The following is a 127618-nucleotide window of genomic DNA, read 5'->3' on the forward strand; positions in this document are numbered from 1 at the left end:
ACCCAGGGCTACTCATCTCTCAGCCTTCAAATGCTGCTGAAGCCCAGGTATATAAAGAGGCATTACAGTTACTCCTCTTTGCTTCATAGTCCCTCTGTTGGAATTGGCAGAAAGCATTCAAATTTCAAACATTTTAAATGAGTGAAAAAAAATATTTTGTGAAAAATTTCCCCATTTTTTGACCAGCTCTAATCACTGCTATCTTCCCAGACAAAAGAAGAAAGAACCCCTTCCACTGTCCCCTCACATTCAAGACTCCACTTCCCCACACTTCAGACAAGCAATTTTTCCCCTGTCAGTGCGATGAAGCCTTGAACACTGACATGTGAGGTCCAACAGCTGGCACCCAGGGATGGTCAAACTATTGCTAGATGGGGGCCTCCAAACACCTGGATCTCAAGGAAGTGGGACATTTGTTCACTAGACAGCCCACTAAAACCAACAGACCCCTAGAATCAGGTATGACAAACCATCTTTGGCTTTCTATGGTAGTATATAATATCATCCACTGATCAGATCACAGGGGGAATCAATACACACTTGTAAGCATGAAATGGTCCTAACTTTGCAAACGTGCATTTATGTCTCCCCGCATAAACAAAAGAATGTGGGTTTCTTTAATTGGTGAGGACCATAATTTCAACATACCATGATTCATAACTGCTGAGGTAAAATGGACATCACATAAACATGCTTCCCCTCATCCTCCAGAATTTTCCAATGCCTTTCTTTAATGCATATGTGGCATAGTGCTTATACTCCTCTGGAGTAAATCCAACTAAGGCTGTCCTGGCAGTATTTATCCCATAGTCGCTGGCCATTTTTTTAATTTGAGCCTCTATAGATTGAGAGGATACATAAGAAAAAGTCTTCCCAAGAACACAGTACGAAACGTACCCAGAGTCATTGTATTGTCTTGATCTTCAAAGCTCTCCACATTACAAGCGATTTCAATTTTCCCACTGTGAGGAAAAGCCATAGTCTGTACACCCTTTAAACCCCATGTACTGCTGCCTCGGATAGCACGTGCTGTATCTTTTCCTGTCGCCACGTCTTGAGTGTCTACAGTCACATTGCAACTCATCACATAGGGGCTGGCTCCAGCACTTATAACCAGCAGCAAAACAGATTAGCCAATCAGAACAATCCTCCCTACGAATTCCTGTGACTTTGCCTCTGCATCTGTTTTCATATTTATAATGATCTGAGGGCAGATTCTGAACTTGAATGTGCCCCAATGATTCCAACCGTGAGATTCAGTGAGAACTCTGCAGGCACATCTGAGGCCAGACCTTGCACCCTTAGCAATCATTTTAAACTCATTTTATCTTTGTAATTCTATGCTCCTTGATTTTAATTCTATGCTTAAGCTTTTCCTTTTATTCTTCAGCTCAATAACACTTCTTTTGTTTTGCTCCCTTACCCTAATGCCTGCAAAAGTAGAAACCCCTTTGCATGTACAGAGAAACAGGCTTACTGAAACTAGACTAGGTACATTTATACTTCCCCACCACTCCCACATTCTGAAGGAATATTTCAGCTCCTCTAACTCCTGGGAATTCTGCATGAATGAATTAGATTAGAGTTGATTTAATCAATATTAAATTTCCCGCCTTCTTTCAAAATGCAATGGACCAAACATTTATCCCAAACTCTTGCAGAAAGCTAATTAGTTCAGATAAGAAATGGAATATATATTTATATTTTGCTTGGTTAGAGGTAGGTTGATGCTTTTTAGCTACTGCTCTTACAGAGAAAATGTCAACCGTGGATCAGCTCTTGACCAAATCTCTCAACTCTGAAAAGGCAATAAACGGGCGGCCCTCACCTCCCCCTAGTCAGCAACCACATCAAGCCCTTTTAGCACCCCTATTGTTTCAGGGTCCCAGTGTTATCCCCCACAGTTGTTCTGGATGCCATACTTAACTACTGACTGGAGAAGCAGGCAACCTATTCTTAAGGGTATGTCTACACTACGAAATTAGGTCAAATTTATAGAAGTCGATTTTTTAGAAAGCAATTTTATACAGTCGATTGTGTGTGTCCCCACACTAAAGCACTACGCAGTAAGTCGGCAGAGTGCGTCCACAGTACCGAGGCTATCATCGACTTTCGGAGCGTTGCACTGTGGGTAGCTATCCCACAGTTCCCACAGCCTCCGCCACCCATTGGAATTCTGGGTTAAGCTCCCAATGCCTGATGGGGCCAAAACATTGTCGCGGGTGGTTTTGGGTACATGTCGTCAGTTGCCCCTCCCTCCGTGAAAGCAACAGCAGACAATCGTTTCACATCTGTTTTCCGTGCGGGCGCCATACTGCTTTCAGCAGATGGTGCAGTAGGACTGCTAACTGTCGTCGTCATCCACCACTTCCGCTGCCACTCTGCTCTCCTGATGCTATGAATCCACCTGGCAGGTCCTTTATATGACCGTTGTCATCCACTGCTTCTGCTGGCACCTGCTCTTCTGGTGGTCTTGCAGGGCCGCTTCTGCTGCAACTCTGCTCGGCTGCTCTTGTCTCGCCATACCACGGCAAGCATGCAGCCCACTCAGCTGTTGTGTCCTGGCAGCAGACGGTGCAGTAGGTCTGCAAAACTGATCATCCAACCACCGCTTCCCCTGCAACTCTGGTCTCCTGCAGACGCCATACCACGGCAAGCATGGAGCCGGCTCAGATCACCAAGGCAGTTATGAGCATTGTAAACACCTTACACATTATCATGCAGAACCAGAACCTGCAAAAGCAGGCAAGGAGGCGATGGCAGCGTGGTGACGAGAGTGATGAGGACATGGACACAGACTTTTCTTAAAGCATGGGCCCCGGCAATTTGGCCATCCTGGTGGCAATGGGGAGGCTCATGCCATGGAATGCCGATTCTGGGCCCGTGAAACAAGCACAGACTGGTGGGACCACATAGTGTTGCAGGTCTGGGATGATTCCCAGTGGCTGCAAAACTTTCGCATGCGTAAGGTTAGTGACTCTGGGAAATGTGCAGGTCATAGTGGATGGCTTTGCTGCAATGGGATTCCCTAACTGTGGTGGGGTGATAGACGGAAAGCATATCCCTATCTTGGGACCAGACCACCAAGGTAGCCAGCATATAAACCGAAAGTGGTACTTTTCAATGATGCTGCAAGCACTGGCGGATCACAAGGGACGTTTCGCCAACATCAACGTGGGATGGTTGGGAAAGGTACATGACACTCGCATCTTCAGGAACTCTGGTCTGTATGAACAGCTGCAGCAAGGGACTTACTTTCCAGACCAGAAAATAACCGTTGGGGATGTTGAAATGCCTATAATTATCCTTGGGGACCCAGCCTACCCCTTAATGCCATGGCTGATGAAGCCATACACAGGCACCCTGGACAGTAGTCAGGAGCTGTTCAACTATAGGCTGAGCAAGTGCAGAATGGTGGTAGAATGTGCATTTGGATGTTTAAAAGCACGCTGGTGCAGTTTACTGACTCAGTTAGACCTCAGCGAAACCAATATTCCCATTGTTATTACTGCTTGCTGTGTGCTCCACAATATCTGAGAGAGTAAGGGGGAGATGTTTATGGCAGGGTAGGAAGTTGAAGCAAATTCCCTGGCCACTGATTACGTGCAGCCAGACACCAGGGCGGTTAGAAGAGCACAGCAGGGTGCGCTGCACATCAGAGAAGCTTTGAAAATCAGTTTCATGGTGTCACGTTATTGACTTGAACTGGGACCATATAGAACATGGTTGCAACCAAGGTCCTGTAGTGGCACCAAATCTTGTATAAAGGGGGTCAAATAAAGTGTCTCAGACAAGGTTATGGTTTGCTGGTTATGATTATGCTGTCTATATGTGTGTATCATTTTTGTAGTTAAAGTTTGAATATTGGCTCTATACTGTCTGTATTTCAAACTTATGCTATAGTTCTGGGTGAAACCAAGACAAGTTGGTCTCAGCTCTGCCTAGCCTGCTTGATGGCCCATTAAGGGCCATCAGCTATACAACTGGCCCATTGAGAGAAGGCAGACACATCTTGTGACTCAGCAAGGTATGCAGGGACATGCCTATGGACAGAACTCTGAGGTTTTTCCAAGCCATGTGAGGGACAGCTTGTCTTTAAAGCAAAGAAAGAAAGGCCACATGGCAAGAGAATATAAAAAGCTGCTGCAGCTCCTCCATCTTGTGTTCAATCCTGCTTCATACCTCTGGAGGAACTTGGCTACACTGAAGCTTTGAACCAAGGACTGAAAGACCCATCCCAGCTTGTGGATGTTCAACAGAGACTTGATTTGAACCTGCAGTTTATTCTATCACTGCTGCAAGCTTGAACCAAGAACTTTGCCGTTACTGTATGTAATTGATTCCATTTAACCAATTCTAAATCGCATCTATATCTTCTTCCTTTTATGAATAAACCTTTAGATTCTAAAGGATTGGCAACAGTGTGATTTGTGGGTAAGACCTAACATGTATATTGACCTGGGTCTGGGGCTTGGTCATTTGGGATCGTGAGAACCTTTTTTCCTTTTACTGGGGTATTGGTTTTCATAACCATCTGTCCCCATAACGAGTGGTACTGGTGGTGACACTAGGAAACTGGAGTGTCTAAGAGAATTGCTTGTGTGATTTGGGGTTAGCCAGTGGGGTAAAACCAGTGTTCTCTGGCTGGCTGGTTTGGTTTGCCTTAGAGGTGGAAAAACCCCAGCCTTGGGCTGTAACTGCCCTGCTTTAAGCACTTTGTCCTGAATTGGCACTCTCAGTTGGGTCCCGCCAGAACCAGCATCATTACACATGGGTGACCAGGCTACGGTGTGACAGTTTGGTTTGTTTTTCCTTGATGAAAACCCATCCCCTTGGTTCACTCTACTTCCCTGTAAGCCAACCACACTCCCCTCCCCCACTCAATCACCACTTGCAGAGGCAATAAAATCATTGTTTCAAATTCATGCATTCTTTATTAATTCATCACACAAATAGGGGGATAACTGCCAAGGTAGCCTGGGAGGGGTTGGGGAGGAGGGAAGGACAAGGCCACACTGCACTTCAAAAAACTTATTGAATGCCAGCCTTCTGTTGCTTGGGCAGTCCTCTGGGGTGGAGAGGTTGGATGCCTGGAGCCCCTCCCCTGCCCCACATTCTTGGGCATCTGGGCGAGGAGGCTATGGAACTTGGGGAGGAGGGCGGTTGGTTACACAGGGACTACAGTGGCGGTCTGTGCCTTTCCTGCACCTCAACCATATGCTGGAGCATATCAGTTTGATCCTCCAGTAGCCTCAGCATTGTATCCTGCCTCCTCTCATCATGCTGCTGCCACCTCTCCTCGGGTTCATTTTGTGCTTTCCTGGATTCTGCCATTGTCTGCCTACAAGCATTCTGCTGGGTTCTTTCAGTTTGGGTGGACTGTATGAGCTCAGAACATTTCATCACGAGTGCGTTTTTTTCACCTTCTTATCTGTGCTAGCCTCTGGGACAGAGATGCTAGTGGCAGCACTGAAACATTTGCAGCTGCGGGAGGAAAAAAAGGGAGTGTAAAATTGAAAGAGACACATTGGCCATTTAAAAGAAGGGCTGATGTTTTCGGGTTAACATGCAGCACAAACCCAACTAAATCCCCACACCCAATTCTCTGGGATGATTGCTTCACCCCTCCCCCCACCACATGGCTAACTGCGGGGAGGATTTCTTTTCAGCCACAGGTAAACAGCCCAACAGGAACGGCCACCTCTGAATGTTCCCTTAATAAAATTCCCCTGTTTCAACCAGGTGACCATGAATGATGTCACTCTGAGGATAACACAGAGATTAAGAATGGATGTTGCGTGAATGCTAGCAAACACCAAGACCACATACTGCCATGCTCTTATGCAATGATTCCAGACTAGGTGCTACTGGCCGGCTGTGGTACAGTGTCCTACCATGGAGGACGCAGTAAGGCTGCCCTCCCCAGAAACCTTTTGCAAAGGCTTTGGGAGTACCTCCAGGACAGCTTCATTGCTATGTCCCTGGAGGATTTCTGCTCCATCCCAGACACATTAACAGATTTTTCCAGTAGCTATACTGGCTGCGAATGCATCCCAAGTCTTCAGGGCAAATCAATCATTCAACACGCTTGTTTTTAAACTGTGTATTATATTTAAAAAAGGTACACTTACCAGAGGTGCCTTCTCTGCCTTAAAGGTCTGGGAGCCTGGGTTGGGAGGGTACTGTCTCAAGGGTGATAAACAGTTCCTGGCTGTCGGTGAGAACGGTTTCATCGCTTGCCTGGTGTGCCCTATCATCTTCTGTGTCCCCAAACTCCTTATCCCTCTTGCATGAGAGTCCCTTGCAGGAGTCCACGTACAGGGGTGGGGGAGTGGTAGGGGCACCCCCCAGAATGGTATGCAGCTCATCATAGAGGCAGCATGTCTGGGGCTCTGACCCCGACTGGGCGTTTGACTTTGGTTTTTTGGTAGCCTTGCCTCAGCTCCTTAAGTTTCATGCAGCACTGCTGCAGGTCCCTGTGACAGCTTTTGTCCGTCATGCCCTTGGAGATTTTTCAAATATTTTGGCATTTCGTCTTCTGGAAAGGAGTTTGATAGCATGGATTCGTTTACCCATACAGCGATCAGATCCAGGACCTCCCGTTTGGTCCATGCTGGAGCTCTTTTGCTATTCTGGGACTGCATGGTCACCTCTGCTGATGAGCTTGCCATGCTGGCCAAACAGGAAATGAAATTCAAAAGTTTGCGGTGCTTTTCCTGTGTACCTGGCTAGTGCATCTGAGTTGAAAGTGCTGGCCAGAGCAGTCACAATGGTACACTCTGGGATAGCTCCCTGAGGCCAATACTGTCGAATTGCGTCCACACTAACCCAAACAACCTGGCGATGTCAATTTCAGCACTAATCCCCTCTTTGGTGAGGAGTACAGAAATCAATTTTAAGAGCCCATTAAGTTGACAGAAATGGCTTTGTTGTGTGGACGGGTGCAGGGTTAAAAGTCGATCTAACACTGCTAAATTTGACCTAAACTCATAGTGTAGACCAGGGCACAATCAGATATCTGCTAAGGGATATGGAAACTAACCCATATACACACACATCTTTCCTTGCCCGAAGCAATAGGAGAGCATCTTCTTCCTGATGTTCCCTGGACCAGCAGGGACTAAGAATCTTCAGGTTGTCTCCAAACTTGTATCACACCTGATAACGAGAGCAAAGCACCATCCATGGGAAAAATAAGATGACTATCAGGTGAACCTAACATTTTAATTTTCCCTATCATCCCACCATACGCACACTTGTACTTCAGTGTATATTACAGCACAGGACTAGAATGCAAGATCCTACTTGTGCCTATTCTCAGATCAGATCAAGAGTCACTGTGTGTGACTTTGGATAAGGGCAATTTGTGTGTCACGCAGCGTGTGATTTTAGATACTGTGTAGGACCTGGGAACCCCTGATGACCATGCCTCCCATTTAAGCTCCTTGTGCCTCAAGCAACCTTGCTAAAATTGAGCGTAAAAAAACAAAACAAAAATGTAAGACTTCACTACAAACAAGATCATTCAGATGCATTTTGCTGGTTAAGTAGATTACAAAATAATGAAGCACCAATTTGACAAATTAAAAATAGCATACTAATTTAAAGCAAAAATTGTTAAGCCATTTTTAGGGTATTTACATGATGAATAAGTTTGCATTCATCCGCTGACACCTCTGTTCCATTCCCTTCTTTTCAACTTTTGCAGCAGGCTAGAATTTTATTTTGTTCCACTTCACATTTACTGCAATTTTCAAATATCATGCAACAAACATCCTTGGCATTTACTTTACATGTCCGAATGACCAGGCACTATATGCCTGAATGGCACATGTGTAGATCCTGACCATGTTTAGTTGATATTTATAGTGCTTGTTCTGGTGCTTGGATTACCCAGAAGTTTTCCCCCAACTGTTCCCTGAGCAACCCTGAGGCATTTAGCCAATGCCAGTTCCCTGAGGCATTTAGCCCACAGTAGGCCTAATTTTGCTCTACGGCATTGCAGCTGTGCCACTACAGTGTGGATGCTTCCTATATTGACAGAAGGGGTTTTTCCATCGATGTAGGTAACCCACCTCTCTGAAAGGCGGTAGCTAGGTCACTGGAAGAATTCTTCTGGTGACCTAGCTTTGTCCAGGGTGGAGATTACATTGACCTAACTACATTGTACAGGATGCAAAATTTTTCATCACCCTAAGTGACGTAGCTAGATCGATACAATTTTTAGGCGTAGATCAGCCTCAGTTGCACTAAAGGGTATCTGGCGTAACTCCTCTAAAGGTAATGGAATTCACTTTCATAGAATATCAGGGTTGGAAGAGAGCTCAGGAGGTCATCTAGTTCAACCCCCTGCTCAAAGCAGGATCAATCCCCAATTTTTGCCCCAGATCCCTAAATGGCCCCCTCAAGGATTGAACTCACAACCCTGGGTTTAGCAGGCCAATGCTCAAACCACTGATGGCATTCGGGATCTTTCTTGTTTACCTCAATCTCTAGGAGTGAATTTTTGTTTGCAAGAAGCAAAAAATCTCAAATATTTATCTTAATATTTATTTACGCAAAGGTTCAGTCCACTTTATATATGTATCTGTCATTCAAAAAGGAAACAAACATTGCCATGTGACTAAGGTGAGCTGTCACAGCCTGAAGAATCACATTAATGGTTGCTTTCAACAATTCATGAGCAATCCAAGGACTGCATTTCCCCCCCCACATAAATAATAAAGTTTGAATGATTTATTTGTACTACAGTCATGCTTAGAGATCCCAATGAGATGGGGGCCTCACTGTTCTAGGAGCAGTACACACATACAGGATAGTCCCTGACCCAAAGTGCTGTCAATCTAAACAGACTAATGGTGGGAGAAGAAAGAGGCACACAGAGAATTGAATTGTCCTGCCAAAGGTTACACCGAGGTCAGTGGTCAAGGCTATCAGAAGCCAGCTCTCCCAATGCCCAATCCAGTGCCCTATCCTAGATTCAAATGCAGCCCAAAACAATCTGCAAACAAACAAGGCCAAATTCTATTCATTACAAATCTCTCTCCCTGCTCTACTTATGTGTCAGGGAAATATGCAAAGCTTAATGTCTGACAATTTTGCTGTTTTTTTAAAAATTCTGAATCGTGTACTGTGCAGCTGGTGATACCACAAAGAACTCTACAGTTAACTGATAGCGATGTAAACTCTTTATGCCAGATTGTTTTCTCTGTGCTTAAACAAATGCACTTAATTAAGATCTGATGTGTATTTTCCCCCCCCATACACAAATGCAATATTTGTGTTTGGCCACTGGCAGAAATGACTGAACTATGATATTAATGTTTGGTTTAAAGATGCTTGTGGCAGGCTCATGTCTGGAGCAACAAAAATTAAAATGTATTCAGACAAAACAATGGTGAAAAGTCCATTAGAAAAAGAAAAACATGTATTCTTCTCTCAGAAAATTACTCACATATCATAACTTTTCTTAAACAGGATCCAAACACTGTCATTCTCAATAAAGTCAAAGGCGCTGAGAGTACACTTTTCCCCCCAGAAGTGTACAAAGAGCTTTATTTTATCTGGAGGAGAGTAGATAACTCAGTAATGGTTCTCCTTATTTTCCCAGGATGTTTTTCAAATTAAATAAATTGGTAGTAAGTGGGCAGGGACATCCAGCTGGTTTCATGCACAGGCCTTATGCATCAGGGAACTTTGGTTCAAGAAATCTGGATTAAACCCTAAGTAACGGACTGAATCCCCAATAGGTCACCATACACCTGGGATGCTGTGGAGAAGCCCACAGTGAAATAGCAACTTTGCATGCTCCAGAAAAGTATTTGGCACATTGTAAGGGACATTTTGGAGGGTTTGCTCACACTATATATGGCCATAGCCAGATCTACCAAAATTTGACTTGTCTGCAGTGCACACACACGCAGGTGATCACTGCGCCAGTGGTTTTTGAAGGGCATCCGCTTGACAAAAGACAGCTGAGCTAGAACATTAAAGCGTGTCAGTGACTGGATTCCAATAGGAGTTATTTCTTGCTAGAATCACAAGTGAATAATCCGTAGGCTGGGGAGAGATGAGACAGAGGAAGGGTCCATGGCACGTTTGCAAAGATATGCAGACCACACTCCCTGATCCCTGTGCTGGCTCCCATCATGGATGGCCTGTGGAGCAGCTGCTCAGCAGGGTTTTGGGGGAGCCAGGATTTGGGTGGATGGAAAATATCCACCCTGTCATCTTCCTGCTGCGTGTGGGTTTTTGGCAGTCATTTATGCGTAGCATCCTGCCAGCATTGGGACGTTAGTATGGAGATTAATCTTACTGCTTCACTGTCAGCCTGAACAAAAATAAAACTCCACAAAACAGCATTGAGCTCTTTCCTCTCTCCCTCTGGCTAAAAAGCAAACTAGTCGGTTTGTTCTGTGATCAACTCTCTAAAGAACAAAAATGAGCTGGAAACACACTAGGTACTGGCATGCAAATGAGCGGAACCAAAGACAGATTTGAAGCACAGCAGAGCAAAACTTTGGTGTGATGCCCCAAAGTAGATGAAATGGACGTAGTTCTGGTTTTCAAGCACAGCTTCAGGTGAACCTGGTCTGCTGTATGCTCCTGCATCTCACGTGATGTTGCTTGACTTGGACCCAACTGTTTGCCTGTCCCATAGGGGTAATGTGTATTGTAACAGGGGTCTGATTACAAAAGCCCACTAATGCGTTGCATGTTAATTAGTCCGTGTAGAACCCGTTGGTGTGTGCTAAATGTTCCCTACTATGCTTTAGCTAGTTAGTTCTGTTTCATATAGCATTTCAAACTATGATAAAGCGCAGTAGGGAACATTTAGCGTGAACCAGCAGGGTCTACTTGGACTAATTAATGTACCGTATGTCTGTGCTTTAGAACCTACATCCCCAGACAGTGCGTTAGCCCAGCATGTAGGCAGAGCTCAAATGAAACAGAGATTTTGGAATTTGTTCAGCTGCCAAATTCAAAAGTAAAAACTTGGAGGCAAAAGTAAAGCCAAACCTGCTAGTTCTGAGCTCTGGGAACAACCCTGGTGCCCCTTCTGTTCTGACTAGAGCTGGGGGAATTGTTGGGGATGGGGGAAAGGCAGATTTTGCGAATTTGGGGTGGTTTCACTGAATTGTTCATGACATTTTAAAATAAAGCCTTTTGAAATTTCCTTCAAATTTGTATTTAAAAAAAATTTAAAAAAATATAAAAATTCTCAAAACATGTTTGGTTTGACCCAACATGAATTTTCCCCCCAACTTTTCAATTTGCCAATTTAAAAAAAAAGTTTTAGTTTGACCAGAAACTAGGCTTTTTTAAAATTTTTCAGAGTTGCCAGCAAACCCAAACAGGTATTCTTCACCCTGCTCTAGTCCTGACCTGCATGCATGTGCTCAGAGCTCTACAATACATTCTGTAAGCAAGAATTGTGAAAGGCTTTCCTCAGGTAGAGTTTCTAGGTCATCACACAAGCATGAGTTTGATAAATCTGTATCAGGCTGATGAACTCCAAAAGGATAAGCACACATGTCCACTGCCCTAGATAATCACAGAAGTTATATATTGTGGCAATTCTAGGGATGGAATTTCAGAAGCAATATAGGATAGGTGGCATAGTCACGTGCACAGCAATGCCCGTGATGCCCTTCCATCTCAGTTCATTGCAGTGCTGGGTTCTGAGCTCTTGAAACAAGACAGAAACTGACCATGCTTATACATTTCTATATTTTTTCCCCACTGATTTCAGCCAGAGCAGGATCAAGCTCTACAGGAGTTTGGGAGTGCTCTCCCAACTTGCCACTTGAATTCTTTATCGAGATTCAGCTAAAAGCAGCAACAATGAAAGGCTTCTTTTGCAACAATTCTCCACAACTGGGAATTTAGTCCGAGTTCAGAATGAATAGGGTGATGAGTCTATCCATTTAATCAACATGGATCATGTGTAACTCATAGGGGTGAGGCCACCACCTGGAGGCTGGTCAGATGCAGCACTCCCTGATGCCCAATATAATCAGTGATTACCTATCACGGAGGTGGAGCAACTCTGTGATCCATTTTAAAAAGCACACACAATTTACTGGCTTCAGTGTTTAAATGACTGCATAAAGCATTAAAAGGGTTTGGTGGTTATTTTTTAATATGGTGCTTATTTATAGACCTGAAAGTCATTATTAATAGATCATCTGAGCTTTGGCAAGTCACTTCACCGACCTGTACATCAGTTTCCCCCATCTATAAAATGGGAATAATGATGCAGACCTCCTCTGTAAAGCACTTTGAGAGCTATTCATTAAAAGCTCTATATAAGAGCTAGGGATTGTTATAATAAACAAAACATTCACAAAAGGAGGGGCATTGCCAATTATTTCTAAAGTCATCACGTACCATCTACTTTTGTTTGTAAAAATCATCTTGGAAACTTGAAACTGAAACCTGCTTCTTTACTAGCTTTTGCCCTACATTGTGGGGATGTGGACTAATGTGTTATTGTACTTTTCACTGTAGGAGCTGGACAGATGTCACTGATTTTATATTTTAATCATTTAAATTGTGGAGAAAAAATATAGTGGGGTTTAATGGGGGCACACACACAACACACAAGTGACATTCACAGCAGCAATTCAAGTTAGAAAAAGAGCACTGTCAACACTCCCCACCCAACTCCCCATTGTTATTACTACCTATACAAGCCCCAACTTGGCCCCCAATCCTACAAACACTTATGCATATATTCAACTTTACACACGTGAACAGTCTCAATGGGATTACTCACCTTCATGCTTCAGGGTTTCGGCCAGACACCTACAGGGATCAGGAAGGGATTACCTCCCCCCATGAAGTCTGGATATGTTTGGGGGGTTTTTAAACTCCTTCCTCTGAAGGCCACACAGCTGGAAATGGGACACTGGACGGGGTGAGCCAGGGCTCTGAGGTGTTGTCACCAAGCATTCTCTCTCTCAGGTGCTTGGCGCGCTGGTTCTTGCTCACATGTTCAGGGTCTAACTCATCACCCTGTGTGGGGTTGGAAAGGAATTTTCCCCCAGGTCAGACTAGCAGTCACCTCAGGGGTTTTTTGCCTTCCTCTGAAGCCATTGGTGCAGGTCACTTGCCAAAATTATCCTGGTCTCTCTAACTTAATCATTTCCCTGCCACTGCAGAGGCGTTGGACACTGGTGCACCTTGCTCCCTCCCATTCTCTGCCTGTAGCACATAATAGTCTAATCTCCCATGGGCAATAAAACTTTGATCTCATTTCAGTTGTTAGGTTTAGTTGTGCGGGTGCTGGGTGGTGTTTGCAGACTGTGATATACAGGAGGTCAGACTAGATGAGCTGTTGTCCCTTCTGGCCTTAAACTCTATGACTCTATAAAAAGAAGAAAGCACAAGTGCTTACAGGATCAGAATCTTAGGGCCTGATTCAGCAAGGTACATAAGCATGTGCAGAACTTTTAAGTGTGTGAGGAGCCCTATTGACTTCAATGGGACTACTCACCTGCTTAAACTTAGGAACATACTTAAGTACCTTGCTGAATCATGGCATCAATGGGGAAATTCAGCAATTTCCCTGAATATACCAAGCACTGGTGCTTTACAAATAATCATAATACAAATATAAGTATTTTGTAGGCACAGACCTAGGGTGGGATTTTCAATGGGAATGGAGCACCTAACTCCTTTAGGTTCCTTTCTAAACCCCAACACAAATCACCAACATCCTATACATAGGCACAAAATTCAGTTTCCTAGGTGCCCTTTTTATGGAAGATTTCACATCCCAGAAGGAAGAATATTGTTGTTCTTATCCTCCTCACTTTTTAGCTGAGGACACATAACCCAGTAAATTAAATCTGATACATACAAGAGCTTGCATACAGATACATTTTAGTATGAAAAATACAGCCCTTATGTTTGACTTTTAAATCATTTCTGCCTTGTAATACTGACTGTTTGTATTGCTTCTAAGTAACAATATAGCTGACTACTCCGATGTGTCTCCTTAAAGGGTTAGTGGCAGAATGATCAATGGGCAAACTTCCATATAAAATTAAAAATTTATGATTTAGCCAAAGTTATCTGCATATTTCTAAATGACCATCAGGAAAAGTAGCAGGGAAGAGGAATTCAAATGCTTAGGGAAGTCGCTCTCAGATTTCTTCTCAGAGAGCTGCTGGCTGAGAAAGCAGTGATAAATACCAGTCATCTTCATCTCTCAGTTCCAAGTGAATTTACTAGTAAAGATGGAAAGTGATGCCGGTCTCCTAAACATACAAGAGATGGAGGGTTCTGCTCCATTTTAAGAGTGCCACAAAACTGTTCAACAGCTTTGAAATAAGCTTCTTCTCATGCTTACGACAATCTCTGTCACACTCTCCTCACAATCAGTTTTTTTTAAACCAATTCCCTCATTGGGGTTCTCATAAAATTAAACATGTAGGGAAAAATCTTCATAAATCGGCTGCGAATATTTTCTCAATAAATATTATAAGGCAAATCCTGAGGTACTTACTCAGGTACAGAGGTCAATGGAAGTTTCTCCTGAGTATGGACTGAGTAAAAAGCTTCAGGATTTGGCCCTTTTACAGGGCCTGATCCAAAGCCCATTGAAGCAAGTGAGAGTCATTCCACTGACTGCAATGGGCTTCAGACCTGTCCCACAGTGAGCATTTTTAACCACAGCAGTTTCTATATTTTAAGCCAAGTATTAAGCAGTGCAGCTCCTACCTGTTAGACCGTATCTTTGGGAAGGCACAGCTCCTCTATCAGGTTTAACTTCCATTGACTTGAAATTTCTCCCTTTAAAACCAACCGTTTTTAAGAAAAACTAGCTGTTTTCTTCTCTGAACCAGACTTCGTTTCTCAGGTTGATCAGCTTGCCCAAAAAGAAACATACTGCATCCTGGGACACGAAGGGTCAAAATCTCAGTGATGTCTGTAGAATTTTTTTTTAAAAAAGCACAACACCAATGCTTAACTTTACAGCAAAACTATTAGATTTGATTTAATTGAATGAGGCCAATGTAGTAAAAACCACCAACATGACAATGGAAGGATCAGAGTCCACATCCTATCCATACTAAATACCACTATGATGACCCACCATTCCAGTGCCACTCTGATCCCGTACTATATTTCCATAGTCTACAAGACCATAAGCAGCAATGGTAGCAAAAAGATTAGAATCTCTAACCTCAGAGACTTCCTACACCAGGATTAAAGGTCCCCAGTTCACAGTGCCCTGAAGGGGCCACGCACACTGTTTATTTTTTGTCCAAGTGGTCTGAAGGCATCTACTCAGGATTATTTGCTTTTATGGTGGTTCTGTTTTAACTTTGGATATTTAGATTATGCATTCAGTGACTGTTAAGGATAGCCTAAAGCAAAATGAAAGGCTTGTTTGTACAGTAGTTTAAATAATGCTTATATTGTTATCACAAAAGCTTTCCTATAGATGTATAACAGACAACACAATGGTTACATTTGGATTTTTCACTGGGATTTTAGAGTAATAAAAGAAGTGCATAAAGTCTGCAGTTTGGAATCTTACATTGATTGGTTTGTATATGCTCTACTTAAACAAATGTGTATCTTGTGTCTGCAAAGTCACTTGACATTCCCCTCAGCTTTGTTTCTTTCAGGTCAGAAACCCAGCTCTATCTGAAGTGTCCACTCTAGCCGTGACACACAAAGGAAGAGTTTGAGTCTCAGCTGAAACACCTTGATCCCCAGGCCTTCAGGGACTGAAACTGCTGCAGGAGAAGGACCACTGTCAAGTCATCAGCATAACGTCACATGACAAATCACATGTGATGAATGCAAATAATGTTGTTCAGTGTATTTCAGAAAGGAGCTCAGATATTAAAGTGATGAGGGACAGTACAAGAACCTGAATGGAAGAGAATATTTTCACCCTAAAGAATCCCAAAAGTGCTTTGCAAGCAAGCTACTCTGTCTAATGCAAAGAATGTCATGGGAAGCATTGCTGACCACAAGAGGCCATGGCTTTGACACCCAGCATGGAGTTGCATGGCTGTGAAAGCCAAATTTATCTAACCCCATTTTGGTTCAGGTCCCTGTTCAGGAAAGCACTTAAGCATATGCTTAATGCACATGCTAGAATTTAAAGTGGTGTAAACTGGTCATGTTAAAGCCTAGGGGAAGTTGAAACATTACCTTTAAACCCTACTCTAGATGAGGCCAGAGACAGAATTTAAGGAATAATATCATCCTTGCTCTTCATCAATCCCAACAGCTTCCACTTACTTGGAGGAATGTGGAAAAGTGGCTCAAAGCCTACATTCAAAAGAGGATAGATAGGAACTAGGTCCACTGCTCCAAGGCAAGGATGGATTCCTTCCTGGATAGCCATATCAGTTGGCTGTAAAGCCTCAGTGCAGGCAGCAATGACTGCCTAACAAATGCAAAATAGACAATTAGGGATCAGTCAAACCTGAATAAAGCACTGAGGGTTAGTCAGAAGGACACTTCTGTTCCGAGTCACAGGAAGGGATTCTATTTGAAAACACAACTAATTTGAAACCAAACAAGAGAGACAGGAAAGTTAAAATTACACAGCTTCTTGCTCCAGGACTAAAGTGGTGCAGATAATCTCTTTCTAATTCACTTTACACATTAATAGCACCATTTCCCCCCCGCTGATCTTAGAGATGTGTTGACGAAATTTCAAGGTCCTGTAACTCTTAGAAGTGTGCCTACCCCAAGAAAGCTGTGCATTAAACACAGAAATGGACTAAAGAACATTTGAAAGGAAATAAAAATCTCATCACAAGGCAATTAATTTTGTATCCTGCTGTCTGATTTCAGACCAAACTCGGTAACAGTTTATTTTACTGAAGTACTGAATGCTAAAAAAAATGTGTAATATTTGCTGGCTCTTGATATTCTCATTCTGTTTTCTACTCAATACACTGTTTTCACTTACATGTCAAATATCTGGATAGCACCTTTTTAAGGCGGAAAAGGGAGTCTTATTTTATTTCTCCATCATGTTTAAAAACAAAATTAAAAAACACATTAAGGGTACTGTGTGACAACAATGTACTTACTTATCACATCATTTATTAAAAAAACATAGCACTTAATGGAGGAAATTTATAGGTAAGAGGATAAATCTAATATTGGCCAGAATGTGTATATTATGTGGGCAAAGAAATGTATTCTCCTCAAAATAATCTTATCTATGCAAAATAAAAACCCAGAAGCATTTTCTTGTTAAGGAAACTGTTAAATGGGAATTATCAATTGATGTATTTGTACAACACATTTTTGGAAAAATGTATTTACAATTGCTATTTTCTTTTAGAATGATATTGTATGTGGTTTCATTAAAAAAGTGTATAATATAATTTATAGTAAACATGTGATCTAGCATTAGAAATTGATCAACATGAGACATTAATGAGAACATATATTATTCTATGTTTCTTTTTCAGAAGGGCACTATACTGTGTTTATATTCTAAGATTACTAATGGAAGAACGGTATTCATTGGGGTCAGAGTTAAGCTTGTTGTGATGTATGAGTAATTAAAATAAAAGTAACAAGCACAAAAACACATCCTTTTTTGAAACAAAAGGAAATTCTGCCTGGTGATGGTGTAAAGATTAGTGTAAAATATCACTGTGAACTTTACCAAATTGCTAAATAAATAACAGTCTGATCATGCTAACAAGGAAACGACTAGGGAATTCTGTTTTAAAAGAAATGGCATTATATAGCTTTAAGAAAGCATCAGTCTCAAGTAACTTTAGAAACATATACCACTTTTAGTTATACCATCACTATGCATTTCCCATTTTAAAAATGGTGTGTCTGAGGCTTGCTACTCACAGAATGTTCAGCTCGAACAATTCCAACTCCCAACTTATCCAGGAAGCCTCCAGGTAGTTACAAAGGGCAGGAAACCAGAGATGAGCCCTGCCTTTCCCCAGTCAGTCAAAGCTGTTATCTGAAAGTTAACAGAAAGCAAGAGGACTTTTGAAGTGTAAAAATATTTAAACATCATAACAGATCCTCTTACCTAACATATCAATGGTAGCTGCTATGATTATGACTGATCTGTGGTAATCATAATCAAAAAAATATATTGAGTACTGTGGCTTGAGAATGTTTCTGTCCTGTGGGAGGAAAACACAAGAGATTTCAGACTTTTCATACACATCTAATGGCAGATGTTTAAGACCCCGATTCACCAATCACTTATGTTTTTAGGACCCAGCTCCTCAAAACTTGTTACAGTGTGTATGGTAACACCCATTGTTTCATGTTCTCTGTGTATATAAAATCTCCCCACTATATTTTCCACCGTATGCATCCGATGAAGTGAGCTGTAGCTCATGAAAGCTTATGCTCTAATAAATTTGTTTGTCTGTAAGGTGCCACAAGTACTCCTTTTCTTTTTGCGAATACAGACTAACACGGCTGTTACTCTAAAAGGTATTTAGACATCCCATTGTCTTTGCATCTAGGTCTAAGTGCTTTGCTAAAGAGGGACAGACTTAAACATACTTTGATGAATAGGGGCCTAAATTATTATGTCTCTTTATTTAGAGTATTCATGATGTGTATCGAAACCTTCAGGAGTTCCAGTCTGCTACCAAAGAGCATGTAAATATATATCATATATACCAAAGAGGTTGTTCCTCACGCACATAGTCCATTGACTTCAAACAGGACTGCTTGTATGACTAAGGGTGCAGGAGTGAGCTTCCTGGGCCTAATTCTGCGAGTCCCTCAATGCTTCCTCCTGAACGCTTCCTGACTGACATCAAATGCTGGGGGGACACTAATGGGAATTGTGGGATCAGTGTCCCACAGAAAGCACTCTGCAGGATCAGGACCATACTCTATAGCTGTACTCCATTTGAATCCAATACTGCTTTAGCCCCCCATCTTACAAACAGCACTAACACAGTCAGAGTCCCACTGAGGCCACTAACATGCTGCGCTAGATAACTGTTTGCAGGATTAGGACCTTATTTTGTGTAGCATCTTCATACCAACTATGAAAGGCTACAGCAGAGAGGACCCTGGTATAAATTACAGAAAACCATGGTGCAAAGACATGATAGGAGGCCAAATTCTGACCTCATCTTTGTGGTTGCAGCTCTCAAAGCTAATGGTAGCTGCAGATGTGCATGAGAAGGCAGAATCTGGCCCTGTGGTGAATAAATTATAACATTCATACACAAGGCCAGAATCAGAGGGCTAGAGAAACAGATGCAAGTATTTTATGAGTCATATCCACATTACCACTGCCAGACAAACCATAGAATACCAAAGTGGTTATGGGCTAAGCATCAGCCTAGAATTCTAGCCTAAAGGGCCTGATCCAAAGCCCAATGAAATCAATGGGAGTCCTTTAGAACAGCTTTAATTGAATTTCCTGACTTATGTTGATTTACATCAGTCACCTTGAAGCTATTTCACACAAGTTTTTCTTGTTTAATTGAAAAAGTCTCTTTTCTTAACAATTAAACACTGTAAATGCCATATAATCTCACGCCTATTTTTCCTGCGGTGAAAGAAAGCCAGAAATGAGATCACAGACCCTGCTATTTTAGTAGTTTTTCAACATCGCTCCTGATGTGAAAAATAAATTCATGGTTTTTTCCAATCTGAAAAGCTTTTAGTCTCATTTTCATCCTATTCAACTGAGTAAATTGCTGAAAGAATAAAACATTCTTTCCTGAATGTCCATGGGGCGGGAGGGTGGGGAAGATGGCTGGCAAACGGAGCTGTCAGCATGAATTTCAGCAGAAGCAAATTGTTTGATATTTGTAATGGAGTATAATAGCTATAATTCCATTTGAACTGTTGCCACTAATAAGCTAATAAAACTATTAGTCAAGACCTAGCCATCCATCAGCCGCATATTTCTTTGTACACTCACTTAATCACAGAGCCAGGTAACTTTAAGTGTTGCTGTTTCTGAAAATGATGAGCCAGAACTGGCATTTTCTCTGCGTTAACAGCAAAAAACCTACAGCTGCGTATCAACTCCTAAGGAGTTTTCTTCAGCATTTAACAGGTGTTTTCACAGATACTCCAATCTTCTTCCAAAATGCAAGCTACTATTTAAATGCATAGAGATCAGAAAACAGTTTGAAAGAGAACAAAAAAAAAAAGGTTAAAAAGCAGGGCAATGGAGTGGCATGATTAATATGCCTACATGTAGACGGTAAATTCTTTGGGACAGGGAGCATTTTTTTTTTTTTTAAAGTCTTTGAAAAGTGCTATGCTGTGTTCTGGCTGCTATATAAACAAGTAATCATTAAGAATACATACATTGGTTACTTGGCTGTGGGGCTAATGCTGTCTATAACCAGACATCAAAACACTGGTTAAGTAATAACCAAACTGCTTTACTATAAATGGTTTGATTAACAGATGTAAATATATATCATATGTATTTTCTCAGCCCAAGAAAATGAAACAACATTTCTCTTATTCTAGATTGTTTGTTCATGTTCCCAACAAAAGCATCTGATTAGCAAAGATGCTAGGAGGCAATGCAATGCAGCTGACTCCAGAGAAAGTTCTTTGACTGTACTAAAGTTTACCCTCTCAATGGCACACATTCCTCCAACAAACTATGGGTACATTTCTTCCCAAAGGTGAAATTCACCTCTCTGCAGACAGCCAGCACAACATAGATGGCTCAGGCTCCAGCCCTGGCCTTGTGGCCATGAAAGTCAGTATGTACAGCTTCTCTAACAAGACACCTAGAGGAAGGACTCAGAATATCCACAGTTACTCGCTGAAATGCAACCTCAATTATGGCGAGTGGCTGAAGAGGCTTGACCTGGTCTTGGGCTTTCCCACCCTCTGGCACACCTCATAATACCAGACATAGGTAGAAGTGTCCTTGCCGAATTCCCTCCCAGTGGAATGACTTCCCCAAATGGTCTTTTGTCCTGTTCACCCCAGCGTGGCCACTAGGCTGATCGTGGGCTAAGCTCAAGAGCTTTTCCCTATACCTAGTTGGAACTACCAACTGTATTGGAGGATGCCAGTCCTCCTTGTGCCCCCCAGAAAGGGTCTCCTTGTGTAAGAGTCCTCCTTCTACAACAAACCTGGACCTATTAGAAGAGCTGAGAGGTGGTGGGTTGCTCCGGGCTGCCGTCCAAGCGCCCTTGAGGCTCTCATCCACTTCCTGCTCTGCCTGGAACTGCTCCCTTGATGTTGGAGACATTAGCTCCTCGTTGGGTTGTGGACTTGGGCTTGGTCCCACTGGAAGTGATGCAGGTGATGGGGGTGCCTCTGTTGACTGTGAACCACTCTCCGCTGGTAAAATAGGTGGTATTTCAGGCTCCGGTTGAGCCTCTTGCACTGGTTTAGCTGCTGCAGGTGCAGGCTCCGTTGCGCCCCTTGGATCTGGCTCCCCTGACTCTGGTGGGGTTGTAAGCATGGGCTCTGGAACTGGCTGCTCCGCCTGTTCCAATCCTTGGACTTCTTCTGGCCGAGTCCCAGGAACTGGATATACAACCACTGTCATTGACTCTGGTCTGGGGTCTGGTTCCACCACCTCTGGCAGGGTACCCAGGCCTGTGGTATCTGGGGACACAGACTGGGCCCTGGTAGGAGGCTAAGGAATGGCGTTAGGTGTGGAGGCCTGTGTGACGATGCTGCCCGTGGGAGCCAGCTGAGGTCACTCAATTAGGGTGACCTGCAAACAGAATGGGGCAGACCAGCCCAAAAGCTGGTGGATATTCCAATACTTAGATTTACCAAGCCAGCACAAAACAGCTTCTATATTACCTCACTGGTTACTCCGAAGTCCAAATAATGCAGTTCCCTTAAAGTACCCGGCCTCAGACCTCCATCCAGACACACGTCAGATGATGACGATGACTGAAAAATCTTATCATATAAAGGAAAAGGTTCTTCCAATCCCAAAGGATTAGCCACACACCCCGGTCCAATTATAACTTAGATCTTACCCAAAATACACGCTTAAGTCAATTCTTGTTAACTAAACTAAAATTTATTAAAAAAGGGAGAGAGTTGGTTGAAAGATCAATATCCATACAGACTTGAATTCAATTCCTTGAGGTTCAGATACACAGCAGAGACAAGTTTGTAGTTGCTAAATGCCTTTTTAGAAATAGTCCAGAGGTTATAGTCCAGTGTCCATATTCAGGGTGACTCCAGTCAGTGACTCAGGATCTCAATCCTTATGGCTCAGGGTTTCCCCTTCTTGAAACCCAAAGCAGATCTGAGATGAAGAAGGATCGTGTCCCAGGGGTTTTATACATTTCCAGCGGCCTTTTGGCCTGAGAAAATAGGCTTAACTTTCCTTCTCCTAAACATGGATAAATTACACAGTGCTAATTGCCATTGAGCAGTTTAGATATAGTTTACCACAAACTTTAAAGAGACATATAGACAATATCAATCTCATGAAGAAACTTGCACAAGTACAGAATCCCTAGCCTGATTCTTTCTTGCATATTTATACCTGCCTCTGGAAATTTCCACTACATGCATCTGACGAAGTGGGTATTCACCCACGAAAGCTTGTGCTTCAATACGTCTGTTAGTCTATAAGGTACCACAGGACTCTTAGTCTGGATCTGTAAAAGCGGCAAACCACTTCACCTAATACCACCCTCTGGTTCCTAAATGTTAATACTCCTTTGCTGATCTTTGAATCAAAGCTATAGTAATAGACAAGACTTGTTTGTCTACATCACAAGACCTGAACAAACATCTACCCTTCTTCCTCTAACAATGCAGGCTTGCATTTCAAAGCTCTATTCATTTACATATCTTCCTAACCAGTCTTTAAAGTTCGGCCATGGGTCAGGTCAGTCTGTGAGTTAATTAACTCTTTCTGGCCCTGTCACCTTTCAGTGAAATATTACATTACCTCATAATGTCACAGTCTCTTTAGCCTGGCTATGGGTGACCATCTCCACCCTTTTTGTTAGTCTCACATGGTTGGCCAAGTCTTCTCCCAGCAGCATGGGAATAGGATAATCATCATAGACAGCAAAAGTCCATATTCCTGATCAACCCTTGTACTGGACAGGCAACTTGGCTGAAGGCAAGTCAAAAAAGTTGGCCTTAAAGGGTTGTACCATCACTTGAGCCTCTGGCTGATGGTGGGGTGTCGTCCCAGGTTGCCCCTTCTGATATCCCCACCAGATGCTACCAGCTTTCTTCTTCTCCACCACCTCCACCCATTTGGCTCCGATCTCCCCTGCCTCGATTACAGTTTTGGGTTTCCCATCAAGGATGTACCTGTGATGGGTTGGATCACAGAAACCCCCCTTGGGAACTGCTAAGTGTTGTGCTAAGCCTACCTCTGAGCCCATTTCCCCTGGCAGCTTGGGACTTCAGTGCCCTGCCTGGTTCGAGCCAGACATGCTAGCCTGCTACAAACCCAGACCCAGGTCTAAACTACGTCCCATAACTTGCAGGTTTACCTGAAAACAGCATAAGAAGTGTTTCTGTCTCCAACACTCAGATGCCCAGCTCCCAATGGGGTCCAAACGCCAAATAAATCCATTTTACCCTGTATAAAGCTTATACAGGATAAACTCATAAATTGTTCGCCCTCTATAACACTGATAGAGAGGTATGCACAGCTGTTTCTCCCCCGCCCAGGTATTAATACATACTCTGGGTTAATAAGTAAAAAGTGATTTTATTAAATACAAAAAGTAGGATTTAAGTGATTCCAAGTAATAACAGACAGAACAAAGTGACTTACCAAGCAAAATAAAACACGCAAGTCTAAGACTAGTACAGTAAGAAAACTGAATACAGAAAACCTCACCCTCAGAAGTTTCAATAAGCTTCTATCACAGACTGGTCGCCTTCCTGGGCAGGGGGCGGTTGGATAGGTGTGAGAGTCCCGGGGGACTGGGCAGGGGGTGGAGAGGGAGCAGGGCAGTTAGGGGAGCTTGGATTGGGGGGCCCAGTTAGGGGTGGGGCTGTCCCCAGAGGGGGCGGTCAGGGGACAAGGAGCAGGGGAGGTTGGATAGGTCAGGGCTTCTGAGAGGGCAGAGGCCAGGCTGTTTGGGGAGGCACAGCCTTCCCTACACGGGGTAGTGTATTAAATTGCTCCCCGTAGGAACGTGCTATTTACACATGCCAGCCCTGGTGCTCTGTTAAGTACCACGTTCCTACAGGGAGCAATTTAATACACTACACCCAGTGGCTCTTGCAGCCGCACAGCCCAGCAGGAGATCAACACCCAGAGCGCAAGAAGCGCAGTGAGCTGAGGCTGCGGGGGAGGGACCAGGGGCTGGCTCCCCAGGTGGAACCTGTGGCAGAGCTGCAGCCCTGTCTGGCCAAAGGGGAGAATCACAGAATACCAAGGTTGGAAGGGACCTGAGGTGGTCATCCCCTGCTCAAAACAGGACCAATCCCCAATTTTTGGTCCAGATCCCTAAATGGCCCCTTCAAGGATTGAACTCACAACCCTGGCTTTAGTAGGCCAATGCTCAAACCACTGAGCTATCCCTCTCGCAAGAGACAAAAAGGACAGAGAGAGTTTTTTCCTCAATTTTAAAAAGTTCAAATCTGGTGCGCACTCACTTCCTCTGACCTACGCAATGCAGGGAGACTTTTGAAACCTTTACAGGTAAGCCAAGTAAGTAGAGAACAGCTACTAAGATGGCTGCCAGGGTGGCCATGAAAGGTGGTTGTAGATTTCGCTACATTCTGGTGGTTGTAGATTTCGTTACTTCCTATCCCAAGGAGATGGCCTTGTCCTCTGTTGAGGCAGACACTGTGGCAAATGCACTGCTGATTGTTTTCAGCAGAGTGGGGTTCCCCAAGGAGGTCCTTACAGACCAGGGCTCCAATTTCATGTCAACCCTGCTCCGGTGCTTGTGGGAGAAGTGTGGGGTCCGACACACCTGGGCCTCAGTATATCACCTTCAGTCCTATGGGCTGGTGAAGAGGTTCAATGGGACCCCAAAGATGATGCTGAAAATCTTTATGAACCAGCACCACAGAACTGGGACAAGTATTTACCCCTGCTGCTGTTCACGTACCAGGAAGTGCCCCAGGAATCAACTGTGTTCTCTCTTTTCGAGTTGCTGTATGGGAGGAGAGTGAGGGGACCTCTGGACTTGTTCAGGGACGAATGGGAAGGGAAAGCCTCCCCCCCGATGGAAAATCAGAGGTGGAGTATGTACTGACTTTCCGGGGAAAGCTCGCTGAGCTCATGGACTTGTCCGGGGAGAATTTAGCCAGGGCCCAAGGGAAGCAAAAGGTCTGGTACAACCACTCAGTGTGTGCCCGCTCCTATATTATTGGGGACCAGGTGACGGTTCTCATTCCCGTAAGAAAGAACGAGCTACAGGCTGCCTGAGACGGGCCCTTTAAGGTCATCAAGCAGCTGAATGAGGTAAACAATGTAGCGACACCCTTGCGGCCAGAGTCAGGCACCGGCACAATGAAAGTCCATGAAAATGTTATATTTCTTCTGGGATGATTAGATCCTCAATAGCTGAACACATCTTTATGACACTTATTCAACATAAGAATGGCCATACTGGGTCAGACCAAAGGTCCATCTAGCCCAGTACCCTGTCTTCCAACAGTGGCCAATGCCAGGTGCCTCAGAGGGAATGAGGAGAACAGACAATCATGTGATCCACCCTATCGCCCATTCTCAGCTTCAGGCAAACACAGACTAGGGACACCATCCCTCTTTCCAGCAGATTTTTCAATTTAAAGCAGATTCACCCAGTCCCTTAACTGTCATCGTAAAGACACACATACATATGCTGGACATGGACATTAGAGAAGCAATCTGCTACAAATAAGTGGAACAACTTTTACATTTCTACCTTTCTTGTATGACTCTCCAGGCCAAATGTTTAAGGAGGTCTGTTAAGGGCTTCCTCAACATTTGTAGGCAGATTTAGTTGCATAGCAAATTGGTCAGTTACATGTAGTTTCTGGATTTGCATAAGACTTTGTGCAAACGCCGAGGTTTGGCCCTAAAAGATCTGTTAGCTAGCACTCAGACAGGAAACTAGAACTTACTTCTAAAGCAGATAGGTAATTTATTGACTTTGAAATATTGGCTCCACCTCTTCGGGTATCTACTGCCTGTCCTTTGTCCTTCCCAGAAGGTCAGTAACAATAATATCCACTTTTATAAATAAAATATTTGCATGCCAAGAAGGGACACCATCAAGGTGAGTTGTCTTAACTGCCTACAACAAGTTATCATGGGTATGTTAAATTGAGGGGAAAACAATTGGTAAAGAAACAGATTTTTGTTTTGTACTTCCAGGTATGCACAACAGATGCAGGAAACACCCCCCCTGCCCACCCCAGATGAAGCCCTGGCTGCAGCAATACATGCTTTTACCTTCTACTCTACTTCCTCAATCAGCCCAATCTAGATGAAGCTTCAACTGGTCCAGCACTGTGGAAGAACTCCTGACAGCATCACCTTGGCAACAGCTTATTCGGCCACGTTCAATGCACTGCAGTGTCTCCCCAGTGCAGGATTTGCTTTGAGGTCCTAGCCCTAATCTATAAAGCGCCACTAATGTGAGCTAGATCAGGGGCTCTGTGCAACCCTTCAAGAATACACCAATCTGCACAAGGAATAGGACTGACAGAGCTTGGAGGGGGAAGACAACACTCACTGCTCAAGTCACACTTCCCCCTGGAGCTGAGAGCCCTTGCCCGTGGAGCATCCCTCTGCTGGAGATCAGGAAGAGCCCATATATTTGGGAAAATAAAATGCTGGAACATCCTTGAAGGCCTGCCCCCAAGAGAGGGCAATGGGGCAAACTGCAAAAATGTGTCCCATTCCATAAATGCACAATACAGCCCATAGAGCTCATTTACTATACAGCAATGAACAATTCTTTTTTTTAAATAATGGTTTTAACCACCTCTATAAAGTACTATGGTGATGGTTGTTTTACTCATGGCTAGGGTGGATACATACTCTGCAGCAGTTGGACATGGCACCAGTGCGTCTATTTTACTATTATTTATTTTATTATTACCTAGTGCGTCTATTTTGTGAATTAGACTGCGGGGGGATGTGATCCTTTATTTGGGTTTATTTTCTTGTTTGGGGAATCATGGCTTGCTGTGCCAGTGAGCAAATGAGTCAGGTGATCTCAGGTTCCTGTGCGCATGGAATAGGCACATGCATACGAACGAACGTATGTCTGCATGACTATGTTCTGCTTCACCCCACTCCCACTTCTTTTTGCTGTCCAGCATCTTGAGAGTGACAAACACACAAGCAATCCTGAACCATGCAGGTCATGGCCTCAAACAGGTAGTGAGCTGGTGAGAAAGGAGTATTTAAGAAAGCCTGTAATTACAGGAAAATTTAAGTTACGCAGTTTTTGGAGGGAGTAGCTATAGTGAGGCTAATGAAACGGAGTCATTTAGACATACATCCGTACCTGGTTGGATGATCTCTACACTATGCTGTTTAAGACCCTCTAGCAAGACTTTCCAGGGCTTGGCATTTATACCTGGGAAGAGGAAGAGTTCTGATCTGAGGTTGAAATAATCCTGGGAAATGTCGTTCAGCAAGGAACTACAATCATTTTAATTAGCTGAATTGCAGCATCAAGTCTGTTCTATTATCCTGAGCTACAGTGTCTCAGAACTACTCTATCATAAAAGATCCCACATTGCTTCTGCCTTTGAAGAACATAATTATGGCACTGACAAACATTTAGCATCAGATTTTCAAAAGGCTAGAATGGTGGGAGCTGGCAGGTATGGAGCACTTTGAAAGGTCTGGCCACTTCACTAAAGCACCCAAATGGGAACGGAGCTCTTGAAAACGTGGCAACAAGGGATCAATTCTGCTGCAGCACACACTTTTAGTATCTTATTAGTAAAGTTTCCCACTGAAATCAGGGGGGATGATTCATGGAATGAAAGTACTGCTCAGTGAAAGTAAAGGAGAGAGGAAGCCAGCCCGCCCTTAATGCACAGAATGTGCCTTTTCTAGTTTGGAGTTTATTTATTGTTCCAAGGCAGCACAATCTCTGTAGAATTAAAAAAAACAAAAACAAAAACCCCCCCACAACCAAATTTGGGGTAGGCCAGGAGCTAAGATTTGAACTGATTTAGCAGCACAGTTATTTATATGACTTACCTGCAATACTTATCCCATCCCAAGTAGGCAAAATTTCTTCCAAAGGACTTACAGAAGTAAAAATTTCAAAAGCAAGTGGAACCTGGAGTGATTCTCCCCCACCCCCTTAACCTTGTATCCAATATGGACAAAGTAAATCACTTCGTGTTAATCTGCTGCTGAAAGAATCCCTTCTGCAGATCAGGGTCTGGCAGCACATGTACTCATGCAATATAAAAGTGGCCAAGGACAGTCAGTCATTTACTGTTTGCCAAAGGTGCTATCATCAGCTGGATGTAGACTAGGGCTGAGATACAGTGCCTGCCACGAGGCGTAGGAAAAGAGCGAGTGGACAAGGAAAACTACAAAAATGACATCTGGACCCATGGAAAAGAAGCCCTTGAGGAATTCCACCATGATTTCAACAATTTCCATCCCACCATCAACCTCAGCCTGGACCAGTCCACACAAGAGATCCACTTCCTGGACACTACAGTGCTAATAAGCGACAGTCACATAAACACCACCCTATACTGGAAGCCTACTGACCGCTATTCCTACCTACATGCCTCCAGCTTTCACCCTGACCACACCACACGATCCATTGTCTACAGCCAAGCTCTACGATACAACTGCATTTGCTCCAACCCCTCAGACAGAGACAAACTACAAGATCTCTATCAAGCATTCTTACAACTACAATACCCACCTGCTGAAGTGAAGAAACAGATTGACAGAGCCAGAAGAGTACCCAGAAGTCACCTAATACAGGACAGGCCTAACAAAGAAAATAAACAGAATGCCACTAGCCATCACCTTCAGCCCCCAACTAAAACCTCTCCAACGCATCATCAGGGATCTACAACCTATCCTGAAGGACGACCCATCACTCTCACAGATCTTGGGAGACAGGCCAGTCCTTGCTTACAGACAGCCCCCCGAACCTGAAGCAAATACTCACCAGCAACCACACAACAGAACCACTAACCCAGGAACCTATCCTTGCAACAAAGCCCGTTGCCAACTGTGTCCACATATCTATTCAGGGGACACCATCATAGGGCCTAAGCACATCAGCCACACCAGAGGCTCGTTCACCTGCACATCTACCAATGTGATATATGCCATCATGTGCCAGCAATGCCCCTCTGCTGTGTACATTGGTCAAACTGGACAGTCTCTCCATAAAAGAATAAATGGACACAAATCAGACGTCAAGAATTATAACATTCAAAAACCAGTCGGAGAACCCTTCAATCTCTCTGGTCACTCGATTACAGACCTACAAGTGGCAATACTTCAACAAAAAAACTTCAAAAAACAGACTCCAACGAGGGACTGCTGAATTAGAATTAATTTGCAAACTGGATACAATTAACTTAGGTTTGAATAGAGACTGGGAGTGGATGGGTCATTACACAAAGTAAAACTATTTCCCCATGTTAATTCCCGCCCCCCCCCCCCCCCCCCGTTCCTCAGACATTCTTGTCAACTGCTGGAAATGGCCCACCTTGATTATCACTACAAAAGGTCGTCCGTCCCCCATCCCCCGCTCTCCTGCTGGTAATAGCTCACCTTAAGTGATCACTCTGATTACAGTGTGTATGGTAACACCCATTGTTTCATGTTCTCTTTGTATATAAATCTCCCCACTGTATTTTCCACTGAATGCATCCGATGAAGTGAGCTGTAGCTCACGAAAGCTTATGCTCAAATAAATTTGTTAGTCTCTAAGGTGCCACAAGTACTCCTTTTCTTTTTGCAAATACAGACTAACACGGCTGCTTCTCTGAAAAATGGAGTCGTTTCAGACACGCTGCAGTTAAAGTAATGTAAGAAAAAGCATTGTAACAGGGTTTACTCACCACTATGCACTTCCTCATGGCCAGGCATGGCATCACAGTGTCCTTGTGGGGTAGCAGCCCTTGTCAACAGTCACTCTGGGGCTGGGGTGGTTTCTTTCAGAGAACTCATCCCACCAGCCAGGGCCCAGTTGTTAGCCCATTCCTTCCAGGGTCAGCTATCCGCACTAGTGTTCAGAACTATCTTAACAGAAATAAAAAGCTTCCACCCTCTCTACAGCTCCTCTTCAGCGAGGTCACATTCAGCCTGCAGCCCCCTCACTGGGCTCAGCTACCCTTGTACACTGCTTCCTTGGGGCTGGTACGGGAATCCAGTCCCCACCTCAATTCTGGGTTACAGCCCAAGGCCCTGTACTGCACAGCTACATCAAATCCTCTACCCATATTGCAGTTTTCCATGCACCATTTCCTTCCTCACCTCTTTACTTCCCTTCTAGGTCTCCTCATCTGTTCCCTGAGTGCTCACTCAAGACCCTGCAGGCACCTTTTGATTCCCTGCATTCTCTTGCCTTCAGCCCTTCCTCAGCTGGGCCCACTCAGTAGTTAAACCTGGAATCACCTAATTTCTCTCAGGTGGGGTCCATTCTGTAATCAGGGCTGGCTTAGTCAGGGGCTCTCTATTATCATCTCAGAGCTCCTGATGATCTCTGAGTGTTGATCTCTCTCTCTCTCTCCATATATATATGAATTCTATTGTCAGGCTCTGTCTCTGACTCTCTTACACCAATCACCGGAACTGCTTCTACTCTGAGTTATCCGTTTTCTCCTAATGATACTGGGCCAGCCAATGGTGCCAGGCTGCATTCCATGAGCTGAGGATGTGGCCCATTGTTCTCATGTTGGGCCAGATTCTGCCACCCTTACGTTGACTAGTCCAATACCCCACAAGCAAGCCCCATTGAAATCAGTGTTAGTAGAGTGAGGTATTACTCAGTGTGAGTAGGGGTGGCAGAATCTTGCCTATTATGTCTAACTATTCTATCTACACGTAGCAATGTAAATTAAAGGCTGTTTTCTGAATACTACACTTTTAAAAGTAGATTTTTCTCCCTGCCTAATGCAGCTGCCATCTTGTCCTTAAGACGCAGCATGTTACAGTCACTGTATTTTCTCTGTCATGGAAAATGTCTATTTGTTCAGTCTTTGGGCCCAATTCTGAGAAGTGCTGAGCACCCACTAGTTCAGTGGGAGTTCAGGGTGCTCAGTACCCTGCAGGAAGCGGTTAGTGCCTGTGACGTTAGGAGTGTAATATAATATCTCATTGAAAGGTGACAGGGCCAGAAAGAGTTAATTAACTCACAGACTGACCTGACCCATGGCCGAAATTTAAAGACTGGTTAGGAAGATATGTAAATGAATAGAGCTTTGAAATGCAAGCCTGCATTGTTAGAGATAGAAAAGTAGATGTTTGCTCAGGTCTTGTGATGTAAGCAAACAAGTCTTGTCTATGGCTATAGCTTTGATTCAAAGATCAAAAAAGGAATATTAACATATACTTGAGTGAAATAGTATTATTGTCTATGTCTCTTTGAAGGCTGTGATAACCTGTATCTGAACTGTTTAATGGATAAATTACCCTGTGCTAATTGCCATGATGTTTGGAAGAAAGGAAGTTAAGCCTATTGTTTTCTCAGGCCAAAAGGCTGCAAGAAATGTATAAAAACCTTGGGACAGGATTCTTCTTCATCTCAGATCTGCTTTGGGTTTCAAGAAGGGGAAACTCTGAGCCATTAAGATTGAGATCCCCAGTCACTGACTGGAGTCACCCTGAATATGGACATTGGACTATAACCTATGGATTATTTCTAAAAGGATTTTTGGCAACTACAAGCTCAGCTCTGCTCTGTATCTGAACCTCAAGAATTGAACTCAAGTCTGTCTGTATATTGATCTTTTAACCAACACTCTACCTCTCTTTTCTTTTTTAATAAATTTTAGTTTAGTTAATAAGAATTGACTATAAGCGTGTATTTGGGGTAAGATCTAAGTTATTATTCGACCTGGGTCTGGGACTTGGTCCTTTGGGGTCAGGAGAACCTTTTCTTTTATATGATGAAATAAGATTTTCAGAATTTATCATCATACGTTTGACATGTGTGTCTGGATGGAGGCTTGTGGCCGGGCACTTTAAGGGAACTGCATTATTTGGGCTTCTGAGTAACCAGGGAGGTACCATAGACCACAGGCAGCATCATCACAGTGCCTCTTAGGGTTAAGCCCTTTCTTTGGTGTTTTTCCTTGACCTGAAATGAAAACAAATCTAGACTGAAGAGCATGTTTTACTCTGTGAGTATGAGCATGAAAAACATCGTTCCTGCGACTTGGAATCACCTTTGCCATAGCCTGTGGAGGTTCTTTACCTTGTATAAGATTTTGTGTTTAGGTAACAACTGTAGCACCTCTGTCTTGTCTATTTATGTCCTTCTGCTTGTACGTCAGTCTGTGTTGTGATCCTGTGTGTCATATCAGTGCACTTACATTTTCTCATACATTATACCAGGGGTCAGCAACCTATGGCACGCATGCCAAAGGCAGCACACAAGTTGATTTTCAGTGCCACTCACACTGCCCGGGTCCTGGCCACTGGCCTCGGGGCTCTGCTGCCAGCCTGGGGTCTTGGCCGCTGGCCCCCTGGCAGCCAGGGTCCCGGCCACTGTTCCCACCGGGGGTTCCAGCCCACTGCCGGTCCCGGCCACCAATCCAGGGGGCTCTGCTCCTGGCCTGGCATCCCCACCACTGGCCTGGGGCTCTGCTCCTGGCCTCGGCCTGGTGCTCTGCAGCTGCCCCCAGCTGTGGCCCACTGGCCCCAGCCTGGGGCAGTGAGGGGTGCAGACAGGGGCAAGAGGTGGCGCAGCTCAGCAGCCCCACCTTAAAAATTGCTCTAGTGCCACTGGGATATTTTTAAGTCCTGATTTGCTGCTTATATCAGGCCATGTGGAACAGCGCACTGCGTTTGACATTGTGCGTGCCATCTGTCGAGATTTTTTTTTTCCACTATGAGTTGAGGGGTACATTTTACAAAATGTCAGCTCCTAAGAAAGCAAAGTTAGATGTCCATTCATTTCAGCCTTCTTGGACAGACACAATTGGATTTATTCAAAAGAAGGACCGTGCTGTTAGCACTTTCTGTTGTGAAAGTGTTGTTTGTCGCACATCAAGTGTTTAATGACATTTTGAAACAAAGCACGAGAAAACCTTTCTTGGTGGAGGAAACAAGACTGAATTGATCAAAAAGCCAGTAGCAAGAGATGAGAAGCAAAGCAGTGTTTTAAAATGCTTAAGCGTAAGTAAAAATCAAGCTACAGAAGGAAGTTACAAGATTGCACACTGCATTGCAAAAAACGGAAAGCCGTTTACAGATGGGGAATATATAAAAGAAGTTTTTCTCAGCAGTTCGGAGGTTCTGTTCAATGATTTGCCAAATAAAGATAGGACCGTATCTGGAATAAAAGAACTGCCTGTCTCTGCCAGAACAGTTGAGAGATGCATAAGCGAAATGGCAGAAAACATTAACGAAAAGCAGACGACTGCATTAAAAGACACTGGGCTCTTCTCCTCCCCTCCCCCAGGGGTGTTACACAGTTCTACACCCTGCTCTCTGTCTGATATCAGCCAAGCCCGTGCTGCTGTACTGCAGCGACTAGGGAGAGAGGGAGCTTGCAATAGCTGGCTGAGAGTGGAGAGTCTCTGCCAGGCTCACCAGAACAGTTAGGGGATGTGGAGAGAGACCTGAAGGAAAGAGGGAGGGAGGAGCAAAAAATAAAATAAAGCGCAAACAAAAAATTTAAGATACAAGACAGAAAGGTGGAAAAAAGAAAATAAGGGACAGTAGAGGGCAGGGAATGCGTGGGAAAGAGAGAATGGACAGAGACGAAGGTGAAACTGTGCGTCCCTTCTCCCCAGTGGTGCTGCTAAGAGGTTTTTGTGACGGCGTAGGGAGTGGGGAGTATTGACCTGGGGATGTTGCGTGAGAGTTTTACTGGTACTGTCTGCATTGATGATGGGATATCAGGGTGTGACTTCACTTGAGGGACGATACCTGAGCATTTAACCTGAGCCAGGAGGGGGTTGGGGCCAGGTGACACCTTCTACCCCGGAAACTGGACAAAGGCTGGAGGAGGAGCCAGGGGGTGTGGCTGGAGGAGACTGCAGGAGGGGGTTTCAGTTTGGAGCTGGCTGAGGAAAAGGAGGGAGACCCGGGGCCGGAGTCCAAGCTCCCTGCTCCCCAATATGGACCTGACTGAGGTGGTCCTGTTGTCTGTACCTGCAAGCCCTGTTTTGGAATGTGTTACTGTCTTCTAATAAACCTTCTGCTTTACTGGCTGGTTGAGAGTCATGGTGAATAGCAGGAAGCGGGGGGTTCAGGGCCTTGTCTCCCCCACTCTTCCTGACAACTGGTGATCGCTGTGGGATCTACTGCACTCCATGGATGGCGCTTCCTGCAGTAAGTGACTAGGGAGCAGTAAAATGAAGGGGGATTGACGAGGACCAGGTGTGCTAAAGGCTCAGAGAGGAGCGGTTTCAGGGGGGGCGGAGAAGCTATGCTTAACTCCTGCGAGTGTGTGACCAGCGAGAAGGATTGTTGCAGGAACGGGATCCCCCTGGTGAGTGATTCCAGGGGCAGAGGAGTCTGTGGCGTGACCCTGGGAGAGAGGTGGTGACCTGGAGAAGGGCTGGCACACTAGGGGTCCTTCCTGGAAACCATGGGTAACTGAGAGCACACAGGCCTGCGAGTTCAAAGTCACTACAGTAGCTTGGGGCCGGCGGGAAGATGTATAACCATTGCCTTAAGAGGGGCCTGGTTGAGTTGTGCAAGCAGAGGGGGCTGCGCATTGGGAAGCTCACCAAAGAACAGCTGATTGCCCAGCTGGAGGAGGAAGATTGCTCGGATGAACTGATCCCTGTCTCTGAGGGAAGCAGCCCTGCAGATGAAGGGCGGGCACTGGGGTCTGTCCCAGCAGGTGTGTCTGTCCCAGCTGGGAGGGGTCAGACTGCTGCCAAGGGCATCCCGAGACCCCTTCTACCTGTGGCTATTGGAGGGGCTGAAAGGAGCCCAGCAAACACTGAGGGCACCCTGACCCCTGTGGCCAGCAGGGGATCCTCCCAGCAGAGCTCCCCATCGCTGGAGCTGAGGCAGCTGGAATGGGAGAGGGAGTTAAAACTGAAAGAGCTGGAGCTGAGGCAGCAGGAACTGCAGGAGGAGCGAGAAGAACAGGAAAAGCAGCAAGAGGATCACGAAAAGAAGCGTCAGCATGAACTGGAGGAGAAGGAGAAACAACGTCAGCATGAACTGGAGTTGGCAAGGCTGAGGAACCAAGAGGCCCCTACTGTGGTGAGTAAGGGGGGACCCAGGACTGTATGGAGCTTTGATAAATGCATCCTGTCTCAGGGTAAGAAAGGGGAGGACATAGATGAATTCCTGATTGCCTTTGAGAAGGCCTGTGAATTGCACAGGGTTGACCCTGCTGACAGGCTACGGTTTCTCACCCCCTTACTGGACCCCAAAGCCATGGGGCTTTACAGCCGAATGGAAGGGGTGGAGGCAGGGGACTATGAACTGCTCAAAAAGGCTCTGTTACATGAGTTTGGGAAGACTCCTGAGGCGTACCAGAAAAAGTTCTGGAGTCTGCGTAAAACCCCTGAGGTCACATATTTGGAACTGATCCGCCAAATGCAGGGATATGTCTACAAGTGGGCAGATGGGGCCCAGACTAAGGAGGACATGGTTAAACTGATTGTACTGGAGCAACTGTATGAAGATTGTCCATCCCACCTGAGGCTGTGGTTGGGGGGACAAAAAGCCAGAGGACCAGCAACGCACAGGGCAGCTGGCTGATGAGTTCGTGGACCGCCGGTCAGGGGGTGGACAGGAGGAGGTCCGAAGGAATAGGCCCACTGTGATGCAGAGAGTCACTCTGGGATTCCCCAAAGGGGGAATGTGGAGAACACCCTCCCAAGGGGAACAACCGGCATCGGGACCAACCGCCCGGATCAAGGGGACCAACGGAACGTGACTTGTTATTTCTGTGGCCAGAGAGGCCATATACAGACCCAGTGCCCCAAGCTCAAGGACAAACTGAGCAGACCGAACCCGCACAGGGTTAACTGGGTAGGGTCCCAGCCGGAGGAGGGGCAGGCTTCCCAGGCACGGGGGGCTAGCAGCTTACCAACTGCTTAGAAGGGAGGAGTTTCCCAAACCAGCTCCTCTGGGGGGCTGGATGCTCCGGACTCAAGGTTCTCAGTTTACAGGGTGGGCATGGGGCTGTCCCTGCAGAGCGAATGCCCTGTTCCCCTAGAGGTGGATGGGAGGAAGGTCAATGGGTACTGGGACACGGGCGCTGATGTGACGCTGGCCCAGCCTGAGGTGGTGGCCCCAGATCGGGTGGTACCCAATACCTACCTGACCCTGATGGGTGTGGGGGGGGCCCATTCATGGTGCCCGTGGCGAGGATACATCTGAAATGGGGGGCCAAGGAGGGCCCCGAGGATGTGGGGGTGCACCATCATTTGCCCACTTAGGTGTTGATGGGGGGGTGTCAAGGTTCCTTCCCCACTCTGAACTCTAGGGTACAGATGTGGGGACCTGCATGAAAACCCCCTAACCTTATTTTTACAAGCTTAGGTTAAAACTTCCCCAAGGTACAAACTATTTTACTTTTTTGCCCTTGGACTTTATTGCTGCCACCACCAAGCGTCTAACAAATATATAACAGGGAAAGAGCCTGCTTGGAAGCGTCTTTCCCCCCCAAATCCTCCCCAAACTCTACACCCCCTTTCCTGGGGAAGGCTTGATAAAAATCCTCACCAATTTGCATAGGTGAACACAGACCTAAACCCTTGGATCTTAAGAACAATGAAAAAGCAATCAGGTTCTAAAAAGAAGAATTTTAATTGAAGAAAAGTAAAAGAATCACCTCTGCAAAATCAGGATGGTAAATGCCTTACAGGGTAATCAGATTCAAAACATAGAGAATCCCTCTAGGCAAAACCTTAAGTTACAAAAAGACACAAAAACAGGAATATACATTCCATTCAGCACAGCTTATTTTATCAGCCATTTAAACAAAACAGAATCTAACGCATATCTAGCTAGATTACTTACTAAGTTCTAAGACTCCATTCTTTTTCTGTTCCCGGCAAAAGCATCACCCAGACAGATAAAGCCTTTGTTTCTCCCCGCTCCAGCTTTAAAAGTATCTTGTCTACTCATTGGTCAGTTTGGTCAGGTGCCAGCGAGGTTATCCTAGCTTCTTAACCCTTTACAGGTGAAAGGGTTTTTCCTCTGGCCAGGAGGGATTTTAAAGGTGTTTACCCTTCCCTTTATATTTATGACAGGGGGTGACCTAGAGGACTGGCCAAGCAACCCCCAGAACACCCTGGTCATGACCCATAGCCAGAGCTGGCAAGGGGCACTATGCCCTGACATCGGGGAGAGGTGGGGAGGGAGTGCCCAGGGGCAAGGCTCAGAGGGGATGCGGCTTCAGACCCAGCCTGCGAGAGGAAGCAGGTCCCTATCCCTTCCCCAGCTGCTGAGTTCCAGGCTGAGCTGCAGAAAGATCCTTTCTTGCAGAAGCTAAGGGACCTGGCTGGCTTCAGTGTGGCACAGACCATGGGGAGAGGTTGCCAAGAGCGGTTCCTGTGGGAGAAAGGATTCCTGTACTGAGAGTGGGCTCCCCCAGTGGAAGTGGAGTCGTGGGAGATCTGGAGGCAGCTGGTGGTCCCCCAGAAGTATCGACACAAACTCCTGCACCTGGCCCATGACATCTCTCTCTCAGGGCACCAGGGAATCTGGCGTACCCGGCAGAGGCTGCTACAGAACTTTTACTGGCCTGGAGTCTTTACTACTGTCCAACAGTATTGCCGATCCTGTGACCCTGCCAGAGGGTGGGGAAGGCCCGGGACAAGGGGAAAGCAGCTTTGAGATCTTTGCCCATTATAGAGGAACCTTTCCAGAAGGTGGCTGTGGACATAGTGGGGCCTCTTTGCAAGACAACCCGATCAGGGAAGAAATATATTCTCATGGTGATAGATTTCGCTACCCGCTATCCCAAGGCAGTGGCCTTGTCTTCCATTGAAGCAGACACCATGGCAGATGTGCTGCTGACCATTTTCAGCTGAGTGGGGTTCCCCAAGGAAGTCTTGACAGACCAAGGATCCAACTTCATGTGAGCCCTGCTCCGGTGCTTGTGGGAGAAATGTGGGGTCCGGCACACCTGGGCCTCAGCATATCACCCCCAGTCCAATGGGCTGGTTGAGAGGTTCAATGGAACTCTAAAGATGATGCTGAAAACCTTTATGAACCAGCACCCGCAGGACTGAGACAAGTATTTACCTCGCCTGCTGTTCGCGTACAGGGAGGTGCCCCAGGAGTCTACCGGGTTTTCGCCTTTTGAACTGTTACATGAAAGAAGGGTAAGGGGGCCCCTGGACCTGATGAGAGTCAAATGGGAGGGGAAGGCCACTCCCATTGGAGAATCGGTGGTGGAGTATGTCTTGACCTTCCGAGAAAGACTTGCTGAGCTCATGGGCCTGGCCAAGAAGAATCTGGCCAGAGCCCAGAGGAAACAGAAGGTCTGGTATGACCACATGATGCGGGCCCACACCTATGCCACCGGAGACCAGGTGATGGTTCTTATCCCCGTGAGAAAAAACAAACTGCAGGCCGCCTAGGAAGGCCCCTTCAAGGTTGTCAAGCAGCTAAATGAGGTAAATTATATGGTGGAACTGTCTAACCAGGCACACTGCCACAAGGTGTACCATGTTAATATGATGAAGCCATATTATGATAGGGGGAATGTGGTATTAGCTGTGTGTGGACATTGGGAGGAGCAGGGAGATGACCCTTTAGTAGATCTATTCCCTGAGACAGGAGCTGGCTCCTCCCTAGAAACAATTCCCCCTCTGATAGGTTAACTCCTGCTCAGCAAGCTGAGATCAGAAGGGTGCTGCATCTGTACCGACAGCTGTTTTCCAACCAGCTGGTACTCACTAATCTGACTGTCTACTAATCTACTGCAGACGGGATCGCACCTGCCTATAAGATGCTCCCCCTTTCGAGTCACAGGGAAAACTGCTCAAGACCTGGAAAGAGAGGTCAGTGACATGCTGGCTTTGGGCGTGATCCAGCCATCTTCCAGCACTTGGGCCTTGCCTGTGGTGCTGGTCCCCAAAAAGGATGGGTCGATCCGGTTCTGTGTGGACTATCGGAAGCTCAATGCCATCACTGTATCTGACGCCTACCCCATGCCCAGGCCTGACGAGCTCCTAGACAAGCTGTGGGGAGCTCGCTACCTTACCATCATGGATCTTACAAAGGGCTACTGGCAAGTGCCACTGGATGCAGATGCCCAGCTGAAATCGGCCTTTATCACCCATTTGGGGCTCTATGAGTTCCTGACCCTGCCTTTTGGCCTCAAGGGGGCGCTGGCCATCTTCCAGCGCCTGGTGGATCAGTTACTGAGGGGGATGGAGAGTTTTGCCGTGGCGTACATTGATGACATCTGTGTCTTTAGCCAAACCTGGGAGGACTATGTGTCCCAGGTTAAACAAGTGCTGGACCCACTCCAGGAGGCTGGGCTGACCATAAAAGCTGAGAAGTACAAAGTGGGGCTGGCTGAAGTATCTTATCTGGGCCATCGGGTGGGGAACGGCTGCCTAAAGCCAGAACTAGCCAAAGTGAGGCGATCAGAAACTGGCCTGCTCCCCAGACCAAAAAGCAGGTCCAGGCCTTTATTGGGATGGCGGGGTATTATCGAAGATTTGTGCCCCACTTTAGCTCCATAGCCGCCCCCATCACTGAGCTGTGCAAGAAGGGGAAGCCAGACAACGTGGTCTGGACCGAGCAGTGCCAGAGGGCTCTCTGTGCTCTGAAGGAAGCTCTCTGGTCAGTGGCCCAGTTCTGGTAAACCCAGACTTTGACAAGCCCTTTATGGTGTTCACTGACGCCTCAGACACAGGGTTAGGTGTGGTGTTAATGCAGGTTGATGAAAAGGGGGAAAGACACCCCTTCGTGTACTTGAGCAAGAAGTTCTTACCCCGGGAACAGAACTATGCGGCCATCAAGAAGGAATAGCTGACTATGGTGTGGGCCCTTAGGAAACTCCAGCCATATCTCTTTGGGCGACACTTCACCGTGTACCACGACCACTCCCCCCTGACCTGGCTACATCAGATGAAAGGAGCCAATGCCAAGCTCCTGAGGTGGAGCCTGCTTCTGCAAGATTATGATATGGACGTGACCCACGTGAAGGGGAGTGCGAACATGATAGCTGATGCATTGTCCTGGAGATGGGGGCCTGAACTTCCCCAGGTCACTGGTTAGAATGACCCCGCTCGGTTCAGTCTCAAAGGGGGGAGAGATGTGACAGCGTAGGGAGTATTGACCTGGGGATGTTGCATGGGAGTTTTACTGGTACTGTCTGCATTGGTGATGGGATATCAGGGTGTGACTTCACTTGAGGGATGATACCTGAGCATGTGACCTGAGCCAGGAGGGGGTTGGGGCCAGGTGACACCTTCTACCCCGGAAACTGGACAAAGGCTGGAGGAGGAGCCAGGGGGTGTGGCTGGAGGAGACTGCAGGAGGGGGTTTCAGTCCAAGCTCCCTGCCCCCCAATATGGAGGGGGTCCTGTTGTCTGTACCTGCAAGCCCTGTTTTGGTCTGTGTACCTGTCGCCTAATAAACCTTCTGTTTTACTGGCTGGCTGAGAGTCATGGTGAATCACAGGAAATGGGGGGTGTAGGGCCTTGTCTTCCCCACACTTCTGACAACTCCTGGCTCAGGTATCATCCCTCAAGTGATGTCACAGCCTGATATCCCATCGCCAATGCAGACAGTACCAGTAAAACTCCCACGCAACATCCCCAGGTCAATACTCCCCACTCCCTACACCGCCACAGTTTTCCCAAGCACCAGTCTTAGGGAGGAAGGATGGTGTTGAGGTAAAGCTCAGGAGATCTATTTGTGACTCTGCCATTGACTCAATGCATGACTGGGAGTAAATCACTTAACCTGTCTCTGAGTCTTAGTCTCTCCCACCCCCTAAAACAAGGATAATACTACCCACTACCCCACAGGAAGTATGTGGTTCACTCAAGTGTGTAAGCACTCTGAGATCCTTCCTTGGTAGGGGCTATAAAAACCACAGCATACTACTAATCCATCATGAGGCCATCAGCAAAAAGTATCTGAGTTAATGGATGTTGTATGACAACAGGCCACATAAGGTCATGGTTCTCAAGTTGGGGGGTGAAGGTCACAAACCAGTTTCATGTGTTCCCTTTTTCTCTTTTCAGAGTAGCAGCCGTGTTAGTCTGTATTCGCAAAAAGAAAAGGAGTACTTGTGGCAAGTCCTCCTTTTCTTTTTGTGAATACAGACTAACACGCTGCTATTCTGAAACCTGTCATTATGCAAGGCACTGAATTTAGCCATATGGAGTGGAAATCTATTTTGCCACAAGTACTCCTTCTTCTCTTGTAACTCTGGGTCAGAGTACGGAAATAGTTGAGAACCACCAGTACAGATTATTTGTTTGGTACCCCCTGCAGAAATATAACATGCTGGGAAAATATTAGGAAAAAAGAGCCAAGCAGCAAAAAAGAAAAAAGACGATAAAGTCAGAATATCACCAAAAAAATTTAAACTTTTGTAATGTATCTTCAGGATAACAGAGCATACAATTTAATAAACATCATATTGAAATGCTCCCATTCCAACTTATTCTGTTTGCTGCTCTTATCATTATCATCATAAAGAGCAACTTTAGCTATTTTCTCAACAGTATCTTTTTTTTCTGGCTTCTGAAATGTTTAGTAAACAGGCAGCCAGACGAAAGCCCACTTTGGTGGAAGACATTTTCACGCCCTGAAACAGAAACATAAGAAAATATTTTCTTCTCTCATTCTCATGCTTTCACTCTTGCTCATGTTTTCATTTCTGGTCTTCTTCTTTAACCCATATACTTTAAAAAAAAAAGACAATTATTTGGTAACTAAGCAACCAATGATGCATAAATTTTCACCTCAGCATCTTCTTTTCACAAAGAGGAATGAAATCTTGTGAGTTATTTGAGAAGCCATTACATATTTCAATAGGCATGCACACATCATCAGTTTAGCAGCAAACTCAGTGCAATCACTCAAGTTATTAAAACCTGGACTATGCCATAAAACTGAAATGATTTGCCTTTCAGTGCAGGTGGGAATGAGGAGTGTGCCAGGTTGTCTCAAGGACCGTTTACAAGCTTATTCACACTTCATTGGTATCAGATTTAAAATTTTTATTAAAGCCAATGTTAAAAAAAATTATATAACACAGAGGTTAAGAAATGAGTGTCTGCACATCTGGGTATAGTGTTTAGATTATCCACAAATACAAAGTTTGTTTCTAAACTCATAAGATACATACAGTGCATAATCAGCAATAACCCAAATTTAGGTGAATAAATTGAATTACACACTACTGAAATACTATCCAGGCTAGGTACAAAATGTTGGAGAAGGGATAGTGGGTTAAAGAAGTTACCATCCATGACTTCACCTTGAACCAATACATTTCAAACGTTTCATTACCTACCATAGAAGGATTAGTATTTAAATATCTGTTAGAATGAATAGACGTCAAAGCTTTTATTCTACTGGGTAGGTGGCCTTCTCTTTTAATTGTGAAGTACTGTATGTAGTTAGACAGCTGCCACCTTCCATAACACAGGAGACTGATTTCAGTGTCAGGTGTATTGATTTTATATCTAGATGGACAGATATAGATCTCTCTCTCCAATCCAAGTTCTGCCCTCAGATGTGGCCAACTTGAAAGCCATACTGTAAATGTTATGGCATGCTTTGAGCTCTTTCAATGGAAGGCTTTACACCTGCACAAGTGTCAGTCATTATTATTGTGTCCTTTCCTAAGCACTCTGGCCAACAGTGTTTGTGTTATGATGGACACACATCCAAAAACAAAATTCGTGTCCCATACTTTTAGTTAGTATTGGTTACTGTCACTGACAGATTTGTAGTGTTTTGTGAATCCTATTAGTATTTAATGACTAACCTGGAGAAGCACCAGGTCTGGGCAGGTAAGAATGCAGATTTTCATGTTATAGAAAACAATCAAAAGTTTATTAATCAATCCAAATTAAAGCTTTACTCCTGCAAGCTAATCCAATCTGATAGACCCATGCACCTTCATGAATTCAATAGGGTTCCATGCAGGTGCCAGGGTCTGCCCGCATGGATCAGCTTCCAGGATCTAGGCCTGAGCTTTTATATAAATATGAATACTAGCATACTAATAAAGCCCCCTAAACCTTTGTAACTAGGTAAAACAGCCGGCATTACTTTTATAAAGCAGACAACTTCTGCCATTCACTTGTTTTCATTGTGTTTGTATATTGTAAACTGTTTTACCTGGCATTTAGAGCAACCCCTAAGGCAGTGTTTCCCAAATCTGGGACGCTGCTTGTTCAGAGAAAGCCCCTGGTGGGCCGGGCTGGTTTGTTTACCTGCTACATCCGCAGGTTTGGCCAATCGCGGCTCCCACTGGCCGCGGTTCGCTGTGCCCGGCCAACGGGGGCTGCGGGAAGCGGCACAGGCAGAGGGACGTCCCTCGGCCCGCGCCGCTTCCCGCAGCCCCCGTTGGGCGGGCACAGCGAACTGCAATAGGCCGAACCTGTGGATGAGGTAGGTAAACAAACCTGCCAGGGGCTTTCCCTGAACAAGGGCATCCCAAGTTTGGGAAACGCTGTCCTCAGGGTATGTCTACACTGCAGGTGGAAGCGAGCCTCCCCGTCCAGGTAGGCAGACTAGAGCTAGTGGGGCTGGAACAAGAGAGCTAAAAATAGCAGTCTGTACACTGCGGGTGGGGCTGTTCAAGCCCACCCAACCCCCTAGGCCAGAGAGCCAAGTCACAACACCCATCCTGCTATTTTTAACACGCTAGCTGGAGCCCCACTTGCAGGAGTCTGCCTACCTGGGCTGGGAGACTCATTCCCCGCTGCAGCGTAGACATACCCTTTCAGTGCAACATTCAGGGCTTTATTTCTGACCATCCCACCTCTCATTCTAAGTCTGGATTTCCCCTGGACCGGAATTGCTCAAAAAGGTGCTAGAAAAAAAATCTACCTCCACAGCAGGAGCTGAAATAACCAACTGCACAGAGGAACTAGGAGTATTTTGTTTATGTAGCATGCTCATATTTTTCTCCACTGAAAATAAAACTGAGAGAATCAGTTATAGAACATTTGTTCACATACAAAACATACAATTTACATACAATAATAATTTTAGGCTTACACAGACTACCAGTTAACAATATTTTGCATATCTATAGTGCCTTCCATCCAAGGATCTCAAAAATTATACACAGTCTTAAGCATTTCCAGGACCAGAGCCTTAAACCTCACAAAGCCTGGTGAGGCAGGGGAGTATTATTGTCCTTATTTTGCAGATGGGGAACTGAAGCACAGCAGGGTTACACGATTTTGCCCAATAGCAAGTCAATGACACAGCAGAACATAGATCCAGCTTTGCAGCTGATGTCCATGTTGCCAATTTTTGCTAATTTTATCATGAGTCTTGCAATATGCGGTGCTTTTCTAAAGCCCCAGCTCCTGGAATCAAGTGATTATGTGAGAATCTCTGCCTCCAGTGAAATAATTTCTAGGCTAGCCCTCGTACACAGTTGCAGAGAAAGGCTTGAAAGAAACTGTGAGCCAAGCACATCCTAAAGGCTCAGAAACCAGGCGACAACTAAAAAGAAGTGAGAGAGAGAGAAAAAAAAAAGTGTGTGTGTGTGATTTTAAGCCAATCTCATAATTTTAGGAGCCTGACATGATTTTTGAATGCTTGGGGTTAGCAGTATGGTGCATGCCATAAAACTAAAACACAGACTATAAACAGAGAAAGGCTCTGGGCCATGCAGTTCAGATCTGGATCCAAAACCAAGTTGCCCCAAGCCAAGGTGGCATTTTGGAGCCGCCCTCCTCTTACAAAGGACAAGGGCTGCTGCGGCTGACTTCAGAGCCTAGGTTTGGTGGGGCGGAGCTTTGCCGTGGGGGCGTTGTCCAACTTCACAGGCCCAGTTCAGCGCTGCCCCGGGCCAGGGGAGACCCAGCTATCATGTTGGCACTCCCCTTCACATGGGCCACGTCCATATCATAAATCCAGTGTTGGAAGTTGGGACGGGACCGCCGCACTCCCCACTGCCGCCCAGGGCCATGCAGCTGGCCGCTCCCGGGAAGGCGGGTGCAGCAAGGGGAAGCTGGCCGGGGCCACTCAGCTGGGCTGTTCTACCGCGGCGCTGCCTCTTCCCGCCCGGGGCTCTGGCGCCCACCTCCAGGGGCAGCCGGGTCCTGCTCCCGATCGACTTCAGCCGGCCAAGGGGGTGGGGGCGGGGGGAAAAAGGTCTGAGCACAATCAGCAGCCTCTTGCCTCCCTCCTCTGGCAGCCTCCGCTTCGCTGAGCTGGCCGGGATCCAGGCAGCACGTGGTTTTCGGGCCTGGCGTTTGGAGCTTCACCCCACCACCAGCACCTCCTTGCTGCATCGGCCGGCTGGGAATTTACTGCTGAGATAGAGACCTAGCGGGAGGACCGTGCAATCAGTCCATATACATGCAGCAAAATAGTTGAGAGCAATATTGACCCACCCTAGGGTGGCTTTTTCCCAGATCACTCGGGGACTTGCGTGCAAACTGGGTTCCCTTCCAACAAATACTGTGCTGCTCCCATAGCAACATGATGTGCAGCTGGCCCTACTACCCACCACTTACCAAAAATGGAGGGGGAGTAGCTTATGTTTTCTTTCTGCATTTTGCATGATGTACACATATCTGCCAGCCAGAAATAGGAAAATATAGATGGGCTTTTGAACTTAAATAAGGTACATTCAGATAGGAGAGCTTTCTGGCAAGGCAAGAGTGGGAATATGCCAACACCAAGATTCTCAAAACAGGGGCATAAAGCTAGGCTCCTAAACTCATATTTAGGCACCTAAGGCCTCAAACCCAAAACTATATCCATGTAGGCCGCTCTTTACAGTGATACAAAACCCCATTTACTTCAGTGGTGGTCCATATGGGTGCAGGAGCGGAGCCTACCTATGCAGGGCTCTTTGCAGGAATAAGGCCCAGATACTGCAAACATGCATAGTACTCACAATAGTAACGTTAAGCCTGCATGTAAGTGTGTGTTGAATGAGGGCCTAAGTGGTCTGATTTCCAGCATAAGTGGCGTGAGCATCCAATAATTCCCACTGAAGTTGTTTTTTAAAATCAGGTCACTTATTTATGTGCCTAAATTTTAGGCACCTGGGGTTTTTTTTTTAAAAACTTGACATAAGCATTTTACTAAAGAGCAGGGGTAGTTGTCATGTATGAGCTATTCTACAGCCTTATCACTACCTGGCTTTTCTAACATAGGGTAGCCAGGAACCTATTACCCTGGTGACTGTGCAGTCAGACTAAATGCTAATGACTAGATGATGCTAGATCAGAGGAAAAGTGTGCCTATGCCAATTAGAACTGTAAGCTCTTCGGAGCAGGGATTGTCTTTTTGCAAGGTGTGTACAGCGCCTAGCACAATGGGCCCTCAGCATGTGATAAGCCTTAAGGGCTTCCAGCTCTATTGCAAAAACAAATAATAGTTAATTGCTGTGTCTACACTAAGGCTTTAAAAAAAAATTTCCTGCCATTGCTGTAGCTCCAGTGCAAGTCCACCAGAGTTAGCAGCAGCGGGATGGGAGCACTAGTGTAAATCAGCTTGCAAACTTTTTAATCGCCGTATCAAGTTAACATGGTAGTTAAAATATCAAGGGCCTTGTCTACGCCTTGTCTACACCACTGCTCCCACCTATTGTAACCCACAAGGGGGGAGGGAGAGTTAAAGGTCCTCCTCTGCGCTGATCCACAGAAGAAGAGTTGCTACAGAGCTTTAGCTAAAGCTATGGCAATTCATGCTTTTAGCTCTATAGGTTCCCCAGTTGTAGCCCCATATGGAGGGCCAAGAGGGTAGCTGTTATGCTGGTACCTGTAGGCCTGCATTGGAGCTTACAGCAGCAGAGTGAGATTTTAAGGAAAAGCTTGGTGTAGATGAGGTCAACGAGAAAGTGAGAAAGCTCTGTGGTGGGGAAGTATGTGTGCACTTGGGCACAAAGAATCAGTGCAATAAGAAACAATGGATCTGATCTTTGGATCTGCCTGAGGCACAGGGCAAAGGTGGCAATGCGTCACCTTTATGTTCCCTTGATCCCTGAGGTTACTAAAGACTAGTATAACTTCCCTAAGGAGTGCTTTAATTTGCATCAGCAGCGGATGGCCCCGAAGAGTTATTTTATCAACCAGGGAATGCTGGAGCACAAAAGTGCTATAGCCTTTCCCTCCTCCCTTCCCGCCTCGGATAGCTCTATGGCAGGGGTGGGCAGCCTGAGCCTGAGAAGGAGCCAGAATTTACCAATGTACATTGCCAAAGAGCCACAGTAATACGCCAGCAGCCCCCCAAGTCAGTTCCCCAACTCGCCCCCCCGCCGCAGCTCTGCTGATCAGCACCTCTCCCTCCCTCCCCGCACCTCCCAATCAGCTGTTTTGTGGGGGGGGAGGGGGAGGAGTGAGGGCATGGCATCTCAGGGGAGGGGGCAGGAAGGGGTGGAGTGGGGACAGAGCCTGTGGCAGAGCCAGGGTTTGAGCAGTGAGCACCCCCTGGCCCACTGGAAAGTTGGCACCTGTAGCTCCAGCCCCAGAATCGGTGCCGATACAAAGAGCCGCATATTAACTTCTGAAGAGTTGCGTGTGGCTCCGGAGCCCCAGGTTGGCCACCCCTGCTCTATGGTATTGGCTGTGGGGGAAGACATAGAGCCAGCTACTGAGAACTAGCCCTATTACAAAGCTCCAGGTGGTGCTGCCTAAATTAAACTGTTAAACTTAGAAGAAAAGAGCTTGCTGATCTGTTCCACCAGTCTTAGCCTTCTAAGATCTTACTTTATAAAGCTCTAATAATCAGATGGATGGTATGGTAAACGTGATTCAAACAACACTGCACAGCACCATCTTGTGGTGATCAGAGAGTTCATCTTTTTCTTCTAAGTTTGACCTTTCCATTTTAGTTTGCCATGTCAAAGAATTTTCACATTAAGAAATTGTGATGTTTCTGAGGAAAGTTTAAAAATGAAGAGATTTCCAGTGTAAATACACTGTAAGTCTCAAAACAGAAAAGGAACAGTGTTGGGTTAAAAGTATTTTTTTAAACCTGTTTCTTATAGCAATTTTGACCAAAACTGAAATATTTATATAAAAATGTACTTTCCATCATTTATAATGTTTGCTTACTCCTCATTTCATTCAACACATCCATTTTCAGTTTTGTTTTTCTTTCTTTCTAAATCAGATTTCTGGCGCAGAGGGAGTGAAAGTTCTTAAAAGGTATTATATGGCTCCTGTACCTATAATTAAAAGAACTGTATCTGTAAGATAAGTGAGAAGCATTTTCTAAAAAGGGGGCAGGAAATATGCAAATAGAGATAGAACTATCAAAAGCAATGGATCTAAAACTTTTTTTTTTTTGCGGACCACTTGAAAATTGCTGAGTGTCTTGGCGGACCACTTAATGATCCTTCCAAATGTTGTTTGTACCATTAGCTAACTATTGTAAAGCGCTTTAGATAAAAGCGCTATATAAAAAAAATGTAATAATAATAATAATAAACATTTTTTTGTTCTACAAATAAAAGCACACAACTCATATTTTAATACCTTTCTAATGCGATGGATTTGCCCTCTCTCCTCCACCGCTGCAGCCCCTGAGCTGGGGCTGGGAAGGAAGGCCGTCTCTCCCCGGCAGCCGCAGCCCTGGACCTGGGGAAAGTTGCCTCTTTCTCTGGCCACCGCAGCCCTGCGCATCCCAAATTTCCCCCACCCCCTTTTCCCAATGCACTGCCTGTTCCCACCTACCCCCTATTCCCCTGCAAGGCCACCACCTCACTTTACATGTGCATCTTCTCCAGGGTCCAGGCACTTAATTAGTGGAGCCACACCTGCATGGCTCCACTAATTAAGTGAGTGGCCCTTCATTCTCTTGAATGCGGCCACCCAGGCACACACCTTAGAAGGAACTATCCGCGGACCACTTGCATGGAGCTCACGGACCACAGTTTGGGAACCACTGATCTGAAGCGAGGAACTGACATCAATAGCTGATGGGCCCTGTAGTGATGCAAGACTCACTGGTGCAGCGCCTCCAGGTGGTTGTCCTGGGAATTAGCTCTCCAGCCTCCAGAGCGCCCTCTACAGGCCAGTGTCCCGCTTGCCTCAGGCCCCCGTGTCTCTCCCGGACCCCAGTGCCCCTTCCCTCTGGGTTTTGCCCTCTACGGTCTCCCTGCCCCAGGGAATCCCCACTCTTTATCCCCACCTTGCCCCAGCGGTTACTGCCAGTCCTCATCTAGCCCCCACACACCGGGGCAGACTGCAATGTGTTCCACTCATCATCGGCAAGGAGGATTTGGACCTGCTGCCTTTGCCTAACCTTGGGCTGCCCCTCTGCAACCCTCTGTTACATTATTGACTTGAACTGGGACCATATAGAACATGAATTGCAACCAAGGTCCTGTAGTGGCACCAAATCTTCTGTAAAGGGGGTCACATGAGGTGTCTAAGACAAGGTTATGGTTTGCTGGTTATGATTATGCTGTCTATATGTGTGAATCATTTTTGTAGTTAAAGTTATGAATATTGGCTTTATACTGTCTGTATTTCAAACTTATGCTATTCTTCTGGGTGACACCCCAGACAAGTTGGTGTCAGCTCTGCCTAGCCTGCTTGATGGCCCATTAAGGACCATCAGCCATACAACTGACCCATTGAGAGAAGGCAGGCACGCCTTGCAACTCAGCAAGGCATACAGGGACATGCCTATGGACAGAACTCTGAAGTCATACTGAAAGGTGAACTGTCAGGCTGGAGGTTACCAGTGGAGTTCCTCAGGGATCAGTTTTGGGACCAATCTTATTTAATCTTTTTATTACTGACCTTGGCACAAAAAGTGGGAGTGTGCTACTAAAGTTTGCAGATGATACAAAGCTGGGAGGTATTGCCAATTTAGAGAAGGACCGGGATATCAGACAGGAGGATCTGGATGACCTTGTAAAATGCAGTAATAGTAATAGGATGAAATTTAATAGTGAGAAGATTAAGGTCATGCATTTGGGAATTAATAACAAGAATTTGAGTTATAAGCTGGGGATGCTTATAATGGAGTAATGGAGGAGGAGAAGGACCTTGGAGTATTGGTTGACCACAGGATGACTATGAGCCGCCAATGTGATATGGCCGTGAAAAAAGCTAATGCGGTCTTGGAATGCATCAGGAGAGGTATTTCCAGTAAAGATAAGAAGGTGTTAGTACTATTATACAAGGCACTGGTGAGACCTCATCTGGAATACTGTGTGCAGTTTTGGTCTCCCATGTTTAAGAAGGATGAATTCAAACTGGAACAGGTACAGAGAAGGGCTACTAGGATGATCCGAGGAATGGAAAACCTGTCTTATGAAAGGAGACTCAAGGAGCTTGGCTTGTTTAGCCTAACCAAAAGGCGGCTGAGGGGAGATATGGTTGCTCTCTATAAATATATCAGAGGGATAAATACCGGAGAGGGAGAGAAATTATTTAAGCTCAGTACCAATGTGGACACAAGAACAAATGGATATAAACTGGCCATCGGGAAGTTTAGACTTGAAATTAGACGAAGGTTTCTAACCATCAGAGGAGTGAAGTTCTGGAACAGCCTTCCAAGGGAAGCAGTGGGGGCAAAAGACCTATCTGGCTTCAAGATTAAACTTGATAAGTTTATGGAGGAGATGGTATGATGGGATAACATGATTTTGGCAATTAATTGATCTTTAAATATTCATGGTAAATAGGCCCAATGGCCTGTGATGGGATGTTAGATGGGGTGGGATCTGAGTTACTACAGAGAATTCTTTCCTCGGTATCTGGCTGGTGAATCTTGCCCACATGCTCAGGGTTCAGCTGATCGCCATATTTGGGGTCGGGAAGGAATTTTCCTCCAGAGCAGATTGGAAGAGGCCCTGGGGGTTCATCGCCTTCCGCTGTAGCATGGGGCACAGGTCACTTGCTGGAGGATTCTCTGCACCTTGAAGTCTTTAAACCATGATTTGAGGACTTCAGTAGCTCAGACGTAGGTTAGAGGTTTATTGCATGAGTGGGTGGGTGAGATTCTGTGGCCTGCATTGTGCAGGTGGTCAGACTAGATGATCATAATGGTCCCTTCTGACCTTAATATCTATAAGTCTATGAGTTTTTCCATGCCATGTGATGGACAGCTTGTCTTTGGAACAAAGAAAGAAAGACCACATGGCAAGAGAATATAAAAAGCTGCTGCAGCTCCTCCATCTTGTCTTCAGTCCTGCTTCTTACCTCTGGAGGAGCTTTGCTTCACTGAAGCATTGAACAAAGGATGGATGACCCATGCCAGCTGTGGATGTATTCCAGAGACTTGATTTGAACTTGCAGTCTATTCCATCTCTGCTACAAGCCTGAACCAAGAACTTTGCCATTACTGTATGTAATTGATTCCATTTAACCAATTCTAACTCTCATCTATATCTTCTTCCTTTTATGAATAAACCTTTAGATTCTAAAGGATTGGCAACAGCATGATTTGTGGGTAAGATCTGATTTGTATATTGACCTGGGTCTGAGGCTTGGTCCTTTGGGATCGAGAGAACCTTTTTTCTTTTTCTGGGGTATGGGTTTTCATAACCATTTGTCCCCATAAGGAATGGCACTGGTGGTGATACTGGGAAACTGGAGTGTCTAAGGGAATTGCTTGTGTGACTTGTGGTTAGCCAGTGGGGTGAGACCAAAGTCTGCTCTGTTTGGCTGGTTTGGTTTACCTTAGAGGTCGAAAAACCCCAGCCTTGGCTGTAACTGCCCTGCTTGAAGCAATTTGTCCTGAATTAGCACTCTCAATTGAGTCCCACCAGAACCAGCATCATTACACCCCCATACCTGCTTTAGGCCTTCAGCAAGGCCTGCAGTCTGGGAGTTTTCCAGGCTGGAGCTCCCCACCGCCTCTGGCCTTTCCCCAGCTCTGCTTCACTCTAGGTACCCTGGTGAGCTCCCAAGCCGCCAGGCCCATCTCTTTCCACAGCTAGAGAGAGACTGCCTTAGTTCCTGGCTCACAGCCTTTTATAAGGCCAGCTGTGTCCTGATTGGGATATGGCCCCAGCTCTGGCTGCCTTCCCCATCAGCCTAGCCTTTGGCTCGCAGCCCCAGCCCTCTCCCAGGGCTGGCTGTAACCCTTTCAGGCCTGGAGCAGGTGACCACCCCGCTACAGGCCCCCAAAGAGTTATTTTATAAGCCAGGGAATGCTGGAGCAGAGGTGCTATAGGCTTGCCTCTTCCTCTGACTCCCCCCGGCAGTCAAAGCTGGAGGTAGGAGAGTTTCCAAAAAGGAAGAAAATGGAGCTGTTGAGAAAAATTCCCAGAACCTGGAAAAGAGAAGACAAACTCAATTGTTAGTGTTTTAAAAATGGAGGAGGCAAGCCTATAGCACCTCTGTGCTCCAGCATTCCCTGGCTTGAAACCCTGAATGTTGCCTTACCTAATTTATCTACATTTGAGGAAGTGGCATTCCTTGATGGTGCTTAACCTGCTCTTTTTACAGTAATGGTTATTGTTTCATTATGGTACGTTTTCTTTTCTGCAGTGCAACTACTTTGTATTTAGTTTAAGTGTTTTTAAAGTATTCCTCCAAGTGTAATAACACAGTTACCATATGTTATCTTTAATTTTCTGTCATATTTCCAGGGATTGCATGCAAGTACAGCAGAAGTGGAATCACTTACCCCTAAAAATCAGTTCACATTTTTCAATGGGGAATAATTATCACCCAGATCTAAATAAAGGGCCAAATCATGCCATCAGTTAGTAAGCAGAGCTCCCCATTGAAATGAATAGAGATTCACAGTATGGCCCAATGGGATTAGACTGTCTAGTTTTTCTAGAACAGCAATATTTTTAACAGACTATGCCTGGACCCTGCAGACTTTCAGAAGAGACTAGAGTCCTGAGTATTTTTTGCTGTAAGGCTTATCTGTCTTTCTCTCCTCATGCACTTTTATCTATTTCCACAATAAGTAAAACTATCTTCATTCAGGAGACTCCTACCATCATAATTTTTATATATAAAAGGATCCTTACTGTTTTAGTGTTTAATATTAAAAATGTTATATATTAAACATTAAAACAGCAAGGATCCTTTTCAAAAGCTAAGATGTAATGGCCAGGATCAACCAAGATACTACTTCAAACTTGGATTCCCTGATCCCATCAAGATGAAGAGGACAATATGTGCTTTAAAAATGTTCTAATGACAGCTGTTTTTAAACAATCTTTCAACACTGTTGGCACTTCACAGTCATACAAGGAAGTTAGTTAATTTTTTTATATCTGTGGTGCACAGGGAATCTTATTCCACATAGTATCTGAAGTTGAATTAGGAATCCATAGCCCAGCTTCATTCTGTATGGTCTATTCACATGTGGGACTCATATCCTATAGAGCCTTGCTACATTTAATACACATAAGTGTGCATTAAATGAAACAAAGTCTTGCCTCTCTTTTGGAAAAGCACTATAGAATGTAATAGGGATGAAACCAATAATGTTCTGTATACATTTAATAGGGTTCTACATATATGACTATGAAACCTATAGAAAAATATACTTGCTATTCTGTTCTATAGGTTATTTTTTTAGCCATTATGGAATTCTACAGCAGAGGTATGTCTGTTAAATTGTACCAGATGGTAGGGGGGGGGAAAACCACAAACACACATATACATGCCTCTGGAAAGATTATCATTTCATCAAATTATATAGTACATTTCCATTAGGGCTCACTAAGCAGCCATCCTGTGAAGGACACTGTTCTGCTGTAGAAAGTAGTTTTATATTACGGAATGTCTTATTGTTTTTGTTTAAAAAACACAATAGACTTCATACAAAAAGTGGATGAAAAGAAAATTAAGATCCTGATCCTGTTTTTAGTGGGCATCCTTGCTGATGTAGGGATCAGCCCATGTAGATCCAGTTGCAGGATCAGGGCCTACACATTCAAACTGAAGCACTCCAAAATCAAGAAATTATGAAGTTAAGGTTACTTGTGCAACCTTAACTCTGCCACCTTGCATGTATGCATTTACAAGAGTCTTTATCTCCATAGTAACATATTCTTGTTCCTCCAGGTCTCAGATAACATTAAGTGAGCTGTGAATGACCCAGGGGTGCACTCACTGAATACGGAAAATAAATACAGTTCAGTTGCCTCATTCGCTGTGAACCATCCAGCCTGCACATTGACAGAGGCAGGGATGCTGAAGAAATAATAGTATCGGGTCACATAATTAAAGATTGTATTGAAATGGCATAAACAAAAGAGGCCAATGTAAAGGTTAGTAAGCAACCTTAAATTTGGCATCCCCTGACTTCTGACGACTTCATTTTGCAAACCTTAATGTAGAATAATATGGTTTTACACAAGGAGTTTAAATATATCTTGTTATAGTGGCCAAGGCCCTTTTCTCCTTAAATCTGCCATTAGCACATGGTATTTTGCCAAATTTTCTGTGAAAGGTTACTATAGAATCAAAAATAATTGGTTTATTAGAAGCTGTTGTGTGTCATGGTCATGCTTGAGTTGACTTTTCTTGTTGATATTTAGACTAAACAATTATTTTGTTAGGTTGCTGTCCACAAGTATGGATTTTATCATTATAATTAAGGCTACGTTTTAGTCACAGATATTTTTAGTAAAAGTCATGGACAGGTCATGGGCAGTAAACAAAAATTCACGGCCCGTGACCTGTCCATGACTTGTACTATATACCCCTTACTAAATCTTGGGGGGTGGAAGTGGCCCAGGGGTGCTCTGGGTGCTCGGGGGGGGGGATCCTGTGGGGCGCCATGGGTGCTGAGTGGGCAGCCTGGGAATCCCGCTGGTGCTTGGTGGGGGGTTGGCGGGGCTGGCAGGCTCCCTACCTGGCCTGCACCTCCCCAGAAGTGGTGACATCCCCCTCCCTCTGCTCCTGGACAGAGGTGTGGCCAGGCAACTCTGCACGCTGCCTCCGCCCCGAGTGCCAACTCCCATTGTCCAGGAACCATGGCCAATGGGAGCTGCGGGGGCAGTGCCTTCAGGTGGAGACAGCACGCAGAGCCACCTGGCTGCACTTCCGCCTAGGAGCCAAGGGATGTCGCCGCTTCCAGGGAACCCCCCCCGACATAAGCACCACCTAGAGTCCTCACCCCCTCTTGTGCCCCTGCCCCAAGTGCCAACTCCCATTGTCCAGGAACCATGGCCAATGGGAGCTGCGGGGGCAGTGCCTTCAGGTGGAGACAGCACGCAGAGCCACCTGGCTGCACTTCCGCCTAGGAACCAAGGGATGTCGCCGCTTCCAGGGAGCCCCCCCCGACATAAGCACCACCCAGAGTCCTCACCCCCTCTTGTGCCCCAGCCCTGAGCCCCCCCCACACCCAAAATCCTGCTGCTACTGGGGGAGAGGGGCATGGTGGCCCGAGACTGCCCCAGCAGCGATCGGTGCGGCTGGCCCAGGGGCTGCCTGAGCTGCTCAGCTGGGCCCCAGGCCAGCCGCACCAGCTGCTGCAGAAGTCCCGGAGGTCCCGGAAAGTCACAGAATCCGTGACTTCTGTGACCTCCATGACAAACTCTCAGCCTTAATTATAACTGAATACGTATGGAGTGGCCACATGTATTGTAATACTGAACTTAGTTCCCACAGCCAGACATCCAAACTCTTCTTCTATAACTCCGCCTACCTCTGTCATCATAGTTTACCCTTGCCTTGATCCTGATTTTGCTGAAAAACTTCATTCACTCATTTGGAACCAATCCTGCAAACCTTTGGTCAGGTAGCCCCACAGACTTCAATGGGGCTAGTCATGTAAGAACTACCCAGGAGTGTGGCATTTGCAGGATCAACTTAATCACTTCCTCTCTGCATGTCAATCCCCTCTATTATAATATTTTAAAAATCTTCATTCACAAAACTTTTGGAGCTGAAAAATGAACCAACCCAAAACACACACATCTGGACTACTCTCTCATTCAAAGAATTAGTGCCATTTCACCCCCTGAGAGTTCTGTTTGTCTCAGAGTCTAGCTCAAAACTGATTTGGAAACCTCTCACTCCACCTATAGATCAGCCATGATAAAGTTGGTTCCAGAACAGGGATGCACAGCAATTTCTTCTGTTCTAAGCCTTGATGTGGAAAGTGCTGCATTATTTTTGTCTAGGAAACGTCTTAACCTTTTAAACTTTAATCAGAACAGATCTTGCTCCAGCTTTCTGTGTGTAATGGCCCCAGAGTAAGGACAATATTGTAATCCTCCTGTGTCTTTATTTCTTTGAATGAGTGTTGATAGATAAGCATTTCATGATGTTGTGATTCAATGAAAGGCGAGGGCCTTAAGATTATTATCCATTTCCACTGTATTTGGAAGAATCCTAAAAGCTAATTCTCTCTTTCCTTTAACTTTCCTCTTCTAGTCAGACATACTGTTTCATGCAAAACCTTAGGCACTGCAGCGCCTGGATGTAGTCCTCGCAAAATGAGGGAAAAGAGTTGATATAACAATTCCTAATGACACCTTAGAAATTCACCAGTGTTCCAGTAGATACAGTATGGAAAATGTATACGTTATAGACAAATCAAATAGTTTACCATTTGATAATGGACCTCTTAGTAATAAATATACACACATTTAGAGACCACATAGACTTATTCTTCATAAAGCAAAGTGTGAATGGCAGGTAGTATTGTTTCACTCTTAGCAGACAGTATCGTAAATCAGTAAGCAATCAATGGCTTCTCTAATGGTTACTTTGACCTAAGGTGATTCTAAAGTTATGTAAGTGATCCACAACGGGAAAAACTATGCAATGCAAAAATTCAGTACCAGAAGATTATACAGAATAATAAATAAGCCAAATAATAATTTATGCAAATAGAACTCCAAATATAAACTGAAACAGAGAGTTGTAATATATCTTTAATTTAGCTCTGATAAGCTTGATCAAAGGATGACAGACACACCAATAAACATTCAATCTACAGAAACTACCAATGAAGTGAGTTGTAGCTCACGAAAGCTTATGCTCAAATAAATTTGTTAGTCTCTAAGGTGCCACAAGTCCTCCTTTTCTTTTTGCGGATACAGACTAACAAGGCTGCTACTCTGATACCTATTTCTAGGCTCCTTTGACTTAACAGAAGGCAGCCTTCATGCACCTAGCCTGTATCTACTTACTTATATGGATCTCATCACCATAGCATTTTATCCACACAATATTTCTGTGATATAGGGAAATTATTATTCCATTTTACAGATGGGAAACTGAGGCACAGGGTAAATGAAGTTACTAAAATCATACAGGAATGCTGTGGCAGAGACAAAAAATGAACCTAGGCTACAGAGTCCTAGCCCTCTGCACTAGATAACCCATTCTCCCACCACTTACTCCCAAAGAGATAATTAAATATGTACAGTAGTTTACAGGTCTGGATTTATTATTATCTGTGTACATTATTTTATATTTCACTTACACAGCAACAGAAAAACTAAATGCTAAATCCACTCTAGTTAGAAAAGAATAATGTAGTTAATATAAGTACACAGTTGTAGGAGCTACAGTAGAGATAGAAATTAAATAACATTAAAGTCATATGTTATTATCCCTCTGTTCTCACCACAGTTGCAATTCTCATCCTTCTAGACTATCTGTCTAGTTCAACCCTTTTCTGTAAAGCCACCAAGCAAACAAAATATCTGTAAGAAGATTGCCTTAGAATCTGTAGTCCAGAATTCATAATTACAGAACATGATTACTTTAGTGTTCAAATTGTTACCAAGTTGTTATGCTGCAGATTTTGATTAATATAACATATGCATAATATTGATAATCAGCTTGGATTTTCTGTACCTAGATAAATTTGTTGTGTCTTGCTGCAAGAAGATACCTAGTAAGCAGTATGACATAAACTCAAAGTACTTTTTATACAGTCATGATCTCGTCCAAGGAAACTGCCTGGTGTTTGTTTCTACTGGATTCAGGGAAAAATGACTTTGGGTACATTTTTGTGAATAAACAAGATTATACCAAGAATATACCTGACTCTTACCACCAATTTCTCATCCAAAGGGAAACAACCATGAAAGGCCCCAAATTTGGCTAAACGTTTGGGCTAAAGGAATAACAATACTTTGCCCTTCTATATTGCCTCCCATTCAAGGACCTCAGAGTGCTTTAAGACATAAGGGTTTGTCTACAAAGAAAAGATTTTTTTTCAGTATAGGTATTTCCACTAAAATTAAACTGGTATAACTATTGCAAAAAAGTGCATCCGTGCTGCTTTGTTTATGCTGGCTTGATCGTCTTCCCTTGCAAATCATTGCACCCATGCAGGACGGAATGAGTTTTTCAAAATAACTGCTCTGTATTCTAGGTAGATATCCAATGGTTCATTGTTCTACTATTTGGCTCAATGCTTTCTGGGATTTTTCCTCACACCTCATTGTGGGATACCTACCATAACCTAACAGAAATCTGGGACTTGTACTCAAACTCAGAAACTCCCATGATTTCTTTCCTGGTACCCCATAATTCATCTGATTTAAGCAGAGCAGCGGTATTTTCAAACTGCTATCAGGCAGCATGGAGGAAGCATTGCTAAGCACCACAATCTTGATCATCACTAATAAGAGACAGGGTCCTTCAAACGTATTGCCAATCACAGAGGCTGGTGGCTTTGGATGAACTGGATGGCTTGGCAGTTAGCCATGAACATTATTGCTGTGACACCATGTGAATACTGCTAGAGGAGGAGGAAATTTTCCAGCTAGCTCTGCATGATAATTTCCTGGAGCAGCTTCAGTTGATGGAGTGCCACTTCTGGGCTTGGCCAGCTCGCACCAATTGGTGGGACAGAATAGTGCTGCTGAACTCTGATGACGCCAGCCGTGGAGCAAAGATCCAGGATGCAGAAGGCTACTTTCCTCGAGATCCGTGCACAGCTTACCCTAGAGCTGCAGTAGTGAAACACCTACATGAAAGTTCCCCTCAGCATGGAGCAGCACGTGGAAGCTCGCCATGCCCGGTAGCAACTGCTCAGTAGCTAGCCGCCAGTTCGGTGTTGGTAAGTCAAATGTCAAAGCTGTTCTCATCAAGGTGCACTCTTTTATTGAGAGGCTGCTGCTGCCCCAGATTGTAAAGCTGAACAATGTACAGGACGTTGTTTTGGATTTGCATTGTTGGGGTTCCTGAATTGCATAGGGACCTTTACTGGGACCCACATACCTATTATTTGTCTCCACCCATTGGAGGCGTCAGAGTTCATCATCGAGCAATACTCCTTGCTGTTGATGATACAACGCCTGGTGACCTCCCAATAGTCACCACTATTAAGGTGGGCTGATCTGGAAAGGTCCATGATGCCAGGATCTTTAGAAACTCACCTCTGTTTTATGCAATGAAAAAAATTGAACTTTGGCCCCCAAAACTACTCTGGACATTAATAGTGTTTTGATTACTCCTGTTATTCTGAGAGACCCAGCTTAGCCTCTGCTTCCCTAGTTTATGAAACCTTTCACTGGCCACTTAGAAAGGAGCTGTTTAACTATACTCTGAGTACCTGCAAAATGACAGTGGAGCATCCTTGAAAGCCTGAAGGGAAGGTAGAGGTGTCTCGTGACAAGTCTGGAAGTTTCTGAGTAATACCTACCTTTGTCATAGGTGTCACGGGTGCTTGCTGTGTTTCGCACAACATCTGAGAGCGAGGGAGAAAACCTCCCTGGTGGGTGAGAAGCAGAGGTTAAGAGACTTTCTAAATGATATGAGCAGCCAAAGAGGGTGCCTTTGCAAAATGCACCAGCGGCTCAGGTTTGGATAGGCTGAAGAGATCTTGGCTGTCTGAGGGAAGGCCTTTTCACCAGGACCTGCAGCAGACAGGTTACTTTCTGGGGGCAAACTGTCCAGCACATAGAGAGGTTCCATGGTGGCCTGCCTGGAAAAAATACAGTCCAGCTGCTCAAAGTAACTGCATGTGCTGTGAGCATTCTCAGCAGTTTTGTTTTTGTCTTCAGAGCTCTTTGACTTTGCGCAGCACTGGGCCAGGCCCCAGAGTACCCCTTCTGCATTTTCTGCACACGCCATTCATAAATCTTTGCATTCCAGTGATTCCTGTTAAGATGGGACAGGACATGCCCTCTCCTCTCCATGCCTTCTGGAAAGGAAGTCCAAGACCTCAGAATGGGACTACATAGACGCATGGGTCATGGCTGGTATATTGGATTCAGTGTATGAATTTGCTAGGAGCTGGAATTGCAAAGGGGTGTGTTTAGGTATGTGCCAGGGTTTAAACAGGAAAGTGGTCAAGATGACCCTAGAGCAGTGGAGTGTACACGGATAACCAAACATGCTCACCCAGATGTGAGGTAATGCAGTGTGGGATAATAGTGGGAGCGAGGTCTACCTGAAGCAGCACAGCTAATTCAAAATTAGGATACATCCACCAGAACCTTATAGCAGTATAACTAATTCTGAAAGTTCTGTTGCTTCCAAAGCAGGTTTAATGAAAACAGGATAAAGACACCAGATAAACTGAGAAAAGAACTTCTGTTTATGGATGTAAGTCAGTTTGTGCCAAAGAAACTAAATTACAAATAAATAAATAAATAAATAATCCCTTCTCCTTGTATACACTTCCATACACAAGCTCCAAAATGTATATGGATGGTGCAAATGTACATGGATTGTGCACTCGGGAAGAGGCATAATCTACCACCAGTCCAGGCCCCAGAACAGCCACTCCATGGTAAGCCCACCGTAAGTGATGTGCCCCTTCTGAGAGCACCTAGCCAGTGGATCTACTTGCCCAACTCTTGAAAGGATCCTCTGTGCTATCTGTCACCCCTCCCCCTCCCCAAACACAGAGAAGCCTCACTAATATGTTATGTTCTATGCCTTCCATGCCCTGGCGGGGAACATTTGTCTGTAACAGAGTCCTCAAAAGGCCAGGTGGCGTAGTGGCATACACTCTAGCATACCCCTAGGACTGCCTCCCTGGATCACTTCCTACCATCTCCCCCTATATCTGCAAGCCCAACATGAGATAGAAAAAGACAAGTGAACCTTCAGCCCCAATTGGCCTCAGTCGGCCGACTTCATCCTCACATGGAGGCTTCTTCAGCACGTTTCTTCAGGAGCCCTCAGGATAAATAGGTCCATCTTCCTCCCTTATCTCAGCTGAGTTGCTCCCTTTTAAACTTCATCTCCATCTGCACATGCTCTGCAGGTTTGGATGGTTGGGGCTATCTGAGCTGAGTATTGTCCTTTAATCCTTTTGGGCCAGTGTGGGGTTTGGCCATCCCATTACATTGTTCCCTATTAATTTAACAAATTTCAAAATGTCTTAGGCTAGGCTGGGGCTCCTAATGGCCACACATTGTCAGCACCAGCCCCCTCTCCTATCAGCCAGCCAGATAGGAAGCTAACCTCCAACAATCAAATTAACCCAATACTATGATTTTTCCATCAGTGGGGAGGCAGAAGCAGACATTCCCCACTTCTGTCTCCTTGTGGTTGGCCAAATCTCAGAATGGGGCTAATTTCAGGCTTCCCACGCAGTCGTGATTTACACAGGGACTTAACATCGTAACATAGCAGCTCAACAAGGTATTATTTGAACTCAGTACTATCACTCTGCATGACATTTATTTTTCAGCATGTGGCCATGACATCACATTGAGACATGCAACAATTTTTGCATAGTGCCATGATATCTTGACATCATGCTCATTTCACAAGGCACTGCAACACTGCATCAGAATGCAGCACTGTGACATCATCCTATGTTAACATGGTGCTGCTGTGACATCATCCTATGTAACTCAGCACTGGGCTGTGATGCCAGCCTGCTTCAACACAGCCCTGTGGCAAGGCACCGAGACGTGGTGCTCCTGAAAGGCAGCCCCGCGAGGCTGGTTATGGTGCTGTTACCCCAAAATCTCTGTAAGGAATAATAAGGAGGTGACATATACAACAGGTTCGACTCCTACCAGCATCTATCAACTGGGAGAATTAGAAATCTGTGTGCCTCCCACCCATGTTGCATTGAAATAAAGGACAGAAAAAATATAACCTTAAACAGAAAGAAGATTTATGAAGGGATAGATACAACTGGGGGAAGATTCACTATGGGGAACACTACAAATACTCACAAATAGATTCTAACAAGGGGCATAAAGCGCAGACCCTTAAACTGTCCCTTGGTTAAACTAATAAATGCCCGAAAAATAATTACTGTCTCTCTCCTAGCTGCAGGAGAAGGGCACCGACAACTGATGGTTCGTCTCAGGATCCCTGGAACATCAGAGGATCTGGCGCTCTACTGCCAAAGCAGGAGATCAACAGATCTGAGCTGATAGCAAAGCCTTCACTGGATCCTTTGGTGGATTACAGGAGTCAGGTAAGTATCAGAGTCCTTGACAGATGTTAGTAGCCGGAGTCTCGATCCGATGCCGCGCAAAGAACCTGGACATGGCTGCCTCGATGGTGGACAGCGCCTGCGTCACCACTGACAGTCCCTTGTACGCTCTCTGTGGTGCACATTCCTGAGGCGCACGCTGACAGGCCCTGCTCCCAACCGGTTCCAGCCCGTTCCCTGTCCCTCAGGTTCCGTGAGGGAAGCAGAGTTTTGGCGGGAAAATGCCATGAAGAAACGGTACCAAGACGGAGTTCAAACCCTTCCTATCATATGCACCATCTTGAATTTCTAAACTCCATTTCTAATTGCAGCAACATTCATAACGGAATCTGACCATGTACCAAAATCACCTTACAGTGCCATTTAAAGCCAGCCCCATTGCTTTGCATTGCGATGCGGAACCAGGCTCTGCCAATGCAGCACTGCAGCGGGCCCGGGCGGGCAGGCTGGGCCCGCCCTGGGCCTGGCTGCAGGGTCAGCAATGGGCAGTTACCTGCGCTTTTACATGCGCGGCCTCATCCCTCAGCAGGGAGCCGTTATAACCGTTGCTAATAGGGTGAACAGGCAGCAAATGTGAAAAAACGGGAGAAGGGCTGGGGGGGGGTAATAGGAGCCTATATAAGAAACAGACCCCAAAATCGGGACGGTCCCGATAAAATCAGGACATCCGGTCACCCTAGCTGCGAAACGTCTGGGACATGAGCAGGACCTCTGCGCATGCGTATCGCTGGCCCCCGTCATCCCTCTCTCGCGTTGGTCTTTCCCCTGTTCCATTTCCAAGAAGACGCGGGAAGAGAAACCGCCAATAGGGGGAGAGCTCCCCCAGACCACGCCCCGAACTCTAGGCCTCGCCCCCTCCGTTCCGGCGGCACCGCCCCTCGGCTCGCGCATGCGCGGTAGGCAGGCGGCAGGTGTGGCCTGGTGCTGCGGGGCTGCTGGCTCCTATGAGCAGGCGCTGGCGCTGCTCGCCCGCCGCCACCGCGGTGCTGAGGGGCCTGGTCGGCTCGGCCTTCCTCTGCCTGGCCAGGGCCATGAGCCAGTGCCGAGCCCCGGCGACCTGCGGGGCGGGGCCCGCGGGCGGTGGCGGCGGCTCCTCCTCCGCCCGCCTCAGCCCCCCTTGGCTGCGGCTGCCGCAGGTGCCGGGCGCCGACCCCTGCCGGACCAACGACCTGTTGCTGCTGCTGCCGCCGGAGCAGCCGCAGCCGCCTCGGCATCATGTCGTCTATTTCCCGGGGGACGTGCAGGTACCTGCCCGGCGGGCGGGGAGATGGGCCGGGGGGGGGCCGCTGCCCCGGGCTCTTCCCTCCCCCAGTGCAAACTCATGGGGGCGGGGAGGCGGAGGTGGGGCCGCCTCCTGCCCCCCCCCAGGGAGGAGGAGGAGGAGGGGGGCAGACCAGCTGCCCCATCTGTGTTCTCCCCCATAGAGCCCCGGGGGGGGGGCTAACCTGCTGCCCCAGGTGTGTTCTCCCCCATAGAGCCCCGGGGGGGGGGGGCTAACCTGCTGCCCCAGGTGTGCTCTCCCCCATAGAGCCCCGGGGGGGGGGAGGCTAACCTGCTGCCCCAGGTGTGCTCTCCCCCATAGAGCCCCGGGGGGGGAGGCTAACCTGCTGCCCCAGGTGTGCTCTCCCCCATAGAGCCCCGGGGGGGGAGGCTAACCTGCTGCCCCAGGTGTGTTCTCCCCCATAGAGCCCCGGGGGGGGGGGCTAACCTGCTGCCCCAGGTGTGTTCTCCCCCATAGAGCCCCGGGGGGGGGCTAACCTGCTGCCCCAGGTGTGTTCTCCCCCATAGAGCCCCGTGTGGGGGGGGTAACCTGCTGCCCCAGGTGTGTTCTCCCCCATAGAGCCCCGTGTGGGGGGGGTAACCTGCTGCCCCAGGTGTGTTCTCCCCCATAGAGCCCCGTGTGGGGGGGGTAACCTGCTGCCCCAGGTGTGTTCTCCCCCCATAGAGCCCCGTGTGGGGGGGTAACCTGCTGCCCCAGGTGTGTTCTCCCCCCATAGAGCCCCGTGGGGGGGGGTAACCTGCTGCCCCAGGTGTGTTCTCCCCCATAGAGCCCCGTGTGGGGGGGGTAACCTGCTGCCCCAGGTGTGTTCTCCCCCATAGAGCCCCGTGTGGGGGGGGTAACCTGCTGCCCCAGGTGTGTTCTCCCCCATAGAGCCCCGTGTGGGGGGGGTAACCTGCTGCCCCAGGTGTGTTCTCCCCCATACAGCCCCGTGGGGGGGGGGGGGTAACCTGCTGCCCCAGGTGTGTTCTCCCTGTACTAATAAAAGCCAAGTTAAACTAACTATTGCAAGGAGTGCAGAGTTTTGTTATGTTATATTGGGGCATTTTCAGATTTGCTTAGCGTGCTGCTCTCCTAGCTCCTGTCAGTGTGTCCATTAGAAACAGTTAATACCCACAGCAGGTGTTAATACAATGCAGGAAGCTAAAGGCATGCTGTCAAGTGGGACACTTGGGAATGTTGCTGCTGTTTGGGCAGGATAGTGTCCCTAGCCTCTCTTTGCCAGAAGCTGGGAAGGGGTGATGGGATGGATCACTTGATGATTACCTGTTCTGTTCATTCCCTCTGGGGCACCTGACATTGGCCACTGTAGGAATACAGGATACTGGGCTAGATGGACCTTTGGTCTGACCCACTATGGCCGTTCTTGTGGCTAGCATTATAAAAATGCTGCTAGAGAGAAATACAGTCCTGTCCATTAGCGTGGAATATCAGTGTGCTTATCTTACATAGTATGCATTACAACTCAATGTTTAAATATATTGTGTGCTTGGATCTATTGGGAGCTACTTACATTTGGATACAGTGAGAGTTACTGTTGGATACAATTAAGTAGGGTGAAAGTCAATGCCTGATTTGTTTCATCTCAATGTAGTGTGTGCACTACAGTTCTGGTTAGAGTAAACAGCTACTTATTGTACAATTGAATTGGTTTATTAGTGTGAAAATAGATTTTGCTAAGATGTGTGTATGGAAATTATTTTTTAAAAATTAGTAAAACAATATTGGTGTGAAATCAAGCGGTCAAAAGTTAAGTTTGCTCTAGAATGTTAGCAATTTACACATACATTATCAGCAGTAATATAATCTAATGAGAAACAGGACATGGTCAATCTCAAACTGTTGAGCAGCATTAGCTCCTGTATCTTCTGGCTCTTGAGTGCTTGGTTTCTCAGCTCTAACATTCAGTTAACAGGGGGTGGGGGCAGGGCATAGATCAGCATTCATGTTGGGCTCCCTGTCAGTGCCTGGGCAAGCTAAAGATCCAATTAGCAGACCAAATTCGGTGATGCACCCTGGTCACATGGCACTTGAGGCACGTTGCACATATGCTAAGAAGTTAACTCTGACAGTTACTCCCCATGCATTAATGCATTATAAAATGTTAAGTCTAGCTATTTAGATTTGGAAGCTAACAAGCTACACAAGTGAAGTTTATAAACTGCTTGAACCAGGGCAAGTAGGCTTGTTCTTTCACAGAAACACTTACCTAAATCCAGTCATTAATGTTTCTTGGCTTGAAAGTTCTTGACACTGACATCAATAATTGAGATGTTCAGTTACAGTAACTTCTGTAGTTACTTATTGTGGCAGTTGGGAGCATTTGAGTGGTTTACAGTCACTAACAAATTCATACTCACAACATATTTCTGAGGTTGTGAAATATTATTTATTGCACAGATGGGGAACTGAGACTCAGACTGAGGCCCTGATCCTGCAAAGGCTTACCCATGTGTTTAGTGTTGTCTCTGAGTAGTCCTATTGACTTCAAAAAGAAAAGGAGTACTTGTGGCACCTTAGAGACTAAGAAATTTATTTGCATGCATCCGATGAAGTCAGCTGTAGCTCACGAAAGCTTATGCTCAAATAAATTCCTTAGTCTTTAAGGTGCCACAAGTACTCCTGTTCTTTTTGCAGATACAGACTAACACGGCTGCTACTCTGACTTCAGTATTTCTATGGTGAAGAAAGCAGAAGAGTAACTTTTTGTTAGGGAAAAAAACCCCTTTTCCTCCTTCATAACCAGCATGAAGCGCAAAAACTGCACAAACACAATTTTATCTTACTTTTTAACCTTTTAAGGTTTGTGACTGTGCAAAGAAGCATAGACTTTGTCCTCTGTAAACTAGGTATGGCTTATCAAGATTTGTGTGTCATTTCTCTTGCATTATCCTTCATGAAAAGCTAATCAGTTCTATTCCATTAATAGAAATAGGACTGTGGAACACCACCCATAGTTCTCAGAGTTCTTTTTGTTTGCAGTATTAGCAAGGTGGATATAAGTGGACTGCATTAACATCTTAAAATGAAATGAGACTGATGATGTCTTTGATTAGTTTCCTGTGCATTTTTTATACTTAAAGTGATGTTACATTTTAAGTTTTAAGGCAAAACTATAATGGTGAATTAGTATTTTTGTGAGGCTGAATATAATTTAATTTAATCTGTAGTCTACAGAATCTTAGCCTTTTGAAGTGGGAATTCACCAGAACACAATAAATATCAACACTTGGAGACTGAATGTTGTATTTGGGTAATATTTTGCTATAATGTGTGCAGTGAGCAATATCTTTTCTTTAAGACTTGTTTAAGTTTACATATTTTACTTATCAGAAAAAAAACACATGCTTCCCATTTGGAGATTAACCTCATCCTGTGATCCTGGGTCAGGGGTGAAAGTAAGTTAGAGGACTTAGGGGTAGGCCAGAGTCCTGAGCAGGGGGCGTGGCCTCAACCGGAAGAGGCAGGGTCTTAAATCCCCGGGCCCTTTAAATCTTGATTTAAAGGGCCAGGGCTCCAGCTGCGGTAGTGGCGGCTGGGAGCCCGGGGCCCTTTAAATCACCCCTGAGCTGCCAGCTGCAGAGGTGGCTGGGAGCCCTGGGACTTGGGGGTGATTTAAAGGGCCCAGGGCTCCAGCTGCTGCTACTGCAGCGGAGCCCCGGGCCCTTTAAATCACTGAGGAGCCCTGGGGGCTCCCGGCTGCCACCGCTAACCCGGGGCTCTGGGCTCTGGCAGAGCTTTAAAGGGCCTGGGGCTCCGCTGCGGTAGCAGCTGCCTGAGCCCTGCTGCCCGAGCCCTGGGGTAGCAGTGGCCGGGCTCCATCGGGGATTTAAAGGACCCCGGGGCTCCAGCTGTTGCTACTGCCCTGGTCCTTTAAATGCCCACTGGAGCCCCACCGCGGCTATCCCAGGGCTTTGGCAGCAGGGCTTGGGCAGGGATTTAAAGGGCTGGGGCAGTAGCGGTGGCTGGAGCTCCGGGGTTCTTTAAATCCCTGCCAGATCCTGCCCACCCCTACCCCGGACAGCAGGGCTCAGGCGGGGATTTAAAGGACCCCGGGGCAGTAGCAGCGGCTGGAGCTCTGGGGCCCTTTAAATTCCCGCTGCCACTACCCCAGGGCTTTAAATTGCCCTCTCGGAAAGCCAGTCCTGGTACGGTGCACCGGCTTACTTTCACCTCTGTCCTGGGTGTTGAATGTCTCAAAGACATACTTTTTGAAAGACAATCATGTATCCCTCTCTAGCAGCCAGACATAGCCCTTTCCATAAGTACTTGTGCTAGAGAGTCTGAAACAAACCGAGAGTTAAACCTTTGCTCACCAGAAACACTGCACTCTTACACCATAGTAATGTATTGTCTGTCTTGTTTCTTTCAGAACTATCGTGACGTTATGGTCTGCCATCCAGAAAACTTTCAATGGGAGTGCTGGAGTTTAGAAAACATTGCTACCATACTCGCTCACCGATTCCCTAATAGTTATGTTTGGGTTGTAAAATGTTCCCGTATGCATCTGCACAAATTCAGCTGCTATGATAATTTTGTGGCAAGCAATTTGTTTGGAGCACCAGAACACAGCAGTGACTTTGGAGCTTTCACACACCTTCATGCATTGCTAGTTAATGCATTCAGTGTCACCCAGAACATTTTGCTGTCCCAAAAGAGTATGTATAGTTTCAACAAGGATGCAACGATAGCTGTTTGTAAATCAAAATCAGTTCCTACTACAAATGGCTGTCCAGCGTCAGAGAGAGAGAGAAATTGGGAACATTCTGATAATTCTGCTATGAATTTTGGTACACCATCTGTTATAGGTGATGCATCATTTACCTTGATTGGCTTCAGTAAAGGTTGTGTGGTTTTGAACCAGCTGCTTTATGAATTAAAAGAAGCTAAAAATGACAAGAACACAGATGCCTTTATAAAAAATATAAGAGCATTTTACTGGCTGGATGGTGGTCACTCTGGAGGAAGCAATACTTGGGTTACTGACCCTGAAGTGTTGAAAGAATTTGCAGAGACAGGAATTGCAGTTCATGCTCATGTTACACCTTACCAAGTGTTTGATACAATGAGGTCATGGATTGGGAAGGAGCACAAGAAATTTGTGCAGATTCTTGAAGAATTTGGTGTGCAAGTAGATAAACTGCTTCATTTTGCAGATGAAGTCCCTTCCTTAGATAACCACTTCAGAGTTCATGAAGTATTTTGAGACTTTGAATACACATCCGTGTACTGTATTCTTTGCAAAAGCACTTTTGACATAAGTCTTGTAGTGTTGACTTACCTTTTGTTTTGCGCTGACGGTCTCTACAGAAGAATACTAAATCCATTATAGCGTGTTAATCTGTGTATATATATAAATTCATGTAGTGTAAGAAGGGGCTTGGCAAGAGAGCCTGTATGCCTGTGCTGATATTCCTATAACAAGAGGGAGCGTATGACTCTTGGAAAAAAGTAACAACTGTCCATATATAGATGTATTTTTCAACATAACAGGTGGACATTTTTGTGTAAAATATTTGTATTTAATCTGAAGCTGATTTCTGTGGCCAAAATTTTCAACCCTGCTGCTGCCTGAAGTTAGGCTCCGAAGTCATATATTGCTGTCAGTAGGAGTTGTAGGTGCTCAGTACCTCTGAATGTCAGGCCACTTTAATTGGAAACCTAGTTTTGACCTCTTCCAGTAGAAGACAGCAATCTTTTAGCTTTCTGGGATAACGGAAAAAATGATAGTTGGCACAGTCTTGGTTATATACTTCAATGCAAATTGTACTATTTGGATAGTTTAAATCTGCTAGTTCTGTAACTTTCCGTAAATGAAGCAAAAGTACAAATGACATTTACGTCTGGAATAATGGTGCCAATCTATTCTTCCTAATAGCCACAGAAAGGGTAAGGTGCTTATGAAGTTCCATTAACTAATTGCTAACCATCTGCCAGCGAGTAGCCTTTCATTTGGGGACTAGAGAATATTAAACATATAGGTATAATTTTTAAAATGACCAAGAATGCTTTCTAGTGTTTAGTTTACTATTGTTTCAACATTCCCTTGTCATATTGAGGCTTGACTAACTTTTACAACTCGTATGCTTTGACCATAACCGTTACCTGTGAGGTGTGTCAATCCAGTTGCACCTGAAACTGTTGGGCCCTTTTTGAAATTTTGTAACAAATGGCTGTTCATCTAAATCAAGCCATGAAATATATTTTATGCTGGTATATATTGCACGTTATGTGGTAAATTCTAGAACATGTTCTTAATTTCACAAGAATTTTGAAAGATAAGTTTGTAGAACCATGATTGTTAGTATACTGCACACACAAAAAAGCTATATAGCTGTATTTTCAGAAGCATAATTTTCTATGCAACTTTTTTCTGACCAAAGTGCAAAACTAGACAAGTACAAAGGATGCTGTCAGCTAGTGTAGGCACAAAATTTGAATGTATTTCAAAACTACAAGATGGGTGAGGGATTGAATCTGTTGCCTTACATGTCTCTTTCGTGTTTATCCAGGCGATAAATGAATCTTGGAAGCTTGGAAAATCATAACCCTAAAGATAGCCACAGCTGTTGATGGACTAATGGTTGTTTGAAAAAATATTTTTGTCTAGAGTGTAAAAACAATTGAGTTACAACAACCCTTGGTTGTGAATATGGAACTACCAAAAGTTAGTGTGGGTCTACTTTGAAAAGTGATAATGTACAAATTGCACCATACTCAACTCGTTTCTTAATGGGGGTTATATCTGCTTGCTGAGGGGACAGTTTTTACTTTTTCCTCCTTTTAGCTCTACAATGCTGAAAGAAGGAGCAGGATTCTTTTTTCCTCATGCATCATCACACAATTGTTTAATTTCCACTCAACCTCCAGTGGTCTTGCACACGGGTAGCTCTGAGGTTATATGGATGTCAAACATAATTCAGCATGGACATATCTTACTGGTGGTGGTGTGCAAGAATGAAAAATCCCAGCTAGACTCCAGAGAAATCTTTTTTACTTAGCGCAATTGATATGGAAGCAAGTGAAAAACATTGCACACTAAATACCATGTTTTACAGAGCCACTTTTCAGAGTAAAACTACCTGTTAAGGTTAAATCTGAGGCTTAAATGTTTGCTCATGAGTGAACAAAAAATTAGCCTATTCAGTAATTATAGATTAAAGTGCTTTAAACAATGGAGAAAATTATAGCATATAGTATATAAAATGAATTCATAATCATTAAACTTTCCACAAGGATGTGATATCCAGCTTCTGCTGCTGTTCAAGTTTCATTGGAAGCTTTAGCCAGCACTACCCCTTGACCATCTTTTCAATACATTTTTTACAACCCTTCTTTATATACACATTCCAAAATAGAGGATTATCCCTGGTAGCACTCTTAACTACACAAGAAGTGGGAATCAGGGTTTTTCTATTTGAAATATATGCTTTAAAGACAACAAAGCACACATTTTGTAGACTGTTTAATAAAAATCGACCAATTGAGAGGTCTTAAGCAAATCATCCACGCTTAGACTGAAAAATACATCTTATGCTCCTTACTGGTCTGGTGTGTGTGTAGTGAAGAAACTTTTCCAAAGTTGTGCAGATATTAATCTTGGTACACAAAGAAAAGAGAATTGTCTAATCTGTAATAGGCACATTTCAAAACAATATTCAGTGCTAGCCAAAGTGGAAAGTTTCACTTTTAAGAGGATATTACAAACTTGTGAGAAGAGCTATTTATACTGTTTGGCAGTGCTCTCAAGGTGTCTGGATGGTTGTCCTAAGTAAATCGGAATAATCAGTACAACAGAAGTGGCTTACAGTAGTCGGTACATTTGATCATATTATAGTTTCCATCTTTAAGAGTGGTTCTCGTTCTAAGATTTACTATTTGTCCCTATTTTTTTCATTTGAAATATTTTGGCTGTTGTATTTTCACTTTCTCTAGCCAGTTGCAGTGTTCTATTGGACTGTGCCTCTCATTCACTTCAGTGCATGCTAAAAATAATATGTGCAAACATTATGGAAAGTAAATAAATATTTTTATGGGGGAACCACCTCAGTGTGAATGTAAAAACTAACTGTATTAAACAAGGAATCTGCAGTTAAGTGGCATGAGGTATACTTTATTGTGGATTTCTGGAAATCTGTGTTTATGTACTGCTTATATCGAGTGTTGTCAAAGTGGCTTACTTAAGAAAGGCATAAGACGGTCTGCTGTTTGTCGTGAGGGACAGTAAAATATTTCTCCTCACTGTATATAGTAGAATGCCCTTTAGAACAAGACTCAGCTCTGTGAAACTGTCAAGGTTCCTCATTACCTATTTAGTGTAGAAGTGTGTATACTTTTAAATCTCTGGAACCTTCACTATAGCAATTTTTTTATCCCCCTTTGTTTTACTGATACAGCATCAACATGTAAGGATATGTGTAAAAATACTGCTAAAACATTAAATTTGAACACTTATTTGTATTTGTATCCACTTAATTATTCCATCTTTTATTTAACAAATACTCTAAAAGTGACTGACTAAACCATAAAACAGTCAAGGATTCTATTAGTGCTTTATACAAGTGTAAATGTAACAGTGTAGGTTTGTACTAAAACTGAATTTAAATTATGGTGGAATTGTGGTACGGCAGGTTAAGCAGTGAAACTATACTACTTTGTTCTACGGTAACCGTTTAAAGAGAAAAGCTACCTTATGAGAAGTGGTCAGATAATTAACCAGTGTACAGCAGTACAGGCATTTTGATAATTTAGATACTATTTCTAAATACTGTAATATACATTGCAGGCCCCTTGCAGTGTTCCCACGCGTGCCTCCCCCCCCTTGGGTTCCCTAACTGGGTCTTGGTTTTTCTCCCTACCCCTGCTCTGCCCTGGGCTCTCCATCATACCTTCCTTGTTCAGCCATTCCCAGTTTCCACCTACCACACACAGTGGATTCTTCAGCTCAGTCTTTTTAGCTCAGTGTCTTTGAATGCCTCGTTTCTGATTTTGTGGCAGTGTGGATAAAGTTTCAGATCTACTTTCTCTACCATTTATTTTGTATACTGTTGTCATATCCCTCCTCTGTCTCTTCTAAACAGTCCCAATCTTTTCAATTTCTTTATGGAAGACTGTCTGTCCAAGGAATTCTCCGGCTGTACACGCTTTGTGGATTGGGGGAAGGAGGAGTATGGAAGTGTGTAATCACAGATCTATAGGCCTAGTCCCAACCCCTGCAAACTGGGCTTCATCACATGTAGGGGTTGTGCAGTCTCTGCACTGCAGATAGGGCCTTCTGCAGCTGCTGCATGAGTACACTCATTCTTACTGCTAGCATGAAGTAGTGCTGACAGTTCACTGCTGCTGTAGCTCACTACTAGACTGACAAGATACCCAGTCTAATCCTACCTCTGTTCTGCTACCAGGACCCAGAGGGGGCTATTTACAAGATGAAATCTTAATTCATTTTAGCTTAGCCATGCTACTTATCTCTTATCTTTCCTCCATAAACACCCACAAGACTGCTTACCTCACAGTATGTACTTTTAAAGAGATGCATTCAGTTTTCAGGAAAATACACACGGGGTGGGAATATAATGGTGCTGTCTTGTCCTGGGTGCTTAAGTTTATCCTTGTGTTTCTGTTTTGTTCCTCTGCATCCATTTTTCTAGCAATCCTGAGTAATTTTTTTTTGAGAGAAGGGTGGTTATATTCCCTTTCATATCGTATTTTTTATGATATCTCAGTATAGCCCAAAAGGTTATTGATTTAAGCAAAATGAAAAATCTTCCCTTTTGGCCAGACATGATAGAATTATGGCAAAACAAGAGTCAACCTCAACAAATGGTGATACATCGGGGGCGGGAAATTACCTGAGAATTTGGATTGCGTGCTGATACTAAAGAACCCTGGAGAGAGTTTTGATCTTTACTTGCAAACAGCATAATGTCTCCAGTGACCTGCTTGTGTAGCAAGTTTGATGCACCAGAAGTTCAAAATAATGGCCTTAGTAAATCCATTTACATGTCATCAACTGGGAACCAAAAATCGTGATTGCTTTTTATCTTTTCAAAGAACCCTAGGTTTTTGTGATCTGTGATTACCTTAGTTTGCTTACTGCTAAATTTAGCTCATTTTGTACCTTACCTATTCCAAACAAAACTCAAGTGGAGAGAGACCACAGTACAAATATAATTGCCCTTCTTAATGTTTAAAAGGAAGCATCTTTGTGAAAGATGCGTTTGAAAAAATGTCCTCCTCTAACACTCTCCCCCTTCCTTCATGTTCTCTTGGGGGAGGTACCGTGAGTTTATTGAACTGAAATAGAGGATTAACGAGATCAGAGCTTAGATGTGAGAGCTGTAAGCAGAGATCAAGAGGAGGTTCCTCACTGTGCCAGCTTTCCAGGATGGGGTTTTCCACACCAGCTTCATACAAGGAAGCAAAGTCCTGAGTGGAGTGGGTGAGCTGGGATTTTTTGAAAATAGTTGTGCCTTTCATTTGCCTGGTATGAGGTTTTGTTTTTTTATTCTTCTCCAGCTGATAATAAAATGTTTTCCCATCATATCTGAATTGTAAAGGGACACAGTTAAAAGTAAAAAGAAAAGGAGTACTTGTGGCACCTTAGAGACTAACCAATTCTAAGGTGCCACAAGTACTTCTTTTCTTTTTGCGAATACAGACTAACACGGCTGCTACTCTGAAACCAGTTAAAAGTAAAATATATTTGAGTCCCTCTGAGAACAAACTCTGTGCATCTCATATTAAACAAGAGATTCACTTTGGTTATTTCCTCAAATCTTGTCCTGATATTTCAGAAATTATGTAATTGAAGCTACTGCATCCTTTGCTGTTTTCCTGTTCAAGAAACATGCCATGTATACAGTATAAATACTTTACTGGATGAACTCAGAAAACCTTGATTCATAATGTTAAAAAAGGAGTTAGCCCTAAATCACATTCCCAATGTTGTTAGCTAGACTGAATACATAGTTCAGAACTGAGTGTTCATCTTTTTTATTTTAATTCAAATGTGATGTAAAAGTTACTGTTTCCAAAAATTGTCACTAGTGAAAGTTATTTTTCCCCAAGCTTGGGGCGGGGGGGGGGGGGGGAGAGAGAGTTAATTCCATCCAAATTGTGTTCCAAAATGCAACACGCTTCATTAGCAAAGATTTAGGGATTCAGATAGACTTTACAACCTAAATACACTTACTTTATGCCAGAAATGTAGGACAGTGACATTGATTTAAACAACGACAAGTGACATTTTATTTTGATTGAACTGAAGTCTGACTACTAAACCCTAATTAAAGTTTTATTTTTTTATTGGGGGGGGGGAGGAGAAGTGGGAGTAGAGGAAGAGTTACGTGTGGAAGTATAATTTACATGACTAATATATAACTTCAAGCAGTAATTTAGTGCCAATTGAATGGCACTTAGTCACCACACTTTCTGATTAACATTTCTAATGAGAGCTTTGTAGTGGTTTTAATTTAATCATTCAACACAGTAGGGGCTCACAAATGTGAAAGTATATTAGGAAGTTGTTAAGCATTCTGTTAATAAGATCAGTTGAAATCACTTTATGGAAATGTTAACCCATTCCACAAAGGTAACGGACCAGAGTAACAAAGGAGTTCAGCATCCAACAGCTCCCATGGGCCCGACTCTGGAAAGGAACCCTATCCAGGAACACACTTAAGCATGTGCTTAAGTGCCTTCCTGAATTGGGACCATTGAGAACAGTGGCTGTGAGATGAGCACTTTGACCACTTCAGTTAATAGCCTAAATGAGAGCACAGCTCTCTTGCAACTCTGCACTAAATATGTAGGTGCTGTGGCTGTCTTTTTCAAAGTGCTCATGCTGTTTTCTCCTTTGTGGTACTAAGTTTATATTCCATAATAATATAAATGATGTAGTAACAAGCATTTCATTACTGCAGTTCCCACTACCATCCCTCCACTAGTCATGATATTTGAATTTTAAAAACATCTAAATTACTAATACCCTTTAATCTAGAAGAAACCCTTTTAATTGACTATATTCAAGATGAAAGTCTTGTCGTGGATAGTTGACGCCATGCTTTGTGGTGGAGTATGCCTTTTTCTCTCTCAAAAAAACTCAGCTCCCTGTTTGTTTCCACCCACGCACCAAGTGTTCTCTAGGAAACATGCTCTTAGTCCAGCAATGGCTTATCTGTCAGCAGCACAGCAATTTGGTTCTCAGGCGCATTTCTGATGTACAAACTGGCTCTGGACTGGTTTAATGGAAAGCTCTCCTAGCTGTTCAAATAACACTTTCCATGTAAACAGGCAGGTCTGTGGTCTTGTTTTCTCAGGCTCTCTCCCATCCTTCTGAAGTCGCCTTGACTTCGGTCACTCTCTCAAAAGATATCTCGCAGAACAGTAACACTCCTTTCCACTTCTACGCTACATTTCAGACAAAGACCTCAAAGCACTTTGCAAACATCAAGCCTCTTTAAGGTATTATCTCTATTAAGAAATGCCTTCACAACACAGTTGCCAGCTTTCATGTGGTAAATAAGCACCCTGACTTTCACAATAAGCCAAAAATCAAGCTAATCCCATTTCAAAACAAGGCTAAAACAAACTAATCCCTAAGAACCCAACACTATGTGACTAGATCCCCCCGGCATGCCGTCTGGGACTGTGGTGGGCCTGCTGTGAACCCTTGACTCTCTCCCCGCCCTTGCCCCGCTTGCCGGGAGCTGATCAAAAATAAAAAGGTACAAGCCTAACAAGCTAAAAACTAACCAACAAGCAACTCAAGCCAAAAACAAGCCCAATTTCTGTGTTTTTTTTTCATGGGTTTGGCATGTCTGCTTCACAATTGTCTGAAAACAGTCATGTGATGAGTCAGCACCTTTGTTTCTGATCTGTCAAAGGGGTGGTCTACAGTTTTTGTACAGATGTAACTATATAGATTTAGAAACTGCAGCCTCTAATGTGGATGCAGTTATATCATATTCTACTTTCAAGGTCTCCATTTCAAATATAAGCGAACATTTCTCTCTTCAGAGTTTAAAAAAAGGGTTTTGTTTTCCTCTCACAGATTTTGAGGGGAGCTCTTCTATTTGCTGTTGTCTTGTTCCTTTTAGCACTGGAATACCAGACTTTTCCAAATTGCTGTCACCAAAGCAAGTGTTACTGCAAAGTTTACCAAAATTTGGTCTAGGGACTAATGCAGCAGGCACCCCAAAACTGGGGAAAGGCAAATTGGGGTCCTTTAAATCCCCATATGATTTGCCTGTCGGGCAGTGGGTTTTAACCTTTTTGCATTTTCAGAGCCCTAAAAAATTTCAAATGCAGGTGCAGACCCCTTTGGAAATCTTAGATGGAGTTTGCAGACCCCAGGGGACTGTGGACCTCAAGTCGAAAACTACTGCTCTAGGGGGATTTTCAAAGGAGAGGCTACCACATGAAGTTGTCCATTCCAGCAAAACTTCCCTTCGCCAGCCATTATTGCTGGAAATATGTTGAGTTTCTGTAATGAAAGCTTTCAGCTTGGCCTCTGAAACACAAAAATCCTTTCACAGCAAAAATTGTCAGTTACGATACAAATACGCATTATTGCAGGTAATACCTGTAATTTTTGTCTGAGCATAGTACCATATGGACCAGCAGAGTGCTTTGCATGAACAAGCTGTTCTTTTGTCTTAGTGTTTCCAACCTGCTCTAAAATGTTAAATAGGAATGTGTTAACAACACAAACACCAGAAAAAGAAATAGTCTGCTCAGTCCTTGTTGCTCTGTCCCTCTCTGTGAGGGAGTAAAAAGTGTCAAGCCTTGCAGCCAGAGACCAGGATCTATCCCCCACACCATTATCAGTCTCAAAAATAAGTTGGATGAAGCTTACATGTATTTGCACAGCAAACAATTTTTGGAAATTGTAGGATTTCATTTATTCTTCCCATTATGATTAGCAGAATTTGCACTTATTGATGTTGGCCTGTGGGTTGAGCCCTGGTATACAAGCTACATTGCAGGAAATACACTGCCACTGGGTGCTGTGCATCTGTAACATATTTAGCCTATGCAGTGCATTTACTAGATGTCCAGAGACCTAAACTGGAAAAAACACATTCACACTCAGGGATTTGGGAAGTGACGTCTGTGTACAAAGAGTAAACGATAAACCTGCCAAGTAATTATTTTTGAAGTGGTGAAATAAGGGACATTGGTACCGTTAACAGAGTTTAGTATAAGGGCCACTCTGGGTAAAATCAAGCTTGCCTTACTTATGCTAGTATCCCCACAACAGGACTGCTTGTATAAGTGAAGCAAAAAGAGTTTCATCCTAAGCACTGAGAAGGGCTCCGCCTATTTGTCTACTTCTGATATTAAATGTTTTCATGACTTGTTTGGGTAACACCAAGGGTCAAACTCCAGTCCTATCAACAGCCATTGAAAACAATTTATACCAGAAAGATAGGCAGGGGAGATGAATATATAAGTGTCTGTTGGACATTCCATTACATGAGGTTTTTATTTCATTTTTTAAAGTGTCACATTGATCAGCCAGCTATATGCTTTATGATGGGTAGTTTAGATAGCCCATGCTAATAGTCTGACATTTATATTTTGACATGCATGTTTTTCATTTGATTTTTCTTTTCCATGGCAACTGTGCTAAGAAAAATATATAATGTATAACACCTACAATCAAGAGTTGCCCTTTGTAATCCTACCAAGGGTAAATATTGTTTTAAATTCTTTCCAGATGTTGGTTTGCAATCAAATCAGTTACATTTAAAATGTCAATCACCAACATTGTTGCAGTGTAACAAAACATAAGGGGGTGGCCAAGTTTTGACTGGTGTTTTGGGGGGTTGCCTACATTCAACTATCTCAACTTCACCTTCTATTATGACAGTATCATCCATCTTTATGGCTGTGTTATATGCTATTTGAAGTATTCTTTGTGTAGTTATGTTAGAAAAATTAAAATGTTGGCAAATACCCAATCACAGACCTTTCTGGTTTATTGTGGCATAATTCCATTTTGCTTTGGGTCCCAGAAGGCCAAAATCCCACACAACACTAACGTGTCCACTTCCCAGCGTATTATTTTAGTAACTGTGATGTTAAGTTGATATATTCAGGAATCATCTTAGCTTGAAGTTATTCCTTGAACATGTTGCACCTAATCCACCACTGCACTACTCCAGTTTTACACCAACATGAGATGATGAAACAAACTCAATTTACTTCTAGATAGTAGCTTCAGGATTTTCACAACTAGTCGTGTCATCATCAAATAGAAGAAAACAAAACAAAACAGATGACAAGAAATGCTCTCAGATGTTAGGCCTAAGAAAAGGAATGATCACTGCTTCATAAAAAGGAGGATTTAAGATACCAATGCAAAATGGGACCATGCAAGCAGTGGTAAACTGTTAGCTTTTCCACTGACCTGCCTGGAATTGTGGGTAATCTCAGACCACAACACGATTGGCACCCTCATTGGCAATGTCTGTAGAGAGGCCGTAGACTACAGAGCCCACAGAAGGGGAATGACTCATCCCTAGAGAGCTCCACCAGAACGCTGGCGGGGGAGGGGGAGCAGGAGTTAGTGTTGCCAGAAGCAAGGGGACGTCATCAGTTTCTATTTTTAAATATAAAAACGTAATGGTGCCACTTTAAGAAAGGTTTGTGGACAGCATGTTTAAATGAATCCTTTTGTGTAAGACAAATAGCTGCATTTACTACAGCCTTTGGTTCACATATTAAAATATTCTGTGCCCTGACCCAAACTTCATGCTATACTAAACAAGAGAATTATTTCAAACACCGCACTGGGCCATCTCAGCCCTTGATTGCAATGAAGTTACATATAGAATTAATTTGGCCCAATTTTGGGGGCTTACAATTTTTATTTATAATAAAAGCCACCGAAGAAAAATATTTCAAAACTGCACCCTGAATAATTGTGGCCTAGAAGCCACTACTGCGTGCCTTTACAGTAACTAATACTATAGAAAATCTTAACACCCCCACCAGCGGGGACAGCATCAGGAGAAAGGGTGTTTCAAATCCACAGGGCCCTTCCTTCTCTTCTATTGCCCAGCCCCAAAGGGCTGTCCCCCATAAGACTATTGTCCTACCCACAAGCTGTGACACTCACAGATCAGTAACATGTTGACCGCTACTTCTTTCCTTATGAATTATTATTTGCATTACTGCAGCACCTAGAGGCCCCAGCCATGGCTTTCCAGCTCAAGTGACCGAAGGAGGACACTAATCACTATGTCAAGTTCGATCTTCCTCCTCGGGTATAGCTGGCCAGCAGAAGTCAGAATGACCTACTGAGCTGGGCAGGGAGGAAGAAGGAACAGTGCAGCCCCCTGCACCTCTGTGGGCTGGCATTCTGGAAAGCTGCTAATGGTTGGCTGAGAGCAAGTTAAGCCTGAATTATCAGGCAGAAAACAGGTGGAGCTTGGCCCCTAGCCTGACACTGCTTTCTCTTTCTCCCCACATCCCAAAGAGGCCTCAAGGATGCTCTGTACACCCTTTCCAGGGATCCTTTGCTCCAATCTGCGAGAGTCCTTGAGCCCTTTCCCAGTCCAGTGCCTGGATGCACAGATCCTACCTTAATTTCTCCCTCCCACTCTCACATAGATCTGTGCAGTCCTTTTAACTATAGAAGTGGAAATTTAGAGGAATCAAGTGTTTCAGTGTTCTCAGGTTGCAATTCTGCCCTCCATATGCATAACGTATGCATATCAAGATCGCCCGGCTGGTTACATTCATGCCTATTCATTAGGATGGCATTGTGCCCATACACATGGTGGGAAGTTATTTTCTCTAAGTTACAGCTGCCAACAAAAATGGGTTTAGATGAATAATCTGCACAGAGTTGCAAGGCCCAGCTTCTGCAGGAAGCCCCTGTTCTGTGCCTTAGTGGCACATCCCTATTTAGTCCTGCTAACAGCTTTTGACAAGTCACAATTCTCAACCCTGTTGGAAGCATCAGACTGATCTAAATGGCAGATAAATGCCAAAACCTCAGCTACAGTTCTCTTACGCTGTAAGTAGTAAAATAGAGATATTTAAATGGACAATGGCAGCATGTCATATTTGTCAGATGTCACCTTATCATTCAGCTTCCAAAACAAGAGCAACATTATAGCTCCATCCACCTGGAAGCAACAGGCTTGTATCTCAGGAATGGAGTCCACTTGCCAGATGCTACTTCTATTCATATAGTCACACAATACATCTCAACTCCTGGAGGGTTCTTGAAGTGCTCCCAATGGATTCCATATTTATGACAATATTACCAGGGCCTTCCTTCCAGCAAATCCCATAGCTGTAGAATAAAAACCTCACCCTGATTTATCAAGTACTGTACAACTGGCTGCTGTTAGCAGTAATGCAGTTTGGTGCAATAGCAACAGCTGTGGAGATAGGGCTCCTGATATAATAAAACTATGCAAGTTGGCAGGTTCTTTTCTTCGAGCTACAGCATGAATCTAAACTTTAAAAAACTCTGGCATAAACTTTGCCTGTAGTTTTTTGCTGTCCTGTGGGTGTCTGTGATGTGGGTGTCTTGGGGAAGTTGGGTGGATACTCTGTGTCTGCTCCCATGCTGTTGCTCATAGGAGTTATAGAAGCATTAAGAGGAAGATCTTTCAGAACAAGGGCAGTAACCATGCCAAGAGCAATCAGCTCACTTGGACCTTCCCAGGGGCGATGGTGTCTTTACCTAGCTTTTACCATCTGAGCTGGGATTAAGGGAGATGCATTTAGTAGTCCCTGTATGCCTCCTCTGAACCCAGCCCAGAGATCCAAGTGAGCTAATATTGAAATACTTCACTGTAAAAGACTCAAGGTTAAGTTCTGAGCCTTATCTTGTGAGAGAGCATATTTTTAAATGAAGACAACCAGAGATGTTTGTTTGACTCTGTTCAAGCATCAGAATATCTGCATGAGTTTCTCCGGCCATTATTTCTGCCTTCTGTTTACAGAGTGTTGGTGTAGGAAACAGTGCTCCTCTTGAAGTATCCAGAAATCATGAGGCTCCAGTCCGCAAGTATTTTATACATTGATTATGAGACCAGTGGTTCCTCAACATGCAAAAGGAATTGCTGATTATAGGCATCTGATCACTTCCTTCTTTCTCTCACTCCACACCCCACATAAAGGAAATTGAACTTAACCTCCACCCTGACTTTTTAGGGGACCTGAATTGTATAGGTTTGACAGAGACAGCACTTGTGAACATTCAGTACTCAGGTCTAATACAGCTCTCAGCTGAGCTGCATCATGGCACGGAGCCTCAGATTTCACATCCATTTTAGGTTCTAACAAATCCCACTTCTTGGGCTTGTGTTGATTCAATCTGTCTGCAAATAATTCCAGATCAGGGAAATTAAAAGAAAAAAAATCGACAGGTGCCACTTTAGCTTATACCTTACTCAAACTAAAAACAAATGAATGTAAGTAAAATACATACCCACACAGCCCAGATAAGCCAGCAAGGGCATTCTCTCTCCTTTCCGTTCTTTTCTCTGCTGAGGAGAACAACAGGAACACACCTGCTGTCCCTGACTAGGTCCTGCTAAGAGCACAGCTGCTTCTCATCACCCCATAATTAGAGGAAAGGGAGGTAGCTAGTCAAGTTAACCCTGGCTGGTTGCTTGCCTTTTCCTAAAGCTGTGCGAGTCCCACAGATCAGCAGTCTCCACCACTCTAGAGAATAACCCATTTGGGCTGGAACTTTCTTTTCAATAGCCACCCTGAAGAAGATACCAGGATCTAAAACAGAACTTAAATTGCCAATGCCCTAGGTCTTATTCAGGAATATTTATTTTCTGAAATAGTTATTTGAAAGTAAACTACCCCCAGGAAACAAGATGATTGTTCTAAATAACACAAACTTGGGCGCATATGCATACATATATATATATATAGGGGTCAATTTAAAATTAATTTTATATATATATTTTATATATATAAAATTAATTTTAAATTGACCCCTTATTGTTGTACAGCTGAATCAAACAGACTATACTTCATATGGATTAGTAGAAATGGGATCTATTAAAACATCATCATCTTTGGGCTATGAAATAAGTATTCGTCCACAAACAATGTTTTTATTGATCTTCTCAAAGCGTCTTCAGGTACAGTATCCATATCTGTACTGCTCTCTACTTTCAGAGGAGCTTGGTTGACTTGTTGACTGTTTATTCATAGTTAGTGCTATAGGCTTTTTCCTGGATGCGTAAAACCATTCTTCGGGCATAAAAATCCCTATATTCCTCAGGCAGTTCCTCCAGTGTTTTCAAAGCCCTGTCCAAAACCTGTACAGCTCTGGAAGCTGCTGTAGGATCTTTGTTTCCATAGGTGTCTGTCTTATCATAGCACTCAGAAGGAAGATGCTTCCAAAAGACATTCACTCCCACTCCAAATTCTTCAGAAATTACATTATGGAACCATAAAGCTGTAGGAAGAAAAAAGTCTAAAAAGATAAACTGCCATTTAAAACTTGATTTCATTTACAACAAAGATGTTTGAACCATCTCAAACTGAATGTAACTGGCATAAGAAATAAATACTGACATTCACTTATGTATAGGTACTTCTGACTCACTACATCATATGCTACAGCATATCAAATAGTGAGTTCCTGATCCTGAAGATATTTATAAGCATGCTTAACTTTATGCATGAGTATTCCCACTGAAAAGGTAAGCAAGTGGGTAAGTGTTTGCTGGATCAGGGTCAACCGACTTAATTCTTTGTCCCTCATTCATGTCATTTATCCCATTACCTTGAATGGGAATACTTGTATGAGTAAAGAGTGCAGGATTAAGCCCTAAATCTTTAAGAGCCCCATTCCTGCAAACACTTATGTACATGAGTAACTTCACTCATTGCAGCAGCCGTGTTAATCTGTATCCGCAAAAAGAAAAGGAGTACTTGTGGCACCTTAGAGACTAACAATGGCCGTACTGGGTCAGATCAATTGTCCTTCTGTCTTCCAACACCAGCCAATGCCCAGTGCTTCAGAGGGAATGAACAGAACAGGGCAATTATCAAATGATCCATCCCCCACCATCCACTCCCAATTTCTGGCAGTCGGAGGTTTAGGGACATCCACAGTACTGTATGGGATTGTGTTCCTGGCCATCTTGGCTAATAGCCACTGATGGACCTATCCCACATGAATTTATCAATTCTTTTGTGAACGCACTTATACTTTTGGCCTTTACAACATCCCGTGGCAACAAGTTCCAAGTGTTGTGGGGAAAAGTACTTCCTTTTTTGTTTTAAACGTGTTGCTTATTACTTTCATCGAGTGACCTTTGGTTCTTGTGTTATGTGAAGTGGTAAATAACACTTCCCTGTTCACCTTCTCCACACCACTTATGATTTTATAGACCACTATCATATCCCCCTTCGTCCCCTAACCACAATTATATTGTGATACTCAGTTTTCCCACCAAGAATGTGAACCAGTGAAAAGGATCTAGATATTTATGTGTGCTGAGGATCATAGCTGATAATAAAAAAATTAATACCAAGGTAATAGGTCGTTTTTGTCTTCATTATGATGTTATCCTGTCCAATTTAATATTCCAGGATTAGTCACAAACACTGTTACTATTAGCCTGCTTATTCTGAATAGGAAGATGTAAAAGACAAATTTAAAATATTTTACAGCAAATTTTATCACGGTTTGATAATCATCCTGAAGATTCTGAAAGAACACAAAGGTTCCTACAGTGTTTACAAGATCATAAAAGATAGCTCCCCTTACACTGTGAATTTTTGTTAGTTATCTCACGGCTGCTTCAACTAATATTTGATACCACAAGTATGACTTAACGTCTGTAGATTAGAATTGAGAAAGCTGACTTGAAAACTCAAAATAAACCCTTAAACCCTTAAATAAACTCTTAAACCCTACCCCACAAAATTATATGGATAAGATCACTTTAAATTCTATTCATGGAGAATTCTTCTCCCACCCTCCACTTGAAGATTATTAGCAGTCAAAACTTTTGTTCAGATAAGGCTTTGCAACTGTTTCAATGATGTCTTTCTAGAAACAATACTGGAATGCTATAGTCTATTTAACACATCTGACAGCCAGGGAATTATAAAATAAGATCCACTTTTTTCATAAAGTGGTTAAAATTCATGGTTCCACAAATAATATTAACTCTCCCCTGTCCCCATATCCCTGACCTAGGTACTGCTTAGAACTGCACAACAATTACAATTAAAACACACAAACACACACAGATTGTAGGCCCAAGCCCCAACCCTGTAGACACTTACACATATGCTTAACTTTAAGCAGGTGAGGAGTTCCAGTAACTTCAACAGGACTACTCAGGTGAGCAAAGGTAAGCATGTGCATCAATGCTTCCAGGATTAGGGTTTAAAATGATCACTTGTAATTAACAGATTACTCTTTGTTCATTGCCTAGAGACTTGAATTGCCCTTTACATTGCTTCCCTCTTAAATACTTCAGCAAGTGTCAGGCTCTGCTCCTGCAAATTGCTGATGAGGTCGATTAGAAGATGCGTAGGCCAGCAGAAATAATTCAGCTGCCTGCTCCTGATCTCTGGTGCTGTCTCACCTTGCACAGCAAGCAGTTTTATATTTGCTACTGTTGCAGAAAGTTAGAAGCATCTTAGAACAGAAACTATTCTGACTTTATTTTCAAAACTGACAATTTGTAATAAAAAAAATGTAAGGACTTAACAGTTCCATCCCTAATGCACATTATGTCATTTGCCTCTTACTTCTGCAGTGAGAAAACGTTAGAGCTACAGAAGAAGAAAGTGCCCATTCCCTGTCCTAATTCTGTCATCACTTCTGAATCTAAAGAAACCAGGTCAGGGAAGGGACAAATTGATTTTAATAGAATAAGGCTATTAAAATATATGCACATTGAGTCAAAAGAGAGTATAATTTTGGTCATATGCAAAGTGTCACACATTAGAATTGCACGGAGAGTTACAAATATATAATTCACACATGGAAATGAGGATTCACAAAATAAAACTATTAAAAATAATGTGGGCCGGAGCGATTTGTCACTTACCTGGAATGAACAACACATCGCCTGCTTCAAGAGAACATTCATAACGCCTGGCTTTCATAAAAAGGGGATATTTCTCCAGGTCTGGGTTATCCACATTTAAGACCTTTGATTTAGTGCCTAAAGAAGTTTCAACAAAATAATGAACATTCACAAATTCTTTTAACACTGGCCAATGTAAGTTAACACAACACTCTAGGGTATAACAATTATTGGGCCAAATTCAATCCTGGTGGAACTTCATTGACTTCAACTGAGTTCCACCAGGGTTGAATGTGGCATTCTGTAGCCACATTTCAAGTATAACTACAATACTACTTTCAGAGTAACAGCCGTGTTAGTCTGTATTCGCAAAAAGAAAAGGAGGACTTGTGGCACCTTAGAGACTAACCAATTTATTTGAGCATGAGCTTTCATGAGCTACAGCTCACTTCATCGGATGCATACTGTGGAAATCGCAGAAGACATTATATACACAGACACCATGAAACAATACCTCCTCCCACCCCACTCTCCTGCTGGTAATAGCTTATCTAAAGTGATCATCAAGTTGGGCCATTTCCAGCACAAATCCAGGTTTTCTCACCCTCCGCCCTCCCACAAACAAACTCACTCTCTTGCTGGTAATAGCCCATCCAAAGTGACCACTGTCTTCACAATGCGTATGATAATCAAGGTGGGCCATTTCCTGCAGAAATCCAGGTTCTCTCACCCCCTCACCCCCCTCCAAAAACCACACACACAAACTCACTCTCCTGCTGGTAATAGCCTATCCAAAGTGACCACTCTCCTTACAACCTGCATGAAAATCAAAGTGGGCCATTTCCAGCACAAATCCAGGTTTTCTCACTCCCCCACCCCCATACTCACACAAACTCCACTCTCCTTACAACCTGCATGAAAATCAAAGTGGGCCATTTCCAGCACAAATCCAGGTTTTCTCACTCCCCCACCCCCATACTCACACAAACTCCAGGAGAGTGAGTTTGTGTGAGTATGGGGGTGGGGGAGTGAGAAAACCTGGATTTGTGCTGGAAATGGCCCACTTTGATTTTCATGCAGGTTGTAAGGAGAGTGGTCACTTTGGATAGGCTATTACCAGCAGGAGAGTGAGTTTGTGTGTGTGGTTTTTGGAGGGGGGTGAGGGGGTGAGAGAACCTGGATTTCTGCAGGAAATGGCCCACCTTGATTATCATACGCATTGTGAAGACAGTGGTCACTTTGGATGGGCTATTACCAGCAAGAGAGTGAGTTTGTTTGTGGGAGGGCGGAGGGTGAGAAAACCTGGATTTGTGCTGGAAATGGCCCAACTTGATGATCACTTTAGATAAGCTATTACCAGCAGGAGAGTGGGGTGGGAGGAGGTATTGTTTCATGGTGTCTGTGTATATAATGTCTTCTGCGATTTCCACAGTATGCATCCGAAGAAGTGAGCTGTAGCTCACGAAAGCTCATGCTCAAATAAATTGGTTAGTCTCTAAGGTGCCACAAGTCCTCCTTTTCTTTTTACAATACTACTGATACCAGAGAGAATTTTCACTGACCATAATAGCCACCGAAGCCAAGTTTCACTGAAACAGTAGAAGAACTCTATTAGAACCTAGTTACAGCCCTCTATTCCTATGCAGTTAAGAACCAGAATGCTTTATTAATCCACAGAACAATTAGAGCATGGGCACCAGGAGTGCAAGTTCCCCTGCATTACCCCAGCAATGTTCCTCAACACTAACTTCGAGTGATTACTGTTAGAAATGAGATACTAGGTTAGTCAATGTCACCTCTCTGCTGAGATTTCTAACAGAGTTGCCAATTACGGCAGAGGTTTTTATATATAATGGGACACTTGCCTACTGGAAACTGAACTGAGAACACCAAACTCAATTAAATGTGTATGACAAGAACATACCTGCTAAATACAAATATGGTGCGTCTCGAGGATTGTACAGTATAACTCTTTTTTTTCCTGTTATCTGGATTAAGAAGTTATCCATTATCTGAAAATATAAGAGTATGCTACAAGCATAAATAGCAGACAGATGTTATACAAGAAGAATGGGCAAATATATATTCCATATAATCATTCTGTTATATAAAATATGTCTGAAAACAAAGACAATATTAAAAGCTTTGTGTGTGTGTGTGTGTGTGTTTAAAAAAGAAAGAAAGAAATTGCTACTCCATATCAAATTACCCTGAAAATCTGAATCATATGACATATATTTTCACTCTTAATCTTACATTTTTGGCACTTCTTAATTATAAATGGAAAAAATGCCTCTCCATGTTTCTTTTTAATAACTCTTTCACTTGTCTTTTTTTTCCCTCCTTTCTTTAAACTAGGACTTACAAGATTTATTGTTAAAAATTCAAAGCAATTATCTGCCTTGACTATCTAGCAAAGCAAAACATAAGGCAGAATATATTTAGAACTGCTTTTACCATCTTTCAAACAGCCTTCTTACTTCATTTTGTTGACCTGCCACTAATGAACAGCAATGGGTTTTGCACTAGCTCAACTACACAACATAATATTCCTGTATCTAAACCTGTCTGGTATCACATTGTGGGCTCTTACTAGACAAATATATGTGGTATCAACTACAGCAGAAGAGCATGAAAACCCACCACATAGATTAGCAAGGAAAGGGTCTTGCAGAGTAGCAAAATAAGCTAATTCTGCAAGGCACTGCATAGCTTCACCCTCCACTGAAGCCAGCAATGTTGAGAGGTTGTTTTTTGTTTGTTTTTTAATTCTTGGCTGCTATTTAAAACAATGAGTAAAAACCCAAAAACCCAGTCTTGCAATTTTTACTCATATGAGGCAAGGGTTTCAGGACTGGGAAATAAACTGAGAACCAAAATGTGCTTAGAATAGCAGCTATATTTAAAATATACAAATACCTAAAGTCAGTTATTATTTACCTAGTACCCAAAAGTATGCAAGGCACCTCTCTACCCACCAGCAGGTCCCTACCCCCTGTAAGGCTTGTAACCTAGTGCCCCAATCCTGTAATGAGAGCCACACAACATTTCGTCAACAAAGGCAAAAAGATTGTTTGCCTACATCATAGTGTGTCCAGAGTTGTAGTCCTGCTGAGCTGATGCGGAAGACACTGGAGAAGAACTGTTCCTTTTCAAAATATTCTGGGATCTGAATATCTTCTGCTAATGAAGGAAACTGCTTTCTGATATCTGCAATATCCTGAATCAAAAGGGATATAGTTCAATGTTCCCGATAAAATCATATATTTGAAGTGAAAGCAGGTGATTAGCTCACGACTGTGTTAAATCATACAGGCTAGATCAGTGGTTCTCAAACATTTGTACTGGTGACCCCTTTCACATAGCTAGCCTCTGAGTGCGACCCCTCCCTTATAAATTAAAACACTTTATTATATATTTAACACCATTATAAATGCTGGAGGCAAAGCGGGGTTTGGGGTAGAGGCTGACAGCTCGTGACCCCCCATGTAATAACCTTGCGACCCCCTGAGGGGTCCCAACCCCTAGTTTGAGAGCCCCTGGGCTAGATCCTCAGTTGTAGCAAAGGAGCACTTGGCACTGCTGGGGTTTGGACACAAGGGAGCCTTTTGCACACAATCTTCAGCCATCTGGGTGCTGGTCCTGTCTCCAGTATAAGTTAGGACAGCCTGAGGGGACGCTACTTCAGCCAGGGATCATCAGGACACCCCAGTTACACTACCGTTCTCCTGATCAATCTCTTTATACCAACAGCTGAGGGATGGGAGGTGAGGCATAGGAATCATAATGGCAGCTGTATGGCATCCAGAAAGCCTCTTATGGAGGCTTGGTCCTTCGGTGACCAGCTAAGCTTGGATTTAAGTGCCTAACTTTAAGCACTCATGTTTAAAATTTCTGGCCTAAATTAATTTACAAGACAAAAAGGTTGTTTGTGTAAAGGAAATACGGCCCTTAAAGATTTTAAACTGCTGCTCTGAAACACATGCCCCGCAGTCCCAAGTTACTCACCTTTCGTGGATCTTCACCCAGTGATCGCAAGTAGTATTTCTCATCCTTAACACAAACACAAATGAGACTGATCATTAGAAAGCAAGAACAAAGAATTAGAACATATAGAGCTTTAACCATCTCATTAGATTAATGAAGAGCCTCATTAAAATTTGGTACAACTAAATTCCATTTACAAATTCAGCTATTCTGCTCTCCTGCCCTTTCTTCTATTGCTCCCTGCTGGCTACCTGAAGAAATGGAAGAAAGTGAAAATATGCTAATTAAATGAAACAGGCATATTCAAGGGGGCAGGGAAAGATCTAAGGGTATAAAACACATGTTGCTCCATATGGAGACTTAGATCACAAATTGTCAGCCACTTCAACAGTGCTTTGAGTCTATCCAGTAATAGAGCATATGTAGAAATTAAACCCTTCAGAACACTGACACAGGAAATCACAACAATGTATTTCAGAACATACTGCATGTTACAAATAAATGATGGAAGGAATATTTGAAAAATCATTTGGAGCAGCCCAGCTCCTATTCCCATGTAAACATTCTATAACTAGATTTATTTGGGGGAGGGTGAATTCCTATTAACACACAAACAATTCAATATTTTTGGACATAATTATGTTAAGGTATCTACTTATTAATTACTTGATCAATGAGTATGTTGTAACATTTCTGTATTTTATATTTGTGCCTCTGATAGTTGCTATAGCTTACCTAAACACTTGAGTATTTACTTCTTTTAAAATATCTAACATATATAGTTGCTATTTTAAACATAATGTGTTTTCTTAGTCCCTTATCTTGAAACCTTTACTCATATAAAGTAGTCTTTGGCCACGCAAGCAAGCCTACTGTAGTCAGTTATACAGAAGACATGAGGAATGATTAACTCTTGAGCTCCAAGCCAGCAAACCATGCTTAACTCTAAGGTTAAGTGCTATGCTAAAAAAAAAAAAAAAAAAATTTTTTTTAAACCAAATCTCAATATATTACCAAATAATAACTTATGAAAGAAGATGTGACACTTTAAGGAAATTACCTCAGATATAAAGTACTCGTTATGTTTGACTTCAGCTGCTCTCCGTACAAACACATCAAAAGGCAATGTTCTGAAATATAAATATAAAAATTCATAATGCTAATCAATGTAACAATGAATTATTTAACTACTGGACACACAATACTTAGTACCAGATAAAATTCATGTCTCTGGCCTATAACAATGTAGCAGGACAGATGATTTAATTTGTTTTAAAAAATCATCATACAGACTAACAATTGTTTGCAACAGGATGTCAAATAACTGCCAAGATAAAAATCATATGTAAAAATCTTTCATTATTATCCAGATTGTTCCTACACTAGATCCAAATATTTTTGGCTGTAAGTCAGCTTGTAAAAAGATAATTATTTGGGATCAGATTTTCAAGAGTGTTCACTATCCAAAAATGTTGTGCTCAAACTCTTGTGCTCAATGGGAGCAGCTGGGTGCCAAGCTCTTTTGAAAATATGGCATTTAATTTAAATGCCTAAACTAAGCTCCGTTGCAAATATTATCCCAGTTATAGGTGATGAGCATTTTTGAAAATCTAGGTCATAGTTTGTGCTGACTTTTTTGAATAAATGGGTCTGTGTTTTATATATGCTGCCTCAGGTGAAACCTACGTTTACCATTGTCCCAACCTTCCTGTATTTTAAATTAATTCTCCTAAAGTTGTTTCATTCAGTGATTCTATGGGGAAAAGAAAGAACTTTAGCTTTTCAGCTGAGAGGACAGCTTCAGATTAGTTCCTATTCAAAAGAAATCATTAGAGCCCAAATCCTCAAAGGTATTTAAAAGCCTAACTTCCACTGAAATAACAGGAGTTAGATGCTTAAGTACCTTTGAAGGTCTGGGCCTACATGCCAAGCCCAGCCCCACTGAAGTCAGTGGGAGCAGAATCAAGCCCTAGATGACTGTCAATTTCACAGGGTGAGGAGGTCCTCCTAAAATTCTTTAACAACTTTAGCAGATACTGCAATAAATTATGCTTTCTACAGACACATATTTGGTAAGTTTGCTCCTGGTACAGAGTCAATACAAGCATAAAACAGTAAAGGTCTCTTAGATCTGGTCTTCAATAGACCTTTGCCTGAACAGATATTGTAGCATTTGGCCTGCTTGATACCGGAGCAAAACAATTGCATGTAGTACTGTGACAGGTTCGGTCACCTGATGTGCTGAAATTACCTCTGAGCCCATTTTCCCTGCCAGCTTGGGACTCCAGAACCCTGCCTTATTGAGCCAGACTCACTAGCCTGCTGCAACACAGACTCAGGGTCTGGGCCACGCCTCAAAAGCTGAAAACTTTAACTAAAAACAGCTCAGCAGGTTACCTCTTCAGCACCCAGACCCAGTTCCCAATGGGATCCAAACCCCAAATAAATCCATTTTACTCTGTATAAAGCTTATACAGGGTAAACTCATAAATTGTCCACCCTCTATAACACTGATAGAGAGATATGCACAGCTGTTTGCTCCCCAAGGTATTTATAACTTACTCTAGGTTCATTAATAAACAAAAGTGGTCTTATTAAGTATAAAAAGTAGGGTTTAAGTGGTTTCAAGTAATAACAGACAGTACAAAGTCAGTCACCAAGCAAAATAAAGCAAAAACATGCAAGTCTAAGCCTAATACATTAAGAAACTGATTACAGGTAATATCTCACCCTCAGAGATGTTCCAATAAGTTTCTTTCACAGACTATACTCCTTCCTAGTCTGGGCCCAATCCTTTCCCCTGGTACAGTCCTTGTCAGTTCCAGCCAACATCTTAGGTGGCAAGCAGAGGCTCTCTCATGACTGGAAGCCCCTTTTGTCCTGCTCCATCCCCTTTTATAGCTTTGGCACAAGGCGGGAATCTTTTGTCTCTCTGGGTCCCCACCCCTCCTTCTAAATGGAAAAGTACCAGATTTAAGATGGATTTCATTATCAGGTGACATGGTCACATGTCACTGTAAGACCCCAAGTCTCCATTCCCCATGGGCTGGCCCACATATACACAGGAAGGCTTTCAAGTAACTAAGGCCATTTACAACTAATTGTTTCTGGAGCACCCTTAATGGTCTCTACTTAATATGTTTACATCAGTGATACAAGTTTATATCTTATTCTCCTAACTCCAGATATAGAAATAATATGACAACAAATACGATGAACACACTTAGTAGATTACTAGCTTTCTAATGACACCATACATGGGGTATTTAGAGTAAAGCATATTCCAGTTATATCATAAGCATATTTGTATACAGCCTATGGAGTGCAACATCACAAGTACCAAATGGATTATTTTATGGTGGTTACTAATGCTTATAGCATCTATCAGCACCAGCTAGTTTGATTTCCACCCCAGCACAATTTAAATTTTGATTTTTTTAAACAGCAAGAGGGTAGGGGTAAAAAAAAAAACAAAAACAAATAAACGTACATACAAAAATAGTAACTAGAACCTAATACAAACATATTATTTACCATAAGATTCAAATTAGACAATGAAAAATATGATGCACGCTTCTCAGGAGTCAGTCTAACTATTGTTAAATATCCTGAATTTCTCATTCATCAGGAAAGATTTTTTTTTCCCAAGCTGTGAAGATCACTCAAATCACCTAGCTGGTACTGGCTAATATCCATGCTGCATATAGCAATTTATTTCATGCTTCACAGAACATAACAACAATTAAATGCCCAATGTTAGGAAGAAAGTTTCCCCATAGGCAAAGTTATCCATTACAGGGGGTTTACATCTTCCTCTGAAATATCCGGTAGTAGTCATTGTCAAATATAGGACTACATGGACCATTTCCCTGACAATACACAATTTCTATGTTAGGTTTCAGAGTAACAGCTGTGTTAGTCTGTATTTGCAAAAAGAAAAGGAGTACTTGTGGCACCTTAGAGACTAACCAATTTATTTGAGCATAAGCTTTTGTGAGCTACAGCTCACTGCATCGGATGCATACTGTGGAAAATACAGAAGATGTTTTTATAAGCTTGATCCAGCAGCTTCTGGAGTCAATGGAAAGAATCCTATGGACACTAACGGAAGTGGATCAGACCCCAGAGCCTGAACAACTACATCTCCCACTGAAAGCAATATGAGTTGCTTGTGCTCAGCATACGTCTGGATCAGATCCTTAGCTGGCCATAATGATGTCTAAGTCTTTGTACTAGAGAGTTTTTATTCTTGTAGTAATTTTATTTATTTTCCCCACAGATATAAATACATAGCCTGATTCAGAGAGGTTCTGAGTTCCCCAAGTCCTCTAGAAGTGGTGAAAGTCACAAATACTTAGCAACTCTCAAGACCAGGTATTTAGAGAGCATCACCATACTGCCATATACAAAAATGCAAATTTAGCCCCTAATCTGCAAATCCTAACACACCTGAGCAAATTTATGCATGTGAAATATCACCACTGAATTAAATAGAACTACTTACACGCATAACATTAGTAAAGTGCATTAGGGCCTGCAGAATCAGACCCTTAGAAGGAAAATGCAAGGATACATAATTGCATATCCCTTTTATATGCCTTTTTGTGTTTCATTTTTTCCCCAGACAGTGAGATAAACACTAAACAATATATATGAGGCAAAGACGTATGACAGAATTTTATTTGCAGTCCAAAAAATAGTTTCAAAAAGTTCAGTGGTTCAACCAGCTGTGAATAAAGAGTGTACTGAATGTGACACCAGGGTTCACTCATTATAGACTGTAGAACATTTGATTCCAGCACGTATGTCTGTTTTCTTCAACTTTATTAAAATAATAAATGATTGAACACATCTTGTTCACACTTGGGGAAAGCAAATGACAGTTGAAATGAAGACTTTACCATTGCAGAACAACAACAAAATAGCTAAGATGCATTAGACTCTGAAGAATGTTTTGGCAAACTACAGGACATGGACAAATCTAATGAGGAACTTCTTAGGACATTAGACATTCTGTGTGACATGTCTTCAGACTGAAGGGCTGATGAAATGTGTGACAGTCTGTATTTTGAGGACACTAGAAACTGCACATGCCCTAAACTTTGAAGTTGATTGTTTTTTAATTGCTGACATCCCTCCAGCGTAATTCTGTTGAATCACAGAATATTAGGGTTAGAAGAGACCTCAGGAGGTCATCTAGTCCAATCCCCTGCTCAAAGCAGGACCAACACCAACTAAACCAACTAGCATTGAACTAGCACAGGGGTTCTCAAACTGGGGGTCGGAACCCTAAAGGGGTCACGAGGTTATTACATGGGGGGGTTGCGAGCTGTCAGACTCCACCCCAAACCCTGCTTTGACTCCAGCATTTATAATGGTGTTAAATATATAAAAAAAGTGTTTTTAATTAATAAAGGGGAGGTCTCACTCAAAGGCTTGCTATGTGAAAGGAGTCACCAGTACAAAAGTTTCAGAACCACTGAACTAGCATATCTGTAACATACCAGCATTCAAAGCAGTTCAGCTGAGCAGCACTAGCTTCAAACAATATAATCATCAAGTATCAGAGAATCAGAATGACATGGCTAGTTTCAAAGTTCTTGTTGCAGCAGACTGCAAGTCACAAACTGAGAGTTTCTCTCAAACTCCCCTCTTTGGATTCCCCCACTAACTTCTTCATCTTCACTACTTCAAAAACAGACCACTTATCTTCACTTTTGTGCCCTTCACAGTCTATCCATGTGCTACTTATCAACTCTTATACAGTATCGAGACATTGACTCCTACATTCATTCTGCAAATGACCAGTCTTCATCGCCCATTTTAAAATTTTTCCGAACAAACATCTTTGAAGTTCTTCCCATGCTGCCCCTTATGCATGGGAGGCGCTCCCTACAAGTATCTGCAGAACCACCTCATTGTCTTCGCCCAAATACTCTTTTAAAACTCCTCTCTGCTGTTAGGAGTGGGGTGTACTGACAGGAGTATGTGGGAAAATCTGATTTTCCACAGCCTATACTGTACCTCACCTGTGAATACAGGCTCAAGTTTTCAAAGCTTGGTCATTCTGACATCCTTCATGAACAGTAAAGGCATGTTAAAAAATTGCTATCTGGGACTGGGCCAAAAAAAGAAAAAGAAAAAGAAAAGAAAAGAAAAGAAAAGAGAATAATGACACACCCATGAATTCCAAAGCCATAGCTGTAGGACAAAACTGTGATGAAATATTTCTTCTAGTACTGAAATATCTTTACCTCTTTAAATTTTAAAAAATACCTTTCAGACAATGGCACCTGAATTCAAAAGCATCTCTCTAGAAAGAGAAGCTCTATAACATATCTAGTTAATACAGTAAATAGCAATATACACAGTAATTACCATTAATAAGTTTACAAAAAGCAAGAGAGCACCAACTTGCTGAACGGTAACACCAACAGAGCCAGGCAACATAGAAGAGTATACTTTGTATACTTCAAAGCAATGTAGAATGTTTCTAAAAGTTACCAATATGTCCCTTTAAAATAGAGGAAGCCTTGGAATAAAGTACCTATATACAAAGTTCTTACTGAGGAAGTCCATCTGTGGCACTGTGGAAACATGAATCTTTACTTCTTTAGATCCTGCTGTTCGGCTGAGGTAATCCACTGTCCATGTGGTTGTGCAAGTGCCCAAGTCTATTCCTTTCAGCACTGCTGGCTTTCTCTGAGAAGTAAACAACAGCAGGTTTATGGCATGGCATGGCATGTTGTCACTGAATTGGTGATAGAATCCAACAAAAAAATTCAGGACTAATTTGTCAAGTACAGTACGAGAACAAATCAATTGAATAGGTACACCTATTGCACATTAGCCAGAAGGCTCCATGAGTTTGTGCACTGAGTGTGAAAACAAAATCCAGGAAATCATTGGCCTTATTCTCAGTTATTATACTCCTTTGCTTGTGGCAGGAATGGAGTGTGAGAAAAGGTTCTTTAACCAGCATTGGCATTCACCATATTCTGGAGCCATGGAAGGATTTGGCAAGGCCCTGATATAACTTCAGCTCTTCTTCAAAAGGCTTAGTAGAGCACAGCTGTAGGGAAGTGCACTTAGGCTATGCCCCCAGTCCACATCCTTGACCCAGATATTGGGACAAGGGGCAATATTACACCAGTTCGAACACTGACCACGGATGCCCTCTATGCAAGGAGATGTTTCCACTCATGCTAAGTCCTCTTTGTGCTGGCAGAGCACAAACGACAAGCTAATGTCCATTAAAAACAATGGAAAGACTTGTTTATTTCAGTTGGTTTTGGATCAGGACCTTAGAGAGCAAGGGGTCAGTGACAATTACAAGAACACTTCACACTCACACAACATTGTATATTTTCAAAGCACTGCCCAAACTTTAACTAATCTTTAACTAATCCTATGAGATAGAAGTTATCATCACCACCTTTTACTGTCAGGGAAACTGAACAAGGGAGAGATTAGGAGTTTGGGACACAGAGGATGTCAGGGACAGAATAAAATTAGAAAGCAGCAATTTCTTGCTCCCAGCCCAATGCTCACTCCATTGAGCCTCTCTGCAAAGACACAAAAGACCAGACCGATGGAATTACAGTAAAGTCCTAAGGAACCAAACCACCAGATTAGTACAAACTGTCCCAAACTGTTTCCTCTCATTTGCTGAATCTGTTTATAAATAGTGGGTTTGGGGAAGTTTGTTTACTTTACATATGCAGTCTTTACAAACTCAGTTCTGTAATACCTTTTTAGATCAAGCAAAGTGGAGCTGGCTCATAGCCCTCATGAGTTTCTGGTTTTAATGTAACATGCTTGATGGATGAACACATGAGGTTAATTATCCCCTTTTATTTTCAAGCCAAACTCCAAGGGAGTAACAGACAGGCTTGCATCAGTAGCTATAACAACAAACAAACACGAACTATACCCCAATTTTAACTAATTAGAATCCCACTTGTTTCAGTAGGAGTTGACACACAGGCATTCAGGACTGAGCTCATCACTGCATCACATTCCAGCTGGCAGAAAAGTGAGCAGTATACTTTCAGGATGACAACCATTATATAAGCAAACTGGAATTGTTATGAGGATAGGTTAAAAGAAGACATTACTCCATATCATACTCCAGCTTGGTCCTGATCTTGCACTGAGCTCTATGTGCACAAAGCCCTGTGCCCCCACTGACCATCCAAAGAAGACAACAGAGCTTTGTGCAGAATCTGTATGCATGGAGCTCATTGTGGGATCAGTGCTTTAGCCTCTTTAGCCTAGTGAGGGAGACTCCCCAGTCTTCTTGTGCCAGGCCAGGTGATGGACTGTTGTTCCAGTTCCATGCCAGCAACTTCATATAATGGGATCTGTCCCTCACCAGTATTTTTCACTTATCCCACTACCAGGAAAACATTTCATATGAACAACAGGTACATCACTGTTAAATAATATCAACAAAAATACTTAGTATGTCCCTTTTTTCTAATTATGCTGCAGCTTCTCCTTCTTTCCCCATCTATTCTCACCACAACATCTCTGTTTAGAAACACAAGCCATTTTTTTGTCAAATGGATACCATTCAGTAAGTGAATCTGTAAAATATCAGAACCCTTTTTAGAAACGGACATACCACACAAGCAACACACTTCACAGTCTCTGATGCATCTTCATTATTTTGTTTAATTATAAAAATAGGTATTACATAAAAGTGACATTCTGGTTTATATTCTTTTTAAAGACTCATTTAGAAAGGCAACTTGTACACTCTTACTTTCAGTTGTTAAAACTTCAGTTATTTTTAGATTTTTGCCCTATTTGTTGTTTTCTTTCTCTCTCTGGGGTCAAACTGTGTTAAAACAGTAAACCCAGAAACAACAGGTGTCAAAGTTTGGGCTTCAATATTCTTCAAGTTCCAAAAATCTTGGATCAAAAAACTATGTATTTTGTCAAAAGAGACAGACAGCTGCTGTAAAGGGGACAAGAAGAGGCTCTAAAGTCAAGGAGGAAGGGTAAAGGGGTCCAACGTCAACCTTTGATTTCCACAGACCAGCTAAATCTCTCACGCTCATTTTGGCCTCAGTGAAGAGAACTGGTCTCTCTCGCTCTCGGGAGGGCGTCGGGGGCAGCACAGGGTCGGTTTTACAGGGTGTTTCAAGTGGATAAACTGCTGGGGCTGCCGAGAACAGCAGCGGGGACTGCGAAGGGCCGGCAGCGGCCGGGGTCTGAGGGGAGAGGCAAGGCACTGAACAGTGTGACATACCGGGACAGGAGAGGCGAGCTGCCGGGAGGGAGGAGGTGCAGCCCCCGCCCCCAGATCTGAGGGGACCCCAGCACCGGGGCAGCCCCGCAATCTCCAGCGCGGAGCGGGAAGTCAGGCCGCTGCGAGGGAGCTGCCGCAGGCCGGGTGCAGCGCCCGCCCCGAGCAGCGGGCCTCCGGCACGCAGGGGCGCGGGCCAGGCAGGGTCCCGCCCCGAGCACACCCCGGGCCTCACCAGCGGGTAAATGTCCTGCCGAAAGCGCTCCATGCTGATCCCGCTGAGCTGGGCCACGGGACCCGTCGGCTGCGCCATGGCGGCTGCCCACCCCGGCCGGCTGCGCCTCAGTCACACGCTCCCCCGGGAAACAAGGGCTCGCCCGCCCCGCTGCTCCGGCCGCCAAGTCTCCAGGGGGAGGGAAGCTCCGTTTGCCCCCGGGCCGGGACCCGATCCTCCGAGGGGTCTCGCCAGCAAGGGGCGCTCGGGGCCTGCCTCCCGCCAGGGAGCGGCCCTTCCGGGCGGGCCGGAACACGCGGGGCGCCCGGCTTGGTCTGGCCCGTTTCCCAGGCAGGCCCCTTTCCCCGCGCACCGAGCGGAGCGGAGCGGCGCGGGGCGGGGCGGCTCGCTAAGATGGCGCTGCCCAGCAGGCTCCGGCGCTGCCCTGGGCCGGTCCGCGCCTTCTCCGCTCATCTCCTGGCGGCGACTGCCAGACCCGGCCGGGCCGAGCTGGAGCCGCGGGGCCCGGCTGCCCTGACCGGCGCCCGGCCCCCCGCGCGCTTCTGCGCCAGCGACGAGCCGAGCCGGCGGCGGGGTCCGCCGGGGGCGGGCGGCGGCCGGAGCGTGGTGGTGGTGGGGATCCCCAACCCCTTCATCTGGGTCCGCACCAGACTCTACTGCTTCCTCATCCGGGCCTACTTCGACCAGGAGTTCAGCGTCGAGGAGTTCACCCAGGGGGCCAAGCAGGTGACTGCGGAGCCGCCGCGTCTCCAACCAATGTGTCGGGGGGGCCGTTACCCCCCCCCCCCGCGTCTGTGTGTGGGGGCCGTTACCCCCCCCCCCGCGTCTGTGTGTGGGGGCCGTTACTCCCCCTCCCCTGCCGCTGTGTCTGTGGGGGCCGTTACTCCCCCTCCCCCGCCGCTGTCTCTGTGGGGCTCTGTAGGAGGGTGGTCCGTTATCCCCCCCTACCCTTGCCTGGGACTCCCCGTGTGCCCCAGTTATGTAGGCGGGGAGGCCTGTTCACCACCTTGACCTGTGTGCGATCATGCAAGGAGCCCTTCCCTACACACACTGTGTATGCAGTGAAACCCCTTACTTCCTTCCTGTCACCTCCATTATGGGGCCCACCCCCACGCTTCCCCTTGGCATACCTGGCCACCCTGGACCTTATCCCTCACTGCTCCCTACCTACTCCCCTCTGCTTCTGCTCTTCCTGCTGAGCTCTCTCTCTTTCCTCCTTTCTCCGCTAAATACTGCTGCCCATTGGCTCTGGGGCCAGATATTTTGTTCAACTGGGATGAACTGTGTGTTCATATTGTCCCAGTAGTGAGACCCCTGTGGGAGGGATATTATTGCTGTGACAGTGACACCATATAAATTGTGGTTTATCCCCTTAAACGAGGAGTCAAAATTTGACAGGCTTTCCTGTGTATTGTAAGTGATTAAAACAGTTGCAAAACATCTGTGAGAGTGATGCAGTATTAGGCATAAATGCAGCACACCATGGTAGGCTCCAGTGTAATTTGGCAACGGAAAAGACAAATAAATTTCAGGCTGTAGAGGCATCTAGTCACAGAGCAGGGAGGCAAGGAGGCCATTCAGTATGATTCTTATTGCAGCAGCACTCTGAATGTTGCTTTCAAGTTCTGGGTAGGGTTGCCAGCCCTCCAGGATTGTCTCCGGGAATTGAAGATTAATTAAATATTACATCATAAAATGAAACCTCCAGGAATATGTCCAACCAAAATTGGAAACCCTAGTTCTAGGTGCCACATTACTGGAACAGTACTGATAAAATGGAGGGTGCTCAGAGCAGAGCAACAGAAACTAGTTTAGCTAAAATGACTGAGAGAATGGGAATTATATATCATTTTGGATCTCTCCTGGTACTTGGTAACATTGATCACTGAGGCTGGATTTAAGGCGTAGTCACATCCGTATTGTTCCAGATCCTGGAATTGCATGATGATAGAATCTCAGTTTTCACACTTAATTTTTTTTTTAATCTTTTTTCTATTTCTTATGGTTGTGAAGAAAACCTTGAAAACATGGGGCCTAAATTTAACTGCTGTCTGCTGATAGCCTGCAACAATAGCTCTGTGAATGTCATGTGCCCACTTTCTCATTATGCTAACTCTGCAACTTGCTTCTCTGAGACCCCCCAGTGACGGCACCTCAGCAGAAGACTTAGATGGGGGTAGCCTTTGCTTCTGCCTCCTTCTTATGGCTCTGTTTGGGTGGTGTCAGGAGGAGCTCCCCACACATCCCTCCACCCATTTAGGTAGGTGGTGGCTGACTACTCCTCCTTCTGGTATGGCATAGGTCAGTGGTTTTCAAACTTTTTTTCTGGCAACCCAGTTGACGAAAATTGTTGATGCCCACGACCCAACGGAGCTGGGGATGAGGGGTTTGGGGTGTGGGAGGGGGCTCTGGGCTGAGGTAGAGGGCTGGGGTGTGGGAGGGGGTCAGGACTCTGGGCTGGGGATGAGGAGTTTGGAGTGCAGGAGGGGGCTCTGGGTTTGGGGGGTGCGCAGGGGATTGGGGTGCGGGACTACCTCGGGTGGCTCCCAGTCAGCTGCGCAGCAGGGGTGCTAAAGCAGGTTTCGTGCCTCTCCTGGCACCGCGGACCATGCTGCGCCCCAGAAAAGGTCCAGCTCTTAGGCGGAGGTACACAAGCGGCTCTGCGCGGCTCTTGCCCACAAGCACCGCTCCCCCTCCAGCTCCCATTGGCCGGTTCTTGGCAAATGGGAGTGTGGAGCCAGTGTTTGGGGCAGGGGTAGTGCTTGGAGCCCCGTGGCCCCCCTGCCTAGGAGCCAGACCTGCTGCTGGCCACTTCTGGGGCGCAGCGAGAAGCCAGGACAAGTAGGGACTAGCCTGCCTTAGCCAGGCAGCACCACCAACGGGACTTTTAATGGCCCGGTTGACGATGCTGACCAGAGCCACCATGACCCAGTGCCTTACATTCTGCAACCCAGTACTGGGTCGTGACCCGCAGTTTGAAAACCATTGGCATAGGTAGTCTCAGGGAGGCTTCATTTCTCCAAACAGGAGAGGTAGTGGCCCCCCACAGATACCTTGTGTCTGTGTTGGGTGGGAGACTGTGACGACCCCTCAAGCAGAGGCAGGGCCATGTGGGGTTTACCTAGGACGTCAGATTGTCTTAATCCAGCTCTGTTGATCACACACTTCTCTCCCACTTTAAAGATGTAGCAACAGTAAAAAGGAAAGCACTGAGATGGGTCCAATCCTTCCTTTCAGGCTGCACCCTGAGTAGTGCTGGACGAATGTTCCTCTGCCATCAGAGTACTTGGTTGTGCAGTTCCACAGAACTCTGTTCTTTCCTCATCCTACTTAACATCTGCATGAAGCCACTGTGTGATGACTCAAGTTCCACAAGCACACAGATGACCCCATATCTCATTTACTTCCAATGCCAACTGAACCATCTCTCAGCTTTCTGGTTGTCTAGCTGAGATCAGCATGTGGATGAAAAACAGTTGGCTGAAGTTGAACCCAAGGAAGATGGATATGTCATCGTAAAGATCTAACTACCACTGTAGCATCACTGTTTTGATTGAGCCTGCTCTCAAGTACTCAAGCTGGTCCATAGCCTCTCTTTTCTACTGAACTCCTTGCTGCTGGATACTTGGATAGCAATGACTGCTAAAAGTGCTTTTTTCTGCATGTACCCCATACTGCTGCAGAATGATTTGTCCACAGTGATTCGTGCCCTTGTGACCTGAAGACTTGACTACTGCATTTCCCTGTATTAGCAGCTCACTGACTGGCCTCAGTTGGTCCAGAATGCAGCACCGTGTTTCCACAGCGAAAAAAAAATCAGCAACAGCACATCACCCTGGTCCGCTGCTCACCGTACTGGCTTTCCCATAGAATACAGGTCATATTCAAGTCTCAGCTTTAAGGCCTGTGGAATTGACCCAAAATATAGATCTCCACTGACAGTTATGTTTTGTAGGAAAAGTGAAGCTGTCATGTATGAAATGGGGAGATGGTTTTCTTGGCAGATGGCCCAAGGCTTTGCCACTTTTCTAGAGGAAGTGAGAACACTCAGACTTTGCTGTTTTCAGAGCAAAGAATAAAACTTGCTACTTCAGCATAGCTTTTCCACGGTCACAATAGAAAGACAGTGTGGGGAAGGCCATTTCCAGCTGCTTCTAGGGAAGGACAGTAGAAACTAGTCTAACTTTATGGGAGGGCAATTATACTATGCCTTTGTTGATGTGTAAAAGGTTGATACTCATGAGTGGTGTGAATACTGAGAAAGCATTCACACCCTTCATGTACGTGTAAGCTGTCGCATTCTAGAATGGAGAGAGATTGTACAGGGTGGTACAAGGGGATAAAGACTAAGAATGGGGAAAGCGTAAGGTAAACATCAGGAAAAAAATCTATTTTGGTCTGGAGTAATTTTGTAAGCAAAGTGGCCATGGTCCCAGTAGATGGATTCCCTAAAACTAGATGGAAGCAGACACTAGAAAATATACTGGAGGCAACAATCCTGCCCTACCCATGTGATGGAACTAGATGATCTAATGAGTCTTTTTCTATATCTAATGTCTGATTCTCTGATTACTGGAAAATGAGCTGACCTGGAGTTAGTGGAATGTTTGCTCATGTATTTTTATGTTTTGCAGGCCTTTGCTCTTGTTTCAAAGCTGCTTTCTCAATGTAAACTTGATCAGATGGAGGAATTTGTATCAAAAGAGGTAAAAGTATTTTATTTCTTTTCTAAAATCTCCAACACAGAATGAAAAATATTTCTCTGTCTCACCCTTTAATCTGCCAGTGGGTTCTCGGTCTTCTAAAGTGAAGTTTAGCTTGTTAATAAACACAAATAGTACCAACTGGGGAAGAACTCCTCAATAAAGATCAGGAGAATGTTAGTCGGAGGACAGACAAGCTTATCTGTAAGGGCATGATCAGTTATTGTATTAAGGAAAATTGTCCAATTGCTCTTACCATTAGGACAATGGAGCAGCTGCCAGAAGAGTCCGGTGAGTCATCAAAAAAGGATTAAAAAATATAATCCATTGCAGAAGAGGGTGGATAACAGGGGCAGACTTGCAAACTTCTATTCACCTGGGGCAAGTGAGTAGAAGTTCCTACTGTGACCACCAGTACCATTCACTGGTGCCAAAACTTTAGGTGAGCAACACAGACCTGCCCAATGGATAATTCATTTCTTGTGCATCCCCCAGTCTTAACTGGTTCCCATCCCATGTAGGTCACATTGCCACTTAGCTACCTAGTCCTAAACTGGAGACCTCGATCTTGCATCATGGCCTCAAGGATATAGCCAAATTGACCAGTTTTAATTGTCAGTGTGAATTTTGAACCACTGGGACTGTTTTCATGGTCACTTCTGGAGAGGGGCGTCTCAGATCCAGAAGAGTCTCATGGGGGAGCTGTTTCATGTGTATGTTTGTGTTACTGTATGCCAGTAGCTTGGGCTGCCTGGTGCCTCTCGTGCCTATGGAAAGAGAACTCTAATACCACTGTGGTGTAATGCCAATGGACTATCTTGCCTCCTGCTTCTGAGTAGAGGTAGCAGTGAAATGTGAGCTTGTTCCTAGTGAGCTCTTTAAAGAGAGCATCTTCCCTTCCTCCTCCCACCCCAAACTCCATGGGTTCAGCAGGTGTTCATAGAAGCTCTACCAGTACTAAAAGGAAGCCACCCACAATCAGAGGAGGGGGAAGAAATGGGGAGCCACTCCACAAAGGAGGAGAAAGGGAAGCAATTATTAGGAGCCATGTGTGACCCAAGGTGGCCCAGCTGAAACTGTGAAACAATTATTGCAGTTACGGCCAGCTAGTAGACTTCTTGTTGTTGATGCCTGGGTTGGTGAACATCATGATGATCTTTTGCAGGTTGGATGGTGCTCAGTGAATGTGGTGTGGAAAATTGTGAACGGGGCCTGGGCTCTGTGTATCCAGGACTTGTTTTAAGACAAATTCAATTTGCCACTATCGCAGTGTGAACAAATTTGGAGGATGGTGTGTAGAGAAAAAAGACAAAGTTCCACTGTCCTGTCTGACCTGTGCGCTGAATGAGGCAACGGTCCAGTGCAATTAATATAGAATTATAGAGACAATTGTAATGTATAAAAGGATAAGGACACTCGCATACCACAGTGATGTGTAGTACAAAACTTAAATATAGATAAGAGGAAGCAGAGAGAAGTTTAAATGGAAGGGGGGGAGCAGAGTTTAGGTTTTGAGGAAAACCTTAACTGATGCTTACTGACTTTGCAATGTTAATGTTCTTCAGATATAGCTTTTTGTGTAGAATTTGGATATTGTGTCTTAATTAGTTTGAGTGTTAACACACATTGCACAGGATACATTTAAGTTAAAGTTACTGTGAGTATTTTCATTCTTTTTCATGTCCTGACTCTTGTGGATTTAAATGTTGTGTTGATGTAACTTTTTACATTTAACCATTCTTCAGACAGAAGGAAATACTATGGGAGATATTTTTTGGCTGAACAGTATTTCTATTTTAATAGACTATCTTACAGCGATGTGGATTAGAAATACTTCAGTATATGTATTGGGGTAATACTGGTTAATACTGGATTGTTATGGAGTTTACAAGATCAGTGGTTTCAATTATCTAGTGAACTGTAGCAACAATTTCTCTAAATTCAGGTACTTCAGGTGTTGGAGGAGAAGCTTTCTTCATTGTCTGAAAACCACAGGAATGCCCTGGCTGCTGACATGGATGAAATAATGTATACAACACCAGGAGATGTTGGTATTTACTACGATGACAGTGGTATGTATAGAATTCTAAAACATTCACCTAGCATAGATAGCGAACCTGTTGTCATGGTTTTGCTTTTTACAGCTTTTCTAGTTACAAAGGTGTTCATGAGTCCTATTTCTCATTCCTAGAAGTAACGTTTAAAGATCTCTCTTTATGTACTTATTTTATCTCACTATAAACTATCATTAGTAGTATGAGTCATTATATCACCTTGATGCCTGTTCAAATTTTTCTTATTCTCCTTCACATGGATTTTATACACTTTCCATTCATTTCTCCCTACTCACTTCTCAGGGAAAAAAAAAAGTCCCCTCACAGGTTACTGTATGCAGAGTGCTAGGCCTTAAAGTGTTGTATGTGCTATAAAAACATAATGACTCCCAACGTGTGTACTCCTGCCCCTTCTCTTATAGATTCTTTTCTTCTTTTGGTCTCTCTCCTTTCTTTTATTCCCCCTCTTCTCCCCACCCTGTGCTCCTGCCAAAAATCTTGCCTTGTGGCAGACATTCTTCTGATGGAGAATGGCTGGATATGACTTTCTTTGGCGCTTGTTAGTGCTGCTGTTTCTGTCAGCCCGAGCCAGAAAGGTGACGTACTGTCTGTCTTTTCCCATGTGGGCTGAGCACTGCCTCTGCAGTGCTCCAAACACCTGCTGGCATAGGAAATGAGGGATCAAATTTAAGACCAATTTTTAAAGTTTATCTGCAAAACCTCTGAATTTTTCTGTCTTCATGTTGCAACTGACTTTGTAATTCGTTCCCCTTCATTGTCTGTGTCCCGTCCTGTCTGTTCCATTCCTACCTATTGCCTCCTGAAAGTTTGCTTCTGTGGTGGTGGTGTGGATGCAGCAGCTGCAGCATGAAATGGACATGGTCTGAGTCACTCTTTACTGCTTTCCTATTGTACCACTAAGTGCTGTATGCTGGAGCAGCAGCATAGGCATAATTTCCCCCCATGCTGGCTGAGCATATTTAGCATAGAGAAGTGGAGGGGAATAATCTCATACCACACTGTGTGACAATTTCTCCACATGGCTCCAGGACACCTTGATAGATATAGAGATATAGATAATATTATTATTATTATTATTTTTTAAACTAGCAACTGTCTGCTTTATTTTGTTAAATGCCAACAATGTGTGCTTGGCTCATTACAAAATACAGCTGAGATGCTTCTTTTTCTGAATCTAACCTTGGTCTCATCCATCCATACCTCTTTATTTCAGGCTATCTAATACGTTGAACTTCTCTTATTCTATTGTTTTAATAATCCTGCTTCTCCACGTCTCATTCCCTGTCACCCTAAGTATCTTTTCAGTCACAACAATGGTCATTCTATAATATGGAATATGCCAGCCTTCCATATAATGTGATCATATATAGTGACAGGAATAACTCCTGCTGACTTACATACCTCTCTATAGAAAGTATGATGTTTTATTTTTACTCCTGCCAAACCTTATGAAGATGGCTTTAGGGTTGAATTACTTTAAGTATCACTTTCTTTTCCTTATTCTTTTGTGCTTCCTCTTAGGCTGTAGCCACTTGCTTCTTTAGAGTTTTAGTAAAATGCTTAGTAGCTTGCAAGTAAAAAATATTAGACTGCTGAGGTATATGCAAAATTCCTGAATGTTGTCTTATGGCTTAGTTTTCTTTCTAACAGGAAGAAAGTTTGTTAGTATCCTGATGCGCTTCTGGTATCTAACTAGCACTGACCTCCCTGATGAGGCTCCAGATGGAACCAAAGTTTTCCAGATTGTATTTGGAGATGAAACTGTGAAAGAAACTAAACGTCTTCTAACAGCAAACTATGAGTAAGTCTCCCTATCTCTTTTTTTCCTTCTGGTTGTATTTATCTTGGCCTTCAGCATAAGAGTTTCCTCATTCAACCCAACTTTTATTCTGGGGAGCAACTCTTGGGGTGTGAGGTTTTTTAAAACAAAATCACCCTAAGGTTGTCACATTACAGCTTTGTTTCTTAACTTCAGACTAATGCTACTACACTCTATGAATCTACTAGCATGTCACAAACTTTCTGATCCCTCCTTATCCCCCCCTTTTTGGAAAGAGGCCCATGTCAGTCTCAGTCCCAGTTTTGTGCACCAAATCAAACAGTGCTGCCAAGCCAATCAGCCTGTTTTGTGCTGTTGCTGTAACACCACCCTCCTGCAAAGGAGTCAGTATTGCAGTTGGCTTGAGAAGATGAAAGATTTAACTGAACGCTTTCTGAAGCTAGTTAGAACAACGCAAACATCATCTGGTGTTTTGAATAGTTCACATGGATCTGATCTAAATCCTCTGAGTGCTCACTGGTCAAGTGGATGTATTTTCATAGGACTGTGCATATAAAACACTGGTTATAAAATGTTCTAATGTCTGAGAGAGAAAAAATATTTGCAGTCTTGGCAAAACGATTGAAAATATTCTTCAAAATTGTAAAAAATGGAGGGGAAATGGCATATTTTTGCCTAAGTTATGATAGGCTGGCTCTCTTCTAAACTCTTTCTCAGAGAGGAGAAACTACACAGCCTCCAGGTCCAGAGAAAATACAAATAAAAACCACTTGAAGAGCACTTATGTTCATCTCTTGACCATATTTATCACATATCTTAGAGTCTTGTCTGTTTTCTTTGAGGGTCCTGACTCCTTGGGGGAAAGCTCGTGAGTTGTCTCAGTTCCAAGTGGCCAGGTGTCCTAATAAATCATCTAAAATTGATACTCTTTCTGGCCTCTCCACAGAGGTCAAGGAACAGATGGGCAGAGAGACTTCAAAGCACCCATCACCCATCAAAGCTAGGTGTCTAGGGATGGTTCTGCCCAGGCCAGGATTGGAACACACTTGAAGGACAATATGGATTACACTGCTGCTGCCCTTGCTGTTCTGTGTGTGATTTAGGCATACAAATGCTGTGTTAACACACTAGAAACTGAAGGCTTCACATAAAATACCTATGAAAAGACCTTACCAACTTGGAAATGCAGGTGCTCAAAGGTTCTAGCATTAAAGGGGGAAAGCTTTTAAAATTTGGGGTGGCTGTTAACATTCTTTCAAGCAACTGTAGAATTCAAATGTGTAGAAGGATTCAATCCTACGCTTAGTTTTTTTGGTATATCTGGTCTAATCTCTAAAAAGATCTACTAACTTTATAATATTCCGTGATTTTTTTTTTTTAATGCCTAAACCAAATATCTCTGGGTAAAAAGTACCTAGTTCATCATATTGATTTGCTGATGCCTCATGGGGAAAAATGAAACCCTTAATTTAGAAACTAATTTTCCTATAGATCATTTTCTAGAATTTTGAGGGTATTAGCATGAAAAAAAATGGGGTACTTAAGACTTCCTCTGCTCTTGTTGTTTTATTCCTCACTTGGCCTGAGCCAAAGCCCAACTGAAGTCAGGAAAGCCTTCCCATTGACGTCAGTAGGCTTTGGATCAGTCTCTTGTTGCAGAAATAGCTTTGATGTCACAGTTCTCCATATGGGGACTGAGCGGTGGCATCTAATGATCTCTTATAAAACACCTGGCTTTCATAAGGTCGAAGGACGAGGGAAGAGAGAGAGAAAATGATAACAGAATAACTAAGGAAAGTATTTTGCCAAGTTTTCTCAATAGCATTAGGAGCCCTTTAAAGGATTACGTGAGTTTTAACAACTTATTTGTGCTGCTTTTCCTAGGTTCCGAAGGGAATTTACACAAGGAGTGAAGGCAGACTGGACTATTACACGGATTGAGCATCCAAAGCTATTAGAATAAATTTCTTGTACAATGACTTTTATGGACCCTTATAAATCCTCTGGCATACCAAGTGTCCAGCTTTTTTGGTCTCCCCACAACGATCTCTTTTAAGGATTAATTTTATATTTTTTAATTCCCAGAATACTTCTGAATTTATCCTAGACAGTATATTTCTCTGAAAGCATAACAATAAAGCCTTTTCCATGAGTCTCTGAAGTTACGAAATACAAATTTAATTTGTAATAGTTATCAGAGACGTTTGCATAGTAATTGGGTTACAGGCCAGAGTTACAGATATATTGATCTGTTACATTCTCAGAAGAAATCTTGGTACTAATAGGATACAATATGTATAAAACAAAAGATGCAGTTTTAACTGGCAACCCTTCTGAATAATACCACTTAATTTATTATGGGTATTTCCCCAAAGATATAATGTACAGTAGTTAAAACAGAATGTTTGAAGGAGGTGGGTACAGTTATATACACTTCCTATCTAGTTTGATGACAGCAATATATTTGCGTAATTCCAGTCTTGAATTGATTAATTGGAAGTCAAGAAAATTAAAACTAGATTCTAAAAAGTGTACGTTCTTGACTCCAGTCTAAGCTGTCACAGACATATAACATTCTACTATGAAAGTGATACAGAAAAATTGTTTTGGTATTCTGATTAAGTAACAAAAGTGACAAAATTCCTTCAGACTGAAGAACCTGGACAGTTCCAAATTTGGGTATTTGGAACAAAACTTAATCCAAAACATGAAACTAAAGTTGAAGCTGGGGCACTGTGTCAAATCAAGCCCTGGCAAACTGGAAGGCTTGCCATCAAAAAAACCAAAAATAATTAAAAACATTGGGGCACTGTGAACCAGAAGCTCTTGAGTTTCACTCTCAACTCTGCCACAGATTTGCATTGTAGCTTGGTTATAATCTGCCTTTAATATCTCTGGGCCGAATTCAACCCTGCTCTAAGTAGCTGTAACTTTCATGGAGTTCAGTAGGAATTCCTGGCAGGAGCATCTGACTTCCTCTGTAAAAGGAGGGGCGCTATTAATCTACCTCACAAGAGGTGTTCTGAGGATTAACTCAGGATACAGCATTTTGAAGGTGTTAAGTGCCAAGTATTATTACTGTATGCAATGTTGTTGTAGCCATGTCTGTCCCAGCATAGGAGAAAGACAAGGTGGCTGAGGTAATATCCTTTATTGGACCAACTTCTCTTGGTGAGAGAGACAAGCTGTCAAGCTTAGACAGAGCTCTTCACCTCTATAGCTCTGTAAACTTGAAAGCTTGTCTGTCACCAACAGAAGTTGGGTCCAATAAAAGATATTACCTCACCCACCTTGTGTTTCAAGTATTCTTACTGTGTGAGTCATAGGTGTTGGAGTTAGAGCACCACAACAATTGTAACATACGTCTTCCTCAGTCAATCTGGGGTTATAAAAAGGATTCATGGCAATAACACGTAGTTAGGATTCATCAACAAGCTGTTTTAACATTCTGGGAGACTAAATGAGAGCAAAATACTTTGGTTGTCAGCCCCCAGATTTTGTACTTGAGAATTCTTGTTGTCTCAACTCTTGAATAATGTTGACCGATAACAGCACTTCCTGTCTTAACGGGAGAAGACCTGAGATTTTGTATTTAAATATATATAGTCAACTTTTATAACTTGGGTGTGAGAAACTTTGAGGCAGATTAAAAACTGTTCATGGCCCTTTAGCCAAAGGGTAATGATGTGGTAAATGGAGTGTATCAAATTTGGATGTCTATCAGACTGGTTCATCTTTCTGTTCAGTCTCATCCTCATGTGAAATGTTAACAGAAGGAATAAACAGCACACTAATGAGGTAGGCAGATGTGCCCTTGGACAGGGTCACTGTTCTATGTGGTGTATGTAATGCAGGGACCAACCAGAGAGGTCAGAATCCTAGGCAGAATATGTAACACAGCAAAATCATCAATGGGTTACCAAAACCTGAAAGGCAGGCAATGCTGAAAGATAGCTGAAGTGATAGCAGTGATTTAAATAACAGTTTGGAATGTTACCATTCTACAAGTAGGTAATGGCTGTAACCACAAAGGGAATAGGATTTGATAGGATGGTAAAAAGCCATTTATGCTGGAGGAAATTAAAAGGCGCATATGTTTGGATATCCAGAAAAATTGTTCTGGGAGGGCACCATTAGCTTGTGCCATGGTCTCCCAAAGAAATGGATCGAAGCCCCATTTCTTGAAACATTATATATGGACAAAATATACTGTTTTACCCTTGCAGTGGAGTGGACTTGGTTCTCTAAGTCTCTTCTCTGGATCTGTCTAATCCATGTTTGGACCATTCACATTGCATAGTGTTAGTAGGGAAATCTCTACCCATAGCGCCCTAGGAAAATGCTATATATCGGGGTGAATTTTTCAACATGTCTGAGAGACCCTTCAAGACCCTGAATATTAAATCTGTAGAGGAATTGCACAGAGGTGGAACTTCAGAAGTGGTGCTTTGGAAGGGACGTCTAGTACAGTGGTCCTCAACCAGGGGTACACAGGCGTCTTCTAGGGGGTACTCAACTCATCTAGATCAGTGTTTCTCAACCTGGGGTTGCAACTCTCAGAGGGGTCATGGGATGGGTTTAGGGAGGTTGCAGGTGCAGGGCTGGCATTACGGGGTGGGAAGCAGGGTAATTGCCCAGGGTCTCATACCACAAGGGACCCTGCGAAGCTAAGTTACATGTAGAGTTCGGGGTGGTGAGATTCAGGCTTCAGCCCTGCCACTCGAAGCTCCGGCTTCAGACAAGGCTGACAAGTGAAAAACAGGCTCAAGTATCACACTTAAATGTAAGTACAATATATTCTAATCGATTTATTGTATAACTATATGGTAAAAATGAGATGTAAGCAATTTTTCCGTAATAGTGTGCTGTGACACTTGTGTATTTTTTTTATGTCTGCTTTTGTAGCAAGTTGTTTTTAACTGAGGTGAAACTTGGGGTACACAGGACAAACCAGACTCCTGAAATGAGTACGCTACTTTGGAAAGGTTGAGAACTACTGTTCTAGCAGTCCCTGGCCTTCTGTTTGTGTGCGACTGGTCAGAAAAGATTTTATCTACAGTAGTGTGACATAAGATATCAAACTTTTTTTGCTGAATCCTCCAGTTTTATGACTTTACATATCAGTGAAAAATGTTCAAAGATGCTCAAAAAGGAAAGAGGCAGACCTTTTGGCAGAATTAAAGGTAAAACAAACCCTGTTTTGTTCGCTGAACTGCTGATTTGGAGTGAGGAAACAACACTGTACTTCTAATTAAAGCATAAGAATACCTAGTGAAGGGTGCTACTTGGAGTTTTACATATCTACAGTCTCATGCTTTCAGAGTTAAGACTGAGCAGGGGTTGAGACTGAGTCTATTGTGGTCACCTAATCAATTCTGTAAAACAGTACAATCCCCATCTGGTTTGGTATCTGTCCTTTCCCTTATTGTAGCAAATCAATTGGGAAGTGCATTCAAATTACTAAGCTTTATGAATTAGAATTAACAAAACTATGTTTAAGCAACGAGTAGAGCCTGTGCAACTAGGTTGGAAAGATGGGTTTATGTTCTAACCCTGGCTCACAAGACGTGCTGATGAGAGGAGGCTGCTCAAAAATATAGCCCCCTTTCCTCCAAATTGGCCTATTCTAAAGGGTCAGTAACTCATCTAGGCAGATTTATGGACTGAAGGCAGGGAAGCCACAAAAAGGTTACAAATCCCATGTGTCCTTTTGTTAATTACAATACATACTCTCTGTGGTTTATGGAGGAAGGGGCACATGCATTCCATTATCCTGGGAGTGAATTTTGTTGACTCTGTCCCACTTGCTACCAGGAAATAACTGCCCCCGTCCTAGTGAGGGTTAATCTTGGATTAGTAAGGCTTTATTTGTATTCTGCTGCCCTTTACTTGTGTGACTTGCTTTGCATAAGCAAAGGCTTGTTGACCATTCAAGTCCAGGGGAAATAAAAGGGAATGTAGGGCACATGGCAACTCATAGGATCAGGCCCCAATTGAACAAGCAATTGGAGACAGTTAACCACAAACTGCATTGTGTCTATCTGCTCCATTTACTTGAGTGACCTGTTAACAAAAGAAAGTTCACATTTGTGTCATGTAACTGGGTGAATGGTGTCGGGTGACCCTAATGCCTTCTTCAGAGCCATTATTATCTATGATTTCATTTATTTTCTCAAGAGCTGCCTAAAGAATGTTAAGTGATTTTTGCTTTGGAAGCCTGTAATAATTCTTCCTAAGCCATCAGTGTTGATCAAGTCAAGGACTCCTGAAGAAATTAGAGAGGCAGACTTGCTGACCTAATGGAGTATAACATCTTGGATTACTGGTCTTGCATATGTGCAGCCAATCCATAGGAAACTATCCATGCAAATAGCTAATTGCTTACATGTAGGAACCTATTTCTAAACCACATGAAGAATCTCAGGACACTGTACTTTAAAAAAGTACAAGAAGCTAGGTTGCATCATGGTTACGTTGCCTGCAAATCTTACGCTTCCCTCAAACCTAAATCCACTCCACTAGTGCAGTGTTTTGGAACATTACAATAGAATAGTGGTGGTGTTTGTTTTTTAATTAAAGGCATTTTCTCCAAGTTTTGAATCTTGGCCAGGACAGAGTTATCTGACTTGCTGTTAAAATCTACTGTGTATGGCAGAAAAGTGCGGCCATAGAGTAATGCTGAAGAAGGGAATTTAAAATGCTGTGGGATTCAGTCATTCTCTCTGTAACATCATTATTCTTTTCCTTATTCCTGAAGTAAGTGACTTTCCACAACACAAGTGAGGAGATGCTAAATTTGTTTTGAACAAAGGTAAGGTTAGAAATTAAAGGAGGGCAGTTGAGAGGCATATTTCCAGCTCCCACTTTAGCAGAGCCGTTTTTCTCTTTTAAGTGGAGGGGTGGAAAAAGGTATCTGTTGTCTTTCATGGCAAGCTGATCTCTGCTGAACAGATAGTTGTGAACAGGCAAGATCTCCAATGTTTGCAATTTTTGATTACAACAGGCAGCCAGGAATGTAGGACCAAAGCAAGTCCTTATATTTGAATGGCTGTTTTGTTTTTCTAAACTTTGTGGGTTTGGTTTGGTTTGTGCATGTGTATGTTTGCTTTTCTTATTGGGAACACAAATAGTTTCTTGGTATTGAAACAGTGATACTATTTGCGCTTCCAGAGGCAAACAAGGCAGGGCTCTTTAGGTTTGTTATTTTGGGTGGTCTGCTGTTTGTTTAGATGGCCTGGGGGATTTTTAGAGGCTCCCATGTCTGTGAAAAAAATTATTATAATTTTTTTTAAATCATAAGATCCATAGACATTAGTGTATATAGGTAGTTGCTACTGAAATGTACCTTTTTATTATTACACTTGTTTCCTCCCCCCCCCCCCATCCCCATTTTGGAAATATGTTGAACAAGAATGTTCCTTAGAAAGCCATAGAATTTAATGTTTTGTAAAAGATTTATATGCTTTTAATCAATATGTTGTGGTGAATGGGTAACACATACAATAGAAGCTTTTTCTTTCCAGGTCACAGATTCAGACAGGTAGTCTGGGTCAGTAGTGATCAAAAGTTATCACCGTAAGACAGCCACACCCATTCAGCCCATGGACTATATGAAATGAGCTGCTGGTCTCAGTCAACTCCTAGTGGACAATTGTCCATGTTATGAAACATCCCATCACCCCTGGCTTCACTAGGTAGTTTTAGTGGAGAGGACAAGGACGAAATGAACTTTTGATGCTAAATTATCTTCCCATCTGTGAAGGTGGTCCTGTCAAAGTTAAGACTCCTTGACAGAGGTGATGGAGGGAATAGTGTGCTGTCACTTCCTGTTGTATGAATAAACTGAAGTCATTTTTCCAGTGCTGAGTATCCAACACCTTATACAAGCACTGAATTTACTCTAAGAATCAAATAAAGGTTTATCACGCCTATTGTTGACGAATAAAGCATCTAAGTACAGAGTTTGACTGTAACCTCTCATGGCTTAGAGCATCCAATACTTGTCCTGGCAGACAGACACATGGCTTTGTGCAGCTTTATTCTGTGCTTCCCACCAAAATGAAAAGGCCATAAAAATTGTGATCCTTTTTTGGGAGGGGGGATTTTAAAAATCTAATCAGTGTGTAGCCTAAACTTATTTGAAGAATGGTGTGATGAGGGTGCCTACACAGGGCCTAAGTAAAGAGAGAGGGCCAATAAACCCTGTGACAGGCTGCACCAGGGGAAGAATCAGGGCTGGTAAGTTTTTAACTGAGGATGAAACTTAGCTGGGCAAAAGGCAGGGTAAGCTGCTACAAAACCAAGAAGTAGTGAGTAAGAAGGGGCCTGTGGTCACACTGTGGGCTTAGAGAGGGAAAGGAGGAAACTAGGAGAATAGAAGTCCTGGGATCCTGACTCTGAGGGGAGGGTGGCAAAAGCACCTGATAGAGGTGAAATAGGAAGCAGCCCAGGGAAACAGCAACAAGATTTGGGACCATGCAGACTGTGGTTGATGGGCATAGGGTCCCTGGGCTGGAACCTGGAGGAGTGGGCAGGCCTGGATTCCCCTATCAGCTACTGGGGAAGTGGCACAGATGAGAAAGTAGAACAGAAGATTGCCTGGGATGCTCATCCACTGGGACTTGGATACACTGGAAGGGGAGGACTATAGTGACCTGGCTGGGGTCACCAAGTCATGAAGAGGGAGTAACTTGACTCCGGAGAGAGAGACGATGAGGAGAGAAAATGAAGGAGGGGGCATCAGACTGGTGGTGAGCTAATCCCAGATGGCCCACAAGGAAGCGCAATAATGGTGAGTAGTGAACCCTGTGACAATTGGATTTACAGCTCTTAACAGATGCCGCCCTGGCAACACTAAAACAAGGGAGCTCTCTGTGTAGTTACAGAACAAATGCAGAATGGTCAGCATCACTAAACTCCCTATGCCTTCTGCCAACTTCCTCAGTTTTGAACTGGAGGAACCTTTTCCTCACCTTCATCCTCCCTCTCTCCGACTTCCATGGCTGGTGTCTTTTTGTCTGTATTTGAGATGGTAACACTGTTAGGGCAGGAACCTAGTTTTTATATTCACCTGCATATCTGCAGCACTACAGAAAAAATTAATGCTCCGGCCTCTGAACCATGTGCAGTTCAGTCTCTGTTTCCATGCATCCCTGAAAACAAGGCTACAGATTTTGGTAGCCACTCTTCACAAAGTGGCCTTTTGTCCACGAATAGCAAACCTGCAATCACACATTCATTTTGGGTAGAGTACCAAAGAGCAGACCGATGGTAACACACCTGAAGTAGATTTGAACTGGTGACCTTGAGGTGAAAGACTCTATTACTATTCTGCTGGGTAATATATTTCTTGGTTCATAGGTTATCTATAGCCATGACATTTGTAGTTGTTCCTCTTGGGATTTTTGGAGGTTTTATTTTTTTTTCTTCATCTGAAACTGCAGTTATACTACTTACCCACAAGCCCTTGTCAGTAAACAGCTGTTTAGCACAGTTTCACTGGGTGAGTCAGTAAATCGTTAAAAATGCTCATTAAAGTTAGCTACACAGAAGTTGTTTATTTGCACATATCCCATTCGCCAGTAGATGTCCTCAGTCACAAAGCTACTGTACCATGGTAGTGCAAGTGTTAGGTAGGACTGGTGAGGAACCAATTTATTGTTATGACTGTATAGGCTTCAAATCAACCCTATTTAAACAGTCTCTGAACTCTCTAGATTTGGCTCTTTAGCGAACCTTTACATACTCACCAGCTTTGGTCCTGGGCTCCTCTGATGCCCCATAACCTTTTCACATGGTATGAAAGTGACAAAAATTCCTAATATTTAAGATCAATTGTAAAAGTAGATTAATTCAAAAGTCTTAATTTCTAACAGTAATAGTGGCAGGCCCTGGTTTATGCTACCATTTGAAATACTGTGGGTTTTTTTTCACATGGCCCTGATCATTTGGGGGTTCTGTCTAAGTTTCCCCACTCTATCTTCAAGGCTGGTTCCAGGTTCATCCTGTCTTCGCTTCAGGTTATATATAGGTCACAATTTTCAAGTCTCCTATATGTTGCTCTCCAGTGATCAGTACTCCGGGTATGGCTATGCTGAAGCTGGGAGTAAGCTTCCCAGCCCAGGTAGATAGATTTGCACTAGCGAGATAGCATGCTAAAAACAGCAGTTTGGACATTGCAGTCTGGGCTTTCAAGCCTAGAGGTCAGGTGGACTTGAGAGCCCCAGCTGCAGCCCAAGCCGCAGAATCCACAGTGTTATTCTTTTAATGCATTAACTCAAGCTTGTCTGTGGTGTACAGATACCTTAAGTCAGTGGTTCTCAGCTAGGGGTACACGTACCCCTGGGGATCCGCAGAGGTCTTCCATGGGGTACATCAACACCATCTAGATATTTGCCTAGTTTTACAACAGACTACATAAAAAGCATTAGCAATGTCAGTACAAACTAAGATTTCATACAGACTACGACTTGTTTATATTGCTCTATATACTATACACTGAAATGTAAGTCCGATATTTATATTCCAGTTGGTTTATTCTATAATTATACGGTAAAAATGAGAAAGTACTCAATTTTTCAGTAATAGTGTGCTGTGACGCTTTTGTATTTTTATTTCTGATTTTGTAAGCAAGTAGTTTTTAAGTGAGGTGAAACGCAGGGGGTACGCAAGACAAATCAGACAAGCCACTGCTCTAGGTCATATGTTCTCGTATTCACAACAATGACTATATTGCTCTTCCTAAATGCGAAGAGTATCATCTTTCCAGTTGAGGACTCAGTTAACTCAGTGTCGACTCCATGTTATGTATCGTTGGTTATCAATGTCCTATAGGGCTCAACCTTTCTCTCCACCTAGCTGTCTCCTGTTGTTTCATATTATTTTATACAGTATCTCCCTGAACAGGGGCCATGCGCATCTATGGCTGTGTAAAAATAACTGTTGCTCTGGCCTCATCTATAGGGTACATTTTAACTGATCCTGAGGGGGGGTGGGTGTGTGTGGGTGAGTGGGGGTGTGTGTGTGTTTCTAGTGTAAGGCCCTGTCAACAGGGAAATTGCTATTGACGTGAATGGGAGCAGACTGGGTCTGTAATTTCTCTACTGACCTTGAAGTCATTCCACCAAAAACACAGATCCAATATTAGACATGCTGTAACACTCTTGGGCTTTCCTTTAAAAACCAGGCTCTTGAGAGCAGGTTTGGTTTTTGCAATACACAAGAACAGAGCAGGCCGGAGACAGCGTAGGGGCAGTAAGGTATGCATGTGATTGGTGCCAGTTGGTGGTGATGGTGTCAGGAGGATACATCTTCACATTTGGAACCCCCCAGTGTCCTTGACTTGCTGCTGCTGTTGGATCACCCAGCTGAAAAGCTGACATTTCAGCAGCAATGCAGCTCTCTGCCTTGAGGAGCTGAGAGATTTAACACATTGGGGAGACAGGTGGTGGTTTTTAATGGAGTTTTTCAGTTAGATTTCATTTTGACCTGTCTGCATCTCTTTAAATGACAAATTGTAACTTTTTTTTTAAAGATTCTGACTTGTACATTGTATATGGGCTTGAGCTGCAAAGATCAGATTCAGAGCCAAACTTTCCCAAAGCTCTCAAAGGTTTTGGTCTGTCCTTGTTCTTATCTTCTTAAAGGCTGAAGTAGTTATTGCATCAGACAGGTATGACGTTAACTTCACAGGCTCACTTGTCAGAATATCGCAGAGAGAGGTTGTTTTTTGTCAGGCTCTGGTAGCCAGAGGGCCTGTGTACTATATAGATACACTTTGTAATAGAACATTGAGAATAAAGCTTTCCTAATGGTTACCAATTCCCTTCTAACCAGAAAAGGAGCCAAGAAAAGAATAGGGGGTCTATTCTGGCCTTTGCTGCAGCCCCTTTACCTTGCTCCAGCAGTGTAAATGGGCTGCAGGGGAATCCTCCTAGTGCACAGGCAGTGTAGAGCAGGCTATGTGCTCCCAATCTGTCCTCTTCGCAGTTGTTGGTATGGAGGCATGGCAGGGGTTAGGCCGTGGGTTGCCGGGGCTGGAGGGGGAGAAGCCAGAGAGCTCTGTGGTCTGTCTATTCTGTGCTGAGTCTGAGCAATACTGAATAAGCCCACTCTGGATACATTGGTTCTAGCCAACTACTATCCAGAGTCAAACCTCCTGATCCTGACAAGCTTAAGACCAACTCCAAGCTCATGTAATTGAAGCTAACATTCTAGTCCTGGCACAATCCTGACTTAGGTCAGGACACCGGATGAAAGCAACTTTAGTGGCACTGACAGATGATCTGCTGTCAATGAATAGCCGGCAGACATCCATTCTCATTCTCCTGCTAATCTCTGCGACATTTGGCACTACTGACCATGGGATACTGCTGTCCTGTCTGAGAGAAGTGGCAGGGGATCAAGGGAACACAGCGACATGGTTTTAGTCCTTCCTAGAGGGATACACCCAGTCCCCAATGAGTAGTGATGGGAAGCTGCACCTCCACCACCACACCCTTCACTTGGGGAGTCCCACAAGGATCAATTTTCTCTCTGGTCCTTTTCAACATCTACATGTAGCTACTAGGTCAGAGGACAGACTCAAGTCCCAGCAATATGCAGATGAGACACAGCTCCCTCTCTCCTTCACCACATAAGACCATGCCACTCGCACCAAGACAGCCAAATGCTTGGACAAGATCATCTCCTGGATGAAGAACAGCTGGCTGAACCCAAACAAGACAGAGGGGTATGCTGGTGGGGAAAGGAAGGCATTTTGAAGAGTGACTGCACTGTTGCTGCAAAATCTCCTTTGGGTGGAGTTACACACCCACAAGTGGCCAATTCAGTCCATAGTTCAGGAGTATTCTGGTATTCCTTGCTGACGCTAAGCTCTTACATTGATAGTATTACTCACAGAAGTTGCTCTAATTTTTGGCTGGCTAGGAGACTTCCACCCATCCTGGTGGAGGAAGACCTGGCCTCAGTTATTCACACCTTTGTCACCTCTCAGCTGGACCACAGCAATGCAATATATCTGGGCATGAAGCCTTCACATCTTACAAAACTCCATCTATTACAGGCTGCTGCAGCACATCTCCTCAGCAACACTGGCTACCACAAGCCCATCTAACCTGACCTTCTCTCTGCACTGGCTTCCCGTACACTGTGGATTTAAATTCAAGGTCTCAGTCCTTATCTTCAAGGTGCTCAATGGCTGGGGCCAGGGTATCTAAAAGAACCTAAAACTCTCAGATGGAGACTGGTTGACAAAGTGAGCTCTCTAGTGTAGCCATAGGCTAGTGTAGACCCAAGTCCTCTACACTGGAGGAGGAGTTCCTACTCCTACTATAAGCTCAGTGTGACTTCTCTTGGGTGCCAGATTGGGCCCTAAATTAGACTAGCATAGAACATGAAGATAACAGACAATGGAAGGGATAGTGAGAATGAGGGTCCATAATAATAATTAATAATGTGAGATTCAGATAGTGAGCAGATCATAGTCCTGCTATTTTAAAATAATAGCCTGGAGTACACTGGAAGGGGAAGACCAGATAGCACAGGAATAGAAGCCAGCAGTGTAAAACAAGGTGAAATAAGTGGATTTTGAAAAGGATTTTTGAATAGCTGCTGCTGTTGGATGTTGTTCTGTATAACTACTGCTCCCTGCTAAAAAACTTAAGGAATTCAAGTTTTGGGGGTTTTTACATTTTTATTAGTACAGCCCCCAACCAAGATCAGGCCCTCATTTATGCTAGGCACCAGACATGTACCTAATAAATGTGTACCTGCCCTATTAAAGTTTACAATCTAAATAGACAAAGGAGAAAATATTATCCCTATTCTACAGATGGGGAACAAAAATCCAGCAAGGAGAGTGGTTCACATGAGAAGTCTATAGTACATTCGGGAATATGAACACGCCTGCATTTTCGCCCAGTGCCTTAATCACAAGACCAGCCTTCCTCTCCTTTAGCAGCTGTCACTGTCCCCACCTCCAGTTTTTACTGTTACTCTTATGTTTGACTCCCGAGCAAACAGCCATTGTTGCATTTATCCCACAATTTCCTTCCGATGGCTTTTATACATCACAGATGTTCATGTGTCATCCCTCGCTTTGAAGACCTCAGATCTCTGCTCTAGTAAGCAAGATATTTATATATGGATAGGTATCACCAATCTCCTGAAGTCCCAGGATCATTTTGTTCTCTTTGCTCGAGCTTCTGCATGTTTCTAATAGCCTAACCAGAGCTCTGCACAGTGTTTCAGATTAGTCTGAATGGTATTTATCAGCTGCTAGAATAATTTCCTCTAACTGACATTTGATATGTCTTTCTATACATCCCTGAATCTGGTTTGTTGGCTTCTATTTCTTCTTGCTGCTAAGCACTGTGCCAAAGGCTTTGGAATTCTCCCAGCATTGTTCTCACCTTTCTCCTAGTATGCATGCAGTCAGTAAGGATTTCTTTCCTTTTCTTGTTTTTTGTCCCTAGTCTCATTACCATGCATGCGTCTGCATTACGTTTAAGATCTTGTTCCTAGTTTCTCCAGCAGATTGTGTAATGATATTCGTCTGAATGCGTCCCATCACTTCTTCCAGGACATTCATATCTGAAGTGGACACAGTTTTCTTCTTCATCCTGAACTCAATAATAAACACTATATTTGATACATTACATCCAAAAGCTACATTAAAAGAATTTGAGCATAAGCTTTCGTGAGCTACAGCTCACTTCATCGGATGCATTCAGTGGAAAATACAGTGGGGAGATTTATATATTTTATATATTATATATTTATATATAAATCTCCCCACTGTATTTTCCATTGAATGCATCCGATGAAGTGAGCTGTAGCTCACAAAAGCTTATGCTCAAATAAATTTGTTAGTTTCTACGATGCCACAAGTACTCCTTTTCTTTTTGCGAATACAGACTAACACGGCTGCTACTCTGAAACTGTCATTAAAAGAATGTTAAGGAGGCAAAGTCAAGCACTCAATAGCTAGGAAATACCAGAATTAAGGTTGCCTGTTCAACCTTAATCTAGCCCCCTTGTACATATGCATTATGGTAGTCTTTAATTACATAATCATATACTCTTTTCACCATGGGATCCCTGTCTCATTCAGTGCATAGGATGGATGATGCCTAGGGAAAGTTTTTCTCCACCCCTGCAAGCCTGGGCTGGAGCGTTTACATTTATACTTTCTTTATTCTTCCCAGCCCTGATCCAGAGAATTGCTGAAGCACAAATTTATCAAAGCACATGAGTCGTCCCATTTCTTTGAATGGTGCTTTGGTGGGTTAGGGTCTGTGTAAGCAATGTTTCCTTCCCACATTGCTAAAATCAAACTTTATTGCAGCACTGTTGATTTTTGGATTTTCTCTGAACTCCTTCTTAAAGAAGCCACAATAGCCTCCCTTCATTTGTATGGTAGCCTGTGCTATTTCCAGAAGGGTTTCAGTGAAATCTGCAGTGCTTCTTGTTTCCTTCAGTGCTGGTCTGTTGCGGTTTGTGAGTTTTTGTGGAGGAGTTTAAAATCTTTTCCTATCTCCTTTATAGTTCTTGTTTTCATTCACAATAGCCTGTCTGCTTTAGAGGTTTTCTATATTTCTCCCTAGAGCACTATATTTCCTGTTTCCTTTGTAAGCAGCACTGCATGTAATTGTTTTTCCATTCTTGGTCCCTTTCTGAATGATTTGCATAGTCCAAGCAGAGACTCTGCATCTCATGAGCATGTTTGCCCTTTGTCTTCACCAGTTACAGGCCCTGTTTAAAACTACCTCACCTCAGTTTATACACCTTCTATAATTTATTTCATTCTATTTAACCACATTCACGTCACATCCCTTCAAGGCTTAAAGTCTGACAGCGTTAGTGTGACATGCCTTGATCAATTCCAAGATCATTTGGAACATACTGTAATGCAAATGAGGTGGCTTGATATCTCTTCAGCTGTTCCTAAACTGCTTACCTTGACCTAGCTATTAAGACCATACCTAGATAAATCTTGTTCCAAGCACTTCATCCAATACTGTTTCACAGAGCAATCACTGACTAAATCCGTAATTTCTGTCATGGGGGTACCTCATATGCCTTAGGTATTTCCTGTTTCATTTTCACAAGGTTGGAATCACACAATTAAAATCTTGTCACTTTAATGTACATTATTTTGAATAATTTTATTCACATGTCTTTTGGGGTGCTTTCACGTGTCTCAAAACATTCAGTCTTTAGCCTTTTTGTCTATTGCAGCAGCTCAGCCTAGATGGATTTCTTATGCTTTGTAGCTTTTGCAAGAACGAAACTTTTTAACTTCCACATTTTCCAAGCTTCCCCTCCTCTGTTCCCCTCCCACCTTCTTTCCAAAAATCTCCCAGAAACCTGTATCTTGAATGGTTTTAATTTTCAAAAATAAGCCACGTTTAGTCTAACTTAACCCTTTCTAAAGGCGCGTATCGTGGGTTTGAGTCAAGCACTGTTTCTGTAGCCGCAGCTGAACTTCAGCAACCTGGGCTAGGGCAGATCAACCCATTGTACCTCAAAACCTGCTGAGGCCTGAATGCGGGGCAAAGGCCTAAAAGAGGGGGATGAAGAAACGGTTCATGCAGGAATTGAAAATGTTGTAGTGGTATCCGTTCCATGTTGTGGAAATTGTAACCACAGTCCCATGGTTCCTTGTCCCTGATGTAAATGTTTCAACAATCTGAGTGAGAAGACACCAGGTTTGTGTGAAATGTCGGTAACTTTGGGACGAAAGTGGATGATGTCCTTTGGAGTACACTTAAGAGGTATGTGGCCCATGAATTAGTGATGCTTCTCCCTGCCTTACCCTCCACTCTCCTACACTGAATGGATCTCAGTGCAGAAGAGAACTTGAATCTCTATTTATAAGCTTAGGCAAAGTATGCCACTTCCCATGTGTTTATACTTTCTAGGGATAATGCATTTGTATAAAAATATTGCAAGTCTTTTGTGGAGCTGCACAATTCCATCTGAGTGGCAGTTTTTAATGTAATCATTGGGTGTGGTGTGAATAGGGAAAGGGAAGAGATGAGAACACCTGCCAGTTTGAATGGAATGGGACATGAATCCCTCAGTGAAACCAGAAGGCTGTAACTTCCTTTTACTAAATAACAGATGCATTTAAAAGCATTGCTTTCACTTCAGATTCATTCAGTCATATTTCCTGTAATAAATTAATAATATCCCAGTTGCAGGATTGTTTCTGAAGAAAAACTATACTTAATTATGCTTGTTAAATGACTTCAGACTTTCCTGGAAGTAAGGCTGCATTTAACAGAATCAGTCCCAAATTATTCAGCAATCTTAACCTTGACCTACCTTAGCACTTTCTATAATGGTGTAAAGCCAGGGCTGAGTTTGGACCTCAAAAGATACAAACAGAAATCAGGTTTCAGAGTAACAGCCGTGTTAGTCTGTATTCGCAAAAAGAAAAGGAATACTTGTGGCACCTTAGAGACTAACCAATTTATTTGAGCATGAGCTTTCATGAGCTACAGCTCACTTCATCGGATGCATACTGTGGAAACTGCAGAAGACATTATATACACAGAGACCATGAAACAATACCTCCTCCCACCCCACTTTCCTGCTGGTAATAGCTTATCTAAAGCGATCATCAAGTTGGTCCATTTCCAGCACAAATCCAGGTTTTCTCACCCTCCGCCCCCCCCCCCCCCCCCCACAAAATCACTCTCCTGCTGGTAATAGCCCATCCAAAGTGACCACTCTCTTCTCAATGTGCATGATAATCAAGGTGGGCCATTTCCAGCACAAATCCAGGTTTTCTCACCCCCCCCACACACAAACTCACTCTCCTGCTGGCAATAGCTCATCCAAACTGACCACTCTCCCCACATGCACATTGTGGGGAGAGTGGTCAGTTTGGATGAGCTATTGCCAGCAGGAGAGTGAGTTTGTGTGTGGAGGGGGGTGTGTGTGTGAAAGAACCTGGATTTGTGCTGGAAATGGCCCACCTTGATTATCATGCACATTGTAGGGAGAGTGGTCAGTTTGGATGAGCTATTGCCAGCAGGAGAGTGAGTTTGTGTGTGTGTGGGGGGGTGTGTGTGTGAGAGAACCTGGATTTGTGCTGGAAATGGCCCACCTTGATTATCATGCACATTGTAGGGAGAGCGGTCACTTTGGATAAGCTATTACCAGCAGGAGAGTGAGTTTGTGTGTGCGTGTTTTTTTTGGAAAAAGGGTGGGGGGGGTGAGAGAACCTGTATTTGTGCTGGAAATGGCCCACCTTGATTATCATACACATTGTGAAGAGAGTGGTCACTTTGGATGGGCTATTACCAGCAGGAGAGTGATTTGTGGGGGGAGGGGGGGCGGAGGGTGAGAAAACCTGGATTTGTGCTGGAAATGGACCAACTTGATGATCACTTTAGATAAGCTATTACCAGCAGGAAAGTGGGGTGGGAGGAGGTATTGTTTCATGGTCTCTGTGTATATAATGTCTTCTGCAGTTTCCACAGTATGCATCCGATGAAGTGAGCTGTAGCTCACGAAAGCTCATGCTCAAATAAATTGGTTAGTCTCTAAGGTGCCACAAGTACTCCTTTTCTTTTTACAAACAGAAATGTTTGTTTATATACATACACAACATTTTAACCTAGCACTCTTGCTAAATAATTATTGGAAATTTTAAGTCCCTGATTCAGCAAAGCACTTTGAGATCTACTGTTGAAAAGTACTACATAAATACATCTCCAAGTGCTTTAAGGTGATTAGTTTCACAGACGGGGAAACTGAGACACAAAGGTGAATGACGGAGGGGCAAAGTTCATCCAGCAAACCAGGATTTGAGCTGGACATAGAAGCAAGGTCTCCTGAATCAGTCCGGTGTGCTATCCACTAAGCCATATTGCAGCCTCCTGCAGTACGTGCTTTGCTTTGGGAATGAATCACCTGTTCAAGTGCTTTGCTGGACTGGGGCCAGAATGCTCAAACCTGTGCCAGATGGAGTCCTAATTTTGTGTTCTTTTTCATCTGGCAGTGACTTTATTTTACACTAGTGTTTTCAAATCATTTTTAAAAACTGATCTCTTAAAATGTTTTCATTTTTTGTGTGCAACTGTCTCTAATAGTGGCACCTAAGAAGACTGGGGAAATAGGGTTTGGTATTTAATTCTTTTTTTGCTGATTCAACTCTGCAGTGGCTTATTGCAATGTACCTTCAGTATTTATAAAGTCATGGGCTCTGATTTAGGAAAGTACTTAAGCACATACTTAAAATTAAGTAGATTTCCATGGGAACTACTCATGCTTAAAGTTAAGCATAGGCTTAAATGCTTTGCTGTATCAGGGCCAGAAGCCTCAGCATATCTCAAGATCAAATCCCAGTTCGGGAAAACAATTAAAACAAAACACCCAGAGTCAGACATCCCAATGCACAGTTGGCAGCGGTTTGAAATATAAATTTCACCCACAGTCCCTGTCTTGCCAAACACTAACCCTGAAACTCTCAGCTGCCCCTGGGGAAGGAGACAGGAAACTAATTCAAATGTGGGCTTTTCTACTGGGGTTTCAGTAACATTACAGAACACTAACATCCTCTAAGACTTTACTGCATGTTCATCACTAGAGAGATTCATTTAGATCCAAGCATTTTGAAAACTGGATCAGAAATGTCCAAGTTGAGTCAGCTCTCAAACCGAGATTATTTTCGACCTTCGACCAAGCTCTAGGAAGCAATGAAGAGAACCATG

The 127618-nt window shown here is 43.7% G+C and overlaps 4 protein-coding genes across 6 annotated transcripts; 2 read left to right on the forward strand and 2 right to left on the reverse strand.

Moving 5' to 3' along the window:
• Positions 1-16213: 16213 nt before the first annotated feature.
• FTCDNL1 (formiminotransferase cyclodeaminase N-terminal like) lies at positions 16214-41935 on the reverse strand. Its single transcript, XM_043525578.1, is given in 5 exon segments — positions 16214-16410; positions 18032-18122; positions 28330-28334; positions 41707-41764; positions 41766-41935. Coding segments are annotated over 5 exon segments (438 nt in total). The 5' UTR covers positions 41853-41935.
• Positions 41936-63312: 21377 nt separating this feature from the next.
• Positions 63313-72278, forward strand: C11H2orf69 (chromosome 11 C2orf69 homolog). Of its 2 annotated transcripts, XM_043525482.1 has the most exons (3): positions 63414-63783; positions 67152-67216; positions 68191-72278. In XM_043525482.1, exons 1-3 carry the CDS (start codon positions 63429-63431, stop codon positions 69022-69024), a joined length of 1254 nt encoding a protein of 417 aa, XP_043381417.1. In that variant the 5' UTR covers positions 63414-63428; the 3' UTR covers positions 69025-72278. The 2 variants fall into 2 exon arrangements, with proteins under 2 accessions (XP_037768648.1, XP_043381417.1); XM_037912720.2 differs by lacking the exon at positions 67152-67216 and having other exon boundaries at positions 63313-63783.
• A 2804-nt stretch (positions 72279-75082) lies between these two features.
• Positions 75083-99480, reverse strand: TYW5 (tRNA-yW synthesizing protein 5). The gene is made up of 8 exons (XM_037912721.2): positions 99337-99480; positions 96396-96550; positions 90909-90978; positions 89870-89914; positions 88944-89081; positions 87786-87873; positions 85883-85999; positions 75083-83265 (listed from the first exon to the last, which is right to left on the reverse strand). The coding sequence occupies exons 1-8, from the start codon at positions 99412-99414 to the stop codon at positions 83009-83011; spliced, it is 948 nt and encodes a 315-aa protein (XP_037768649.1). The 5' UTR covers positions 99415-99480; the 3' UTR covers positions 75083-83008.
• Positions 99481-99729: 249 nt separating this feature from the next.
• Positions 99730-111564, forward strand: MAIP1 (matrix AAA peptidase interacting protein 1). Of its 2 annotated transcripts, XR_006284935.1 has the most exons (6): positions 99730-100062; positions 103971-104042; positions 105985-106111; positions 107765-107915; positions 108841-109083; positions 109779-111564. XR_006284935.1 is itself a non-coding variant. In XM_037912724.2 (5 exons), the coding sequence occupies exons 1-5, from the start codon at positions 99730-99732 to the stop codon at positions 109855-109857; spliced, it is 762 nt and encodes a 253-aa protein (XP_037768652.1). In that variant the 3' UTR covers positions 109858-111564. The 2 variants fall into 2 exon arrangements, 1 of the variants encoding a protein (XP_037768652.1); XM_037912724.2 differs by lacking the exon at positions 108841-109083.
• The last annotated feature ends 16054 nt before the right edge of the window (positions 111565-127618 follow it).

The sequence above is a fragment of the Chelonia mydas genome, chromosome 11 (genome assembly GCF_015237465.2).
Source record: "Chelonia mydas isolate rCheMyd1 chromosome 11, rCheMyd1.pri.v2, whole genome shotgun sequence".
Lineage (NCBI taxonomy): Eukaryota > Metazoa > Chordata > Testudines > Cheloniidae > Chelonia > Chelonia mydas.

Coding starts and splice junctions, on each gene's coding strand:
- MAIP1 (XM_037912724.2), top strand. CDS start 99,730: ATGGCGCTGCCCAGCAGGCTCCGGCGCTGCCCTGGGCCGGTCCGCGCC. Junction 100,063..103,970: donor TCACCCAGGGGGCCAAGCAG/GTGACTGCGGAG, acceptor TATGTTTTGCAG/GCCTTTGCTCTTGTTTCAAA. Junction 104,043..105,984: donor AGGAATTTGTATCAAAAGAG/GTAAAAGTATTT, acceptor CTCTAAATTCAG/GTACTTCAGGTGTTGGAGGA.
- C11H2orf69 (XM_043525482.1), top strand. CDS start 63,429: ATGCGCGGTAGGCAGGCGGCAGGTGTGGCCTGGTGCTGCGGGGCTGCT. Junction 63,784..67,151: donor ATTTCCCGGGGGACGTGCAG/GTACCTGCCCGG, acceptor TTTACTTATCAG/AAAAAAAACACATGCTTCCC. Junction 67,217..68,190: donor ATCCTGGGTCAGGGGTGAAA/GTAAGTTAGAGG, acceptor TGTTTCTTTCAG/AACTATCGTGACGTTATGGT.
- TYW5 (XM_037912721.2), bottom strand. CDS start 99,414: ATGGCGCAGCCGACGGGTCCCGTGGCCCAGCTCAGCGGGATCAGCATG. Junction 96,551..99,336: donor GGCAGGACATTTACCCGCTG/GTGAGGCCCGGG, acceptor TTTACTTCTCAG/AGAAAGCCAGCAGTGCTGAA. Junction 89,082..89,869: donor TGGGTGAAGATCCACGAAAG/GTGAGTAACTTG, acceptor CTTTTGATTCAG/GATATTGCAGATATCAGAAA.